The 116,108-nt window shown below is 51.2% G+C and overlaps 6 protein-coding genes and 1 pseudogene across 18 annotated transcripts; 5 read left to right on the top strand and 2 right to left on the bottom strand.

The window, feature by feature from the left end:
• Positions 1-6,729: 6,729 nt before the first annotated feature.
• Positions 6,730-9,759, bottom strand: LOC308552562 (E3 ubiquitin-protein ligase makorin-1 pseudogene; annotated as a pseudogene). Its single transcript has 2 exons — positions 9,705-9,759; positions 6,730-7,856 (listed from the first exon to the last, which is right to left on the bottom strand). The product of its transcript is annotated as an E3 ubiquitin-protein ligase makorin-1 pseudogene (transcript).
• Positions 9,760-19,477: 9,718 nt separating this feature from the next.
• On the top strand, positions 19,478-22,637 carry RHEBL1 (RHEB like 1). 2 transcript variants are annotated; one of them, XM_081128209.1, is made up of 8 exons: positions 19,478-19,723; positions 20,320-20,391; positions 20,746-20,813; positions 21,088-21,170; positions 21,260-21,316; positions 21,517-21,564; positions 21,905-21,986; positions 22,140-22,637. In XM_081128209.1, the coding sequence occupies exons 1-8, from the start codon at positions 19,672-19,674 to the stop codon at positions 22,227-22,229; spliced, it is 552 nt and encodes a 183-aa protein (XP_080984335.1). In that variant the 5' UTR covers positions 19,478-19,671; the 3' UTR covers positions 22,230-22,637. The 2 variants fall into 2 exon arrangements, with proteins under 2 accessions (XP_080984335.1, XP_080984336.1); XM_081128210.1 differs by lacking the exon at positions 20,320-20,391 and having other exon boundaries at positions 19,517-19,723; positions 22,140-22,636.
• Positions 22,638-24,983: 2,346 nt separating this feature from the next.
• KMT2D (lysine methyltransferase 2D) lies at positions 24,984-65,899 on the top strand. 6 transcript variants are annotated; one of them, XM_081127037.1, is made up of 56 exons: positions 24,984-26,775; positions 31,045-31,130; positions 31,387-31,513; positions 31,702-31,925; positions 32,051-32,160; positions 32,337-32,499; positions 32,838-33,003; positions 33,101-33,215; positions 33,353-33,510; positions 33,716-33,861; positions 33,998-35,629; positions 35,724-36,832; positions 37,244-37,357; positions 37,685-37,795; positions 38,396-38,500; positions 39,379-39,560; positions 39,742-39,906; positions 40,000-40,109; positions 40,214-40,261; positions 40,904-41,125; positions 41,354-41,473; positions 41,562-41,675; positions 41,892-42,022; positions 42,106-42,253; positions 42,455-42,520; positions 42,689-42,799; positions 42,989-43,126; positions 43,225-43,309; positions 43,554-43,795; positions 43,892-43,965; positions 44,174-44,224; positions 44,348-46,162; positions 46,269-46,451; positions 46,526-46,662; positions 46,878-48,739; positions 50,755-50,878; positions 51,009-51,093; positions 51,199-51,265; positions 51,375-51,607; positions 51,705-54,566; positions 54,689-54,829; positions 54,954-55,121; positions 55,280-55,439; positions 56,070-56,145; positions 56,315-56,490; positions 56,589-56,719; positions 57,402-57,534; positions 57,613-57,740; positions 57,896-59,036; positions 59,925-60,061; positions 60,161-60,291; positions 60,784-60,831; positions 61,960-62,245; positions 62,476-62,549; positions 62,672-62,780; positions 62,939-65,899. In XM_081127037.1, exons 2-56 carry the CDS (start codon positions 31,082-31,084, stop codon positions 63,029-63,031), a joined length of 16,836 nt encoding a protein of 5,611 aa, XP_080983163.1. In that variant the 5' UTR covers positions 24,984-26,775; positions 31,045-31,081; the 3' UTR covers positions 63,032-65,899. The 6 variants fall into 6 exon arrangements, with proteins under 6 accessions (XP_080983163.1, XP_080983168.1, XP_080983166.1 ...); XM_081127042.1 differs by having other exon boundaries at positions 44,174-44,215; positions 44,441-46,162; XM_081127040.1 differs by having other exon boundaries at positions 43,575-43,795.
• Positions 65,900-65,981: 82 nt separating this feature from the next.
• On the top strand, positions 65,982-79,296 carry PRKAG1 (protein kinase AMP-activated non-catalytic subunit gamma 1). Of its 3 annotated transcripts, none has more exons than XM_081127043.1 (12): positions 65,982-66,052; positions 70,155-70,203; positions 76,322-76,431; positions 76,626-76,707; positions 76,805-76,863; positions 77,004-77,049; positions 77,157-77,211; positions 77,452-77,578; positions 77,685-77,850; positions 78,013-78,050; positions 78,317-78,463; positions 78,577-79,296. In XM_081127043.1, the coding sequence occupies exons 1-12, from the start codon at positions 66,044-66,046 to the stop codon at positions 78,679-78,681; spliced, it is 993 nt and encodes a 330-aa protein (XP_080983169.1). In that variant the 5' UTR covers positions 65,982-66,043; the 3' UTR covers positions 78,682-79,296. The 3 variants fall into 3 exon arrangements, with proteins under 3 accessions (XP_080983169.1, XP_080983171.1, XP_080983170.1); XM_081127044.1 differs by having other exon boundaries at positions 66,006-66,163; XM_081127045.1 differs by lacking the exons at positions 77,452-77,578; positions 78,013-78,050.
• A 3,334-nt stretch (positions 79,297-82,630) lies between these two features.
• DDN (dendrin) lies at positions 82,631-86,688 on the top strand (the record flags this gene model as incomplete). Of its 2 annotated transcripts, XM_081128913.1 has the most annotated exons (3): positions 82,631-82,839; positions 83,236-85,046; positions 86,147-86,688. In XM_081128913.1, 3 exons carry the CDS (start codon positions 82,631-82,633, stop codon positions 86,257-86,259), a joined length of 2,133 nt encoding a protein of 710 aa, XP_080985039.1. The 2 variants fall into 2 exon arrangements, with proteins under 2 accessions (XP_080985039.1, XP_080985040.1); XM_081128914.1 differs by lacking the exon at positions 86,147-86,688 and having other exon boundaries at positions 83,236-85,147.
• Positions 86,689-97,154: 10,466 nt separating this feature from the next.
• WNT1 (Wnt family member 1) lies at positions 97,155-100,169 on the bottom strand (the record flags this gene model as incomplete). Its single annotated transcript, XM_081128904.1, has 4 exons — positions 97,155-97,643; positions 98,117-98,382; positions 99,080-99,333; positions 100,066-100,169. 4 exons carry the CDS (start codon positions 100,167-100,169, stop codon positions 97,155-97,157), a joined length of 1,113 nt encoding a protein of 370 aa, XP_080985030.1.
• Positions 100,170-107,276: 7,107 nt separating this feature from the next.
• On the top strand, positions 107,277-112,927 carry WNT10B (Wnt family member 10B). Of its 3 annotated transcripts, none has more exons than XM_081128901.1 (5): positions 107,277-107,588; positions 108,493-108,612; positions 108,747-109,009; positions 110,740-111,113; positions 111,751-112,927. In XM_081128901.1, exons 2-5 carry the CDS (start codon positions 108,539-108,541, stop codon positions 112,207-112,209), a joined length of 1,170 nt encoding a protein of 389 aa, XP_080985027.1. In that variant the 5' UTR covers positions 107,277-107,588; positions 108,493-108,538; the 3' UTR covers positions 112,210-112,927. The 3 variants fall into 3 exon arrangements, with proteins under 3 accessions (XP_080985027.1, XP_080985029.1, XP_080985028.1); XM_081128903.1 differs by lacking the exon at positions 107,277-107,588 and adding an exon at positions 107,851-108,061; XM_081128902.1 differs by lacking the exon at positions 107,277-107,588 and adding an exon at positions 107,875-108,194.
• The last annotated feature ends 3,181 nt before the right edge of the window (positions 112,928-116,108 follow it).

Here is a 116,108-nt window from a genome sequence, read left to right on the forward strand (position 1 = left end):
GTGGCTGTTTACCATTAATGCCTTCCACCAACCTTCCCTCAATCCACACCAGGTGTATATTGCCACCTCAGAAATGCACTTCAAGCTGCGGACCTTTCCTACTTTGTTTTTATTTTATTTTATTTTTTTAAAATATATCTTTATTGATTTCAGAGAGAGGAAAGGAGAGGGAGAGAGAGAGCTAGAAACATCAATGATGAGAGAGTCATTGATCGGCTGCAACCCACAACCCGGGCATGTGCCCTGACCGGGAATCAAACCCTGATCGCCTGGATCCTAGCTCGATGCTCAACCACTGAGCCACGCCCGGCTGGGCTCTACTTTGTTTTTAAACCTGCCCTTGTTGCCTTCCATCAGATACTGATGCCCTCCAGTCACATCACTTCAGGTATGACTAATCTGATTAAGTGGTCTTCCTATGTGGATGGCCCCTTATTTTTGCTACCTTTCCCAGGTAATGCATATATCTTAACTGCTTGCTGAAAACAAGCTCTTAAGTTATAAAACCATAATGGTGCTGATTCCTAGCACCTTAGGAAGTTGGCCGGCATGGCTCAGACATTGAGCATGAACCTATGATCCAGGAGACCACAGTTCGATTCCCAGTCAGGGCACATGCCCGGTTGCAAGCTTGGTCCCCAGTGGGGGATGAGGGGCGTGCAGGAAAGCAGCTTATCAATGATTCTCATCATTTGATCTCTCTTTCCCTCTCCCTTCCTCTCTCTGAAATCAATAAAATATATTTTAAAGAAGAAGAAGTTGGGTAGGGAGATATTTTGGGACAAGGTTTCCCTTAAACTACATCCTGTCAGCCCAGGCCTGAGGCTCATCTCCCTCTCTCTCACATACACACCCCTTCCACCCCTCATTATCCATGTCCTCTGGAGGCCCTCCAGCTTCCTAAAACAAAACAAACAAACAATACCCATCACCTGCCCACAAGCAGCAAAGTGTACCACCTCCAGGAAGCTGGCCCAGAAGGCATATTCACTTGGCTACACAACATCTCCAATTGCAATACCTCTTTTCATCAACAGAACAGGCAGTGAAGATTGGGGAAAGGGCATGGCTTGGAAGTCAGGCCAACTGGGGGACAATGATACCTCCCTGAGAAAACTATTGACAAGATCAGTGTATGTGCCTAGTGTGGCGCAGGCCCTCAGTAAATGTATTCTGTGCTCTGCATCCATATCTCACTCCCTTGGCTGTTCCTAATTGCTCTGCTTCTCTCCTTACGCCCCTCTAGCAGCATTATCAGTGGTTCCCAAAGTTTTGGGGGGTGGAGTTGTTGCCCCTATAATTATTTTATTTCATAACACTTCTCCCTTCAGAAGGTGCTATGTGACACATTTGGGTTTGTTTTAGAACTAAAGTATAATTAAAAGTCTTTTTTTTTTTTTAATCCTCACCTGAGGATATTTTTTCCATTGCTTTTCAGAGAGAGCGGAAGGGAAAGAGAGATAGAAACATCCATGTGAGAGGCACATTGATTGATTGCCTCCTGCACCTGCCGCCACCAGGGCTGGGGATTGAGCCTGCAACTGAGGTACACGCCCTTGGCCTGAACAGAACCTGGGGCCCTTCAGTCCGCAGGCAGACGCTCTAACCACTGAGCCAAACCAGTTAGGGATAAAAGTACTCTGGTTTCAAGAATTTACAGAGCATTTTGTGATAATCCTGGCAAGACCTCTCTACATCCTGGTAAACCAGAGTTGAGAACTACTGCTTCAAGGTCCAGGTGACCTTTCTATTGCTCAGAATCCAGACTTCCCTACCCTTTTTTCATTAGGCAGGATTTACTGAACATCTGCAGTGTAGGACCGTATAAGACACTGAAAAACACACAAAACATTAGGAAATAGCTTCTTCCCCTGGAGGAGTAGACCTAAAGGTATAAGGTGGTTAACTCCCACAGCAACACTGTTATTCAATCAGGGTGAATTAAATGGGTGGTAAATGTCATATTAGTACAGAGAAGGCTTTGTGGAGAAATAGGATGTTGAAGCGTGTGTAGGTGGAGGAGACCAGAAAGGGCATTTTAGGCAGAAGTAACAACATGAGCAAGGACTTGGAATCTGGGGTGAAGATGGGCAAGTTGATTAGAGCAGAAGGTGGGGAAGTGCAACTAAACATAGTTAATGTTTCCTGATAATTTATGACATGCCAGGCCCTGTTCTGGCATTGTATATGCATTCTCATTTAATCCTCACAATAACTCTATGAGATTGTATTACAGATGAGGAAACTGAGGCAAAGAGAGGTTTAAGTCATTTGCCCAAGTTACTGCAGCCAATAACTGGTGGAACTGGAACAGGAATAACAGGAAATAAGACTGCCTTGGTGGCTGGGGCAGTCCTATGGGACTTAGACTGTTTTGACTCTTCCTCATTTCCTTCCTTGAGTCACTATCAGTCCTAGCTTCCTCACAGTTATTTCTCTTTCATTTTCTTTTTTTAAATCTTCAACCAAGGACATTTTTTCCCATTGCTTTTCAGAGAGAGTGGAAGGGAAAGAGAAACATGGTTGCCTCCCAACCGGGGCCAAGGACCAAGCCTGCAACCAAGGCACATGCCCTTGGCTGGAATTGAACCTGGGACCCTTCAGTCTGATGCTCTAACCACTGAACAAACCAGCTAGGTCTTCTCTCTCATTTTCATTGGCTCTTCTTCCTCCTGCCTGGATGGCTGGCTTCCCTAACTAAAGCTACCTAGCCACCAGTTAAAGAAACATATACATAGGTACAGGTTTCTAGCAGTAATACATGCACCAACACAGAAAGCATAAGAAGACTCTCAGCTCTTTTTGGATTAAAGAGGGGGCTTGAGCCTTGTTATGGACTGGATGTATGTGTCCCCTCCAAATTACGTTGAAGCTCTAATGCCTACATGGCCGTATTTGGTAATGGCACCTCTAAGGAAGTAATTAAGGTCAAAAGAGGTTATAACAGAGGGGCCCTGATAGGATTAATGCCCTTAAAAGAAGAGCTTGCTGTTGTCTCTTCGCTTGCACTGAGGAAATGTTATAGCATAGTAAAATCTAGGAAAATTCCAGGACAAGTGGAATAGGGAAACTGAGACAGATTGTTAACCAGCATTTTACAGCCACCTAGTAAATGCTATCTTCCCTAAACCAAAGACACTTAAGGGTAAATGATTTTCATTTCTCCTCTCTAGCCAGAGGGCAAATAGCTTAAAACACCCTATTCATGGAGATGAATAACAGAAACCCAATTCGTGGCATTTGCCAACCACACCCAAGGACAAAGAAAGTTAAGAGAATAAACCTCGTTTTAGTACATCAGCATAAAGCTGATGAATATTCTATTGATCGGCCCCTAAGACCAACCATAAATGCCTCAGCCTTTAAAACCCCTGAAAAATGAAGGTCCAAGTGCATGTTCTCCTTGCCCTTGGGGAGTATGCCAGTGCCCTTTCCCTCTATTCTCTAAGGGTACCCCATGAGACTTGCAACTAGGGGAGAAATGAGCAACAGCAGCTCATCCCAGGCTTACCCCCTGAGCCTGTCTCCAAGGTCCCCGAGCCTGTCTCCAAGGCCCCCTTCTCTGACTTCTCAGGGAGCCAAAGCAGCCCAGCCTAGGCTCTTCTGTTGCTGCTTCTATGCCCTTCCTTGTCTCACTGTCCTAAGTACATTTTTGCTTCGGCTGATAAATTCTTGCTTGTTTTTCTACCCTTTGTCTCTTGATGGAAATCCTTCCCTCAAGAAGCCAAGAGCAGAGATCTCCTCATTGTCTCCCCAGTAACAGAAAGGCCATGCCAGGACAATATGAGAAGGCGGCCATCTGCGGGCCAGGTACAGAGCTCTCACCAAAAATCAAATTGGAACCTTGATCTTGGACTTCCCTAGCCTCTCAAACTGTGAGGAAATAAATGTTTGATGTCTAAGCCACCTAGTCTATGGTATTTTGTTATGGCAGCCCTAGCAGACTAACAATACAAGCTTCCAGAAATGTTTGAAATAAGGAGAAGCCAGTGCTAAGTAAGATAGGGTCTTTATTTAGTGACAATAACCAACTCTGCTTGAATAATGAGGGTTTGTGACGTAGACCCTCCTTGACATGTTTACTCCTAACTGTGTTTTTGTGGTCCCTGCTATACTGGAGGAAGCTTTCTTCTCTTGTTGGGAGACTGAGGAAGTTGTCTATGGGAAGAAAGCTAGGGTTGATCAGGGTATTTCCCTGTGGGGGACTTTGTGGCTAATTAACACATTCAAGCCCTCCTCTCCCTATTGCTGCTCTCTGTTTTTTTTAATCCTCACCTGAGGATATTTTTTCCATTGCTTTTCAGAGAGAGTAATAGTGATGTGAGAGAGACACATCGATTGGTTTGCCTCCCACATGAGCTCAGACCGGGGCTGGGGATCAAGCCTGCAACCAATGTACATGCCCTTGGCCAAAATTGAACCCAGGACCCTTCAATCCGAGGCCGACCCTCTAACCACTGAGCCAAACCAGCTAGGACTTCCTGTTGTTGTTTCTAAATATGACTTAGCATACATATATGTGTACAAAGGAACCTCTTCCATGAGACGGGGTTCTCTTCAGTAAGGTTTTGCTGAGTTCCTACAGTGTGCCAAACGTTGTGCTGTGCCGTGGGGATAAGACAGTAAAGTCCGGCTCTTACAGTTCATCTGCTAAGACAGGCATAGGTGGGTTAGAAGGTTGCTGAGTATGATGAAAGAGATGAGAAGTGACATTTAAGCTGAGACCTGAAATATGCGTAAGAGTTGTTCAAGCAGAGGGAACAGCGTATGCCAAGGCCCGGAGTCAGGAGCAAGAGTAAGATGAATCTGAGGAGCATCAATGAGTTCAGTATTGTGACAGGGAGATGTGATGCACTTCAAAGATTTTTGATTTTGTCCTGAAGATGAAAAACAATTGTAGGATTTAAAGCAGATGAAGAGAGAGAGAGAAATCAAACTTGCATTTTAAAAAGGAGATTGGCAACTGAGCAGACTTTTTGGGTTGTCTATCCCTCAGTAAGTTGGTCCTCATCTGAGCATGTGAATGTTGCTAGTTCTGATCATAAATAGGAAATGTCCCCATCCCCACACAGAACGTGTTATGGGAGCAGATGGCGGGGAGCAGTGTAGGGATATTGGAGCAAGACAGGAGAGGAGAGGAACAGAATTGAAGGTGATACCTCCAGCCCTGGCTTTGCTTCTCTCTGAAACCTAAACCCAAACTGTCTCTCAACTTCTCTCCTTGGGACCGCATAACCTAAGAACACAGTTGTTTGATTTCAAACCGCATGTTGTTCAAGCAGAAGTCCTTGGAACTGGGGACTCTTTTTTTTCTTTTCTTTTCTTTTTGCTATTCTCTTTTGCTTTCCAGCGATTCTTTCAGCAGAGTCTTGGCTTAGCTTGGAGCTGATGGCCCTGAGCTGAGACAGAGCTGCCACCCTGAGAGCCAGGTCTGGGCTGAACATTGCAGCTGCCCAGGGAACAGCTGGTTAAGCCCTCAGCAGCTGCAGCAGCTGGGATTCCACCCAACATTTGAGCTGAAATTAATCTCTTTTCCTCCACACACATCCCTTCCTTGTTCTAGTCTCTGGCTAGTCTATAGCATCTCGTAGAATATTTGAGACAAGATACTACGACTCTCTCCCTGAACTAAGGTGAAGCCAAAGCCACCCACCTTCCTTTTCTTTTGGAGGTAGCTGGCTCAAAGCACGTCAGGGTCACCACAAGGAGGAGGGTGTCTCTCTCTCACACACACAGCCCCCATTCTCTCATTCTCTATTTTTTGATAACTGGCTAGGATAGATTATTCTTTGAAATCTCTGATTTTTGATAACCTCTAAAGATGAAGGGACTTCTTTGGTGGGGTGAGGAGGTCGGTTTCCTTGATCTTTGAAAGACTCTGTACCAAGGCATAGAAACTTGGTGGGAGTGTTGCAAGAGGATCAGGCATCACACTAGTGGTTGTCACTTTTAAACTGTGATTGCTTCTCATTTAACTGTGATTTGACAGTTAAGAACAATAGGGCTATATATTCTGTTTGGTGTTTCTGCACCAGCTGTGTGACCTTGAGGAAATCACTTTGCAAGAAATGCCAGAGGCTACAATGAGGTGCTTCTAAGAGGCTGGAAATAAGGAGGTGCTCTGAGATTTAAACAAGGCAAGGCAAAATTAATACACCAAGGTACAAGGCAGTTCCTCCCAGGTCCACAAACTTGACTCCCTCCCTTCAAGAAATATTTATTAAGCCCTGGCAAGTACTAATAGGCCTTGTAGTATACTAAGGATTTTTGATATTTTTCTAGAGAAACAGGCAGCCATTTCAATGAATTATATTCATTAGGTTTTAGCTTGGAGGAGTAGTCTGTTCAATTTCAAGTTTTAAGAAGATCCCTTTAATTTTTTCAGAGTGAAATTCATAGTGTAATAAACCAAAATGCAAGGCATTTTAATTTTATGTATCTCTTACAAGATCATAAAAAGTGTTTTAAGAATGAAGTAATTTGTGGATATTATATTTTGAAAAAAATTTTTTTTCATGTTACAAAAAACTAACTTTAAGGTTTATTTTTGTAATTTTTTAACCAGAGAAAACAACATACTCCTTGGGGGAAGGGGGGGAGTGAGAAGACAGACCCTGGGTAGAAGTATTAGGACAGCACCTGAGTTGCTAGGCCTGCCTAGGAGACACGGGCACTGCCACACCACCACAGGGACAGCCACTGCCTGGCTTCACATGCCACGCAAAGCTGCTATGGATCCAAGTCATAAGTCTTCCAGCTCAGCCTGAAAAAAGTCCCATTCATCATTAGAGTCTGTCGTCTGGTCGTCCCTACCTGCAGCAAAAAGCATGAGCAGGATCTTGCCCAGCTCAAAGGGGACAACCTCCTCTTCATCATTGTCAAAGAACTTGCTGTTCTCTGTCTCCTCAGTGAGCTCCCAGAAGTGGTTCCTTCATTGGGCCCGGCATCTGCTTGATGTTCCTGCTTTCTGTCTCTGTGGCTCCTCTCTACGGCCATGAGGGTACCACGCTTGTAAAAACGGTTCCCTCCAGATGGGCAGCTCTCACGTCCTTCATCGAAATACCTGCAGGCCTTGTTGCTCATTTCCTCCTTGTATTTCTGAATGAGCTTCTGCTTCTCTCCTTTCGCCTCCACCCAGTACTCACTTGGAATGACAAAGTTACATGTGATCGGGCCTTCTGGGCAGGGCTTTATGATCTCTCAGCTTAGCACTCCTCCACTTGAGCATACACTTGAGACAGTAGGTGTGGCTGCAGTTGCAGAGGATCCCGAAGCGGTGCTCACTGGGGTTGGCTTTCTCAGATACAAGCTCCACGCAGATCCCGCACACTTTGTCCTTACCGCGCTGGGCCGCAAATGAGAGCTCCATGCCCTCATGGGCCTCAATGCAAGACTTTCTGTGCTGTGATCTCTGGGCAGCGTCCACTGGGCGGAGGACCTGCAGCCCGCACATGTCACAGGGATCTCCATGGAGATCCACGCAGTTCTCCCCGTAGCCACACTCGCCAACCGCAGCATAGGGGCAGAGCTGCTTCTTGGTCTCCAAGAAGCTGTGGGCTCTTTCTCTGTCTCTTTCTTGGTCACTGAGCCCTGCAGGGGCGCTTCAGTGCAAGAAGGGGCAGCACAGCCACAGTAGGGCTGCCCGGGAACAAACTCAATGACGTTCGCCCAGTCTTCTGAACCTGCTCCTACAGTTGCAAAGTTTCAGTTTCTTGACTCAGCTTCGCCCCTATTCATTTCAACAATCAGCCCAACTACTGATGAGAGACTTGAGGAGGCAGCAAGGGGTGGTTTTGCAGTTAGATCTGTAGCAGTTGCTTCTTCCTGTTTCAGTGGTTTACTGTGTTTGTATAAGGCTGGTTTTAGGAGGGAAGACAGGGTGGGTATGCTTGATGCCACATGGAAGGCGCCAAAGGGTCCTAGAATCTGAAATTTCGTTTTAATTAGATGTCGTAGTTATCTCATCCCATTTCTTTTTAGTTGGGTCTTTTAGACTAACTCACATAGGCCCTTTTCTCACCCAATATACTCCCTTCCTCTTTACTACCACCCAAATGATAAATGTGATTTGTTATCAGTTTAAAAAATGGTCCCTCCTCTCAATTGTGAAAACGATATGGCCTTAAAGAGGGGCTATGGTTAGGGCATACAACTTTTACTTTATAACAGGTTCTTATAGCATAAAAAAAAAAAAGATTCTTTTAACTGCTGAGTGGAGAATGGATTAGAAGGGAGTTAGTGGGTGCAAGGAGGAGAGCAGGCAAAAAGGGTAATGCAGTAGTGCAGGTAAGAGATGATGTTGGCTGATGTAAAGAGGCGATGGTGAGATGGAAAAAAAGGACACTTTCAGGCCTTGGTTTGGTGGCTTAGTTAGTTGGATCGTCACCCCATGCACCGAAAGGTTGTAGGTTTGGTTACTTAGTTGAGGGTTAGATTCCCAGTTAGGGCATGCATGGGGGCAGCCAACCAATGGTTCTCTCTCTTCCTCTCTCTCTAAAACTCAATTAAAAAACACACACATATCCTCGGGTGAGGATTATGAAAAAAAAGAAAGAAAGAGTTTCAGAAAACATTTATATTTGTGGGCTTGAAAGGACATGGTGGTGATTGAAAGAAGGAGGAAATAAAGAGTAAGTACAAGGAGAAAAAGATTTCTTTCATCTTTACCTAGTTGATGATAATCTAAAATGAAAGAGTAATTGATCAGCTAATATCAGTCTATTAATCCCAAGTGGAATGTGGCAAATGGTCAATTCAGTCCATCAGAATTGTTACCATGTGCCCAGAGTTATCTTGGGGAAGGAGATGCCTAACATGGTCACTGGTGGGGCAGGTTCTTCAGGCCTGGCTGAAATACCCCACAGAGACAGTCCTCTCCTTTCAAATGAATTTACGCTCATTAGGCAACAAGCTGGTACCTCCTGGAAAAAGGAAAGCCCTAGACAGAGACCGCAGGCATCCTGGGTGATGGAAGAGGAAGCAACGGATAGATACATTGGCATGGTGGGACCCAGATCAGGAGCTCATGCGTTATGGTGAGGCTTTCCTAGCACATGAGCATTTGGGGGTGTTATGAACCAGTCCAGTTCCCAAGTTGGCTACACTGAATGTTCTTCCCAGAATCATCATTCTCAGCGGTGTCAAGGATGGGGCCAGACCATCTGCCTTCTTCTGAGCATATCTCTCTGGCCAAATTGTGAATTCACTTTTAAAATAGTAATGATAATTATTATGATGGCTTCAATTTAATGAGTACCAACTGTTTCTTAATAGAGTGATAGGGATATCACTTACATGATCTCATTTACTTTTCACAACAGTTGTGCAAAATAAGCACTTGATTCCAGAAGGATTTAAGTGGGTCACAAGTGGGGCTTGGGGCATGGGTTCCGAGGCTATGCAGTCAGAAACAGTGCCTCAAATTACAGAACCAAGACAGTCAGGGAACTTTGGCAACTGTCACTAAACACCAGACACTGCAGGCCCTAGCCCGGTAGCTCATTTGTTAGTGTCATCCTGATGCAACAAGGTTGTGGGTTTGATCCCCAGTCAGGGCGCATACAAGAATCAACCAATCAATGCATAAATAAGTGGAAAAACAAGTCAGTGTTTCTCTCTCTTTACCTTTTCCTCTCTCTCTAAAATTAAGAAATTAATTTAAAAAAATACACCAGACACTGCAATTTGTAGTCCCATTCCCTGACACTGGATGCTGGAAGGCACTGCTGCCACCTGCCACAGTCCAGCCTGGAACTCCATCTTTCTGCTGGCAGCCAGAAAGAAGGACAAACATCTACCTTGTTGTTCTAACCATTTCAGAGAAGAGAAACTGAGGCACAGAGTAGTTAAGTAGCCTGCCTGAGATCACATATTGAATAATCCAGGATTTGAAACCAGGCCTGGTTAATTGCAAAGTCCATGTTCTTCCCACTATGTTTTGCTGCTGTGATGCACTTAACTTTTCCAGTCTGGCCCTGGCCCAGTGGCTTAGCTGGTTAGAGCGTCCTCCTATTAAGCCAAGGTTTCGGGTTTGATCCCTGGTCAGGTCACATACAACAATCAACCAATGGATGGATAAATAAGTGGAACAACAAATCGGTGTTTCTCTCTCTCCTTTCTTCTCTCTCCCCCCTCTCTCAAAATCAATAAATAGCTCTGGCCGGTTTGGCTCAGTGGTTAGAGCGTCAGCCTGTGGACTGAAGGGTCCTGGGTTCGATTCCGGTCAGGAGCACGTACCTTGGTTGCAGGAAAGATTCCTAGCCCTGGTCGGGGTGCATGAGGAAGGCAACCAATCAGTGTGTCTTTCACACATGGATGTTTCTCTCTCTCTCTCTCTCTCTCTCTCTCTCTCTCTCTCTCTTCCTCTCCACTCTCTCTGAAAAGCAATGGAAAAAATATCCTTGGGTGGGGGTTAAAGAATAATAAAATCAAATCAAATCAACAAAAACATATCCTCAGGTGAGGATTTAAAATATAATAATAACTTTTCCAGGCTGCAATTTCCCAGCCTGTATTCTGGAGAAGTTGTGCTACATCAGCATTAGTGATTCTCAAAGGGTAGTCCCTAGACTAGCAACCTCAATATCACCTGGAAACCTGTTTAAAATGCATATTCTTAGATCCTGCTCAGACCTACTGAATCAAAAACTTCAGTGTAAGGCCCAGCAATCTTTATATGAACAAATCCTCCAGGTGACTCTGATGTGTCTTCAAGTTTGAAGATCACTATACAATTGATCACCAAGATCCTCCAGTTCTGATAAGTTATAATTTAATTATTTTGTAAGTTGCTGGTTGTGGTCCCTGGATTGAGCAAGGTCCCCTGAGAGGAGCTAAGTAATTCCCATATTCCTAAAATGGGTTGGTGTTTATCATATTACATGCTAACAGAAGTCAAGAGAAGGTGTAGGAGTAAGGGGAGAAGCAGACATATGGAATACACAAGAAGATGCCTGTATGTGTATCCTGGTTATTTTTCTGTGGCATGCTTAGAAACACAATCCTTAATTGACCCATTGACATGTGAACATCTGAGAAGTGCCCCAAAGTCCACATGTGAAAAATAAATGCATTAATTCAATTCTTTCCCCATTCCCCCACTAAAAAATTTGTTTTCTCCCCATGTCCTCTAATTCTATAAATGATCTTGCCATCTTTCTTCATTTTTTTACACGTTTTTATTGATTTCAGAGAGAGGAAGGGAGAGGGAGAGAGAGAGTAACATCAGTGATGAGAGAGTCATTGATCAGCTACCTCGAGCCCGCAACCAGGGCACGTGCCCTCACCAGGAACTGAACCCCGATTGCCTGGATCCTAGGTCGACACTCAACCGCTGAGCCACGCCCGGCCAGGCTCTTTCTTCATTTTATCACCTTTAATCAGGTCATCAATTTCATAACTTCTCTCTGGGGTACCTTTGCTTTTTCTTTTTAAAAAAAAACACATGTTTTACTGATTTCAGAGAGGAAAGGAGAGGGAGAGAGATAGAAACATCAATGATAAGCCTGGCCGGGAGTGGCTCAGTGGTTCAGCATTGACCTAGGATCTAGGAGATCCTAGGAGATCCAGGAGATCCAGGAGATTCTTGGTCAGGGCACATGCCTGGGTTGCTGGCTCGATCCCCAGTCAGAGGCATGCAGGAGACAGCTGATCAATGACGACTCTCTCCTCATTGATGTTTCTCTCTCTTTCTCTCTCCCTCTCCCTTTCTCTCTCTGAAATCAACAAAGATATATTTAAAAAAAAAAAAAAAAAGAAACAACAATGATGAGATAGCCTGGCCATGTGGCTCAGTGGTTGAGCATCGACCTAGGATCCAGGAGACTGAGGTTCGATTCTTGGTCAGGGCCCATGCCCAGGTTGTGGGCTCTATCCCCAGTAGGGGGCGTGCAGGAGGCAGCTGGTCAATGATTCTCTCATCACTGATGTTTCTATCTCTCTCTCCCTTTCCCTTCCTCTCTCTGAAACCAATAAAGATATATTAAAACAAACAAACAAGCAAAAACCATGAGAAAGAATCAGCCGCCTCCTGCTCACCCTGAGACTGGGAATTGAACCCTGACCTCCCGGTTCATAGGTCGACACTCAATGGCTGAGCCTCAATGGCTGAGCCACACCAGCCTGGATGGAGTACCCTTTGTATGAGTCCTCACCATCCTCTCTGTTACTACCCTGGTCCAGGCCCTCATCTCTCCCCTCATGGGTATTGGCTTCATAACAGGGCTTGCTGCTTCCCTCTCTCTGTACATCCTGCTCCACAAGGCCACCAGTGTGATCCTTACAAAGCACAGCTCTCCTCACGGTACTGTCCTCCCCACGAAACCCCCACGAGGAAACAGCAAAGGTTCCATTGCTTATTGCAGTGCTTTCCAAACTTTGCATTTCCATGATTATGTCCATGGTCCCTTTCCACCCATGTAATTATTTAATATATTTCTCTAGTTCAACTGATTTTTTAAAAAATACATATTATTGATTTCAGAGAGAGGAAGGGAGAGGGAGAGAGAGATAGAAACATCAATGATGAGAGAGAGTCATTGATCGGCTGCCTCCTGCACAACCCCCGCTGGGGATCGAGCCCGCACTCTGAGCATGTGCCCTGACCGGGAATCAAACCGAGATCTCCCAGATCATAGGTTGATGCTCAACCGCTAAGTCACGCCGGCAGGGCTCAACTGATTTTTCTTACTACCAACGTTAGTCTCTTCTAAGTAAGAATACTTATGAACTCATAGTTTTGGTATTATAGTTATTATTTTTCCTACCATACCTTAAAATTACATAACAATTTTTTTTAAGTTTGTGTATTACCTAAGTCATGTTATATACCACTAGTGGTATATTTTGAGAACTCTGAGATACTGAATAAAAGTTACATTATTTTTTTAATTTTATTTTTTATCTTTATTGATTTCAGCGAGAGGGAGGGAGAGAGAGATAGGAACATCAATCATGAGACAGTCACTGATTGGCTGCCTCCTGCATGTCCCCTACTGGGGACTGAGCCTGCAACCCGGGCATATGCTCTGACCAGAAATCGAACCGCGATCTTCTGGATCATAGGTTGACGCTCAACAGCTGAGCCACACTGGCTAGGCAAGGTTACATTCTTAAAGCTAGCATGCAAAACCACCCCTGATCTGATCCCAGCCTAATTTCCAGCCTTAATTTCCACACAGCTCCCACACATAGAGTGTTCCAGATACAGAGTCCTCTTGGTATTTCCAGACACACTGCTTCCACTCTTCCCTTAGCTTTTCCCCTTAGGGTCTTCTCAAGCTTTAAGACCCAGCTCAGTTGGCAATTACAATGTGAAGTCTCTGGTCCTTTCAGACAGAATCAATCAACTTTCTTCTGTTTCTTTCATTTACTTTTCATCTTTGAAGAATGTTTTCATCCCCTATGCTTCTAGCTACTTTGATGTGACATTGAATTTTTTCTTCTAATCTTTTATTTGATAACTTTCCCTACTATAACATTCAGAAGTGTATCATTCATAGTCCTTGGAGGAAACAGTTTGCACACCCAAATGGGGAATTGAGGAAAATATAATGAAAGATCTGTTTATAAAGGAGTGGCCAGGGTGAAAGACTATCTACAAGAATGGTAAAGCATTCTGAGTCTGGCATCAGTGGGGAGCCACTAGAGGTAGTAACTCCTAAGCCTGAAGGGGCAAGGGAAGGAAGGGTTATAAGAATCAAGAGAGAGAGCTGTAACTATAGCTGTAGTTGAAAGAGAGGTCCACCCAACAGGGTCTGTGGCCTCTAGTAACCATATGAGTGAGTTCAGGAGAGAGAATAGAATTGTTAATTCAACCCACAGAACCATGAGAAATAATATATTGTTGTTATTTTAAACCACCAAGTTTTTATATACTTTGTTATGCAATAATAGATAGCTGATACATCAACAAGGAGGTGAACTCATAACTGTTTCTCCACCCAAGCTGTGGAAAACCAAGAAGATCTGAAGACCTGTGCAATGGAACCTGTAATTTTGATGCAAAAATAGTAAAAATGTTTTCACTTTTCAGAGATACTTAAAACAGTTTTCTGGGAGCATTTCATCTTATTTTGTCTTAGTTGTTTGAGACATAGCAATACATGATGCTGTCACTAGAAATTTTATTCCAAGCCCATTTACCTAATGTTAGAATAATTTGCTTCCTTTATTTAATCCTATATTGGTGATCTTTATATATCTATGATCTTTTAAAAGTAACCATTTAGGTATTATTTGTTCAGGTGATTGATATTAATAAACAAATATCTTGGTCCTGAGATATAGAGTGGTTCACTAAACATTTATTTCTAATTTCCTTCCCCCTCTTCCTTTACTATAGAAGGCAGAAAATAAACTAAAAATTTCCAGGCTCCCTTGCAGCTAGAGATGGTCACATGATATAGGTTCTTTTTTAAGTTCTTATTTTTTTATTATTATTTATTTTATTTATTGACTTAAGAGAGAGAGAGGGAGAGAGAGAGAGAAACATCAATCTGCCACTCCTATGCATTCATTGATTGACTCTTGTATATGCCCTACCAGGGGATCAAACCTGCAACCTTAGTGTATCAGGACAGTGCTCTAACCAACAGCTAACCAGCCAGGGAAGAGATGTGGCTGAAAATCTGCTGTGAGATCTTCTCCCACAGTATATGTATTTATCTAACATAAATATATATATATTTAAAAATCCACCAGAAGAGAAAGTTCTTTGTCTTAGCCCTTTTGCTTTCTTTCTGATTAAAAACAAGAGAATTTGAAGATGATTAAATAAAGAGACTATTTACAAAAATGTAGGCAGGGTGTAGGGCAACCACAAAGTGTAGAACTATACCCTAGGATGAGTATCAGAGAGGCTGTTCCCAGAGTAGGCTTGAGGGGTAAGGAGGGGAAGTTACTAGAAACAGAACAAAAGAGGAGTGTGTGTGTGGTGACATGCCTTGAAAGGTGCTGTGACCTTTAGTGGAGGACACTGTCCTCCCTTCATTTAACCTTCTGTAAGTGCTCTCCTTTGGCTGAAACCCACTGGAATTCAGGGAGCAAGGTCTGCCTCTTGGACACAAATTTGGGTGGAAAAGAGTAGAATGACAAACAGTATATAAGGCATCTCATACTTATCTTTACATCCCTAGTATGCAACACATACTAACAGTACCTGGGACAAAGTAGGAAGTGAATAAATTTTTATTAAATTTAATTGAATCCAGTTCTTTTTTTTTTTCTTTATTATTGAAAGTATTAGAGATGTCCCTCTTTCCCCCTCATTGACCCTCTTCACCTTGCAGAGGCCTTCACCACACTATTGTCTGTGTCCATGGGTTATGCATATATGAATATAAGTTCTTAGGTTAATCCCTCCCCACCCACCCACACACCCCTGCTTTCCCTCTGAGATTCGTCAGTCTGTTCCATGCTTCTATGTCTCTGGATCTATTTTGTTCATCAGACTCCACATATGAGTAAGATCATGTGATACTTATCTTTCTTTGACTGGCTTATTTTGATTAGCATAATACTCTCCAGGTCCCATGATGCTGTCTGAAACAGTAAGGGATCCTTCATTTTTACAGCTGCATAGTATTCCATGGTTAAATGTCTGAGAAGATGCTTGATATGATTTCAATCTTCTTGAACTTATAGAGACTTGTTTTGTATCCTAACATGTGGTCTTTCTTTGAGAATGTCCCATGTGCACTTGAAGAGAATGCATATTCTGCAGCTTTGGGGTGAAATGTTCTGTAAATGTCAATTAAATCCATCTGATCTAATGTGTCATTCAGAATCACTGTTTCCTTGTTGATTTTTTGTCTGGAAGATCTATCCAGTAAAGTCAGTGGGGTGTTAGAGTCCCCTACTGTGACTGTATTGCTGTTGATTTCTCCTTTAAAGTCCTCCAGAAGTTTGTTTGTTTGTTTCAGCCTGTGTGAGTCTTTTGTTCTGAGGTGAGTCTCTTGTGGACAGAATATATTTGGGTCTTTTTTTCTTATCTATTCAGTTACCCTACATCCTTTGATTGGATCATTTAATCCATTTATATTATTGATAAGTACTTATCTATTGCCATTTTATTTCTTTATGCCTATGTTTCTCATTCTCTCTATTTCAACTTCTTGTTACAGCAGTCCCTTTAACGTTTCTTGCAGTGCTGGTTTGGTGTTGATAAACTCCTTTAGCTTTTTTCTTTTTTCTGGAAAGCTCTTTGTTTCACCATCTATTTTGAATGATAGCCTTGCTGGATAGAGTATTCTTGGTTTCAGATCCTTGTTTTGCATTTCCTTGAATACTTCATGCCATTCCCTTCTGGCCTGTAGAGTTTGTGATGAGAAATCATCTGACAGCCTTATGGGAGCTTCTTTGTAGGTAACAGCTTGCTTTTCTCTTGCTGTCTTTAAGATTCTCTCTTTGTCTTGAATTTTTGGCATTTTAATTATGATGTATCTGGGCATGGGCTTCTTTGGGTTCTTCTTGTTTGGGACTCTCTGTGCCTCCTGAACTTTTGTGACTTTTTCCTTGATCAGGTTAGGGAAGTTTTCTGCCACTATTTCTTCAAACATGTTCTCTAACCCTTGCTTAATTTCTGCATCTTCTGGCACTCTTATGATGTAAATATTGTTATGTTTCATGTTGTCCCACAGCTCCCTTAAACTGTCCTCCTGTTTTTAAATTGTTATTTCTTTTTTGTTCTCTGACTGAGTGATTTTTTTCTATCCTGTCTTCTAATTCACTGATCTGATCTTCTGCTTCCCCTAATCTACTGTTTATTCCTTCTAATGTTTTTTAAATTTCTACTATGCCATTCTTTTCTTAATATATATCTATATTTTTTTATTTCAGAGAGGGGAAGGGAGAGGGAGAGAGAGATAGAAATATCAATGATGAGAGAGAGTCATTGACAGGCTGCCTCCTGCACACCCCCTGCTGGGGATTGAGCCCACAACATGGGTATGTGCCCTGACTGGGAATCAAACTGCAATATCTTGGATGATAGGCTGATGCTCAACCACTGAGGCATGCTGGCCGGGCAGCTACTATGTCATTCATAGTTTCCATTCACAGTTTTCATTTCTTTTCTTATGCTGTTGAGGATCTTTATGATCAGTATTCTGAACTCTATATTTGATAGATTGCTTATGTCCATTTCATTTAGCTCTTCTTCTGGAGAATTCTTTTGTTCTTTCATTTAGGGCTTGTTTCATCTGCCCATTTTGGCTGCCTGTTTGGATTTGTTTGTATGTATTAGGTAGATCTGCTAGGACTCCTAGTTTTTTGGATGGGCTCTTGTGCAGGCCAATGTCAGATGCTCTTTGTGACTGGCCTAGAGTACCCTGTTTGAAGGTTACCACACTCCACAGCTTGTGGTTCCCTCTGCTGGGGCTGGGTGTGTTTGGAAAGGAAAAGATGCACACCAAGGTCTGCTTTCCAAACCCTGGGTCCAGAAGTAAATCAGGCAAAGACTCAAAGCACCCAGAGTCTGTTAGTCTCTTAATGAGCTTCAGGCTGTAGAAACTTCACAGGGTGGGGCCGGAGGTTTTCCAACAGGATGGGGCAATTGCTCTCCCCCCCCCCCCAGCAAAAGCTGCTTGAACTGTAAATATCTGCCTGAGAAAGATTTCCTCTGCGTTATGGGGGAATGACTCCACACAGGAATCCAGATGGCTGCCCTCTGAGCTCTATTTCCCCAGCCAGCATCCCTGGATTCTCCTCACACATCTCTAGTCCACTATGCCCTTCTGCTGGAGCCTGAGGTGAATGGCTGCACATGAAACTTTGTGCATTGGCCCTCTAAGAGGGTGCCTGCATGTCCACCCATCTCTCTCTGACAGATAGAAACTCTGCTGCTTTTTGCAGCCAGATGTCATGTAGGCACCTTTCTCAGTTCTGGTGCTCTGGTCTGGGAAGCCCAGCTTGGGGTTTAGACCTCAGAGTTCTCAGTGGGAACCCCCCACAGCTGAGAGATCCCTCTGGAACTTCTGCTGCTGCCTATGGGAACCCAGCCAGCCCTCTAACACGTCCACACTTCCTACCAGTCTCTATGTGGTCTCCACTTTTCATCCTTGGTTATGAGGGTGCTCTCCAGCTAGTCTTCAGTTGCAATTGATTATTCAGGATGGTTTTTCTATATTTTAGTTGTAATTCCAGTTTTGTCTTGGAAGAATGTTAGTGTAGCTCCCACTCAATCCGCCACTATCTTGGAATCCCCCCTGAATCCAGATCTTTGTTCCATCTTACAGTGTTTAAGACCCAAACGGGTATCAGGCCCAATTATCCAACATAAAATTGCTGATCTGCAAGGAACTTCCTTTACCCAGTAGAAAAGGTATTTGGGTCCCTTTTGGAGGCCAGATCAAGAAGTGGCTCTTTGAAACAGCTTTCATAGATCTGAGTTTAAACAGGCCCCCCTTTAAGAAGAAGCATCACTCGTCTAAAATGGTCATTTTTCTTCTTCTTCTTTTTTCCATTGCTTTTCAGAGAGTGGAAGAGGGGGAGAGAGAGAGACAGAAGGGGGAGAGAGAGAGAGAGAGAAACATCAATGTGAGAGAGACACATCGATTGGTCGTCTCCTGCACTCACCAGGACCAGGGCCACTCAATCTGCCGCTATCTTGGAATCCCTCCTGAATCCATCGATTGAGGATCGATTCTAGGCAACTCAGATACGTGCCCTTGGCTGGAATCAAACCATGGACCCTTCAGTCCCTGGGCCAACTTTCTGACCACTGAACCACACTGGCCTGGGCTTAAAATGGTCATTTCTTATTACTGCCTTTTACAGCACTTAATACTATCTAATATTTCCTTGTTTATATGTTTGTCTCTTCCCAACTAGGTTTTAAGTTTCGTGAGCACAGAGACCTTGCTTGTCATGTTCATCACTCTATCCCCAAAGTTAGAGCAATACCCCGCACATCTAGTATACATTTAATAACTATTTGTTGAATAAATAAATGTTGATTATGTTGATAATGACAACAAAACCTCAAACAACCTGGCCACAAATTCTAACAATTTTCCCAAGAATAATAATTGTAGTTCCGAAGTTAGATCCTGGAAGACAGTGGAAACCTGACAAAAGATCTGGGGCTGAAGGCTGGGGGAAGTGGAGGGAATATATTAGAACTTTGGCCTTTTTTCTCTACCCAAGGACTCCAGAGACCTTGCAAAGGGAGGCCTAGAATCTTTTCCAGGCCAGCCATAATGGGTATTTTCTTTCCTCGATTCTTTGCAGCTTCTTTTGCTAGGTTGCAAATGCGCAAACACCTCTAGGACGCCGGGTTCTTTCTGTTTCTTTATGAATGAATCGGCTCCAGTCTGCGCACGCGCAGCTCCTGATACTCCCGCTACACGTGAGGCCCACCCTTTCCTCCCGCTGGTGGCCCCACCCTAATCTTTTCTAATAGACCAATGGCGAACGAGCTGGGGGGCGGAGCCCGGTGCGGCGCGGCACGGTGCTTCTCCCCGGCGCCGCTCCCTCACTTGAGTCTTGCTGTGTTGTGATCACGTGGCGAGCTCCGGGCGCGGCGCTTGTTTTGGTTTCTCTCTAGCTTGCCCCTTGCACCTTCGGGTGAGCGCTTTTCTGTGCCAGTTGCTGCACCTGTCTATCCTGTGACCTCCTCTTCTTAGGGCTTTCTCAGCCCGCAGGTCTGCACGCCCCTCGGGGCCGGCTCCTGCCATGCCGCTGGTCCGCTATCGGAAGGTGGTCATCCTCGGGTACCGCTCCGTAGGTGAGTCTCCGCCCTGGGTAGCGCATGGACGCACCGCGGCTTTGTGGCCAGAGGAGGCGCGCTGCCGCGGGAACGCGACCCGGGGAGGAATGGTGGCATCGTTAGAATGGAGATGCAGAGGGGATTGAAAGGATGTTGTAGGAGAGCCTGGGGTGGCGGTGGTGTGTGGAGGGCTGCAGGCAGCGGAATATGTGAGGGTAAATGTGGACTTGGCTGTAGGAACATCAAGGTGGTCTCCAGTGTTAGTCTTGGGGGTAGGGGTGGGGTCAGCGTTTGATGACAGGACTCGGTCTGTGCGGGGCAAGTCGCCGGTGTCTGGGTGCGGGACAGACTTGATCTCGGATCTTCCCAGAGGTGGGGTGGGGAAAGGAGGGGAGAAAGGTTTCCTGCGGGGCTCCTGAATGCATCCGGTGGCCAAGGTACAGAGACCCAGGGTGAAAAGAGGGTGAGGGTAGGCTAAGGGAAAGTATTGCATGGGGTACTCACAGGCTAGGGTGCTAATTTGGGCTCCCCTTTACTCCTGGGGACAGCCCAAAAGGACAGAGGGTGTGAATATGGATAGCTGATTTGGATACACCTACCACTGCTTTCCACAGGGAAGACATCTTTGGCACATCAATTTGTGGAGGGCGAGTTCTTGGAAGGCTATGATCCTACAGTAGAGAATAGTGAGTGGACTTCTCCCTAGGGGTGGGTCAGGGAGGGCTTGGGTGCCCCACCCAGCTCCATAAGGCTAGATTTTCCAAGGAGTGCTTTAATCAAATGATTTAATTAAACATTAAATCTGATCTCTTCTCTAGCAATCCTGTTCTATGCATGGAGCTAGAGTGTGGATTTTGCAAGATACTGAGTCCAGGATGGTATAGATGTAGAGACAATAACTACCTTAACATTGCCTCTCCAGTTTCCTGGTGGGCTCCCTGGACCTTGTCCATCTGTCTTACCCAGGGTTAAGAATGTGCGGGGGATCACGTTGCTAGCCCTACAAATCACCTCACAGTCAAGTTTTCTTTTCTTTACAGCTTACAGCAAGATAGTGACTCTTGGCAAAGATGAGTTTCACCTACACCTGGTGGACACAGCAGGGCAGGTACTAATTTGGGGTAGGGTATCTAAATGTGGCAGTTCAGTCCTGGGAGATGAAATCTGGTAGCCTCTGTGGCTTATCTGTAAAGTAGTATTCAAAGAAAAGCATTTTAGCAATAGTAGTGTGTGGCACTCATTGGAGCTACTCAATAAATATTTGTTGAATAAAAGTGACTGGAATAGGGAGTGCCCCAGGGAGGGTATCCAGGATGCAGTCTACCAACCTTTGTCATCTGAATATTATGGGTCGAGGTATTGATGTTTCTATTTCTTGTCAGGATGAGTACAGCATTCTGCCCTATTCATTCATCATTGGGGTCCATGGATATGTGCTTGTGTATTCTGTCACCTCTCTGCATAGGTAAGTGACCAAGGGTGGGAGTGGGGGACTTGTGAGGATCTGAGGGCTGTCCCAGAATAAGGTTATAGCTCCATTTCTTGTGTTTAAAGCTTTCAAGTCATTGAGAGTCTGTACCAAAAGCTACATGAAGGCCATGGGAAAACCCGGTAAGTGGGCCTATGGGATAGAGACATAGTGTGGACACTACAGCCTGGGAGAGACAGCAGAGGGGAATACTGGTTTAAGTTAGAGGAGGCTGGGACATAGATCCTGTCTGGTCTAATGAGTTGTCCAGCCCTGATGTGAAGGAGGTTGGGGTCCATGGGCAGTTGGAGGGGATCCTGTAGTAACTGTTGTTTCCTCACAGGCTGCCAGTGGTGCTAGTGGGGAACAAGGCAGATCTCTCTCCAGACAGGTATGGAAATCTTCCGCTCAAGATGAAGGAAAGTGAGCTGGGCTAGGAATCAGTCAGGCTCTAGTCCTGGTTCTACCACTGACTTGAACAAGTTATCTCACCTCTTTTTGTTTCTAATTTGAAGGTTAAGACAAGATAACCCTTCTGTTGCAAAAGCTATAATTTCATATTTCAAGCCTCAGTTCCAGGCTTCTTTGTTTTACTTATATTTTCTCCTTCCCCAACACTCCTAAACCATGGAAGTGCAATGGGTTAGAAGAAATCTAGATTCTCTAAAGATTTTGCAGTGAACATGGGGACATTGCTATCCTCCATATTCATGTCCCAAATATGCTTTTAGGGAGGTCCAGGCAATTGAAGGGAAGAAGCTGGCAGAGTCCTGGGGGGCAACATTCATGGAGTCATCTGCTCGAGAGAATCAGGTGCTGGGCCTGAAAATTAGGAAGATGGTGGGGGTGGCTGTGTTTTTCTTATGGAAGTGCTTGGTGGGGGGGGAGTGGGGCATTCACCAGAGAGCTGGGTGGTATTATTGGCGATGAACTGACTTTTTTGCCCTGAATCTCTATCTTGTGCAGCTGACTCAAGGCATCTTCACCAAAGTCATCCAGGAGATTGCTCGTGTGGAGAATTCCTACGGGCAAGAGCGCCGCTGCAGTCTCATGTGAGCCATCAAGCGGAGGGTAGCTGCCTTGATTCTTCCCCTGGCACTTGCCAGGCTCCAGTGGGGGAAGGTCCTCAGGACTTTACGGGTATGGTTGCCAGCTGTGTTCCTGGCCCTCTGGGCACACAGTATGGTACCCTCATGTTTGCACACTTTCCCCAGGCTCCAGTGGCCTGGTTGTCAATGTTTACAAAGGGGCAAGGATGTCTCATGGGCACTGGCCTCTGTTTTTGCTAAATGAATTCTTATAACCTGCAGGGTTGCGATATGAGTCCTGGGTATTGTTCACTCAGGACCCAGTCTCCTATGTAGGTTTCAGATGTTGGCTGGGTGAAGGGAGCTGGAGACTTCAGAAGTGGAACTGGTTCCCTGGGGTGACAATGTATATATGCAAATAAACTGAAAAATCTTTTTGTTGTTGACTTTCCTGTATGTGGGGAGAGCACAGGGCCAATATCTCCTTTTCCAAGGATAACTATGGCCTTTGGTGAGGAATCAGGGCTGATTTCTTTCTTCTTACCTTGTTCCTATTCCTTACTCCTCACTTATTCAGGACCATTACCCTAAGACTTACTGGTTCTCCCTATACTGGTACCAGTTGGCTGCCACTCCCATCCAAGTCTGTAGGCTCTCAAGAGCCCCTTAACTACAGAAACACTACCCTCTAGTGGCCAGCTGCCACATGCTGACCTAGCTTCTTTCCTGGGCCTTGGCATTTGCTGGAACTCAGAGAAGGTAGAATTGGGGGAAGAGGAAGGAAGCCCCTCGTTCCTAATGATGTAAGAATTGAGAAGGAGTATAGAGGCAGGGACTAAACTGCTGTGAAGATTTCATCTTTCTAAGAGAATTGAGTAAAGTAAGAAACAATGCCTCTGGTGTGTATCAGTCCCCTGCACTTGTACTCCCATGTCTTTCATTAAAATAGTGCCTTTCATTAAAATAGATTTTCTTTGCTACTTTCATACCTTTGGTGACCTTTTAATACCTTTCACACCTTTGGAGTTGTGCTCTCTTTCTTAGGTGTCAAGGCTATTTTTTTCTGCTCTTACTGGTCCACCACCTCAGTAGGAGGATGGATATATTTCCGGTAGGAAGGTTTGGTCCTATATGCCTCTAGTTTCTGTGCCCACTCCCCACTTCCCACCAGTCCTAAGGCCTAACTGGCCAAATACCTCCTCCAAGGAGTTACCTAAATGGTATCCTTCACAGGAGGCCATAGAGTTCTCCTGCTAGCTGGGGGAGACCGAGGTTTTCTTAGTTGGGGAGGATGGACAAAATCTAGGTGTGATTTTTAGCTGTGATCTTGCTAGTGCTTGGCTCAGGCTAGCTGGGCTTACAGTTGGGGATAATGGTTTGTCATGCTGGTTTTCAGAAGTCCTGCCAACTGCTTTTGCATCTCTGATCCAGAATCTAAAAAGAAATAAAGGCTGCTGGAAGCATACTCCAAAGAGCAATCTTAGTAGCTTAGGAGTCTCTTTAGGGTTGTCATTACCCTCTCTCTTCATATTAAATTAGGTCCTTTTGCACATCTCACCTGGAATAGTCATTATAGATACCTACCGACCTGCTGCCACTTCTATTTGGTTTGTTATAGACTTGTGCCTGAGGTTTTCTAGAAGTGTATCAAGCAATCTCAAGGTCTGATAGCAGTAAAGAATAGTGGTGAATGGCTAGGTTGGAATAGTTACTCTTCCACTTAGATGTGTAATCTTGTGCACTTAACCTCTTTGAGCCTCCAACTCTCATTTATGAAGTATAGTAAACCTTCATAGAGTTGAGGTGAGAATTAAACTGAGGTGAAATATGAAATACTTAGCACAGTTTCTCATACATAATAAACCTTTAAGAAATGATAGCTATTTTATTATTGGAGGTCTTTCTGGTAGAGTCTGCCTCCCTGCCCTTGGGTGCAGAGAGTAGGGAGGGGCCTTCCATTTTCAAACTTCATCTCTTGGTTTATTTATTCCACTATAGCTGGGACAGTTGTGGGATCACTGCTGGAATTTTTTGCTGAAATAGACCTGAATGGTCAGTTCAGGGCACATGATGTTAGTGTGTGGCTAGCACAGGACACTCCTAGTCCTAATCCCTCCTATGACTCTGGCCAGTAGGGATTTAAGTCTGCACTGTCCAATTTGGAAGCCACAAGTCACACATGGGTAAGTGTAATTTAGTATTAAAATAAAAAGTTCCTCAGTTGCACCACCTACATTTCAAAGTGCTCAATAGCTACATGTGGCCAGGTTATATTAGATAGTGTAGCTATAGTGCATATTAGATAGTGTAGCTATAGTGCATTTCCATCATTACAGAAAGTTTTATTGGATAGCACTGTAAATAAAACCTTTCACACAGAACTGGCCCTGCACCCGATCTGCCTGCCTCTTCACATCTTCCTTGAAAAAAAAGATTATATACATATATCTCAATCCTAGGAAAAACATGGCCATTGGTTTAATCATGGCTCTACTCACTAGATGTGGTTCATTGGACAATTTTACCTGCAATCTCCTCATCAGTAATACAGACATAATCCATGTAATGCATAAGCAGGGTGAGGAATAACTAAGAATATATAAAGTATCTAGTACATAGTTAATTTGTCTCCTGACCACCCCTTTGGGTACAGCTAAGGCAGAAAAGGCATTTCATTCCTCATCCAGAATTTTTTTGGTAGGAAACTGCAAGCAGAGTGGGATCTTGTCTAGAGTAACACTGCTCCAGCCAAGATCCAAGGTATAGACTCTCTGTTTACTAAAAGAGGGGACACAAGACCTGAAGATCCGGAGAGAAAGACGGGGTGAGAGCACCCGGGAAAGGAAGGGGAACTACATTTATGTTTTGATGGGGTAGGTGTGTGTGTGGTGATGGGGTGGGGGTGGGGTACTGACAGTCCATTTTCCTCACGAGGGGGTTTGAGTCAGAAGCAACGACTCATTCCGCTTTTCTTCGGAGCCCCTAACGTGGCAAGAACCCACCCTTTGCGGCGCCAGGCGCCGTGCCTCACTTTCTCCATTTGCGGACTCCAGTTCCCAGGATGCAGAGCAGCGGCCAATCTCCTGGCTCTTCTTCCATCCCCCTCCCAGGAAAGATTGCTTCTGGTCAATTCAAGGGGGCAGTTGGAATTTCAGGGACCTATAACTCCAAGGGAACGTAATTAGCAAGTGGCCAGAGTCCTAGTTTCCCGAGCTGGGGGGTGAAGAAAGCCGTTCCACAGTCCGGGCGAAGAGGAGGGGGCCTTCATTCCCACGTGTCTGCTCAGCGGCCGGCCCGGCGCCGTGGGGGTTAACGCGTAGCGGAGGGATTCCGCAGCGTGTGCGTAGAACTGCAGAGTCACAGCCTTTCCTCCGAGAGGGCCGTATCCCTCCGCCGCTCCGCTCCAACACAAAATAGGGCCAATCTTCTCCTTTCTCCCCTTCTCGAGTGGGGTTCCCGAGGCAAAAGGCACCCCCCCGGGTCTTACACCGAAGGCTTCCTGAATCTCCACGACCGCTGCCGAGATCTCGGGCCAGGAAATAGACCCTTCGCAGGAACCACCCTACCGGCCGAACAGGAGGCGGAGGGGGGGAGGCGGAGCGGCGCCGCGCTGCACTACTTTCCTCTCCGGTTGCAAATGGCTGCCTCGTTCCCCACTTTCCGCTCAGTTTCCTGACCCCCGGGCGCCGGGAGCCGGGGTTGGGCCATGCACCTCTAGGCCCCCCGCGATCACAGCCAGCTGGGGGTCAAGGGAGTGCCGCGGATCAGAGCCGGCCAGGCCGGGGGCGGGGCAGCTCCGGAGGCCAGAGGGGAAGGGAGGCGAGCGCAGGGCCTGGAGCGGCCGGAGGAGAGCGGGCAGAGGGCTCGCACCGCCCGCCCCTTCCTCTTCCTCGCCCACCTACCCTCCTCCCTTCCCCGGGGGGAGCAGAAGGTGGGGGGCTCGAAGCCGCCGAGGGCGAGCGCTTGGGGTCGAGGAGCCCGGCGCTGGGTGTGTGTCAGGTTCAGCCCCGCGGCCCCGCCGTCTCCGCGTCGCCGTAGCTCTCGCGGCCCCGGGGCGCCGGCCCGGGCGGGGAGAGGGGCTCGGCGCTCCTGCGAGGGTCTCACGTTCCATCCGGGCCCGGCGCGGGGCGACGCGGCATTCCTTCCGGGCTGCTGGGGAGGCGCCTCGACGTTCCATCTGGAGAGCCTCGACGTTCTGCCCGAGCCCGGCGCGGGCGGCCGGGGCGCTGGCCCGGCCCTAGGACTGAGAGGCCGCCCGACGACGCGGATGCGGAGCCTGCTCGCCCAAGATCAAAGCCACCGGTGCTCTCTTTGTGTCCGTTCGGGATTCGCCGCCCTCGGGCTGTCCATGGAAACCTAAACTGCTGGAACCTGAAGCATAGAACCCCTCTTTGGCTTCTTGCTTTTTTTTGGAGAGGAGGGTGGCCACTCCGACCTGGATTTACCGTTCTTGGCCACCCTAAGCCCCCCCGTGCGGGGGGCAGCTGTGATCGCTCTGGCGGTTGGAGGTCGGGGAGCGGCCCGGGCTCTGGCCATGTTCTCGGATGAGGATTTCTGGATCGCCCTGTGAAGAGGTGAGTGAAGTCCGCCCGGCCAAGGCCCAGAAAGGGTTGGACTGGGGGCATAGCCAGATGGACTATCTTGGCCGGAGCTGGCCTTTAGGTTGGAGAAAGGGGTGCCAGGGCAGAGAAGGGTTCTTTTGGCAGGGTCTGTCAAGGGAACCTGAGCCAGTGGCTGGGGCAGAACTGAGGCCTGGTGTCTTGGGGTGTGCCTCTTTAAAGACTGGGGGTTCAGGGAACCACTGGAGTTTGGGATCCTGGCCAGATCGCCTCTCAGCCTGTTTATTTTTGTGTTGGGGGGAGCTCTTCTAAAGTAGGACCCAGGCCCTGATGCCAGCACCAATCCCCATTGGCTGCTTCTCCCTCAGGGTTCCTTGTGGGCCTTGGGAACAGAACAACTTGGGAGGGTGGGTAGGGTGCCACTGCCAGATTAGACTTACTGCCAGGTTGGACTTTAAGGTTGTTCTTGCCAATCGGGGCAGCCAGAGCAGTCTCTGGGAGAGTCAAGGAACCCTAGATCCTTCACCAGGCCTTATTTCACTGTGGACAGGGAAGAGTGTGTGGAAATTGACTAGTGTGAGGAAGGGGGTGGCTGGTGCAAGAAGAAGGTGGGGCAGGGGGCAGTCTTGCCTTGTTGTTCAACTTTAAACTACCCCTGCCTGGCAAAGTGACCGCAGCGAGGCCTAGTGCTGTCTTAGCCTGGTTTGCCTCCCCTCCTCTTGGGATGGACATAATCTCTAGGGGATTATAGAGGAGGCAGTTGAGATTTGCTCCCTGCAAATGTGGGCTGCAAAAAATGGCTTTTGTCTCCCACTTTCTCTGGGCTTGGTGTGGTGAGCTGGTTGCTCATAAGTCCTTGGCCAATCCTGCAGCCCCTCCCGACTTCTCCAACCCCTTTTGATCAGGGAATGTTAACTGACCCTCTGATCCTGTCCCAATCCTGCAGAATAGGGTAGCCTGTACCTCTTTGGAGGAGAAATGGCCTGATCAGAGCTGTTTCTGCAGAAGCTAGTGTTTCCAGCCCTGTCCGGAGGTGCAGGGTACAAGGGGTGTGCATGTGAGTGTATGAAGAGTGCAGCATGAGCCTCACGCCTCTGGGCCCTGGGCTGGGACAGCCCCTCTCACAGCTGTCATGCTGCCCAGCAGGGATTTGGCTGGTGTGTTTTGCTCCCTCACTCCACCCCCTGAAACATACATACATGGGCTAGATCTCTTTGAGCCTTGTCTTGGGAAGGAGAAAATAGGGATTTTGCCCTTGAAAGATTTCTGGGTAACAGGTATCAAAGTGATACTTCACTTTCCCAGTGTGGGAGGTGGCACAGGGGTGGTAGAGTGAGGCTAGCTGTCACCCATGCTCTCTGCCCCTGCCTCCTATGGAGGGCCCCTCCTGTTGTCTGTCCTCAAAGAACTTCCTTAGGAGAGGCCTCTCCCTGTTAGCTGTGGCTTACCCCAGGATGACCCAGGGACAGTCTTGAGGGTCTACAGGACCAGTGTTGCCATTTGGATTCTTCCTAGAGGGCTAACCCAAAGTGGGGGTGGGGAGAGGTGTGGTTTGATTCTCAGGTTGGGAACCAGGAAGTCCTGAGTACTACAGAAGAGCTGTTCACTCAAGAGCCTGCTTCAGCCTTTCACCTCTCCAATCCTCCATTTCCCCTTTGGCTGGGAAAATGGAGTTAAAGCTATTGGTCTGGGATAGAGGCAGGGAGGAAAGTGTGCCACTCTGCCTTCTTCCTTGCTGGGATCTTAGCCCTAGGACTAAGGGGAGCCAGCACAGTTTTGCTCCCTAGATTGGTACTTCTTGGGGATCTCGGGGATCTCTAGTTACCCAGAGGAAGCTTTGCCAGGCAAGTTCATTTTAGAACTAGGGAAATAATCCTTGGTGTATATATGTATGTGTGGTTTCTGGCTGTGAATGATGGGACAGGGAACCTGTGGTATGTATGTTTAGATCTGTTCAGGGGCCTGACAGCTGGGACTCAACATTGGGATACAGGTGCTAGACTGCAGGGGTAGGGAAATGGGACTTAGGCTTCTTTTTAGTGCCCCTAGATTCTTTTTAGTACCACTTGGAGGACATTCTCCTCTTCACTTCTCATCTTCCATGGCTCCATGAGTGAGGCTCCATCTTTGGAGTATGTTGGTATTCTGTCTCCCAAGGCTGGATGAAGGTGGTTTCTGTACCTCCTGGAGCTTACCAGCTTGAGAGGGCTGTGCTCGGGGGAGGCAGAGGAATTTGTCCCTCTGGCCTTGTGTGAGGCAGTCTTCCTCCCACCCACTGTATTATCACTGTTGCTTGTTATTTCTTGCTGTTTGTGACTCCTTTGGCCTCAACTTTGAGAGCAGAGCGGGTGGAAGATCTTTGGGGACATACAGTAAAATGCACACATTTAGGAAACTTTGAAGCCTTCTGGGTGTGGTCAAGCTTTGAATGACTGAATAGGAAATGGGTCCTGGCTGGTGCCCTGGCCTCCAGCCCCTGCCTCCCATAGGTGGCTTCTGAGGACCCCTTGAAGGTCCAGAGCAGTGTTTCTGTGGGCTGGCCAGATGACCACCCTACTTTCCTCTCAGGTGTGGTTGTATGGTAGGTTTTGGAGAGAGATGATCTGGGAATGGCGGTAACAGGTATCAAGTGATACTTCACTTTCCTAATCTAGTAGATTCTGATAGTGTGTATGTGTGTGGGGGACAAAATAAAATTCCCTTTCCTGCAGCATGTCACAAGAGGCTCATTACTAATCTGTGAAAGTGAAGTGTGAGTTCAGGGAAGGAGGACTAATATTGTGGTTCTTAAGTAATTGATTTATTGATCCTGGGCACCTTTGAGGGTTCCCCCTGTCTCATCTGCCCCAATCACTCAACCCCAAGTGGCTGACAAAGTTATTTGGTAGTTGGTTTGGGAAGAGGGGCTTGTTCTTGCTCAGGTTTATGTGTGGTTCCTCTGGTTAAACAAAAGGAGTGGAAAAGGTGAGAGATAAACTTCTCAAATTTTATTTAGAGTTCTGTTTTAGGGATTCCCCCTGCCCTCCGCCTTCTCTGGGAACACTATACTTTTCTTTCTCTGCTTAAGCCCCTACCCTTCCTTCCCACTAAGAGCTGCTGGCACCCATCCCTTTCTCCCTTCTGTAGGATCCCTTTTCTCTTCCTCACCTCTGTAATTTTTCTTATTCTTTACTCCTTTCTTTTTTTGACTGTGCTTAGTTCCCTCTGAGGTTTAGGAAAATATGCCCAAAGGTGTGGGTCTCAACCTTCTTACATATAACTTTAGTGTGTTTCATTTGGCTCTGGTATAGGCAGGCATATTTTAGAAGAGGGGACCGTTACCCCCCCACCCCCATAGTGCGTGTGGAAACTCTGCTTGACGGAAGAGGAAGGAAGCTACTCTGCTCGGCTGTGTCCTGTCCTGTTTAGAACTCCTCCAAGTGGCAGTGTGCTTCCTGAGACTACAACTCCCAGCATGCCTAGCTTCAGGCCTGGCTACACATGCTCAGTAACTCTTAAGGCCCACTTCTGTTAACTACTAGGGATATATGAGGAGGAAGGGCAGTTGGCGTTGCTAAGGGCAACGACCTGAGGCCTTCAGGCTGGGTGAGATCCTGAGTTCAGTCACTGCAGTGGCCAAGGGGGTGGGCCTGAGCTGGATTTGGATAGGCGGTGAGTAGAAATTAGGGGAGTTTCTTACGTTGTGATTGGGATGTGCTGGTTGGAACCAGTGGAGGTTAGGAGAGATCCATCCATACCTGGGCTTTAGTTTCAGTAACCTGTTCTACATCCTGCAAGACTCCAGACTCTGTCTCTGGGAGAGGGATTTCAGCTGTACTTAGGCTTCTTGTGTTATGATTACTCATGGGTTGGCACTGACAGACCTCTAGGATGGTAGCTGACTTGAGGCCTGAGGAAAAAGGACAGGAATAGGGCCCACCAGAAGCCCAGAACTCAGATGTGAGGCAAAGGGTGGTACTAGATGTAGACTGGATGTCCTTCTAGTGGTATGCTATTGGCCTGGGAACTCTGAGGCATAAGGAAGTGGGAAAGGGGAGGGCTTTCCTCTGAGAATCAGAGTTGGAGAAGAGGGTCTGTGTTTATCTGGGGAGGAAGTAGGCAGTGGGATAAAGGTTAGGCAGAAGGACTTTTTTTTTGTCATTAGTATAGGTGTTTGTAGGTATGGCTTTGCTCTGATTTCTGTAGGGTCTAGATACCGTTAGCTGCAGTCCTCCTATGATTCTAAGAAACGTGTTTAGTGGAGAGACTTACTAGGCATATAGATATCTTTTTTGGCTCTGACAGGTCTCCCCGAGAGGGCCCTGCCCAGTCGGAGAGAGGGATGGACAGCCAGAAGCCGCCTGGTGAGGATAAAGATTCAGAACCAGCAGGTGAGTAGGGCAAATTCTGATTTTGCTGGCAGCTTTTTGCTCATCCCAGGCAACCTTAGATTTCTAGTCCTGGCACAAGGACAGTAGTAAGTCTGTCTAATAGATAGGTAATTGAAAGACTTTGTTCTTTGGGACAAAAGTCAAAATGCCATCAGTGTGATCTACCAATGGTACTAGATAATCTCATAGGTCTGATGAGTAGACTAGTATTAAATAGTGGATGATGACTGATGCATGCTTCTCTTTGTTCATTTAGCTGATGGACTTGCAGCCTCTGAGGAGTCAGGCACCACTGAGGCAGACCTTCCCAACCCACATGTGGTGGAGGTCTCAGTGCCCACTTCTGGGGGTCCCAGGCTTCAGGAGCCTCCCCAGGACCGCAGGTAACTAGTTTGGGGAAATGAGGATATAAGGGCACATAATGAAGATTTGATTTGAGATTCTTGGGCTTTCAGTGAGAAATATTTAGGAAAATGAATGTTTGGGAAGCATAGGCATATTAAATTGTGGGGTAGTAGGGGGTGTCTGTGGGCAGGGTCCTGGCATGGTACTAATGCTTGTGTGTCCACAGTGGGGGTCCAGTGCGGCGTTGTGCTCTCTGTAACTGCGGGGAGCCCAGTCTGCATGGGCAGCGGGAGCTACGGCGCTTTGAGTTGCCATTTGACTGGCCCCGGTGTCCAGTGGTGTCCTCTGGGGGAAACCCAGGGCCCAATGAGGCAGCACTGCCCAATGAGGGCCTATCACAGATTGGTTTTCCTGAGGGGCTGACACCTGCCCACCTAGGAGAACCTGGAGGTAAGTGAGGGGAGGTATGATAACTGACCTGGGCAGGAAAGAGGATAGGGGCTGGTTGGCCCAGAGCGAGCAATCACCTTTTTGTTAATTCATTCCTTTCTGTTTGCCTTTTTCCACCTACACAGGGTCCTGCTGGGCTCACCATTGGTGTGCTGTGTGGTCAGCCGGCGTATGGGGGCAGGAGGGCCCAGAACTATGTGGTGTGGACAAGGCCATCTTCTCAGGGATCTCACAGGTGGGGCTGGGGCCAGATGATTGCATAGGCAAAGGGCAGGGTGGACAAGGCTGGTGGGCTTCTGAGAGTCAGGGTAGAATGAGAAGGGCAGTGGACATACTGGGGCAGAGCTAGTGCCTGACCTGTTGCTCTGGAGTGAGCTGGTTGGTACTGAGGCTTGGTCTCCACCTTGGCAGCGCTGCTCCCACTGCACCAGGCTCGGTGCCTCCATCCCTTGCCGCTCGCCCGGATGTCCACGGCTTTACCACTTCCCCTGTGCGACTGCCAGCGGTTCCTTCTTATCCATGAAAACACTGCAGCTGCTATGCCCGGAGCACAGTGAGCGTGCTGCACATCTGGGTGAGAAGTCCTGCCTTTTAGACATAGGGCAGACGAGGGGCCAAGTGTGCCTGGGGTTTGTACTCTGCAGAACACTCATCAAAGACAATAATTTTATACTGTTATTCTGTCTCACTAAAATAAGTGTGAAGTTTGAGAGTACAGAGTCTTTGCCTGTCTTGTTTACCATAGTGTCTGCAGTGCCTAGAACAATGCCTGGCATATATTAGGCATACACATAGTAACTACTTATTTGTTCATTCTGGTCCCTGGAATGCCTGTTATGTAGACAGCACTGTGCTGAGAGTCCTGCAAGAAATCCATATCTGACCTGTGTTCTCTCTCGGTTCTGACTGCAGAGGAGGCTCATTGTGCAGTATGTGAGGGGCCGGGGGAATTGTGTGACCTGTTCTTCTGTACCAGCTGTGGGCATCACTATCATGGGGCCTGCCTGGACACTGCTCTGACTGCCCGCAAGCGTGCTGGCTGGCAGTGCCCTGAATGCAAAGTGTGCCAAGCCTGCAGGTAAGTATGGGAGGGCAGGAGGGAAGCCTTAGGCAAAGCATAGTTTAGAGTTAAAACAAGGGCAGGGAGGACCCTGTTATGTGCCCTGTCTCTGCAGGAAACCTGGGAATGACTCTAAGATGTTGGTTTGTGAGACGTGTGACAAAGGATACCATACCTTCTGCCTAAAACCACCTATGGAGGAACTGCCTGCTCACTCTTGGAAGTGCAAGGTGAGGGTCCTTAATCCTGCCTTACTCTCCTAATTCTGCCTCCTACAACATCCAGAGTTTCTCTGTTGTGACAAGTCCCATGCTCCCCTCTAGTCTCTGCTGTTTGACCAATGCTTCTTTTGCTTTCTCCCTTCTAGGCATGCCGGGTATGCCGGGCCTGTGGGGCAGGCTCAGCAGAGCTGAATCCCAACTCTGAGTGGTACGAGAACTACTCACTCTGTTCCCGCTGTCACAAAACCCAGGGAGGACAGCCTGTCAGTTCTGTTGCTGAGCAGCATCCAGTTGTCTGTAGCAGGTAAGTAGTGTGGACTAGAAGAGATTGGGCTGTGGGATCGGAAGCGCTGAGATTGGCAGGGGCCATGTTGAAGCAAGTTGACTTTGAGAGGGGAGCCCTAAGGTGGGCAATACAGTCCATAGCATTCATGCCTTGCCCCAGCGCACACTCTAGGAGTTGATAGCTGATGAGAGCCACGATGCCTGCTCCCCTGTACCCTCTGCAGATTCTCACCCCCAGAGCCTGGCGATCCCCCCACTGATGAGCCCGATGCTCTGTACGTTGCATGCCAAGGGCAGCCAAAGGGTGGGCACGTGACCTCTATGCAACCCAAGGAACCGGGGCCCCTGCAATGTGAAGCCAAACCACTAGGTGAGTAGGGTTTGAGGGTCCCTAAAAGTAATCCCCTTCTGTTCTGTGGTAAAGGACAGTTTCTGCTCTGCTCCAGACAGCACTTTCTGTGGAGTGAAGTTGATTTAGGTAGGAGCATAGTATGTTGTGTCTACAGGGAGAGCAGGGGCCCAACTTGAGCCACAGTTGGAGGCCCCCCTAAATGAGGAGATGCCACTGCTGCCCCCACCTGAGGAGTCGCCCCTCTCCCCACCACCTGAGGAATCACCCACATCCCCGCCGCCTGAAGCATCGCGTCTGTCCCCACCACCTGAGGAATCACCCCTCTCTCCACCACCTGAGGAGTCTCCTCTGTCTCCCCCACCTGAATCATCACCTTTTTCTCCGCTGGAGGAGTCTCCCTTTTCTCCACCAGAGGAGTCACCCCCATCTCCTCCACTTGAGACACCCCTGTCCCCACCGCCTGAAGCATCACCCCTGTCCCCACCATTTGAAGAGTCTCCCCTGTCCCCCCCACCTGAGGAATTGCCTACTTCACCACCACCTGAAGCATCTCGCCTGTCTCCACCACTTGAGGAGTCACCCATGTCCCCTCCACCTGAAGAGTCACCCATGTCTCCACCACCTGAGGCATCGCGTCTGTTCCCACCATTTGAGGAATCACCCCTGTCCCCTCCACCAGAGGAGTCTCCCCTCTCCCCACCACCTGAGGCATCACGCCTTTCCCCCCCACCTGAGGATTCACCCATGTCCCCCCCACCTGAGGATTCACCCATGTCCCCCCCACCTGAGGATTCATCTATGTCCCCCCCACCTGAGGTATCACGCCTATCCCTCCTGCCTGAGGTGTCACGCCTGTCCCCACCGCCTGAGGAATCTCCCCTGTCCCCACCACCTGAGGAGTCTCCCACATCCCCTCCACCTGAGGCTTCACGCGTATCCCCACCACCTGAGGATTCACCCACATCCCCACCACCTGAAGACTCACCTGCTTCCCCACCACCGGAGGACTTGCTTGTTCCCCTACCGTTGGAGGAGTCACCCCTGTCGCCACTGCCTGAGGGGCCAAGACTCTGCCCCAGGCTTGAGGAGCCACACCTGTCTCCCACACCTGCGGAGCCATGTCTGTCCCCTGCACCTGAGGAGCCGCGCCTTTCCCCTGTGCCTGAGGAGCCACGCCTGTCCCCTGTGCCTGAGGAGCTGCGCCTGTCCCCCCACCTGTCCCCCCGCCCTGAGGTGCCACGCCTGTCCCCTCGGCCCGAGGAGCCATGCCTGTCCCCTGCACCCGAGGAACTGCTTCTGTCCCCCCAGCCTGAGGAGCTATGCCCATCCCCTGCACCTGAGGAGCTGCGGCAGTCCCCCCAGCCTGAGGAACCACGCCTGTCCCCCATGCCTGAGGAGCCACAGCCATCTCCTGTGCCTGAGGAGCTGCGCTTGTCCCCCAGGCCTGAGGAACCATGCCTGTCCCCCATGCCTGAGGAGCCACACCTATCCCCCCAGCCTGAGGAGCTATGCCTGTCCCCCCGACCTGAGGAGCTACACCTATCTCCCTGCCCTGAGGAACCACACCTGTCCCCTCGACCTGAAGAGCCCCCTGGGGAGCCAGGCCTATGCTCTGCATCTGAGGAATTGCCCTTGTTCCTCCCACCTGGGGAACCACCATTATCTCCCTTGCTTGGAGAGCAGGCCTTGTCTGAGCCTGGGGAACCACCCCCATCCCCTCTGCCAGAGGAGCCCCCATTGTCCCCATCTGGGGAACCATCCTTGTCACCTCAGCTGATGCCACCAGGTAAGGGGATGTTAGTACCCTCTTAATTTGGGACAGTCTTAATTCTTTATGGCACATCTAATCTAAGAGCCTCCCTTTTTCTCTCTCCTTCCAGATCCTCTTCCTCCTCCGCTCTCACCCATTATCACAGCTGTGGCCCCACCAGCCCTCTCTCCTTTGGGGGAGTTAGAGTACCCCTTTGGTGCCAAAGGGGACAGTGACCCTGAGTCGCCATTGGCTGCCCCCATCCTAGAGACACCAATCAGCCCTCCACCGGAAGCTAACTGCACTGACCCTGAGCCTGTACCCCCTATGATCCTTCCCCCATCTCCAGGCTCCCCAATGGGGCTGGCCTCTCCTATCCTGTTGGAGCCCCTCCCCCCTCAGTGTTCTCCACTCCTCCAGCATTCCCTCCCTCCTCAGAATTCTCCTCCTTCCCAGTGCTCTCCTCCTGCTCTGCCACTGTCCATTCCCTCCCCACTGAGTCCCATAGAGAAGGCAATGGAGGTCTCAAATGAGGCTGAGCCGCCTGAGATGGAGACTGAGAAAGTCCCTGAACCTGAGTGCCCAGCCTTGGAGCCCAGCCCTACTAGTCCTCTCCCCTCCCCCATGGGGAACCTTTCCTGCCCTGCACCCAGCCCCGCCCCAGCCCTGGATGACTTCTCTGGCCTGGGGGAAGACACAGCCCCTCTGGATGGGACTGACACTCCTGATTTCCAGCCAGAGGCTGGACAGACCCCTGGCAGTTTGGCAAGTGAACTTAAGGGTTCCCCTGTGCTCCTGGACCCCGAGGAGCTGGCCCCTGTGACCCCTATGGAGGTCTATGGCCCCGAATGCAAGCAGACAGGGCAGGGCTCACCCTGTGAAGAGCAAGAGGAGCCACGTCCACCAGTGGCCCCTACCCCACCTGCTCTCATCAAATCCGACATCGTTAATGAGATCTCCAATCTGAGCCAGGGCGATGCCAGTGCCAGTTTTCCTGGCTCAGAGCCCCTACTGGGCTCTCCTGACCCTGAGGGGGGCGGCTCCTTGTCTATGGAGTTGGGGGTATCTACAGACGTTAGTCCAGCTCGAGATGAAGGCTCCCTTCGGCTCTGTACTGACTCTCTGCCGGAGACTGATGATTCGCTGTTGTGTGATACTGGAACAGCTGTCAGTGGAGGCAAAGCCGAGGGGGAAAAGGGGAGGCGGCGCAGCTCCCCAGCTCGTTCCCGCATCAAACAGGTGAGGGGCTATCCAGTCACTGGATGTGGTCAACTTAATGCTAATGTCAGAGGTACAGTCCTGTGTCACTGATACCTTCCCACCTGGCTTATTGAATTCTCAATTTTCAGAGATCCTTTAGTCCATTCTCTTACTTTATTAAGGAAAATACTGACACCTAGAGTGGGAAGTGATTTGCCTAGATTCATGGTTACTCAGTAATAGAATCGACTAGAAACTCATTGTCATTGTACCACTTGACCACTTTCTTGGGAGAAGAGCTACCTACTTGTTGCTAGCTTTTGCCCTGCCCTGCTGGGATTTATTACCTGTTATTCTCTATTCATTAGTTGCTTCTCTTCCCTCCAAACCTGTGGACCCAACACACTAACATTCAACTTCTCCCTGTAATCATCCACTTCCCTCACTCAGGGTCGCAGTAGTAGTTTCCCAGGAAGACGCCGGCCACGTGGAGGAGCACATGGAGGACGTGGGAGAGGACGGGCCCGGCTAAAGTCAACCACTTCTTCCATTGAGACTCTGGTAGTAAGGAGAGGCCTCCCATCCCCCAAACGTGCTTCAGCTGGCCCTTTCAAGATTAAACTCCCTTTAATCCTGTCAGTCCCCTGCACGATCACCTACCTGCCTGCTAGCCTAGGGCCTGTCTGACTCTGCTCCTTGGCCCCCAGGCTTCTCTGAAATCTCTACTGTTGGGCTGAGGCCCAGTTTGGGAGTTGGGGTGTTCTTCTGCTTCTTAGTCTGGCTCTGGTCTTCATTTAGCCAGGGGTTCACACATCCTTCCCCCAACACCAAAGAGGAAAGCAGCTTTAGCAGATTTAGCTGCCTCACTTTCCATAACTCTCTACCTATTAGGTTGCTGATATTGATAGCTCTCCAAGCAAGGAGGAAGAAGACGATGATGACGACACCATGCAGAATACTGTGGTTCTCTTTTCCAATACAGACAAGTTTGTCCTAATGCAGGTACCATGTGTGACTGGTGTAGTCCCATCCTTAGTAGTGAGACCTGGGTGTATGTGTTTAGGTGGGAGAGCAGATGCAGAAAACCAAGGACCTACTTGTCCACTCAGCTAATCAGAAAACAGTGAATCAGAATCACATTGCTCATTTGTTTGTCTACCCATCAGATTTCTCTTGAGTGTCTCCTCTGAGCTTGGCACTGAGCTAGGACCTAGGATATAGCAGTGAAAAGGCAGAAATGGTTTCTTCCCTGTTGAAGGGAGCTTATGTATGTTCTCACCTGCATAATCTCAAAGCTGATAGAATACTAGCACATATGTTACTCTCTCAGCCTGATCAGTCTCTACCCATCTTCTCTTCCTTTTACTTCTCCTTACCTTTACCTACATCAGATTCTTTCAATTCAAATTACCTGATCAGGTGAGCAAGGCATGCTAAGAAGGTACAGGGCCCTGTGATGGCTCACGGTGTCCTGATGCCAGGGAATGGGCTTTTGGTTCCCTGATTCCCTCCCTCAGATTAGAGTTGTAGTCAGTTGCCAGGACTGAGTGGGAAGGGGAGACCTACCTAGTTGGACATTGGGGTTTCTGTGTGTTTCCCCAGGACATGTGTGTAGTGTGTGGCAGCTTTGGCCGGGGGGCAGAGGGCCATCTCCTTGCCTGTTCCCAGTGTTCGCAGTGCTATCACCCATACTGTGTCAACAGCAAGGTGAGTTCAGAGCCCAAGAGGCCTGGGCTGGTGAATGGGGTGGGGTGACTTATTTCTTATTGTAGACCCCCACACTACTTCAAGTGGCCATTGGTCATGGAAGTCATTCATCAGTCACCAGTGATTATCAGACTTATCTTGGGGAAAAATACTTTGGGATTGGTAGTAGTCTTTATAGTTTCTTCTTGGTAGACCATGACTTGCTGGTGTAATTTAGTCCATCATAGAAACTATGAGAACTTACTAATAGAAAACATGATATAGTCTGGAGGTAAAATGTAAAATGAAAATCATAAGCAAATGCCCACAAAGAGAAAGCAGTGTTTTTGACCCAAGCATAGTCAGTTTGGTGCTCATTTAGTCAGTTTAATGTTCATTTAGAACTTGTCCACTGCTAACATTCCCTAACTTGCAGCAGTAGCAGATTTTAAATGTTTAAGAAAAATTGGGGGAAATACAACCTAATTGTATCCACAGTCTTGTTGGAGACTTGGCTAGTGAAAGATTGCCATTCCACTCTCCTAATGAGGCAGTGGCCATGGGGGGCTGTTCTCTGAACAGCAGAGGTCCCTGGGAGCCTAAATATAGAGTCACTGTAGGGTGGGGCAAAGGTAGGTTTACAGTTGTTCTTATGGAAAACAATACAATAATAAATAATACAAGAATAAACTGTGTTTTGAGTATGCACAACTATAAACCTACTTTTTCCCCAAAAGTATTTTAGGGGTGAGGGTGCTCTGCATAACCTCTGTGCACAAATGGAGGTCTGGCCTGGGCACTGGGGCCCTCCATCCCCACCCATATAAGTCCCATCATCCCCTAAGAAGTCCACCCTCTCCTCTGCATACACCCTGAGGAATTGCCATCTTCTGCACCAGATCACCAAGGTGATGCTGTTAAAGGGCTGGCGTTGTGTGGAGTGCATCGTGTGTGAGGTGTGCGGCCAGGCCTCAGACCCCTCACGCCTGCTGCTCTGTGATGACTGTGACATTAGCTACCACACGTACTGCCTGGACCCCCCACTGCTCACCGTGCCGAAGGGCGGCTGGAAGTGCAAGTGGTAAGGAGACCCAGGATCTTCAGAGGGGCCTGGGCCTGAGATGTCAGAGTGGATGTGATGTTGAACACATGACAGAGGCTGGGTTTAGAAGGCCAGGCTGGTTACATGTTTCTCAGTGAGGGCACCGCTAGGTGCCTTGGGTTGGTTAGGTGCTGAGGGTCTGTCTTTCTGCTCCCACCAGGTGTGTGTCTTGTATGCAGTGTGGGGCCGCCTCCCCTGGCTTCCACTGTGAATGGCAGAATAGCTACACACACTGTGGGCCCTGTGCCAGCCTGGTGACCTGCCCTATCTGTCATGCCCCATACGTGGAAGAGGACCTACTGATCCAGTGCCGCCACTGTGAACGGTGAGAGTGCCTCTCTCCCCTTGTTTGGTTTCCTCGTCCCTGTCCTCAGCTTTGCATTGTTTGGGTTTATCTCTTCATGTCTTCCTTCTCCAGGTGGATGCATGCTGGCTGCGAGAGCCTCTTCACAGAGGATGATGTGGAGCAGGCAGCTGATGAGGGCTTTGATTGTGTCTCATGCCAGCCTTACGTGGTAAAGCCTATTGGTGAGTACTGGGTGCTGGGGGAGGGGAGGAGGAGTCAGGGCTGGGGTGCCTTGCTGCTTTGGGACAGGGCTTCAAACTGCCTTGGTTTGTCCTTCTCTCCATAGCGCCTGTTGCGCCTCCAGAGTTGGTGCCTATGAAGGTGAAAGAGCCAGGTGAGGCACAGAAATCCTGAATGCCAAAAGCAGGAGAACTTATACACTGCCTGGTCCAGCTCCAACCCCCTAGCTTTATCTCATTTTAAGAGGAGAAAACTAAAACCCAAGGAGATTGAGTAGCTTGCCCAAGGTCACCCTGTAGGTTAGTGGCAAAGTTATGACTACAACCAAGGCCTCTAGTTTCCCAGGCAGAGTTCCTTCCACCAGGAAACATGGCCTCTGTACTTCCAGAGTGTCATCTCCAGAGAGTACAGGACACTGCTCTGTCTCCTCCAGGAGATGGCTGGAGCCATCTCCTCCATCATGGTATAGCCATTGTTCCTGGCATCTGGGGCACTGTGTGCTGGCATTCAGCGAGTAGGGGCACTCCTAGCCCCAGACAGGTAGAGAATATATTTGGTGAACTTAGGGTTAATCATGAGCAAGGTCAGACTTCTGCAGTAGCAGTCTGAATCCTCCTGGGTCATTGAAGGAGAATCGGGACCTCAGTGCCCAGTGGTGACCTGTCCTCTCCACCCTTCCAAGCCCAGACTGGACTTTGTCTGGTCTGTCCCTCACTGCTTTTGTCCCAGCTGGGGACTTTAGCCAAAACTTGGAGTTCCGGTTTCCCTGGGTCACATGCTCTTCCCCTTTGTGCAGAGCCCCAGTACTTTCGCTTCGAGGGTGTGTGGCTGACAGAAACTGGCATGGCCGTGCTGCGTAACCTTACCATGTCACCCCTACACAAGCGGCGCCAGCGGCGAGGACGGCTTGGTCTCCCAGGCGAGGCTGGGCTGGAAGGTTCCGAGCCCTCAGATGCCCTTGGCCCTGATGACAAGAAGGATGGGGACCTAGACACTGATGAGCTTCTCAAGGGTGAAGGTTAGGCTGGGGAATCTCAGGGAGTGCCAGAGTAGTGGGAGCATGCCTGTGAAAGTTGGATGTAGGGTGGAAGAGCATTGCTACTCCTGGTCACCCTCAAGCCACTGTTGTTCTTGTCCAAATGGCTCTGGCAAGGCACTCAGCATTCTGTTTTTGGGTGGCAGGATGACAAAGTTAAAAGGGCCCATGCCCCTGCTCTGCCTCCACCTCCTCTGTCCGAATACGCAGGTGGTGTGGAGCACATGGAGTGTGAAATTAAACTGGAGGGCCCCGGCAGCCCTGATGTAGAGCCTGGCAAGGAGGAGACTGAGGAGAGCAAAAAACGCAAACGCAAACCCTATCGGCCTGGTGAGGCCCTGGAATGGGGAATGGGGTGGGGAGACACGGCTCACCTGGTCCCCAGCGGCTTCTCAGCCTCAGCTCTGCCTCCTCATAGGCATCGGTGGTTTCATGGTGCGACAGCGGAAATCCCACACTCGTGTGAAAAAGGGGCCTGCTGCACAGGCGGAGGTGTTGAGTGGGGATGGGCAGCCTGACGAGGGTGAGACGGGTGAGGGCTCCAGTGGGGCCTGGGAGAAGGTGGGGATCACAGAACCTATAGGGCACTGCCAGGGAGGCCCGGGGGGAGAGCTCACTCAAAGGCTGAAAGGGTGGTGGTTCCAGTTGGTGATGGGGGAGAGAGCAGGCAGAAAGCATCTTCAGGCCAAGTTGGAAGCAGCATGTTCAGTCTCCCTAGAGAAGCTGACACCTCCCATTCTACCCCAAGTGATGCCTGCCGACCTGCCTGCAGAGGGCTCTGTGGACCAGAGTTTAGCTGATGCGGATGAGAAGAAGAAGCAGCAGCGAAGAGGGCGCAAGAAGAGCAAACTAGAGGACATGTTTCCTGCTTACCTGCAGGTGGGCCTTAGGCTCTGAAGGGTGAGGGGGTGTCTGCCCTGCAGAACATGAAGAAACCTATTTTTCCCTGCCTCCTCCCACAGGAGGCCTTCTTTGGGAAGGAGCTGCTGGACCTGAGCCGGAAGGCCCTTTTTGCAGTTGGGGTGGGCCGGCCAAGCTTTGCACTAGGAACCCCAAAAGGCAAGGGAGATGGAGGCTCAGATAGGAAAGAGCTCCCCACCTTACAGAAAGGTCAGTAGTGTGGGAGTGAGGTGGTCTGAAGAGATCCAGCTTTCCTCTGTGCTTAGGAACTGGGAAGGGGACTTGGTGGGAAATGGTCTGGTCTCCAGGAATTGAGGGTTAGGCCAAGGGCCCTGGCCAGTGGCGCTAGAGACCTGTTCTGGATGTCAGATGTGCGGTATCTCTGATTGGAGTGGTGACTGTTGCTTATAGGAGATGATGGTGCAGAGGCTGCAGATGAAGAATCCCGTGGCCCTGAGGGCAAGGCTGATACACCAGGTGAGTGCTGCTGGGAGGACTTTGTCTTAGCTGGTTTTGCCTCTGTCAACCTGTTCTGCCCATGAGCATCGTCAGGGTTGGAGACTGGGAAATGTTTCATGTCTTCTGTGGTTCAGTGTGGTGCCTCCATACTGACCTTGGCTAATGGGTTTCTCCTGGCCATTGCAGGACCTGAGGATGGGGGTGTAAAGGCTTCCCCAGTGCCCAGTGACCCTGAGAAGCCAGGAACCCCAGGAGAAGGGATGCTTAGCTCTGACTTAGACAGGATTCCTACAGAAGGTGAGGATATGACCCACTCTCTTGTGGTATAAGGGTCCTCTGTGGGAGGAGAAGGTCCTGCTTGTGAGACGCTCATCTGTATAGTGGGAAGTCCTGGGCATCTTCCCCAGCCATGACTTTTTGTAGACGTGTGGTGTCCCCTCAGCTCCCCAGTCTGCCTTAGCATCATCCTCCATCAATCCCTCACAGAACTGCCCAAGATGGAGTCCAAGGACCTGCAGCAGCTCTTCAAGGATGTTCTGGGTTCCGAACGAGAGCAGCATCTGGGTTGTGGAACCCCTGGCCTAGATGGCAGCCGTACACCACTGCAGAGGCCCTTTCTGCAAGGTGATATGGGTGGTTTAAAGACTGGTGGGCAGGTATGGCCAGTCTTGCCCCCAGGATGCGCCACTTGCTCCCTTTCTCTGATCCTGTGCCTCTTGTAGGTGGACTCCCCTTGGGAAGTCTCCCCTCCAGCAGCCCAATGGACTCCTACCCGGGCCTTTGCCAGTCCCCATTCTTGGATTCTAGGTTGGTGTCTATGCTTAATCTTTGTGAGGCATCTCTGTTGTCCCTTCCCTCCAATTGGACCCATGCCAAGGGAGGGAACCTTAGACTCCTGGGTGCTGCATAGAAATACTTCCTTCTCCTCTCCACCTCCTTGTTAGTGGCTCTCCTATGTTGGGGCAGGGTATTGGCCTGGGGCCTCTGGGCAGTTTGTCTGGGGTGGGGTGTGGCATCCCTTCCCCCTGTGACTCTCTGCCCCTGCGCCCAGGGAGCGCGGGGGCTTCTTTAGCCCGGAACCAGGTGAACCAGATAGCCCCTGGACAGGCTCAGGGGGCACTACGCCCTCCACCCCCACTACCCCCACCACGGAGGGTGAGGGCGACGGGCTCTCCTATAACCAGCGGAGTCTTCAGCGCTGGGAGAAGGATGAGGAGTTGGGCCAACTCTCCACTATCTCACCTGTGCTGTATGCCAACATTAACTTCCCCAATCTCAAGCAAGATTATCCAGGTACCTGTGGGATGAGGGCAAGGGAGAAAACCTGGTAACATGGCAGGTGCAAGGGTCACCTGCCAAGTCTCCTAATGCAATCCCTCTGCCCTCCAGACTGGTCTAGCCGTTGCAAGCAAATCATGAAGCTCTGGAGAAAAGTTCCAGCCACTGACAAAGCCCCCTACCTGGTGAGACAGAAGGAAGCCTGGGTCAGCATGGGAACTGAGGGCGGGGGCTGGTTTTGGAAAATTCACTTCAGTTCTTTCCCTTCCCCACTCCTAAGGCAACTGGGCCAGAAGGGATCAGCTTTTGGGTAGGGAATGTGAGTGACATGAGGGATGGGGGCTGGGCATGAGACTGAGCCCTAGGCCTAAGGCTTTGTCCTCTATCCTTCAGCAAAAGGCCAAAGATAACCGGGCGGCTCACCGCATCAACAAGGTGCAAAAGGTGAGCGGGGGCCCCACCAGGCTGTGCCATTGAAGTCCTGTAGCAGGTGGCCTCTGTGAGGGTGGAGGGATATAGGGCCTGTCCACAGCAGCCTGACTGCTCTGTGCCTGGTCTCCTCCGTAGCAGGCTGAGAGCCAGATCAACAAGCAGACCAAGGTGGGCGACATGGCCCGTAAGACTGACCGACCGGCCCTACATCTCCGCATTCCCCCCCAGCCAGGGGCACTGGGCAGTCCGCCCCCCGCTGCGGCCCCCACCATTTTCATTGGCAGCCCCACTACTCCCGCCGGCTTGTCTACCTCTGCGGATGGGTTCCTGAAGCCGCCGGCGGGCACAGTGCCCGGCCCCGACTCGCCCGGTGAGCTCTTCCTCAAGCTCCCACCCCAGGTGCCCGCCCAAGTGCCTTCGCAGGACCCCTTTGGACTGGCCCCTGCCTACGCTCTGGAGCCCCGTTTCCCCACGGCACCATCTACCTATCCTCCCTATCCTAGTCCAACTGGTGCCCCTGTGCAGCCCCCAACATTGGGCACCTCATCTCGTCCTGGGACTGGCCAGCCAGGGGAATTCCACACTACCCCGCCTGGCACCCCCCGACACCAGCCCTCCACACCTGACCCCTTCCTCAAACCCCGCTGCCCCTCACTGGAGAACCTGGCTGTGCCTGAGAGCCCAGGGGTAGGGGGTGGCAAGGCTTCTGAGCCCCTGCTCTCACCGCCGCCTTTTGGGGAGTCTCGGAAAGCTCTGGAGGTGAAGAAGGAAGAGCTTGGGGCATCTTCTCCTAGCTATGGGCCCCCAAACCAGGGCTTTGTTGACTCACCCTCCTCAGGCCCCCACCTGGGCAGCTTGGAGCTAAAGGCACCTGATGTCTTCAAAGCTCCCCTGACCCCTCGGGCATCTCAGGTAGAGCCCCAGAGCCCGGGCTTGGGCCTAAGGCCCCAGGAGCCATCCCCTGCCCAGGCTTTGGCCCCTTCTTCCCCCAGCCACTCAGATATCTTTCGTCCTGGTCCCTACCCTGACCCTTATGCTCAGCCCCCATTGACCCCTCGACCCCAACCCCCACCCCCTGAGAGCTGCTGTGCCCTGCCTCCTCGATCACTGCCCTCTGACCCTTTCTCCCGAGTGCCTGCCAGTCCCCAGTCCCAGTCCAGCTCCCAGTCCCCATTGACACCCCGTCCTCTGTCTGCTGAGGCTTTCTGCCCATCCCCTGTGACCCCTCGCTTCCAGTCTCCTGACCCTTATTCCCGCCCACCCTCTCGCCCTCAGTCCCGTGACCCATTTGCCCCATTGCATAAGCCACCCCGACCCCAGCCCCCTGAAGTTGCCTTTAAGTCTGGGCCTCTAGCCCACACTCCACTGGGGGCTGGGGGCTTCCCAGCAGCCCTGCCCTCAGGGCCGGCTGGTGAGCTCCATGCCAAGGTCCCAAGTGGGCAGCCCCCCAATTTCGCCCGATCCCCTGGGACGGGTGCATTTGTGGGCACCCCCTCTCCCATGCGGTTCACTTTCCCTCAGGCAGTAGGGGAGTCTTCTTCCCTAAAGCCACCTGTCCCTCAGCCTGGTCTCCCTCCACCCCACGGGATCAACAGCCATTTTGGGCCTGGCCCTAATTTGGGCAAGCCTCAAAGCACAAACTACTCAGTAGCCACAGGAAACTTCCACCCATCGGGAAGCCCTCTGGGACCCAGCAGTGGATCCACAGGAGAGGGCTATGGGCTGTCCCCGCTACGCCCCCCGTCAGTCCTACCACCACCTGCACCCGATGGATCCCTCCCCTACCCGCCCCATGGAGCCTCACAGCGGGCTGGCATCACCTCTCCAGTTGATAAGCGAGAAGACCCAGGGGCTGGAATTGCTGGCTCTTTGGCCGCACCTGAACTTCCAGGTACCCAGGACCCAGGCATCTCTAGCCTCAGCCAGACAGAGCTGGAGAAGCAACGGCAGGTGAATTGACATCACGGAGCTAAGTCCCCCATACCTCCACTATTCCTTTGCCAGCCCTGTGATTAGAATAGGACAGATTTACCCCTCTTGTCTGTTCTCTGCACAGCGCCAGCGACTGCGAGAGCTGCTGATTCGGCAACAGATCCAGCGCAACACCCTACGGCAGGAGAAGGAAACAGCTGCAGCAGCTGCAGGAGCAGTGGGGCCCCCAGGCAGCTGGGGTGCTGAGCCCAGCAGCCCTGCCTTTGAGCAGCTGAGTCGAGGCCAGACCCCCTTCACTGGGACCCAGGTAGGTAGGGTGGCAAGGTGTGGGCCCAGGATACTGAAGGTGGCCCCACTTTCATCTACCGCTATCTCTCCTAGGATAAGAGCAGCCTTGTGGGGCTACCCTCAAGCAAGCTGGGTGGCCCCATCCTAGGGCCAGGGGCTTTCCCAAGTGATGACCGACTCTCCCGGCCACCTCCACCAGCCACCCCTTCCTCTATGGATGTAAATAGCCGGTGAGTCTCCAGGGGGTTCCCTGGGGGTAAATCAAGGGAACAGACTTTACTACCTTTGTGTATTGCTTCTGATTTACCTGTCTGTCTAATCCTTCTCCAGTATCACTCTTCTCCCCCTTGCCACATTAACTCTACCCTTCCCTACTGCCCTAGGCCCATGTTCTAGTTCCTCTTCATCTTGATGTCATCTCACTGACTACTGCATATTCTTCCAGGCAACTGGTAGGAGGCTCCCAAGCCTTTTATCAGCGAGCACCCTATCCTGGATCCCTGCCCTTACAGCAGCAGCAGCAGCAACACCTGTGGCAGCAGCAGCATCAAGCAACATCAGCAAACTCCATGAGACTTGCCATGTCTACTCGCTTTCCATCAACTCCTGGGCCTGAACTTAGCCGCCAAGCCCTAGGTTCACCCTTGGCGGGACTTCCCACCCGCCTGCCTGGTCCTGGTGAGCCAGTGCCTGGTCCAGCTGGTCCTGCCCAGTTTATTGAGTTGCGGCACAATGTACAGAAAGGACTAGGACCTGGGGGGGCTCCATTTCCTGGTCAGGGTCCTCCTCAGAGACCCCGTTTTTACCCTGTAAGTGAAGACTCCCACCGACTGGCTCCTGAAGGGCTTCGTGGTCTAGCAGTGTCAGGCCTTCCCCCGCAGAAACCCTCAGCCCCACTGGCCCCTGAACTGAACAACAGCCTCCATCCAGCGCCCCACACCAAGGGTCCTACGCTACCCACTGGCTTAGAGCTGGTCAGTCGGCCCTCCTCGAACACTGAGCTTGGCCGACCCCCTCCCCTGGCCTTGGAGGCTGGGAAGTTACCCTGTGAGGACCCTGAGCTAGATGATGACTTTGATGCCCACAAGGCCCTAGAGGATGATGAGGAACTTGCTCACTTGGGCCTGGGTGTGGATGTGGCCAAGGGAGATGATGAGCTGGGCACCCTGGAAAACCTGGAGACCAACGATCCCCACCTGGATGACCTGCTCAATGGGGATGAGTTTGACCTATTGGCCTATACTGACCCCGAGTTGGACACTGGGGACAAGAAGGACATCTTTAATGAGCACCTGAGGCTGGTGGAGTCAGCCAATGAAAAGGCTGAGCGGGAGGCTCTGTTGCGGGGGGTGGAGCCAGGACCCCTGGGCCCTGAGGAGCGCCCTCCTCCTGCTGCTGATGCTGCTGAGCCTCGTCTGGCACCAGTGCTCCCTGAGGTGAAGCCCAAGGTAGAGGAGGGTGGGCGCCACCCTTCCCCTTGCCAGTTCGCCATCACCACCCCCAAGGTAGAGCCAGCATCTGCCACTACTTCCCTAGGCCTGGGGCTGAAGCCAGGACAGAGTGTGATGGGCAGCCGGGACACACGGATGGGCACAGGACCCTTTTCCAGCAGTGGACACTCAGCTGAAAAGGGCTCCTTTGGAGCCACAGGAGGACCACCAACTCACCTGCTGACCCCTAACCCACTGAGTGGCCCAGGAGGGTCCTCCCTGCTGGAAAAGTTTGAGTTAGAGAGTGGAGCCCTGACCTTGCCTGGTGGACATACAGCAACTGGGGATGAGCTGGACAAGATGGAGAGCTCACTGGTAGCCAGTGAATTACCCCTGCTTATTGAAGACCTGTTGGAGCACGAAAAGAAGGAGCTGCAGAAGAAGCAGCAGCTTACAGCACAGCTGCAGCCTGCCCAGCAGCAGCAGCAACAGCAGCATTCTATATTGTCCACAGCAGGCCCTGCCCAGGCCATGTCTTTGCCACATGATAGCTCTTCCAGTTTGGCTGGGCCCCAACAACAGCTTGCCCTGGGACTTGGAGGTTCTCGACAGCCAGGCTTGACCCAACCACTGATGCCCACCCAGCCACCAGCTCATGCCCTTCAGCAGCGCCTGGCCCCATCCATGGCCATGGTGTCCAACCAAGGGCATATGCTAAGTGGGCAGCATGGGGGGCAGGCAGGCTTGGTGCCCCAGCAGAGCCCACAGCCAGTGCTGGCACAGAAGCCCATGAGTACCATGCCACCCTCCATGTGCATGAAACCCCAGCAGCTGGCGATGCAGCAGCAGCTGGCTAACAGCTTCTTCCCGGATACAGGTAACTTCAGCTGGGGGCATTGGTTTAGTTACTCAGAGTTGATCACTGTCACCAACAAATGGGCACTGAGGCTGCAGACCTAAGGTAATTCTTAGTTAAGGGAGATGGGGCACAAAGGAAACAGGCATGGATGTTAAGCCACTTGCCCAAGAAGCACTGTAGCTTTTAAGAAGGGAGGAACAGTGCCTGGCCTATAGCAGGTGTTCAGATGTTTGAGTGGATAAATGGGATGAATACATGAAGCCTGATTAGTAAAGGCTTTCTAGCTGTAGTGAGACCGGAAGATTAGTACTTGGGGAGAAGTGGTGCAAGAGAAAGCACTCTAGGTAGGTGAAAAGCCTTGAGTACAGTCAACCCTGGAACAACAGGAACCATATTGGCAGGAAAGCCAATGGAGGGTATTTGGAAACTGAGTGAGTGGTTAGGCTGGAGTAGACTTTGTGTAGAGGGAAGTGAGTGTGTACTACATAATTCTGCAGAGGTAAGAAGGGGGCCAGATTGAAGGAGGCCTCAAATTGTAATAGCATTTATTGAGTATTACTATTTGCAATCATTGTGCTGAGTGTTTTGTATTCGTTATCTAATCATCACAACAAACTCATTAAACAGGTACTGTTTATAGGAAAGGAAACTGAGGCATGGAGGTTAAGCAACTTGCCTAAGATCACACAACTAACAGAGCTAGAGTTTAAACCCTGGCCCTCTAATTCTCTTAACTGTGTTACTGCCTCAGAAGACCAGGGGAGGAAATTTGGTTAGTCCTTTAAAAAGTGGGGAGTCACCCTGGCCAATGTCATTCAGTGGTTAGAGCATTGGCCTGCTCACTGAAGGGTCGTGTTTTCGATTCCCAGTCAAGGGCACATACCTTGGTTGCAGGTTCTCTCCCCACTCCAGGTCAGTGCACATGTGGAGGCAACCAGTCAGTGTGTCTCTCGCATCAATATTACTCTCCCCACACACACCTCCCTTCCTTCCACTCTCTAAAAGGGAGTGAAAAAAATATACAAGGATTAACAAAAAAAGTAATAATAAGTAAGTAAAAAGTGGGGAGTCAGTTAAGTTTTCTGAGTGGTGGAGAAATATACAATGTGCATGATTTTAGGAAGATTGAAGTTTTTGGTGGTTTCTTATTTTTCCTTTCTACCCAGCATCCTGAGCAGGCGGGCGAGTGGGCTGTAGGTGGTTGATGTTGGACCCACGACATCTCTGGCATCTAGGGCTTTGCCACAGGGCCTGCATCTTGGGTTCTTGGGCTGCAGTAGTTGCTCTAAGAACACTACTTTTGAAGAATGCTTTCTAGGTCATAGAATGTATGGTTAACCCTTGAACAGCATGGGCTTAGGGATGCTGAACTCCATATAGTCAAATCTGCTTGTGATTTTTGATTCCTGAAAAAAACTTAACCACTAATAGCTTACTGTTGACCAGAAGCGTTATCGATAACATAAATAGTTGATTAACACATATTTTGTATGTTTTATGTAGTATATATTGTACTCTTACAATGAACTAAGCTAGAGAAAAGAAAATGTTATTGAGAAAATCATAAGGAAAATACATTTACAGTATTTAATGAAAAAAATCGGCATTAATTAGAGCCCTGCACTTCAAACCCATGTTATGTTTGTTCAAGGGTCAACTATACTCATATTCTTGTCATATGTGATCCTCTCAGTAGCTCCATGAGGTGGGCTGAGCAGTGGGAGTCATGATTTCTACCAAACAGAGGAGTAAACTGAGGCTTAGAGAGGTGAAATAACATTGATATGTTTATTTAACAAGTATTTATTGAGTACCTTTTCCAAGCACTATGTAAATAAAAACAGGGCCATGTGTTCTATGAATAATAAAGCTGAGCCACCCAGGCTGCCTGGCCCCTAGTCCACTGGTCTTTCCATCATGCCATGCCATTGTTTTGCTTGGCTTGGTGTGGAGGTCAAGGTGTTGGAAGGAATAGCAGACATAGAATGGAGTATTGACCCAAATGCCAACCTCCTTGGTTCTACCCTCACCAGACCTGGACAAATTTGCTGCAGAAGATATCATTGATCCCATTGCAAAGGCCAAGATGGTAGCTTTGAAAGGCATCAAGAAGGTGATGGCTCAGGGCAGCATTGGAGTGGCACCTGGTATGAACAGGTAAGACTTGGGTGGGTGTTGGACCTTTCCTTTCCCAGTCCTTCCCCTTTCCTTCCTGATCTTCCCTACTTGTTCCATCTCTTTGCCTTTCAACTTTCTAACACATCCTCTTTGCTTTGATGAACTCTAGGCAGCAAGTGTCCTTGCTAGCCCAGAGGCTCTCAGGGGGGACTGGCAGTGATCTGCAGAACCACGTGGCAACTGGGAGTGGCCAGGTAAGTGGTCAGGTGGGAACAGGAACTTGTGTCTCATTCCATCAGGTCACCTTTCTTAGGGACTGGTATGGAATAAAGACCCTTTAACAGTGTCTCTCATTGCAGGAGAGGAATGCTGGTGACCCATCCCAGGCTCGTCCCAATCCACCCACTTTTGCCCAGGGAGTGATCAGTGAGTATGGAGATGGGAAGGAGCCTACAAGAAAGTGGCTTGGGGAATGTGGAGGAAGAGGTATTGAGATCACCATTTTGCAGGTCCTGACACCAGCTTTCTTTTCCAGATGAGGCTGACCAGCGGCAGTATGAGGAGTGGCTGTTTCATACCCAACAGCTCCTACAGATGCAGCTGAAGGTGCTAGAGGAACAGATTGGTGTGCACCGCAAATCCCGGAAGGCTCTGTGTGCCAAGCAGCGTACTGCCAAAAAGGCTGGCCGGGAGTTCCCAGAGGCTGATGCTGAGAAGCTCAAGCTGGTTACAGAGCAGCAGAGCAAGATCCAGAAACAGCTGGAGCAGGTGGGGAAAGCAGGCTTCAGCTTAGCAACTAGGACCTGGGAAAAGGGATGACATGGGCGGGCAGGCTCGAGGCTGACATCCCTGACTCTCCTGTTAGGTCCGGAAGCAACAGAAGGAGCACACGAGTCTCATGGCAGAATATCGGAATAAGCAGCAGCAGCAGCAACAGCAGCAGCAACAGCAACAGCAGCAACACTCAGCAGTACTGGCCCTTAGCCCTTCCCAGAGTCCTCGGCTACTCACCAAGCTCCCTGGTCAGCTGCTCCCTGGCCATGCACTGCAGCCACCACAGGGGCCCCCTGGTGGGCAAGCTTCTGGACTTCGCCTGCCCCCGGGGAGCATGGCGCTACCTGGACAGCCTGGTGGTCCCTTCCTTAACACGACCCTGGCCCAGCAACAACAGCAACATTCTGGTGGGGCTGGGACCCTGGCTGGCCCGTCAGGGGGATTTTTTCCTGGCAACCTTGCTCTTCGAGGCCTGGGACCTGATTCGAGGCTTTTGCAGGAAAGGCAGCTGCAGCTACAGCAGCAACGCATGCAGCTTGCCCAGAAACTACAACAGCAGCAACAGCAGCAGCAGCAGCACCTCCTAGGACAGGTGGCAATCCAGCAGCAACAGCAGCAGGGCCCTGGAGTACAAGCGAACCAGGCTCTGGGTCCCAAGCCCCAGGGGCTTCTGCCTTCCAGCAGCCATCAGGGCCTCTTGGTCCAGCAGCTGTCCCCTCAACCACCTCAGGGCCCCCAGGGCATGCTGGGCCCTACCCAGGTGGCAGTGTTGCAGCAGCAGCAACAGCACCCTGGAGCTTTGGGCCCCCAGGGCCCTCACAGACAGGTGCTTCTGACCCAGTCCCGGGTGCCAAGTTCACCTCAGCTGGCACAACAGAGTCAGGGCCTTATGGGACACCGGCTGGTCACAGCCCAGCAGCAGCAGCAGCAGCAGCAACACCAACAGCAGGGATCCATGGCAGGGCTTTCTCATCTTCAGCAGGGTCTGATGCCACATAGCGGGCAGCCCAAGCTTAGCACTCAGCCAATGGCCTCCTTGCAGCAGCAGCAGCTGCAGCAGCAGCAACAGCAGCTACAACAGCAACAGCAACTACAGCAGCAGCAGCAGCAGCAGCTACAACAGCAGCAGCAGCTACAGCAGCAGCAGCAGCTTCAACAACAGCAGCAGCTTCAGCAGCAGCAGCAGCTTCAACAGCAGCAGCTTCAGCAGCAGCAGCAGCAGCTACAACAGCAGCAGCTTCAACAGCATCAGCAGTTGCAACAGCAGCAGCAACAACTACAACAGCAGCAGCAGCTACAACAGCAGCAACAACAGCTACAACAGCAGCAGCAGCAGCAGCAACAGATAGGCCTCTTAAACCAGAATCGAACTTTACTGTCTCCTCAGCAACAGCAGCAGCAGGTGACTCTTGGTCCTGGAATGCCAGCCAAGCCTCTGCAACACTTTTCTAGCCCCGGAGCTTTGGGCCCAACCCTCCTCCTAACGGGCAAGGAACAAGGCATTGTAGAGACCACTCTTCCTCCAGAGGCCACTGAGGGGCCCTCCACACATCAGGGAGGTGTAGCAATAGGGACTGTACCTGAGGCAGTGCCCACTGAACCAGGGGAAGTAAAGCCCTCACTTTCTGGGGACTCACAGCTCCTGCTTGTCCAACCCCAGGCCCAGCCTCAGTCTAACTCTGTGCCTCTGCAGCCACCTCTGAGGCTCCCAGGACAACAGCAGCAGCAAGTTAACTTGCTCCATACAGCAGGTGTGGGAAGCCATGGGCAATCAAACAGTGGATCATCTTCAGAGGCCTCTTCTGTGCCACACCTGCTGGCCCAATCCTCTGTTTCCTTAGGGGAGCAGCCTGGGCCCATAACTCAGAACCTTCTGGGCTCCCAACAACCCCTTGGACTAGAGCGGCCCTTGCAGAATAATTCAGGGCCACAGCCTGCCAAACCAGGATCTGTCCCCCAATCTGGGCAGGTCCTGCCTGGGGCTGGTGTCATGCCTACAGTGGGTCAGCTGAGAGCACAGCTCCAAGGAGTTTTGGCCAAAAACCCACAGTTGCGGCACTTGAGTCCTCAGCAGCAGCAGCAGCTACAGGCACTCCTCATGCAGCGGCAGCTACAGCAGAGTCAGGCAGTACGCCAGACCCCACCCTATCAGGAGCCTGGGACCCAGCCCTCTCCCCTCCAGGGCCTCCTAGGCCGCCAGCCCCAAATTGGAGGCTTCCCTGGATCCCAGACAGGCCCCCTCCAGGAGCTAGGGGCAGGGCTTCGACCTCAGGGCTCATCTAGGCTCCCTGCCCCACAAGGAGCCTTATCAACTGGACCAGTCCTTGGTCCTGTTCATCCCACACCTCCACCATCTAGCCCGCAAGAGCCAAAGAGACCTTCTTCACAATTACCGTCCCCTAGTTCTCAGCTCCCCTCTGAGGCCCAGCTCCCCCCTACCCAGCCAGGGACTCCAAAACCCCAAGGGCCACCCTTGGAGCTTCCTCCTGGGAGGGCCTCACCTGCTGCTGCCCAGCTTGCAGATACCTTCTTTGGCAAGGGGCTGGGACCTTGGAATCCCCCAGACAACCCAGCAGAAGCCCAGAAGCTGGAGCAGAGCAGTCTAGTACCTGGTCATCTGGAGCAGGTGAATGGGCAAGCAGTGCCTGAGCCATCTCATCTCAGCATCAAGCAGGAGCCTCGGGAAGAGCCATGTGCCCTGGGAGCCCAGGTGGTGAAGAGGGAGGCCAATGGGGAGCCAATAGGGGCACCAGGTACCAGCAACCACCTCCTGCTGGCAGGCCCCCGCTCAGAGGCCGGGCATCTGCTCTTGCAGAAGCTTCTACGGGCAAAGAATGTGCAACTCAGCACTGGGCGGGGGCCCGAGGGGCTGCGAGCAGAGATCAACGGGCACATTGACAGCAAGTTGGCTGGGCTGGAGCAGAAACTACAGGGTACCCCCAGCAATAAGGAGGTGAGTACTCCAGGTAGAGTGGGGCCTGGAACCCGGGGCAGAGTGAATAGGTCTTGGTCAAACAGAAGAGGTGAGGGCTCTAAGGATTTCAGCAGCCTTCATTGTGGGTTTATCCGGCTTAGGATACAGCAGCCAGGAAGCCTTTGACACCGAAGCCCAAGCGGGTACAGAAGCCAAGCGACAGGTTGGTGAGCTCCCGAAAGAAGCTGCGGAAGGAGGACGGGGTCAGGGCCAGCGAGGCCTTGCTGAAACAGCTAAAACAGGTGACCCCCAGGAGCCAGTCCCCTGGTCCCAACCCAGGATAAGGGGGTACCCTGGCCCCCAGCTGTGCAGTGGCAGAGATGTATGCGTTGCAGGTTTCCAACCTTGTCATCTTGCCCCTCCTAGGAGCTGTCCCTGCTGCCCCTAACGGAGCCTACCATCACTGCCAATTTTAGCCTCTTTGCTCCCTTTGGCAGTGGCTGCCCAATCAATGGGCAGTGCCAGCTGAGGGGGACCTTTGGAAGTGGGGCGCTGCCCACTGGCCCTGACTACTATTCCCAGCTGCTTACTAAGGTTAGAAAATGACAAAACTTTTTGGAGATGATGAGGTTCTTGGGGAGGTGGAGGTGGGAGTGGAAGGCTTGGGAAAGTTGCTGATAATGGTGTGGGGCCAGGAGATTATGTCAGTCTCCCTATGCCATCTTGCACACAACACCCCACCCCACCCCCAGAATAACCTGAGTAACCCGCCGACACCACCCTCGTCGCTGCCCCCCACCCCACCCCCATCGGTGCAGCAGAAGATGGTGAATGGTGTCACTCCATCTGAAGACCTGGGGGAGCACCCTAAGGATGCCGCCTCTGCCCAAGACACTGAAGGGACACTGAGGGGTAAGTGAGGAGCAGAATGGACCTCTCTTCTAGAAAGATTTGGTGGCTCGGGTCCAAGCCAGTCAGTGTGCTTGCTCTGTTAAACAGTTTGAGATAGGATGGCTGCATGTTTCCCTGTGTGCATACACAACTGGTACCTGAGATAGGAAGGGCCTCTTCAGGACTGATTTGTTGGAGACAAGGGTGGGTATCTGGAGTCTAGAGCCAAGGCAGTGAGGGAGGTGGATGACAGGGAGAGTGTTAATGAAATTTTTGTTTATAATGAACAGACAGCCTTAGTGGGTATGGAACTACTGTCAAATCTGGATATGAATCCTGGTTCCTGCATTCATTTAGCCCAGTAACTTGATTGACTTGTATGAGCCTGAGTTTCCTCACTGTAAAATAGATATAATATTTGCCTAATAGAGTTGTTAAAATATTATAAATAAAGAGTGTACCTAAAGCCCAGGGTCTGGCACATTGGAAATGCTCAAATACAGCTTCTCTGTTCCAAACTGGTAGATGGGTGAATGGGTAGACATTGGTCATGACAGCTAAGATAGATGTTATACTAGTTAGGCCTGAAATGTGGAGAAAGCACCATCAGCCACCCTTGAACTGACTTTTCTTCTCCCTACCTACCCTCAGATGCTTCAGAGGTGAAGAGTCTAGATCTGCTGGCTGCCTTGCCTACACCCCCTCACAATCAGACTGAGGATGTCAGGTGGGGGTTGGGCTGGAAATGGGGGTGAGGAATGGGGGTAGGGGACAGGTCGTCTCATTTTTCCTTTGGCCAATGGTAGATTTTAAGTAAGGCTGTGATATCTACTAATCTCTAGAATTGGGGGCAGGGGTCTGCAGGATTGTAGCAACAAATGTCTGTTGGCCCACAGGATGGAGAGTGATGAGGACAGTGATTCTCCTGACAGCATTGTGCCAGCTTCATCCCCTGAGAGCATCCTGGGGGAGGAGGCATCTCGTTTCCCTCAGCTGGGCTCAGGCCGGTGGGAGCAGGAAGACCGGGCTCTCTCCCCCGTCATCCCTATCATTCCTCGGGCCAGCATTCCAGGTAGGGGCTGCCCTGAATATAGGCCAGGCCGGGCTGGGGTGTCAGAGCTGGGACAGAGGGGCAGCTGGGACTTACACAGGTCCCTCTTTCTCATTTAGTATTCCCGGATACCAAGCCTTATGGGGCTCTGGACATGGAGGCCCCTGGGAAGCTGCCTGCCACAGCTTGGGAAAAGGGCAAAGGAAGTGAGGTGTCAGTCATGCTAACGGTCTCTGCTGCTGCAGCCAAGGTGTGTCCTGGAGGGTGCCTCAGAGGCCTAGGGGGTGCTGATCAGAGGGCAGTCCCTGGAGCTTATCTGGATAAATTCAGTCCTTCAAAGCTATGTACTGAAGATCTGCTGTGTGAAAGCCTGGACTAGTGGCTGTGGGATTAGAGTAAATGAAGCATGAAGGGATCCCTGTCTTCAGGGGGTTCACAGTCCCATGGTAAAGACACAAATCAAATAAGGAGAGTGCATATAATGTGACATATGCTACAAGACAGCATGTCCTCATTACATTTGGTGAAACTGGTTTTTGTTGTTAGTGTTTTAATGTTAACAGGGTTTGTTGTTCAAGAAAATGGGAAATCCCAGTTAAAACAACAAAACAGGGGTCCTTACTACAAGACTCCTCAGGTTCTCTAATTTGCTAATTATTATGGATCTTCCAAGTTGTGGATATAATGTGTATCGTTTCCTAAACTTAGTTGACACAGGCCCTTTTCTGTGACGATCGTTAATGTCCACAGCACTTTGGAAAAGGCCACCATAAAGCAAGTACATGGAAAGAGCTGGATAACTCAGGGGCTGGACTGACCAGCCACTTGGGGAGTTGTGTTCTAGGTGTCCTTGTCTCCACCAAGCTGGTAGTAGTGCTCACTGTACACGACCTGCTGACATGGCTCTCCCCTCCCCTTCCCTGCTCTGGCAGAACCTGAATGGTGTGATGGTGGCAGTGGCAGAGCTGCTAAGCATGAAGATCCCCAACTCTTATGAGGTGCTGTTCCCAGAGAGCCCCGCCCGGGCAGGCATTGAGCCTAAGAAGGGGGAAGCTGAGGGCCCTGGTGAGTGTGACAGGAAAATACCTTGGGATCTAAGGGGAATGATCCTGGTGGGAGGCTCTGACCCCCTCCTTCCTGCAGGTGGGAAAGAAAAGGGTCTGGGAGGCAAGAGCCCAGAAGCTGGCCCTGACTGGCTGAAGCAATTTGATGCAGTGTTGCCTGGCTATACTCTCAAGAGCCAGCTAGACATCTTGAGCCTCCTGAAACAGGTGGGTCTAGGGGAGAAAACGGGAGGGGTCTCTGGCTAGGGCAGAGATAGCAGAGAAGACTTTTGGGAGAGTGGAATCTAGGTGGGCAAAGGGAGGGGGCTAGTTAAGTGAGGAGCTGGCACTAACCATACAGGGCTCGTGCCCCCCTCCCATAGGAGAGCCCTGTCCCAGAGCCACCCACCCAACACAGCTACACCTACAATGTCTCCAATCTGGACGTTCGACAGCTCTCGGCCCCACCTCCTGAAGAACCCTCCCCACCCCCATCCCCCTTGGCACCCTCTCCTGCCAGCCCCCCTGCTGAACCCCTGGTTGAACTCCCAGCTGAACCCTCAGTTGAGCCACCAGCCCCCTCACCTCTGCCCCTGGCCTCATCCCCTGAATCCACCCGGCCCAAGCCCCGAGCCCGGCCTCCTGAAGAAGGGGATGATTCCCGGCCCCCTCGGCTCAAGAAGTGGAAAGGGGTGCGCTGGAAGCGGCTGCGGCTGCTGCTGACCATCCAGAAGGGCAGCGGGCAGCAGGAGGATGAGCGGGAAGTGGCAGAGTTTATGGAGCAGCTTGGCACAGCCCTGCGACCTGACAAGGTGCCTCGAGACATGCGGCGCTGCTGCTTCTGTCATGAGGAGGGTGATGGGGCCACTGATGGGCCTGCCCGCTTGCTGAACCTGGACCTGGACCTGTGGGTACACCTCAACTGTGCTCTGTGGTCCACGGAGGTCTATGAGACCCAGGGTGGGGCACTGATGAATGTGGAAGTGGCCCTCCACCGGGGACTGCTAACCAAGTGCTCCTTGTGCCAGCGCACCGGTGCCACCAGCAGCTGCAATCGCATGCGTTGTCCCAATGTCTACCATTTTGCCTGCGCCATTCGCGCCAAGTGCATGTTCTTCAAGGACAAGACCATGCTGTGTCCAGTGCATAAGATCAAAGGGCCTTGTGAGCAAGAGCTGAGCTCTTTTGCTGTCTTCCGGCGGGTGTACATTGAGCGGGATGAGGTGAAGCAAATCGCCAGCATCATTCAGCGGGGAGAGCGGCTGCACATGTTCCGGGTGGGGGGCCTCGTGTTCCATGCCATCGGACAGCTGCTCCCTCACCAGATGGCCGACTTCCACAGTGCCACTGCCCTTTATCCTGTGGGCTATGAGGCCACACGCATCTACTGGAGCCTCCGCACCAACAACCGCCGCTGCTGCTACCGCTGCTCTATCAGTGAGAACAACGGCCGGCCGGAGTTCATAATTAAAGTCATTGAGCAGGGCCTAGAGGACCTGGTCTTCATCGACGCCTCTCCCCAGGGTGAGCACTGGGCCCTGGAAATGGTAATGTGGAGTTGGGCAAGTTTCTCCTGGAATCACCTTTACGATGTCGAAAAGGGATCTACAGGATCCTTATGAGTGATGTTCTACCCTCTGTGCCCTCTACCTTGGGTAGGCAGAGGTCTCTTGAAAATCCCCAGAGAAAGTGTTTTAGCCTCCCTTACTCACCTTAAATTCCCTTGTAATTGAAGATGTTTTGCTTGTCTAACTTCATTCTGGCTCCTTTTCCTATCCTCAGTGGAACAAAAAAATACAGTTCTGAGACCTTATCATCGGGCTCACCCAACCTGATCCTAACCATGAGTTCCCTTTGGTTGCTTTTCTCTGGACAAAATTCTTTTGATCTTAGTTTTAGTGTTAATGATAAAAATGACAATAAGAGTAGTTACCTTTTAGTGAACATGTACTATGTGCCACAAACTAAGCTAAGTGATAGGTTATTTTGTTCACACAACTCTCTGAGGTAAGTACTATTATTGTGCTCATGTAATGCATAAAGAAACTGAGTGTTAGATTTAAGTATTTGGCTTAAGCTTCCATTGCCAGTATTAGAACCTGAACCCAAGTCTTCCCAATGCCAAAGTATGCCTGTTCTGGCTTTCAGCAAGGCCTGTGACTTGTGCTGGGTCTCCTGGACCTTGGGTTTATGTGTCTTTGTCACAAGGGACTCTGATGCCCCTCTGGAGTGGGAAGTATGGCTTGTTGAGGGAGAGTGGGACTGGGATGCCATAAGGGGGTCCTGAAGAACCACACAGCCTCGTGACAGGGAGGTAGGCAGGCTACAGGAAACAGCTCCAGATCAAGGTTCGGGCTGGGTTCACTAAGCAGAGGTTCCCTCTGAGAGTTGCTCTTTTTCCTTGCCTCTTAGCTGTGTGGAATCGCATCATTGAGCCTGTGGCTGCCATGAGAAAAGAGGCCGACATGCTGCGGCTCTTCCCTGAGTATCTGAAAGGCGAGGAGCTCTTTGGGTTGACAGTACACGCTGTGCTGCGCATAGCTGAATCAGTAAGAAGGGGCCAGGGGCTGGGGGCCAGGTGGGCACTGAGAACTTCGGTCCTGCCCCAAAAGTGCTCAGGCTAAGGTGAGCATGACCTGTGCCCACAGCTGCCTGGAGTGGAGAGCTGTCAAAACTATTTATTCCGCTACGGACGCCACCCCTTAATGGAGCTACCACTTATGATCAACCCCACTGGTTGTGCCCGATCAGAGCCTAAAATCCTCACACACTACAAACGGTGAGCTTATGGGGCTGGGGCCAAGGGATGTGGGTATGGGGGTTGGTAGGGACCCTCGGCCAATTGAGGGTTTGGGGTTACAGATTAGAGTTCCCTTGGAGAGACTAGGAGTTCAAGCTAGGTGTCCTTTTTAGAGGGTATGCAGGTATCACTATAATATCCCTTTCCTCCTCCCCCCAACCTGCTCAGGTGTCCTGGGTTGACCTGGGGTCTAGGACAGACTTATCTTGGGCATCCTGGGAATGGCTGTTGGGGAAGTTCTGGGTAGACACTGGTAAAATTTTATGAACTATGTAAGGAACCCAGTCACCTCCTTCTCCTGTTTTGTTCCCAGGGGGCTTGTGATTCTCCCAAACCTCAGATGCCCATGAGTGCTAGGGTCACCTTCCCTTCCCCAGGCTGAGTTGGTTTCAAAAGTAAATAATTAGAAATATAATAGAAAAATAATAAGACCTTAAATTTGTATAGCACTTTATACTTTTTTTTTCAAAGCGTTTTCACATCCATTATCTCATTTGATCCTCACAACAACCTTATGAGGTAGGTAGGGCAGGTGGTATGACCCCCCAGAAAACTGAGGCCCAGAAAGGTTAAGTGACTAGACAAAGGTCACAGCTGGGACCAGAACCTTACCTGTTAACTTGTGGTTTCCTGTTCCTCCTGTGTACCTTAGTAGCCTGACCTTGGTCCCTGGGTAGAGGGAGGCAGAATGCACAGTAGCAGGGCTTTTGTGAAAGCCTTCGGTTGCTCCTCAGGCTGCTGTAGAGTGTCCAACCCAGTCAACCCTAGTCCTTGATGCTCTATAACAGTGGTTTTCAAACTGCGTGTGTTCCAAAAAGCCCTGGAACACACAAACTGAGCGGGCAGAACTTGGCCCTCCCTGTGTGTAACTCCCCCTTTCTCAAATTGAATTTAACCAGAAGAGTTTTGTTTTCATCTAGTTTATGTATTGGAACTCCAATAACATTTTATTAAGGGGTAAAAAAAAGATTTCTGCTAAAAGTAAAAAACGTTTGAAAACCACTGCTCTGGGATGGGGAAGAATTTGGCTGGTGCCCTAGGGTGGTGAAAAGGCATCCTACCAGGCAGCAGTCATTCCCCTGCACTGAGCCATCTGCACAGAGCCCATTGTTATGCCAGAGAAGGGGACAGTCTGGAGAAAGGAAAGAATACCACCTTTCGGCTATGAATTCAGAGCCAGTTTTAATTCAAGTCCGGTCCAATATGGTAGACACAGCCCCCATTTTCAGGGCTTCCAGTGTATGCAGGAGGTAGGACTCAGACATTTGAGCAAACCGTGAGCTTAAATTCCAGGCCCAGGCTGCTTGGGTGATTCCTCCCAGAGGAGCACGGCCTTGAGTATGGTTTGACAGGAGGGTGGTAGAAGACAGGGAGATAGATGGGAGAGCGGGCTCAGTGTAGGGGAATTGGTGCCTCCCTTCCCTTCACTCCCCACCCCCATCCTGAGCTCTCTGTGCCACCCAGGGTGTTGGAAGGGCCCCCGTAGCTAGTTATTGCCTCACCAAAGCCAAGACCCATATGCCTCCACTCCATTCCCAAGGCAGCACATGCCCCTAACTGGCATGTTGCACATCCCAGGGAGGAGGCAGGTGGTATGTGCTTGGTCTGAGGGAGAGCTGTCATGTCATGCACTGTATCACCTCCCAGGCCCCACACCCTGAACAGCACCAGCATGTCCAAGGCATATCAGAGCACCTTCACAGGCGAGACTAACACCCCGTATAGCAAGCAGTTTGTGCACTCCAAGTCATCTCAGTATCGGCGACTGCGCACTGAGTGGAAGAACAACGTGTATCTGGCTCGCTCCCGCATCCAGGGCCTGGGGCTCTATGCAGCCAAGGACCTAGAAAAGCACACGATGGTCATTGAGTACATTGGCACCATCATTCGCAACGAGGTGGCCAACCGGCGGGAGAAAATCTATGAGGAGCAGGTATGGGCTGACAGAGGGTCCATCATGGTGCATGGTCCACACTCAGCCAAGGAGCGAGCAGAATGGGGGTCAGAAGAGCAGGTGGAAAGCTGTGGGAGGAGGAGGTGAAAGATGGGAGAAAGGAAAAATAAGAAACGAAGCCCACTGCCTGAGTCTGCTATCTCATCCCACCACCACAGCAAGGCCATTCTCTGATACTCTTGCCCCCTCTGCGACTTTTGCCTTTGTAGAATCGAGGCATCTACATGTTCCGGATAAACAATGAACATGTGATTGATGCTACACTGACTGGAGGCCCTGCCAGGTGAGAGGAATTATGAAGGATTTAGGGGTCCCTGAGAGTGATACACTGGGGATGGGCCAACAAGGAACCAAAATCACCCCAACTCAATCACCTGGCATCCCTGACTCTGTCCCACTGCCTAGGTACATTAACCATTCCTGTGCCCCTAACTGTGTGGCGGAAGTTGTGACATTTGACAAAGAGGATAAAATCATCATCATCTCCAGCCGGCGAATCCCCAAAGGAGAGGAGGTGAGAGGAAGCCTCCTGAGTGAGTGACAAAGCAGCTCTCTCTTCTCTGCCGTTCCCCAGAGCCGACTTCCAAAGCCACTGCCCTCAGATCAGATCATCTCTGCCCTCCCCAGTTTCTCTGTAGGGTTGGTACTGATTCTGCCCTCTTTTCTTAACAGCTGACCTATGACTATCAGTTTGACTTTGAGGACGATCAGCACAAGATCCCCTGCCACTGTGGAGCCTGGAATTGTCGGAAATGGATGAACTAAAAAGCTTTGAGGCTACCAGGCAGGGGAGTCCCTCCACCCCCAATCTCTTCCCTAAAAGGGATGAGAGGGAAGAGAGGTAGTGGCCAGAGCCAGGACCCAGGGCTGGGGCTGCCGGCTGACCGGAGCCCCTGGAGCAGGAGGCTGGGGCAGAGGGCCCTAGGCCAAGCCCACCCTGGGCACCAGGGACAACCCTCTTCCCTGCCACGGGCCCCCAGGCTGGCATCTCTGCCCCCAGCTCCAGCAGGAGCCAGACAGAAGCAGCCATTGGGCATCTCAGGTTTGAGGGGGATATGGGCCGGGAACTACCCAGAAGCATCTGGGAGGCAGCAGGGAGGGGGGAGGAGGATGTGTGGCAGGGCCTCACAGCCCTGCTGCTCCCACCGACCTCTCCGGCCCAACTCAAGGCTGCAAAGAGACTTGACTAAGCTTGACAATCCCAAAGGCCGGGTCCCACACCTGGCCCTGCCTGCCGGGTCCTGCCCCCACCCTTACCCCCACCCCCTTTCCTCTCAATCTGTCTCTGTCTCCCTCTTTTCCTCTGTGTTTCTCTCTATGGGTTTTGTTTCCTTGTTTTCCACTCTGACAAATGCAACATGAATGGGAAAGAGGCGCCCAGCTGCCCAGGAGGGCAAGCCAGGCAAGCCGGGCAAGGAGACCCCACACCCACACCTACCTCATTTAAGTGTTGGATTTTTTGCTGTTTTGAAATGTGAGACCCTCTCCAAGCCCCCTACTGCCCTAACCCTCTCCCCCACCTCACTGCCCTCTTCTGAGTGGGTGGAAGGGGTGTAGGAGGAGGAAGAAAAAACAACAACAAAAAATCCATCTTTGTTTTTAATTCTGGGCATGGGATGGGGGTTGAGGCTAATGATGAAGATTGGGGATGACTGGCCCTTAGTTGCTCTAGGACTTCCTTCTCCATCTGGACATGGGGGCAGGAGGGATGTGCTAAACCTAGGACCAGGATATCTCCCTCCTGTTTTCCCAACCCCATCATGAGCCCATTTGCCCTCCAGCCCCTGGATGGGGTGGGTGGGTGGTTGGGTGAGGGCTATCCCTGAGTGGCATGCCCATACCCAGTGAGGCAGGGTGTGGCCCAGAGCTCCCACTTTCCCTCAGTCACCAAACTGCTGCTGGTCTGGTGGGAAGGGGTGGTGATGTGGGGGTGGGGAGCTTAGTGTCAGCGCGGGGAGGGTGGGGGGTATTTATCTATTTATACATGGGATTGTACATAGTCTTGTGGGGCATGGGGGAGCCGGCTGGAGGTGAGAATCCTCCCCTCTCCCCCCACCCCCGGGGAGAGCAAATGTAAAACTACTAATTTTTGTGCTTTATATATTCTATATAAATATATCTATTTTCTTTTTACAAAACCAGTTTATAAATGGTAGGGGGGTGTGGGGCGGATACATGGAGCTCCCCTTGTGGGGGGGCCCCCTCCATTACCCAACCTACCGCCCTTTTCCTCACCCCCTCCTCCCCACCCCCTGGCTGTGACTGCTGTAAGGTGGGGGTATAGAGGCTGGGCGATTCTCACCCCCTATTGTCTAGTTGGACTATGTTATAACGCACAAAAGTGAGCTGGCCCCAGGGGGAGCCAGAGGGTGATGGGTTCCCAGCCTCCCTTTCCTTCCCCTTTCTGCCCAAGCTTGTGCTGCAGTTGAACCTCTTCCTGGGGTGGGTGAGGCCCCCAGACCCCTATGTGGTAGGGAGCCATGGGGATGAAGATGAAGCTTATATGCAGTTCTCTCCTAGGGGCTGTGGGCAAAGGGCATTTTGTAATTAATATTTTCAAGAATCAAATGTATGGAGTGTAGGGATGGGCTTGGTGGTTGGTGGTGGATGGGCGGGCCTGCTGGAGGGGGAGCACGGTCGCTGTTGTGATTTTAGGTTTGTTTTTGTTTTGTTTGAATTGGGGGTTTTCGGATTGATGGGGGTAGGGAGAATTTTTTTTTTTTAAGCTGCTTCCTCAACTGTTTCAAGCTGCAAATGTTTAAGAGAGTAACATCCCTCCACCCTCACAGAAACCACTGTAATTAAATCAGACAGTGGGGAGACTGGGCTGCTGCTCCCAAAGCCATTGGATATTCCTTTTCCAAGAGCAAAAGGTCTAGGCTACAGGGAGAGGGAGATTGGCTCCTGTGAGTCAGGCTCTGGTTGGGGCCTGGGCCCTGGGATTGGGAAAAGGGGAGGGGGCAGGCTTTGTAAGCATATGCTAGGTATCCGATAGTCCTGTAGAATTTAGTGAAGAAACCTTATACAGTTTTTAATTTTTATATAAACTAACTCAGACCCAAGCTACAAGGTTGGAATTTTGGTTGTTGGTTTTTTTTTTTTTAAGTACCCCGCCTGTATAATTGCATCAGAATTCCCTCCTCCCCCCTTCCCCCGTGTTTGTATTTTGGGTTGGTTTACACTTGCACATATTCAGTTTTCAGTTTTTCCCCTTTACAGTCTTCTCCCCTCACCTCCAGGATCTCCCCCCACCCCTCTTTTTAAAAAATAAATCGCTGACAAGTGTGAATCCCGTGAAGACTTTATTTTGTGTTGTGTGTATCCTGTACAGCAAGGTTGGTCCTTCGTAACAGCGGATGAAATGATTCCTCTTTTTAAAGCGCCCTCTCTCCCTCCATCCCCAGCGCCCCTATCCTTGGCATGTTTTGTATCAGCGATCATTCTGAACTGTACATAATTTACGTTGCAAGAGGCAAAGGGCAAGTTTTGGATTTTGCTTCTTCCAAGTTTGTTTTTAAACGACAAATAAAAAGAGAACATTTTAAATACGAGCGGCTCCGTCCCATGACCCTCGCCGTCAGCGGGATCCGTGAGGTCCGAGAGGACAGGGGAGGGCGGTTACCAGGCCAGGCCGCGCCGGAAAAGCGAGCTCCGCGCCTTCCGCCCTTGACTGGCGTTTGTCCGGACGCAAGCGGAAGTGGCGTCGCGGTACCGGAAGTGGGGCGGGGCCTTCCGGGAGCTTTCTAAAGTGAACGCAGCCAGCCAGCGCCTCCTGCAATGGAGACGGTGAGGAGCGCGGGAGGGCGGCGGGCTGCGCTGTGGAGCCCGAGACCACCGTTAGGGGATTGGGAGGCCTGGGCAGGGGCAGCCGCTGGTGCCCAGTAGACGAGAAGCCAGGTGTCTGTCCTGTCTGTGACTCCATTCCTCCGCTCCTTCCCCGGGCGCCTTCCTGGGACTGGGCCGCGCTGTGCCTGCTTTCTGTCCGCTGTGCTCTCAGCCCGAGCGGGCAGTGACACCTAGCTCCCTCCTTAAATCCCTAGCACACCCTGGCGGTGTCGTGGCTCCTTTCGTTTTAGCACCTCAGGCCCCTCAGAGGTGATTCGGCTTTCCTTGGAGAGGCAGGGGGGGTCCCCCGCTTGCAGGTATTACCTGACCCTGGTTGTCTGTGATCCCCGCAATCTCTGACAGGAGGGACATCCGAAAGACTTTTATACTGCCTCAAGATGTCCAACGAGGTCACATTCCCTTAATAAGACTGAAAAGTGGGGTTTTCCTGAAGGACGGGTGGTTCAGTGGTAGAGGCCACTCTGTCCCTGGACAAGTTTTAGGTCATACCCAGCTCTGCGATTCTAAGCAGGCATATTGGCATAACTCATTCTTGGCGAGCAGGCATTGACCAATTGTGGCAGGTACGGGTCATCCTCCCCGAGATGCTACAGACTGCTTGCTATAGGGACCCACCCTCACTCTCAGGAGCCTTTTCTAGTACTCTGGAACCCTTCCCATTAACTTCCCTCTCCAAGAGTTTTTAACCATGTCAAGCAGAGTAATTGTTCCTATCTTTGTTTTTATCATCTGCTGCTGTAGCTCTGTACAGGCTGCAGGTTCTCCAGTCTTTGGGTCGGGTACCTGCCCAGAGTAATTATTATACCGCATACTTTCTCTGCCTGCAGAGAGGTCATGTCCCTCAGGTTATAAAGCAGAAAACAGACCAAAGTGGTAAAGTGATTTGCAGTTGGTCACCTAGGCAAGAGTCGGTTCTTACAGATTAAGAGAATTTTGAGCAAGAATAAAAGGGTCTGATTACATAAATTCAAAATGACCAGTTTTTACTTATAAATGTATCATGGTTTACAAATTATTTTTACATAGATTTTCTAATTTAACCCTCACACTTTATGTACTGAATTAGTTTCTTGGGATGGAAATTGTTTTAAAAAGAAGAAAAGAGGAAAGCCCTGCTTTGAAAACACTCAGCCTAACTGGAGTAGGGCTGAGGGCAAGCTGTGATTTAAGGTAGACTAATAAATGCTGTTATCAAGGTGCAAAGGACTGTGGAAGCATAGGGGAGGGGGAAATTACTGTGAATCTGAGAGAGGGCATTGCAGGCTGAGAGAACAGTGTGAGCAAGGGCATAGAAATTGGGGTATGTAGAGAGATTAATTGAGGATGAGACCGTGGCTTAATGTTGCTGGAGTTGTAGATTTGGCTCACAGTTGGGGGGAAAGACTGGAAAAATAGGCTGAGGCAGGTTGAAGGTATTGCAAACCGTGCTAAGTTTGATCTTTGTTTTGTAATAAGGGAACCTATGAAGATTTATGAGCAAGGCAGTGAGTGTGCTTTAAGAATGTTAACAGCTTTCTGTAAATGGATCTTCAGAAAGTAGTGAGTTCCTGGTTGCTGGAGATGGAAGTCCCTCCCAAATTTGAGACACTTGGCAAAAGAACTTGGTGACAGCATGAAAGAAGAATTAAAGAAGAGATTGATTTAGAGCAGGGAGACCTGTTTAGAGAATGTTATAGAAGTGAAAGGTAAAGGCCTAAGTTAAAGCTGTGAAAGTGTAAAGGAGAGAAATGGATTTGAGCCATTTCTGACTTATCAGCTTAGCTGATGGATATTAAGTACAAGTTTAGGTCATGCCCTGCTCTGTGATTCTAAGCAGACATGTTGGCATAGCTCATTCTTGGGGGAATCAAGACTACAATTCTTAAGCACCTAGGAGGAGAGCAGTGCCAAAAACAAAGATGGGAATCACAGTAAGGATAATAGGATTAGAGGGATAGATGCTGTTCTGTTTTGTATTGAAGCATTTGAGGAGTCTCTGTGACATCTGTGGTTGTCTAGCAAATAATTGGAAATGTGGATCAGGAGTTTGGAAGAAACTGTGAGTCTGTGTGTCAGATCTAGCCTGTGTCTCTGTACTAGTACTTTGTACTTATTTAGTACAGTGGTAATTTCTCAGTTCCCCTATGTTATTATTATTATTTTTTAATATATCTTTATTGATTTCAGAGGAAAGGAGAGGGGGAGAGGTAGAAACATCTATGATGAGAGAGTCATTGATTGAGCCCACAACTTGGGCATGTGCCCTGACGGAGAATCGAACCCTGATCTCCTGGATCCTAGGTCGACGCTCAACCGCTGAGCCACGCCCGGCCGGGCTCCCCTATGTTATTAAAAGTAGAGGGAAATGGACATAATTACCCCACTCCTGTGTAGAGAAATAGGCAGAAAGATGAAGTCATATTCAGTTATGTCTGACTCTCTTCTGTAGGTATCTGTATCTTGATTTAGCTGGATGTCTCTTTTCTCTCTGTAACTTAGTCTTAGATCTTTGTTCATGTTAGTGTGCATCATTATCATTTTGAAAGTTAAAAAACAAAACAATATGCAAAACCCCATGTTAGATGGTATGGGGGGTAAAAATAAGTATAAGATAGTTCTAGGAATTTATAATCTGTTTGGATAGATAATGAACACATTAACTGTAGCACAGTGTGGTATGTAAATATTATATGATGGATACAATCATTTCTACAAGAGCTATTTCTATGTCTTTGTATATAGGTCTTTGTGAACAGACTGTTATATACCGTGTGTGTCTTTTAATTAATTTTAGAGAGAAAAAGAAACATCGATTTGTTGTTCCACTTACGCATTCATTGGTTAATTCTTGTATATGCCCTGACTGGGGAATGAACCCATAACCTTGGTGCATTAGGATGACTCTCTAACCAACTGAGCTACCCAGCCAGGGCCCATGTGTGTATCTTTAGAGTTAAACAGCCAGCCCTCTCTCCCACTTACAAGTGGTGAGGCTGCTATTCTGATAGTCTTGCCAAAATTCCAAGCCAAGTTGACGGTCTTATGCAGCCCAGAGGGGGAAATTATCCCCCTTCCCCCCACACCCCCACCCTGGCCCATTGGGGCAGGGAAGTTTAAGGCTGTCCTGCCAGCTTGACCCTGCTTACCAGTCAGCTTCCCAGGTTCAAGCCAAGGCCTTTAACTTCATATTACTACAGCAGCTATGTAGGTGAAGTATGACTTTAAGTTAATTTGGGGATATTACCCAAAGCAAATAGAGCCAAACTGTTGGTTCCCGTGGATGAAAATTATGACCCCTCCTGGGTTCCTAGATAACAATGAAATTTCTAGATGTTCCCACCTGAGGGAACGTAGAGATGGTTCTGAAGGTTTCTCTGTATTCAAAGCACTCTCTAATCTTAGACTGTCAAGGGCAAGGAAACTTGGAAAACCAGCATCCTCTGGGCTGTGGCAGCTTCCACTGACAAGGGTGCTGAGAGAACTCAGGTCCCTCATTTCAGAATATTTGATGCTTATCCACCCCTTAGTCATTCAAGTTTTAACTCTGACAGTCAGCTGCTGGGATCCTCCCCAGATTGGCCCTTTCAATAATAAAGTGTATGTCTATGATTACAGTGCCCACAGTTATGCTTAGTGAGTGTTTGGGGGAAAGCAGTGTTGTCTCTGGCTTCTGTGTTTTTATAAAGTAGATCTCTGAGAATCTTGCGGGGCCAGCCTTTAGCTTAGATTTTTTTAGTCTCAGCTTTTAAGACCTAATGTTTCATTGGGCGGTGTAGTATATAAGGACATGAGCTTTGGAACCACACAGGTCTTTGTTCAAATCGCTATTCCACCCTTACCAGCCATGTGACCTTGGGCAGGTTGCTTAATGTTTCTTGAACCTCAGTTTCCTAATCCGTGAAAGTAAGGCTTACAATAGTATTTACCTCAGGGCTGTTAGGACAATTAATTGAGGTAATATACCACTTTAAAGGAAGTTGTCAGTTCACCAGCCCTTCTAATGCTAGGCTAAAATAGATGGAGCCTTGAATAGCCTGAATCTTTGTTTCTCTTGTCTCTCCAGGTCACTACTTCAGATAGCTCCCCAGCTTTGGAAAATGAGTATCCTCAAGGTAAGTATACTGAACAAAGGAAACTGGGTATGAAAGCAATAGCCCTACCCTAACTTCAGCAGTGCTTTTGAACCTCTCCCAGGGTCCCCCTGGGAAATCAAAGCTCAGCCAGATAATGTACCAAACTATATAAACCAGGAACAATAATTTGGTAAGGTCATCGAGGAATAAATCTTGGGCAGGGTAGGGATGATTAATATCTTCAATATTCAAACCATCTGAGAGAAACTTTAGAGATACAGGGAAACTTCCATAGGCAACTCTTGGCTGGTTCACCAGGTTTTAGAAGTCTCTGAAATAATGCCACTAGGATTTTATCATTCAGAAAGCTCAGTAAAGCCACTGAGGATACACAAATTATAGAAAAGCCTTGGAAGCCCTTAAAACTAATTTAGAAATAAAGGTACTAAACCCTAAAATCCAGGCAGTTCCAGCACCTTCGCAAATTCTTGATTAGAATGGAATGGCCCAATTCTAGGTGATATAGAAGCAGAATTTACAAGCACCTCTGGTAAAGGATTTTGCCCAGGAATACTCCTAAGTCTTCTAAGGACACATTTATGGCATTGGGAGTATACACTTTCTCAAAGGATTGAAATCCTAGGACATGTTATTAAGGGTCTATGAGTTCCAAGCACAAGATTTTTTTTTTAAATCCTCACCCGAGGATATTTTTACATTGCTTTTCAGAGAGTAGAAGGGTGAGAGAGAGAGAGGGAAACACTAGTGTGAGAGAGACACATCGACTGGTTGCCTTCTGACCGGGCCTGGGATCAAGCCTGCAACTGAGGTGTATGCCCTTGGCTGGAATTGAACCCAGGACCCTTCAGCCCATGGGCCAATGCTCTAGCCACTGTGCCAAACTGGCTAGGGCTACACAAGAATTTTCTAATGCTCTGTTTTCATTTTGTTGGTTCCAAAAAAGTTAATACGTATAGTGGTATTTTGAATTATCTGGATGGCTCTTCATAATTGAGTACTGCCACATGATATCAGTGTCTATTTTATGTTTTGAGTACATTTGCATTAATACCAAAGCAGAGGTCAAAAACTAAAACTGTCAAATAATAATAAATAAATAAATAAATAAAGGCAGACATGAGCATTTTCCAGAGAAAACAAAACAAAACTCAGACTGTCTACATGGACCAAGCAGTGATGGGTGCATATAACTACAACAACCTGTAGATCTTGCTGCATCTGAAAGGAGGCAGCAGCTATCCAGGTCTGGTCATTTGTTACTATTCTGGAATTCAAGACCTAGTTTTGTCAGATCTTCTGATTTTGAAAAGAAACTAAGAATTTGGATTTGTATGTAAATCTCCAGATTTTTAAAATTTGGCAACTGATTTATTTTTTAAACACTTGGGAAAGCGAAATCAAATGTTTGTAGGCCTGTAGCCTAACATGGTAGTATTTAACTCTCAGCATAGTGTGTCTTTTTTTTTTTTTTTTAATATATCTTTACTGATTTAAGAGAGAGGAAAGGAGAGGGAGAGAAAGAGATAGAAACATCAATGATGAGAGAGTCATTGATCAGCTGCCTCCTGCACGCCCCCGACTGGGGATCGAGCCCACAACCCGGGCATGTGCCCTGACCGGGAATCGAACCCCGATCGCCTGGATCCTAGGTCGACGCTCAACCGCCGAGCCACACTTGGCTGGGCAAGTGTGTCTTAAACTGATGTCAAAAAATATGTTCTTGGGAGTCTGTGGGTTTTCAAAGTTGAAAAACAATGGTGAACTTCTAATTAAAGATGGTGGATTGAATACGTGCATCTACTTTCGTTCCTTCACAAAAAGCCACCAAAACAAACATAAAGGAATTTTTTTAAAAAGGTACAAACCTGTCAAAGTAGGAAGAACAAGAGAGGAGGCAATAGCAGTGAGTTTTTGGAAGCTGGAAAGCAGACGTAGTAGTAAATGACTTAGCACACCTGAGAAAACGGAATTATAAGCTAGCAGTGGGGAAAGCCAAGAAGCACTGAAGGTCTGAGAAGCAGTCAGATCCCAAGACTCCCTCCTTCACTGAGTGCAGCTGGGCAGCTCCCCTTTCCAACTTTGGCAAAGACTGGAGGTCTGGAGAGAGGCTCAGGCCCGACTGAGGTGCTGTACTAAACACAGGAGAATTGCCAAAACCCCAGTCTTTTTCCCCCTTTCAGTTTCCAGAATGTTGACAGGAAAGACTTCACTCTCTAAGTGCAGCATTGATTGAATAATCCTTCTCTCTAGAGGCCCCTTGAGGGAAATTCCTACAAATATAAGTGTTGAGTGCCCCTATCTGAATGGCTCACAGTCAACACTTATACACTTAGGGTTCCCAATCAGCTTTAAACACTCCACTCTTTCTTTTTTTTTTTTTAAATATATCTTTATTGATTTCAGAGAGAGGAAAGGAGAGGGAGAAAGAGAGAGAGAGAGAAACATCAATGATGAGAGAGTCATTGATCGAGCCCGCAACCTGGGCATGTGCCCTGACCGGGAGTTGAACCCTGATTGCCTGGATCCCAGGTCGACCCTCAACCACTGAACCATGCCCTGCCAGGCAACGCTCCATGCTTAAAATATAGTTTGAATTCTCCTTTAAACTAAGAATTACCAGACATCTAAAGAAAGCCTCTATCTAACATTTTAAAAAAGGTGATCCAAACTGCCCCTGCCCCCTTGTGAAAAGAAAGAAAAAGCAACAGAGGGGAAAAGTCAATACATAAAGAAGAAAACTTGCCTGGCCAGGTGTGGCTCAGCGGATGAGTGTTGGCCTAGGATCCAGGAGATCACGGTTTGATTCCTGGTCAGGGCACATGCCCAGATTGTGGGCTCTATCCCCAGTCGGAGGCTTGTAGGAGGCAGCCGATCGATGATGACTCTCTCATCATTGATGTTTCTATCTCTCTCTCCCTCTTTCTTCCTCTCTCTGAAATCAATACAGATATTTTTTTTTAAAAAAAAGAAACTTAAAATTAACAGTACATACTCAGATAAAGAACATATTAACATCATGAAACAAATACAGGATACAATATATTTTTTAAAAACTTTCAGAAAACAAAAAGCTTTTGGACATTAAAAATAGTAGCAAACATTTTTAATTAAGTAGAAGTTTGGAAATCAAGTTGAGGAAATCTACCAGAAGTAGAATTAGAAATCAAAGAGGAGAGCCTGGCCAGGCGTGGCTAACCAGTTGAGTGTTGGCTTAGGATGCCGGAGATCACAGTTCAATTTCCTGTTGTGCGCATGTGGGAGGTGGCCTATTAATGGCGACTCTCTCATCATTGATGTTTCTATCTCTCTCTCCCTCTCCCTGAAATCAATAAAGATATGTTAAAAAAAAATCAAAGGCCCGGCCGGGCGTGGCTCAGCGATTGAGCGTCGACCTGGGATCCAGGCGATCGGGGTTCGATTCCCGGTCAGGGCACATGCCTGGGTTGCGGGCTCGATCAATGACTCTCTCGTCGTTGATGTTTCTGTCTCTCTCTGAAATCAATAAAGATATATTTAAAACAAAAAAATCAAAAAAGTAGAAAACAGGAGAGAAGATATTTTAAAAACAACAATAAAAACTCACCCAAAATCCCCCCAAAAAACAAAACCTTAAAGGGTCATTCTAGGAAGTCTAATATCTAAACAATAGGAGTTACAGAAAGAGAAAAATGACAGCACAGAGCAAAGGAAATGATCAAGGAAATAATTCAAGAACATTTTCTGAAACTGAAGAACATTAGTTTTCATACTGAGAGAACTCATTGAATATTCAGCACAGTGGATGAAATTGACCCACCCAAAGCACAATCGTCTTGAGATTTCAAAACACTGGAAACAGAAGATCTGAGTTTCCAGAGTGGAAAAAACAAGTTACATACAAAGAATCAGAATTGCCTCGGACTCTCAATGCACCAGAAGCTAGAAAGCAATGGAACAATGCCTTCAGCATTCTGCAGGAAAATAAATTCTAACCTAGAATTCTGTATCCATCCAAATTCTAAATCAAAGATGAGTATAAAATAGAGATATCTCAGGAGGCAAGGTCTCAAAAAATTTACCTCCCATGCACTGTTTCTCAGGAAGCTACTGGAAGACATGCTCCACCAAAACAAAGGAGTAGTCAAAAAGATGAACACATGGGATACAGAACACAAGAAAGGCCAATACAGGAGGGTCCTGAATGGGGTCCCCTTGGTGGTGACGGAGGAAGATCTCAGGATTACAGCAGTGCACACAAAGCAAACCAGCCCAGATTTGAGCAGGTCAGAAGACTCCAGAGAGACTTCTTTGTATAGTTTAAATTGATAAGATTATCTAATGCTTCTGAACTTCTTAAAAGGAGGTTTAAAGAATTGCCCAGCCGGGCGTGGCTCAGCAGTTGAACGTCGACCTAGGATCCAGGCGATCGGGGTTCGATTCCCGGTCAGGGCACATGCCCGGGTTGAGGGCTCGATCAGTGACTCTCTCATCATTGATGTTTCTATCTCTCTCTCTCCCTCTCCTTTCCTCTCTCTGAAATCAATAGAGATATATTTTAAAAAAAAAAAAATTGGTGAAGAGTTTGGGGGTTGAATTAGTTATAAATACTATACATAGAAAATTAAGCAACTGAAAAGACAGTTATTAACTCCAGGGAAAATAAAGTTATGAAAGAAAAAAAATTAGAGTTTACTATTTGGCTTAGCTCTGAATAATGAATATTCAGTCAAAATTATTTAAATATTGATATAACCAATATATTTTAACATCTGGGAGAATGGGGAGATGCATGGTGCGTGTTTGTGATAGGATCCTGGTAGAAGAGAAAACTAAAATTTTTCATCTTCCTTAGATGATGATAATTCCCAAAAGTGAGAAAATAAAGGAGCAAAAAAGTACCAAAATAATCAGCTAAAAGAGGTCTCATCTCTGGGTGGGGGTTATTTATAGGGAAGTGGGTGCCAGGGACGGCAGTTTTTCTTGACAAAATTTATAGAGTGATTTGACTCTTTAAACTGTGTACCTGTGTAACTTTGGTAAAAAATTAGAAATTAAAGGGAAAAAACTGGCATAGGATTAAGTGCATGCACTTTGGAATCAGGTATATCTGTTTGAGTCTTGTCACTTCACTTACTAATGGTGTGAACTTGAGCATTTTACTTAACTATTTCCAACTTTCTCATCTGAAAAATGAGGACAATATTTGCCTTACAGATTTGTTGTAAGGATTAAATAATGTATTTTTAAGTACACATAGCATAATAGGAAGCATATTTGGGCTGTTATTTTGGGGGGTACAAGCAATTAAAATCAGAAGATTGAAAAGGTAAACAGCCAGGATCTTCTATTTGTCTGGAGTAAGTGGGATGATTTCTCATTTACAGGGTTATCCCAAGAGGGACTTTCAGGGTATTTGGGGCTAGGTTGATTGAGCACGGGGCTCCAACTTCATGTTGATCTGAAATGGCCTGACTTGGACCATGATGTTCTCACCTGCATGTCTCAGAAGAATTTTAAGAAGCTTACTTTAAAAAAAAGAAGAAACTTAACTTGAATTTTAAGAAGCTTAATTACATCTTAATTGAGAAAAGATAATTAAAAATGTGCCAAATATATGAAAGGGAAAACTTGAGTTAAAGGTAAAAAATGAACCCGGCCGGGCATGGCTCAGAGGTTGGGCATCGACCTGGGATCTAGGAGATCATGGTTCCATTCCTGGTCAGGGCACATGCCTGGGTTGCGGGCTTGATCCCCAGTCAGGCATGTGCAGGAGGCAGCCGATCAGTGACGACTCTCTCATCATTGATGTTTTTCTCTCTCTCTCCCCCCTCCCTTCCTCTCTCTGAAATGAATAAAGATATATTTTTTTTTAATTTTAAAAATAAAGATAAAAAATGAAAAATATAGTCTATCTGTTTCAGTCAGCCATCTTTTGCCTAAGGAACCAATAGATATGGACTTACCTGGAAATGGAGGTTAGATGAAATGGTTTCTAAGGAGTTTGTTCCTAATGGAACAGTAGGAATAGAACAGATAAAATAGGGGGCCTTATAAATCATGCTCTAAATATTTGAGCAACTACAGCACTTATATTTTATGCCTTTTTTGATTGTGCGTTTTGCTTGGAAGAAAGCCACTAACTATTCACCCTATGCAGAGACCCCAGAATCCAACAATAGCGTGTATACTTCCTTCATGAAGTCTCATCGCTGCTATGACCTGATTCCCACCAGCTCCAAATTGGTTGTATTTGATACTTCCCTGCAGGTGGGTGAAATCCTTTTCCCTTCCCCCTTCCTTGGAGCCTCTGGTTCAATACCTCTCATCCTGTCTCATCCCAAGGGTAATATCCTCTTCCTTATATAGGGTTAGTCTCGTGTTTTTCCCAACATACCAACCCCTGATCTTTTAAAGTCTTGCCCATGAATTTCCCGTTGTGAATATAACTCTTTTGGCTATAGGTGAAAAAAGCTTTCTTTGCTTTGGTGACGAATGGTGTACGAGCTGCCCCTCTGTGGGATAGTAAGAAGCAAAGTTTTGTGGGTAAGCAAAGTTTCTGGAACACAATATTATTGGCATCTTGTGCTGGGCATGGAGAAAAGCTTTGAACAATGCTGAGAGCTCTTGTCTTGGCCTCTAGGCATGCTGACCATCACCGATTTCATCAATATCCTACACCGCTACTACAAGTCAGCCTTGGTAAGGAACCTTAGCCCAGTGACCACAGCCACTTTCCCTGCCCAAAGCCCCTCATTCTCATTTCCTTTCTTCCAAGCAAACCACAAGGGTTTTATGAAGCAGGGAGGTCAAGTCTCAAGTTCTGTTGCTTCTGCTTCTAGGTACAGATCTATGAGCTGGAAGAACACAAGATAGAAACTTGGAGAGGTATGTAGAGAATTGGGGTGTGTGTGTGTGAAAGGATAAAGGGATGGAAAGTTTCCTGGGAAATGGTTTTCCATGGTGGTATTTTGTGAACCTCCTTTTCCTTTCAGAGGTGTACCTACAGGACTCCTTTAAACCGCTTGTCTGCATTTCTCCTAATGCTAGGTAAGTTCCAGCTCCCCATTTGTCCAGAAGAGGAAGATCAGCATAGCTAAAGCACTAGATACCCAAAGATTCAGAGGCAGAAGAGAGAAAAGACAGTCCTCCCGAACACATGCACACACACTGCTTTCCTCCCCTCTCCCAACCACCAGTTTTCTATTTATAAACACACTCTGAGGAGCTATTTAACCTCCCTCAAGCCCTGCACTATGGGACTTACTATTGTCCCCCACCTTCCCACAGCTTGTTTGATGCTGTCTCTTCATTAATCCGAAACAAGATTCACAGGCTGCCAGTTATTGACCCAGAATCGGGCAACACCTTGTACATCCTCACCCACAAGCGCATCCTCAAGTTCCTCAAATTGTTTGTAAGTGCCTCTTAGCCCAGTTTTTACTTCCTATATACTTGGTTGGAAGGATATCCAAGGGTGATATGGGGAGCTTTGAAAATCAAGGTGATGGTTCCGTCCTCAGATCACTGAGTTCCCCAAGCCAGAGTTCATGTGTAAGTCCCTGGAAGAGCTACAGATTGGCACCTATGCCAACATTGCTATGGTCCGCACTACCACCCCCGTCTACGTGGCTCTGGGCATCTTTGTACAGCACCGAGTCTCAGCCCTGCCTGTTGTGGATGAAAAAGGTGAGAGATTAGGCAGAAGGAGAGGGAAGGCTCCAGGGAAGTCAGGGTGGCTCTGGGGAAATCTGATGCCCCCTCAGCTCAGCCAGGAGGGTGATTCTACCTATGGGCATGGGGAGTCTTGGATGCCAGATCCTCCTTGCTGAGCTGCCTCTGTCCCCTTAGGGCGTGTGGTGGACATCTACTCCAAGTTTGATGTTATCGTGAGTGATTGTGGAGGGGCTGGGAGGTAGGGAAAGGGGTGGCATGTTGAATGTGGAGAGGGAAAAGAAATGAGTCTCTTCTGGGAACTAAGGGTTTTAAGAAGCTTCTAAGCTTTCAAATCTTATTTGAAAAGGAATTGAATTAGCTGGGTATGGCTTGTAGGCATGGCTGACAACTGCCCTAAATCTCTCTGGGGTTGGGTGGGCTCAGGGTTTGGGAGATGGCTCCTTTGCTCCTCTGCAAGCACCTTCCCCTCTCTCCCCAGAATCTGGCAGCAGAAAAGACCTACAACAACCTAGATGTGTCTGTGACCAAAGCCCTGCAACATCGATCTCATTACTTTGAGGGTGTCCTCAAGTGCTACCTGCATGAAACTCTGGAGACCATAATCAACAGGCTGGTGGAAGCAGAGGTAGGGGGGCCAGCAACCCAAAAGGAGCTGGGTTTTGGCAGGAGTGTAGGACTTGAAGGGCTCCCCCTGAAGCTGGCACTAAACATCCTTTTCTCCCTTGTTGCTCTCTGCAGGTTCACCGACTTGTAGTGGTGGATGAGAATGATGTGGTCAAGGGAATTGTCTCACTGTCAGACATCCTGCAGGCCCTGGTGCTCAGAGGTGGAGAAAAGCCCTAAGCTAGGGGAAGGGGTCAGGTGGCACCAAGGGTTATGCCCACTCACTGCCTGCACAAAGCTCAAAACCATGGATGAAACCTTGAGAGAAGTGTGACTCTGTTCTCTGCCCAGGAGACCCCTACCCTTCTCCCTGAGATCTGGGGAAGGTGTGGGGGAAGGAAGGAGAATGGATTTTTAGCTGTCCTATCCTCACACATATGCTTGAGGAAAACTTTCAGCCTAGCCCTTGTCCTCTTAAACGTACCCCATTCTGGGTGAACTATGGCCTCTGTGCCGCTTGGACAAATTCTGATCTCTAAGAGATCCCAGACCTCACCCAGCCTTTGCCTTTATCTCTGCCCCTGACTCCCTCCACAAGAGGGATAAGATAATAGCATAGCTCTTCATAAAAATATTTTTGTTCATCCTGTTTCATGCTATATGGAGGAGGCTGAGTCCACTTAGTAACATTTCTTCCCATAATGGGAGTGGGGAGGATCATGGGGAGGAAGGCCTTGGGTTCCTGTGCTATATTCATATGAAGAGAAGTGGGGTTGGGTGGAGGAGAATTGCAAAGTGGTTAGCTGAGGTTATTGCTTTTCATGGCAAACCTAATTAAAGTGACAGGAACCTCTTTATGGTATTGCAGTGTTTGATTTTCATAGTTGATAAACACTACTACTCCAACCTTCCTACTTCATATGGCTTCTTCAACTCATTAATAACAATAATAACACACTTTATAGAAAATTACGGTCACCTTTCTCAGTGTTTTACATATATTCATTTATGCCTCAGAACAAGTAGATATTCCAGTTTATAGATTTAAAAGAAAGGCACAGAGAAGCTAAGTAACTAGCCCAAGGACACACAACTAGTAAAAAGTATAGCTAGGCCCTGGCTAGTTTTGCTCAGTGGTTAGAGCCTGTGTCCCCATCCTGTCCCCGCCCCCCCCCCCCCCCCCCGACTAAAGGGTCCTGGGTTCAGTTCCAGCCAAGGACGTGTACCTCGGTTGCAGTCTTGGCCCTTGCCTCAGTCGGGAGGCAACCAATCGATGTGTCTTTCTTTTTTTAAAATATATCTTTATTGATTTCAGAGAGAGGAAGGAAGAGGAAAAGAGATAGAAACATCAATGATGAGAGAGTTGTCATTGATCAGCTGCCTCCTGCGTACCCCCTACTGGGGATCGAACCCACAACCCAGGCATGTGCCCTGACCGGGAATCAAACGGTGATCTCCTGGATCCTAGGTTGATGCTCAACTGCTGAGCCACACCTGGCCGGGCCACTGTGTCTCTTTCACATCGATGTTTCTCTGTCTCTCTCTCCCACTTTGAAAAGCATTGGAAAAAATATCCTCAAGTGAGGATTAAAAAAAAAAAGTAGAGCTAGGATTTGAATCCAGCCTGGCTCCAGATGCTCTTTATCACTATATTAGATTTACTACCTTTCTAAATCTCCATAACTGTTCCCACCCTATTCCTTGCAATCCTCCTTACTACCCCCTCTTTCCCCTCTGCCTGGGCCAAAGCTGATACCCCAGGAAAATCACATGACAGTGTTAGATCTCCAGAGAGTAGACTGAATGTCTTTAGGTAGAAAGACATGCCACCATCAGAAGGTTGGACTCAGTTTTTGGATTTTGTTGAACTGACCACTGTCTTTGAGCTGCAAATCCCTTGTGATTCTTCCAAGGTGAGAATGAGCTGCAGGGTATGCAGTGAGGGAGCAGCAGGACTATGGTCACTCCATTAGACCCTTTCCTTATGCTGAAACCATATGGGCCAAAACAGTAGTCAGCACTGAACAGTATAAGGGCACCTAGACTGTTGTGTATGAGCCAGATTCTGGATACCATCTCATCACTGCCTCTCGGGTATGATAGCATTTCCATCTTGGATACCAAGACCAGAAGTGATTTCAGAGTAACACGTCCTTATCTGCACTGTGCCTAAGAACCCTAATGAACCCAGCCATACCATACCAGTCCCTCCAAACCAGGCTTCCTAATGGAACATGGGGAAAGTATCGAGGCAGCTTTCAGGGCTACATCAGGGCTTTGAAGAAGCCCCTGCTTCTGCATTCAGCTCTTCACAGCTCTCAGCACATTCTGAGACTTGAGGGAGGCACTCAAGTTATTAGAATTACAGTATGTTTATATGTGTGGGGGCGAGTGCATGGAGGAAAGGACATGTCTTGTGTCACATTCCTTCATAAAGTGGAATTTGGGGAGGAGGCAAGGGCTTTAAAAAGCAATAAGACGGGTGGGAACGGGGTGGAAGGAAGCACCTTCAAGCAAAGAGCCATCAGTAGAACTGGTAGGTGTAAAGGGGGGAAGGCTCAATGGATGGGATAGGGGATGTATGTATTCTTTTTAAAAGTCCATGTTAGGGAGCAGGAAACCTGTTTTGCAGCTCTGGTTCTCAAGTCCATCTCTGCCTGACAACAACCCTCCTGGGTAAGGGTCTGAACCCAAATGGCTGCAGATATGTTAGTGGAAAACAAATTAGGATCTCTTCCATTCCCTGCTAAAACCCAACCAGTCTCAGAGTATGAGGGTGAAGTAGAAGGAAAGATAAGGAACAAAATTTGGGAGCCTCATAGCCTTCTATTCTTACCTATTCCTCTCAGGAGAGGCAAATTATCCCTTCTTCCTCAGGAACCATTGCCATACACACTCTCTTCCCTCACCTCCCCACACCCCTCCCCTCAACTGGAGCTGCTGCCATGGTTGCCAGGCATGGTTGCTAAGTCTCTGCATGGAAGGGTTGGCGTGGGCTGTGCTGCCACGAACATTACCATGGTGAATCAGGGGACACCTGGTATAGGCTGGGGGGCGGGGATCATGTGGATGTAAGCAACAACTCCCCAGGACAGAATGAGCCTAAAAGGTGAGCATCTTGAACACCACTTCAGGTGGGGGCTGAGTGAGCTAGGCATTGTGGTAGTGGCGAAGGGGAGAGCTAAGCTGGAAAACGGGCCACTTTTATCATCTCAGTTGCTAGGGGATTGGTTTTGCCAAGGGAGCACACCATTCCTCCTCCATCCCCTCTGACAGGGTGCAAATGCATAAGCACCCTAGTCTGTCCTCCATAAGGCTAAGCAGAGCTGTGTGGGCACAGAACAGTATGACCCCAAAATTCTGGCTTCTGGATTGTGGGAGAGAGCATGCTGCAGGGAGAGGGCTCCATGGGTGCCCAAGGACAAACCTAGAATGGGAGTGTGGGGCAGCTACCCTGGCCAAGACAGATTCCTTTGTCCTGCTGGACCAGCAGTTAAGGGGATGGGGGTCACCCTTTTTGAGCTTGGGGAAGTTAGCTACCCCCAGTCACACAAAAGCTGCATGAAAGCCACCGCCGCCTCCCTCCACCACATGGAAGCTGGTTACTCATCTCCTCTCTGCACCCGAATGCCACTGCCGCTAAAAATAGCCCCCCAGCCTGGGCCAGCCCCTCCTGCACCCCAACCCCATGGAAACCAGCAAGAGTGGCAGGCAGAAACCTTGAGTTCCATTTCCATCAGCTCCCTGTCAGAGAAACTAAAGTCAGAGGCAGGAAGTCAAGGGCAAAACCCTGGTGGTCAAGCACCCTGACAAGGAGGGGAGTGAAGGGTTAAAATGGCAAGAAGGTTGAAGCAGTGGTAACGGGGAAGGGGGCACTGTCAGCTTGGCAAGAATAAGAAGTCCCCTGCCCACTCGTTCTGGTTCGGGGGACATGAGCAGTGGAAAGGGGCTCCCAATCCCGGGCCCCAGGGGGCGGCCGTGCACATGGGGGAGGTAGCAGCGCGGAGCCGTCCGCGCCATGTCACATGCGCTCGCTCACACACGCACAGACAGGCACACACGTGTGCCCGGGTATATATAGTCCCCAGTCGCTGGGCCCGTCGCTCTGCAGTGGGCGCCGGCTTCCTGGGCTGGGAGGGGGCTCTCGGGGCGGGTGGGAGGGTGGGGGGCCGGGGTGGGGTGGGGCAGGATGCTGGATGGTCATCTATTCTCCGAGGGGCCCGACAGCCCCCGGGAGCTCCAGGATGAGGAGTCTGGAAGCTGCCTCTGGGTGCAGAAATCCAAGCTGCTGGTGATCCAAGTGAAGACTATTTCCTGTCATTATAGTCGCCGCAACCCTCCTCGACAGACCATGGACTTCCAGGCCAGCCACTGGGTCCGCGGGCCCCAGAGCCGCACGTGAGTGAAGGAGGGGTGAGGGGAAGAGAGTGGTGGGGCGGGTCCGGACTTACCCCAGGCACTAGCCAGCGCTGCTGGTCCCCATTCTCTTTCCCACGTGCCCCCCCCCCCTTCCCGACAGCTAGGGCCTGACATGTCCCGCGTTGTTTGGGAGACACTGGAATGGGGGTGAGAAAGGGCAGGAGGTGAGATGGGGCAGACGCTGTTAAAGTGTGCATGGAGAGAGGGTGAGGAATTCCGCTTAGATTTCAGCCCCAACGTACATGCACGTGCACACGCGCTCCCACACACATCCCCGCACGGCTGCCCAAAGTGGCCTGCAGTGCTCCCCGCTCCCCGGACCTCGGCTCCCTTCCGCCACAAACTACTCACCTGGGCTCCTGCTCCTTGTCCCAGGTGTGGGCCGCGCCCGGGGTCCCCTGAGCCGCCCCCCCGCCGGCCCTGGGCCGCCAGGGTGCTGCAGGAGGCGACGAACTGGCGGGCAGGGCCCCCAGCCGAGGCCCGAGCCCGGGAGCAAGAGAAAAGGAAAGCAGCATCGCAAGAGCGGGAGGCCAAGGAGACCGAGCGAAAAAGGCGCAAGGCCGGTGGGGCCCGAAGGAGCCCCCCGGGTCGGCCCCGCCCGGAGCCTCGGAACGCCCCTCGGGTAGCGCAGCCTGCAGGGCTCCCGGCTCCGTCTCGGCCCGAACGCCTGGGGCCCGCGGGGCGACCGCCCCGTCCATCCGCGCAGCCGCAGAGCGACCCAAGGGCGGCGTGGGCGGGGCCCTGGGGAGGTCGCAGGCCGGGGCCCCCCAGCTACGAGGCTCACCTACTGCTGAGAGCCGCTGCCGGGACGGCCCCACGACGTCGCTGGGACCGGCCGCCACCCTATGTGGCTCCACCTTCTTATGAAGGTCCCCACAGGACTTTGGGGACTAAAAGAGGCCCCGAGCCCTCCCCGGCGCCGTTCTCAGCAGCCCCTGCTCAGACGCCGGCCAGGACAGAGGGAGGGCGCACAAAGAAAAGGCTGGATCCTCGGATCTACCGGGACGTCCTAGGGGCTTGGGGTCTACGACAGGAGCGGGGTCTCTTGGGGGGATCCCCAGGCTGCGGAACAGCCAGGCCAAGGCTGGAGCCCCGAAAAGGAGCCGCGGAGAAAAGCCTGGGGCTGGCTGCTGCTGGCCTGAACAGTGGTAGCGACGGCCACCCCCAAGCCAAAGCTGCTGGGAGCCCAGGCAAGGCGACAGCTCCTGCGCGGTCTGCTACTGCGACTCCCAGCCCCCCGCGTCCCGCTCCCAGGTCCAGGCCCCATTTCAAGGGCTCCGGGGAAGGGAAAGAAGGTAGAGAACAGAGCTGGCTTCCCAAATCCTGGATTCCCTCCCTTAAAAAGCAGCCTCCCCGACAAAGCCAGACCCTCCCCAGACCCTGGGCTCCTGGAGGCACGGGATGGAGAGAGTCCCTGGGTCACAGAGAGGGGGCCAGACCCGAAACCTCGGAGAGCTGGAAGGCGACCCGCTGCGCCCACACCCTGCCCCGCAGTTCCCGCGGCCCTGCTCGTGGTGAAGGTGTCTTTGTCATTGACGCCACATGCGTGGTGATAAGGTCCCAGTATGTTCCGACCCCTCGAACCCAGCACGTGCAGCTTTTGCCCACTGGGGTGCCACGCACTGCAGGAGATGCCCCCAGCCAACCCAAGCCCCACAAGGAGGAGGCCGAGGGGGCCGCGGTCTTTTCTTCTCCTTGCCAAAAGCTGCTGTTGAGCAGTCGCCTTTCACACCAGCCATATGGAGGGCGCGGGTTCGAAGCTGAGGGCGGGAAGCCCGCGGATTCCTCATTAGAAGAGCGCGCCTCCCGCATCTTGGGACTCCCAGTGGGCGAAGTAAAACTGCAGGGCACCCCCACCCAGCCAGGTAGCCCAGAGCACTCAGTCTTAGGCCCAGCGACTTCGGGAGGTGAGAATAGTGCCGAAGGCTCGGGGGAAGTGGCGCGGGTCCCCCGGCACGCGGGCCGAGGCTGGGCGCGGACCCCGGGGCCCTACGCCGGGGCCCTGAGGGAAGCAGTGTCCCGCATCCGCCGCCACACCGCCCCAGACTCGGACTCTGACGAGGCTGCGGAGCTCAGCGCTCATAGCAGCTCTTCTGATGGAAGCGACACAGAAGCCTCGGGCGCCTCCTGGCGGAATGAGCGGACCGGGTCCGGGGAAGGCGGGAAGACAGCACAGCCGAGCGACAGTATCCGAGAGATTCTAGATGTCATCAGCCGAACAGAGGAGGTCCTTTTTGGGGAGAGGGACACTAAAGGGGTCCCACAGAGAAATAGGGAGCGGCAGTAAGAGGCCCTTTGCTGTATTCGTGTTCCCCAACCCATCCATCCTTGGGCCCACTGGTCCCCTTTCTTCCTCACAGACTTCCTTGTACCCTTTACCTATACCGGTTCCCATACCCTAAATAGAAGCCACCCAAATGAAAGAAAAGGGAGCATATGTCCATTCGTAATTTTTTTTAAATCAGGAGAGGTGAGGGTGAGCAGTATACTTTAATGCCTGCTCCTTTCAGGTCACTCGAGTAAGGTCAGCAGGGGTGTAGGGTTGAGCAGAGCAGCCTGGCCAAGAGCAGGCAGGAGGGCAGGGTGGTACAGTCATGGGAGGGCAATTGCAGGTTAAGGCTTCTGGGCAGGGGGTTGAAAGTGATGGAGAGGCTTTGGACTGAGGTGAACAGGTGACCGAGAAGCCCTTGGCAGAAGAGGAAGGGGCCCAGGAGCAACCAGCAAAGCAGGAAGAGGGCTCACTTTGATGTTACAAAGTCTTGGGTTCCAGTCCCAACTCTGACACTCACTTACTGGGGCACCTTAGGCAAGTCACTTCCCCTCTTCTGTTCTCCTAATATGTAAAGTGAGGGAGTTCTAAGGCCCACCCCTACCATTTTGGAGCCTTTGGGGACACTTTTATCTCATCCTTCCCTTCACAAGCCAAGAAAGAATTATGAATAGATGAACAGAGTCTGAGGGTCTATGGGTGGCTTCATTCTCACCTACACTCATTCTCAATTCAAGAGACTGCCCAGGGTTTACAGAAGAGCTGAGTAAATAGGCGAGGGCTCCTGTCCCAGTGTTTCAGATGTAGGTGAGGGCTGCCCAAGGCAGGGCGGAATGGTGGCCAAGAAGGAGAGGGAAGGCAGACAATGAGTCAGCTTGGGACCTCTTCAGACCTTCCCCTTTCCTCCTCCCCAATGTTTTTTAGTGATGCTCTGAATCATTGCCACGATTTCCCACCCAGGTGGTATCACCTATCTGAAAGAATCCTGAGAACTCCTTACATCTCTGCCTCTTCCAGAAACCGGCTACGGACGGAAGAGGGAGGCTGGTCCCAGAAAGCCTGTAGGTGTAGGGTGTGATACTCGCTGTAGCCACTATGGGGCGCGCGCAGGTCGCGGATTACCCCTGTAGCTAGTCCGCGAGTCCCCCCGCCGGAGTACTGCAGTTAATCAGTTGATCCCTAGTCACCGCGTGGGGGTCAGCAGCCTTGCGCCTCCAGGCATGCGAGGTCGGGCGCAGCCTCTGGCCACCCAGACCTCCGCAGCGCGCCGAGCCCCTCTTTGTACGTATCCACGCCAAACGGCTGGGGACCCACACGCTGATGTCTTTTTCTCTCTCTGATCTCAGACACCTCCTCTCTCTCTCTTTACTAGCCATGTGAACTTGGTCAAATCACTTCACCTCCCTGAGCCTCAGTTTCCTCATCTGTCAAATGGGGGTATATAAACACCTACCTCGCAGGGTTGTTGTGAGGATTTAATGCGATAATGTATTGTAAAGCGCCTCGCACAGTGCCTGGCACATAGTAGGCGCTCAATAAATCTAAGCTTCCCTTTGTCCAACCTTGGCATCTTCTTTCTTTCACCTACCCTTTCCCCACAGTGTTCCTCCCCCAGGGCTCTTCCGCTCCTTCCCGCTCGGTGGGCGGTGGGGAGGACTCCTTTCTTTGATGGAAACTCCCGGCCCACTCCTGTCTCCCCCAGTCCGACTCTCCCTTCCTTGCCCCCCACCCCCGCTGGCTCTTCCCACTGCCCCGGCGCACTCCCCCCACCCCCCATTCCGGGCAAGGGCTGAGTCAGCCTGGGTAAATTTAGCAGCGACTCCGCGGGCGCGGGGGCTTCGCCCAGACTCAGTCTCCGAGCCCTGGCCCCGCCCTCCGCCCCGCCTCTGCCCCCCACCCCCGCCGAGTCCCGCCAACTCCAACTCAGGCTCAGCGTTCAGATCACCAGTCCCGCTCTCAAACCACTTACGGTTTTGGTCTCCAATTATCTCCATGTCACTCTCCACCCGCACCTGGAGACACTGGGCAGGACGGGGAGGCCGCGGGGCTGGACCCTAAGCTGGCTGCCGGGCCTTGGTTCGTCGGAGCTGGAGGGAGGTCCTCTTTGGGCCTCTGAACCTGAGGGGAGAACGCTGGTCACAGTCACCCAGGGAAGGTCTATCCCAGAACCTGCCTGAAACCCACACTGCTAGGTTTGCAGTTAGCTCCTGGCAGAAGAGGTAGAGGTCGTGGTGGGCACCTTGAGCAGAGGTCAGAGGTTCCTGAGGTCTGTCTCTCTTTCACCTACAATTCTGTCTACTCCTGGTTCTAAGGACTGAGCATTTACTGAGCACCTGAGAGGAACCAGGAGTTGGGCTGGGCTCCAGGGAAGAGATGAGGAAGGCCTGCCTGACAAGGGGTGAAGGTGAAAACACATAAATAATGATAGTAATGAGTGATAAGTGTTAAGTACTTTAAGGGATAAAAATTAAATAAATAAATAAATAAATAAATAAATAAATACCGAATTTGGGGAAAGGGGGATCAGCAATAGAGGGATCAGCAAAAATAAGGCATGGCCATAAGGGAACGGATCTGATTTGACTGAAGTTGAGGGTACATTTAGGGGAGTTGTGGAAGATAAAGGAAGGGATGAAAACTGAGGCCGGTTCGGGGTGAGCCTGGTCCAGCTGAGGAGTTTGTGCCTTTGATCTCTGGGCTTGAGAAGAGGCTGGACTTCAGGCTGGGAGGGAGAGAGGAAAGCCAGGGCAGTGGGGACAGCAGCTGCCTGGATTGTGCTACAGCCCAGGCCCTGCAGGGCTCTGAGGCTGGTGGAAGAAGTGAGCTGCATGGGATAGCGGAGGGGCTGGCACTGTGGAGTTGGGCTCCACCATGCTGCCTGAGCCTCTTTGAGGCTGAACATCCAGGAGGCCAGTTTCTAAGGGCTTACCCACACTGGATCTGACCTCTGCTGCCTCTTCCTCCTCTCCCCCTACCTCTACTTCTCTCTGCCATTGTCAGAGAACTAAGGTAGTCTTGTGTTTAGGACATAGACTCTGGAGCTTGGGTTTAAATCTTGCCTCTATTTCATACTAGCTGTGTGACTTTGGCAAGTTACTCAACCTCTCTGTGTCTTGGTGTCAGTTATAAAACTGGGTTATTAATAGTGTTCTTTTCATAGGCTTGTTGGGAGGATAAATGATTCAATATGTAAAACACTGAGAACAATGCCTGGTACCTAGTAAGTGATATATAAACGTTAAGTGTTGTTGTTGTTAATCCTTACCCCAGGATATTTTTCCCCCATTGATTTTTAGAGAGAGTGGAAGGGAGGGAGGGAGAGGGAGGAAGAGAGAGAAGCATCAATGTGAGAGACACATCCATTGAGACTGCCTCCTGCATGCTCCCTGACCAGGACTAGGAATCAAACCTACAACGCAGGTACTTGCCCTTGACAGGGAATCAAACCCAGGACCCTTCTGTCTGCAGGCCCAGGCCCATGCTCTAATCACTGAGCAAAACCCAAACCAGCCAGGGTGTTAAGTTCTGATGATTATTTCTCTCTAGGGCTATTTCATTAGTGTTGTGGGTATGGGAACGTGAGAATAGGGAAGAGGAGGGAGAGGCAGCAGAGGCCAGATCCAGAGAAGAGGGGATCCCTGGGGTGGAGACAAGCCCCTTGAATGGGTGAATGATATACTGGGAGCACTTGGGTGGTCAGGGTGTCAATGAAACATGCTCCCATCCCCCAGGACTTCCTCCATCTTTGCTAAGAGTGGAGTCAGCACCAGCTGCTAAAGATCTGGGGAGAAGGGGAGGAGTGACTGCAGGTCTGGGGGCAGCCCTTGATGAGCCATATCTGAGACTGGCTCTGCAGGGCCCTGTGGGTGGCAGGCTGGAGGCTCCCTGCTGCGAAAATGACTTCTAAATCTGGCTGTCTCTGCCAGCCAGCCAGCCTCAAGGCCACAACCACCCCCCACCTGACAGCGTCACAGGTCAGGAGTAGGGACAGCAGACACAAGAGGGCGTGGTCAGGTTGGGACAGCAGCTCTCAGGTTACCACAGGACCCTACTACCCTCCCCATAGCCAGGTTCTTCCCAGGGAAGCCCTTTTCTGTTCCAAATGGAGCCCAGTTGATATGGCTTTCGAGGAGCTAAGAGCCTCCTCCCCTTTCAGACTCTCAGGAGAGCCCTGGGACTTCCCTAGATCAGCCACAAATTAGTAAAGGAAACAATCAGGCTGTAACTCTGGGACCTTAGGGGATTCAGGGTCAGGAGTATGTGTATGTGTGTGAGGAGGAGAGGACTGGGAGAGACGGCTGAACCTGAGTACATTGGGAGTGTGCAGAGTTTTTCTGTGGGAAACGAGTCAGCATTCACTCAGTTATTTATTTCTTCACTTACCCATGAAACATGTATGCCAGGCCCGTGGGACAGAGAAGAGAGTCAGACATAGTTCCTATCTTCAGGGAGCTCAAACCTAGGGTGTGTGTGAGGTGGGGGAAGGGGTGCAGAAGAGGAAACCCACAGAGTCATTACAGGGCAAGCAGTACAAAATAACACGTTAACGAAGGCATTCTGGAGGGTCCAGGGGAGCAAGAAGGAAGGAGCAGCCCCTGGACTGACTACGGGGAGTGGGAATATACCCAGGCCTCTGGGAGACAAGTCGCTGAGGATGCATATATTAGTAAGGGAAGGCTCAGCCTGGAGACTGTGCCCTCCTCTGCATGTCCTGGTGTGTGTGGGGTGGGGGCCTTCCTCCCTGGAGGCCCCTGGTACTACATAGCCTTTTGTGAGTCCTTTTAGAGAACAGTCGCTCCATCCATCCATCCATCCATCCATCCATCCATCCATCCTTTTGTTCATCCATGCATGCATCCACCCATCTATACATCCTACTCATTCATTCACTCATCTATCCACCCATCCATTCATTTATTCTGTTAAAAAGGGCATATAATATGTCTAGCTAGGTTCTGCAAGGGATGCTTAGACGAACAAAACACAGAGCCCATGTCCTCAGGAAGCTAGAAGCCTAGTAGGAGAATAGGTAACAGATAACCACCCATGGGACAGCCAGTATGTGCTGTTAATGAAAGTTCTGCCAAGAAGATGCTTCAGGAGGCAACACAACTTTGCCAAGAAAAATTAGAAGAGTTTCACGAAGGAAGGAAAAGTCAAGATGGGTTTCAACAAGGGGAGACTGGGAAAAGGTGCATTCCAGGATGTAGGCAAAGGTAGAGAGATGGGAAAGTGCAGTTTCCACAGGGAACAGAGGCACTGGGGAATGCAGAGGTGCAAGAGGATGGGGCCCTGGAATGATGGGTAGGAGCCAAATCATGAAGTGCCTCTGGAAAACATGAATACATTTGAGCTTTAGTGAGAGGAGCTGAGAAAGAGGTGAGGGACAGAGAACCTTTGAGCTGCAAATGTCCTCCTCAGTGCCTATAATGTTGCTTTCTCTGCTGCTCATGATCTTTGTTGGTCTTGTTACCTTGTGGAATTCCCCACTGGACCATGAGCTGCTTAAGGGTAGTGCCTTTGATTTAGCTCTGTACCCCTACAAGCTTGGCCTGGAGCAAATGCTGGCAGAGGAAGGAACAGATGATAGAACTGTGCCACAGGAACACTGGCACAGCAATTCAGCGTCAGATATATAGGAAGGAGGGTGGCTGCTGCCTGGTGTGACCCCCATTCTCCACCCCTTCCTGAGAGATTACCCTGCTTTCTTTGCTGGGGTCTCTCCAGGAGCTCTCCCAAAATACACCACACGGTGGCGCTGTTCCAAAGGTAGCTCTGAGTTCCACAAAGGTCCTTAACATTTGCAGCCGGTGAAGTGCCCCTCCAAGAACTATCCCGGTATGGTCTAGACATTTCCTTCCAGCAAGTCCTGAGACAGAATGAAGAGCCTGTGTGCATCTATGGAAGAGAAAAGCCAACGGACCCCAACCCCAGTGCAAGTACTATAGATCTCATCTATCCATCCATTCATTTGACAGTATCTATATGTGCCAGGTACAATGTTAGGCTCTTGGAAAAACGACTGTGATCAAAAACACAGTCCATGCCCTCAAGGAACTCATCATCTGGTCCTGACCAAATCTTCCTTTGCTCAATTTCTCCTCTCTCTCTCTCTCTGCCTCCCTCCCTATTCCCCCCTCCCCCTCCCCCCTCTCTCTCTCTCTCTCTCTCTCTCTCTCTCTCTCTCTCTCTCACACACACACACACACACACACACACACACACACACACACACACACACACACACCTGTTCCCAAGGGCCATTCCCTTTGACCTGGGAATCCATCTCCATGTGAAATTTACTCTCTGGCACTGCTCACCCCTCCAAATCCATGTTTCTCCCTAAGACTGCTGCATGGCCACATTAGTGTGACTCCTGGATGCTTCTTCTTTAAATGGCTTTTCTTGCCCTACCCCTAAGCTCCCTGATGAGCTCTTTCTTATTCTTCCTTCCAACCTCCCCTGTCATACAGCCACTCTGCCAGCTCTGGTAGCTTTAGGGACCTCCCCAGAGTACACATTGCCTGGGTTGGGATCTCCAAATACCCTAGAGCCCTGGAGGCTAGAGGGACATGAGGGTGGATCCAGAGAAGGGCCTTGTGAGATCCTGGCACCACCAGCCCAGAGGTGAAGAGTTGGAGAGTCCAGAAAACCAAAGACCAGAAACATGCCCCTCTGGGGCCTGAGGGCTCTGCCAGCCAAACCTGTTCCCTGACAGGCTGCCTTCTTTTCTCACCTACTTTGGGGGCAGTAGGCCTCTCCCTAGCTGCAACTCCACAGTGGTGGATGTGAGAGAACAGGTTGAGAGGTGAAGCATTGTGGGACACTGTCCACTTTCCCAACATGCTCCAGGGCCCAACTTAGCTCTTGGTGGGTTTGATAGAGGAGGGAGGGTTGGTGCTGAGAGTGGGAGCCAGGCCCATCGAGGTCCCAGGAGTGAATGCCGCATTGTTGGCCAGGCCAGAGTCACAGATAATTACCTCAATTAGTGACAATGGGAGAGTAATAAATACAGGCTTAGTGTCTCCTACCCCACCAGGGCTCCGAAGATTAATCCAGGCTGACGGGCGGGCCCTGAAAGGCGTGATGGACAATTCATTAAACTCCCCAAATGCCGCACAACCTGGGCGTGAAGGCTGAGTTAGCCCCCTGGGGGCTGCGTCTTTGTCCTGATTGTGTGTCTCCGCCACAGCAGAGCCGGGCAGCCCCCAGAGAGCGGGGAGGTGAGTGGGGCTCCCCCAGCCTGGCCAGGCGGCGGGGGGGATTAGGTCTTGGTCCAGCCCTGGTTGCCCTGGCACAGCAGCCCAGCCGGGCTGGAATGTCCGTGGGGGGGAGCAGGCGGAGCGGAGGGGCGGGGCCGACAAGGTGGGGTAAGGGGGGCACACAAAACCGGGGGCAGGAGGAGTTAATTAGACGCCAGCCAAGGAGGGCGAGGGGCCACAATAGGGGCCTTACTTCCGAGGATTAATAGGGAAGAGGGAGAGGGAGGGGTTCAGCCCTGGGGAAGGAGAGCTGGAAGCTTCCCAGGGTGGCGCTGCCCCCTCTTGCCCAGCTTGGCACCTACTTGGCAAGTGGCTGGGAGGCAGGAGGCTCTGGTAACCTGGGCAGGTGCCCTCCAGAATCCCACAGAGTGGCCCTTTTTTCCTAGAACGGTACTTACATTGGGACGATGATTGGGCAGGGAGAGAAAGGACCCTCTCATTTATTCAGGGAAACAGTGGAAGCAGGAATGTTTAGGGGTCCTATTCTCACCCCCCACCTCACCCCACCCCTTATTCTGAGGTAGAACCAGGAGCGTGAAGCTTTACCCTTCCTGATGAAGCTGCCAGGTTAAAGCCAAGAAGTTCGTACTGGGGGCTGGAGCTGGTGTGAACACATGGGGGTGGATACTTCTGTGTGTGCGTGCCCATCCCTGTGTGCACCCCTGTGCATGCCGGTGTGCGTACGCTTATGCACGGGGCCGGACCTTCAGCAGGCCCTCAGTAAGTGCCTCTTGAATGAATGAGTGGACTTCGGTTTTGCTGAGAGCAAAGGGGTGTGAGGCAGGGAAACACTGCTGGGCAGCACAATGATACAAAGTGAGTGGCCTCGGGCCCTTTCATTCTGAGCTCCCAGCCATGGTCCAGGAGGGGTGGGGATCTCACCTCTGAACAGATGAGCAAATGTCCAGGAAAAATGAAGTGGCAGTAGTTCCCTCCCTTTGAAAAGGGCAAAAAAAAAAAAAAAAAAAAAAGCAGTAGCCTCTTGGAAGCCCCACTTCCTCCTGGGCCCCAGGGAACAGGGCAGCCCTGGCTCCTCCTCAGGAGCCACCCCACCCTATCCCTTCCCAGGGGATGACAAGGGAGAGAGTTGGCGGCAGTTCCCTGGGCATATTTATAACCTGCTGCTCGCTCACCAGCGTCTGCTTTTAGCCCAGACGGGGGAGGGGGCAGAGGGGTGGTCTGTCTCATGCTGGGCGCCCTGGCTGGGTGTGGAAAGAGTGAGTAAGGGTGAGTGGTGGGCAGCTCTGCATGGATATTCCTGCTCACACCACAGCCAAACAGCTTATTTTCTCCTCATTTTGTTATTTTTCTCCCTCTGGCCTGGAGAGGAGGACTGAACCAGCCTGAGGTGGGGGGGTTGTGTGCTAGACCCTGGGGTATTTGCAGCCCCACTGACAGGGTTTTTCCAGGGTGCGTGTGGCAGGGTGTGTGTGGTGCCAGCTTGCTGACCCCCTGGGGACTGTGCGGGCCTGCCATCTCAGTCCTCTCAGGTTTTCCTCTCCCCCTCCCCCTGGATATTTCAAGACCAGCACCTCCCTCACTTGCTGAGGCCAACCATGTGTCCGGGGTCCCTGGCAGCCTCAGATTCCCCTGGGTGTGTGGCATCTGGCACCTGAAGGTCAGAGGTGGGTGGGAGGCTAGCCTGGGTGGATAGGCAGGGCTGAGGCATCAGGCCCATTCCTGATAGTACTGTCTTATGGCAACCTCCCTGAGCTGCTCTGGGCCCTGAGACCTGAGTGAGGCCTCTCTCCAGGCACAGCTGGTTTTCTCCCTGGGATTTATCTGCTCTAGTTCTGCGTGAGGATGGCTCAGATGATAATAATCACAAAATAATTAGCTCCCATGCAGTGCTTTGCAGACCCTCCAGCCCTTTCGCTTGCTTTCCCCCTTTTATCCATGCATGCCCCCTTGAGGGCCAGTCCTCATTCTGCACATCCCTACCTACCCTTCAAAGTCCTAGCCCCCCCGGAAGCAAAGGGCCTCTGTGCTGAGAACTTGAGTGTGGGAGTGTGTCCTTAAACCTCACGCATGTGCAGAGGGTGCTGCACTTCCCTGAGCTTTCACTGTTCTCCCCCCATTACACTGACAATATGTGTTGGTGTGCTTGACTCCCCAGCCGGACTATAAACTCCTCCAGGCAGGCACTATGGCTGTATCCCCAGCATCAGGCATATGCCTGGCACAGAAGAGGTTTCAGCAAGTGTTCAAATGACCCAAGCATTCAGGTACATGATCGCCTCTGAACCTCATCACCTTCCTCAAGAAGACTAAGTACCCATAACCTTCCCTGTTTAACAGGCAAGGCAACAGAGGCTGGGAAAACAAAAGAACTGTTGAAAAGCTATTTCAGGCCAGAACAGGATTCATTGCTTTCTCTTGCTCTTCTTCCAGCTCCTATGTGTCAGCTCAGCCCAGGCCTCCCAGCATCTGGGCCTGAAGCAAATACTGATCTAGCTATTGGGGTCAGGAGTTAGGTGAGAGTGGTTGGGGCCAGCTGCCAACCCTTCTACTCCCCAACCTGCTGCTTCTCCCCAATTCTGGGCATTGTCCAGCAGGAGCATAAGCCCCCTCTCTTGCCTTCTGCAGCCCAATAACTTCTTGCTTTAGGAGCTGGGGGATCTAATAGCTCATTGGATTATAGACTGGGCATTCTCTGCAGGGGATTCTTTACTGGAAACCCAAGGCACGTCAGGTGCTTCCTACCCCAGATCAATATTTGCATTCCTCCCCCCTGGCTGCCCATAAGAACTGAGCTGGTGCTAGCTTGGCAGATGGAGAGAAAGGGAAAGGGATGGCATTGCAGCGTTGAACAGCTCCTGCTTCACTCCTCTACCCCCACACAACCCAAAGGCCAAAGGGGGTCAGAGTTCACACATCCAGGGAGAGGTGGGAGGCGGCAACAACCGCAAAAGAGTCCCGGGGAGAGGGGGAAATTCTCCATTGGGCTGGAATCTGTTGTTGCCCTTGGGAGGTGGAGTGCTTCATAGTTCCCCCTGCCTTTGGGTCCCCCCTGGGGGGAAGTGTTAGGATTAGGGACAGGCATTAGAGTTTAGGAAGGGGTTAATGTTTGAAGTTAGGGTTAAGGCTAAGGTTACACTTAGACCTAGGGATGGGGAGAGGATTAGAGTTAGAGATAGGTTTAGGGCTGTGGGCAGGATTAGTACTTCCGCCAACTCGTGAATGCACACGCAGAGGTGTCCATGTTGTTAGTAACGGATTCCTCAACGGGCTCTTTATGGGAATGGCTAGCTTCATGGTTTGGTTATGGGCCACACTTGGATTTCCTTTTGGTTACATTGGTTTAAGTCCCCACTGCCCACACCGCAGCTGAAGCAGACAAGCTTCAGGAACCAGTAGCTCCACTCCGGGGCAGCAGCACCCTTTCTTGGGTGTCTCTCTCTTTGGTTTCTTTTCAGACTGCAGTCATGGCTATCACTCAATTGTAGCTATTTTTGCACCGACTCTTCCAGATAGGAAAGGCAGGCTCAGAGATTGTTTAATCCCCATTCAGCAAGGGAAGAAACTGAGGCAGCCATGAGCTTGTCCAATATCACACAGCCAGTTGGTGTTTGAATAAGAAAAAGAAACTTGCAGGGACTTTGGGCTTCTGGCCAGGTTTTTCTGGAGACCTGGATCCCCAGTGGCTTCATTAGGGTCAACCCAGGGTCAGAAACTTAGGATCCTCTTGCAGGGCCACGAAACCAGTCCCCCAACTATGCATCTTATTTGTTTAAGAGAGGTAAACAATGGTGTGTTCTGGATTCAAGAAAAGCCACCAAGTCATTGATAAAAATAGAGATTTTTATTCTGCAGAGGAAGATACTACATTGGTGGGGGCGAGGAGCCACTAATAGCTACAGTGGAAGGAAATACTGATTCCGGTAGGCAAAGGCATCTTTGAAATATTGGGCAGAGGAGAAGAGGGATCAGAAAAGGCTGGAGGGCAAAAGAAGAGAAGAATGAAGAGGGGTTGGGTTGGGGTGGAAGTGGTCTCTGCAAACCAGGCTGGAACCCAGCACAATAAATAGTTTTATTTACAACAACCAAACTCGTGGCTTTGTATCCACGTTTCAGTGCAAATTATTTACACACTGATGAGGAGGCAGGACAGGAAAGGGTAGGAGGTGGCTGAGGGAGGCATGGCTCACAGCTGTTCAATGGCTCCACGACAGAGGCTGGGAGAATGGGGGTATTTCTGCTGGGTTCCCCCAACCTCATTTTCCACATCACCACAGCTGCACTGCCCTTTCACCCTGGCACCTCCCGCTTCAGCTGTAGGTGGGAAGGAGAAAGCCCCAGATGCCCAGGTGTGTTCAGGGTCTGCACCCTTGGCAGGGGCATCTGGGGACCTGGAGAAAACGGAGTTAAAAGGGGAGGGAGAGAGGCAGGGAGATCAACGGCGCGGTGTCAGAGGCAGAGCAACACCATCTGGAGCTGACCCGCCGAGGGGAAGGGGTAGAATCCTTCTCTCACCTCCTGGCCAAGCAGGGGGCAGTGCAATGGGGTCTCCCGCGGAGAGGGAGGGAGGTAGGTCGGGGCAGGTCCATCAGGATGGCAGGAGGGTCCTGCCGCCCCAGGCAAGTGGTTTCAGGAGTCCCCAGGTAGGAGGAGGTGGGAGAAACGATCGGACACGTGTGAATGGCGGGGAGTGTGGCTGGGGACAGACCGGGGGAGCGCATATCAGGGCCTTAGGTGCCAGCGAATCTGTTGGGGGGGGGCGGGGCTTGAGGGGAATTTTCCTGGGGGCGAGTCCGCGCAGCGTCTCACAGACACTCGTGCAGGACGCGCGTGTGCGTGCAGTTGCGGCAGCTGACGTGGCAGCACCAGTGGAAGGTGCAGTTGCAGCGCTCGGTGACGCGCTGCGTGCGTGTGCGGTGGCCGCGGCCGCAGCAGAGCAGCTCGCAGCCGTCCAGCGCGGGCGACGAGCTGTTGCAGGCGCGCCCGGTCGTGCCCGCTGTACCCAGGCGTCCGCTGTAGGTGCAGAAGTTAGGTGACTTCTCGAAGTAGACCAGGTCGTGGGGCGAGGGCGGCTTGTGCGCGGGGTCTTCCGGCTCGAGGCGGAGCAGCTCGGCCCGCGAGGCGCGGTTGCTGCCGCGGTTGCCGTAGAGGACGCGCGAGGCGCCGTCGAAGCGGTCGCGCAGCACGTCGCCCACGGCGCGCAGCGTGGGCAGCCGCATCCAGCACGTGCGCACCGTGCACGAGCCCGACATCCCGTGGCACTTGCACTCCTGGCGCATCTCGGAGAATACGGTCTGGAGGGAGAGGGAGGAAGAAGGCTGTCCCGGGGCGCTGCCGGGGCCGCCATCCCGGATACCGCCCCCTCCCGGGCGCCGCCGGGACCTCAGCCCAGCGCAGGCCGGCGGTGCCCAGGGGAAGGGAGGCAGGAAATGTCCCGCGGAGATTTGGACAGCGCGCCAGAGAGTCTATCTCGGCCTCTCAGCCTTATTTTTTGAATCTGTGCAATGAAGGGGCTGTAGGCAATACGTTCTATGGGTTACATGACTTCTGACCTCTACGGTTCTACCTGTCCTGAGCCCCAAGCGTCCCTTTGCCCCTTCCATTCTCTGGCTTCCTTCCAAGCCACCCGCTCCCTCAGGGTTCTCTCTCCTCGTTGCTTGCCCTACGCCCTGGCCTTACCCCCAGCTGTTACTTCCCAAGCACGAGGCTGGCCCCTGCGCGGGATCCCTGCCCCTCTGCGGGTGCGGCGCCCCGCCAGCCCGCTCACCGTTCGGCCCGCCTCGTTGTTGTGAAGGTTCATGAGGAAGCGCAGGTCCCGCCCCTTCTCCCCGGAATCCACAAACTCCCGGCCGAAGAGACGGCCGAAGTCGATGTTGTCGCTGCAGCCCCCCCAGTGCCAATCGGGGCCCCCAGGGCCTCGCCGCCGATAGTCGCACGTGCAGGACTCGATGGAGCCCTCGGAGCAGGAGCGCGCCACCGAATGGGTAACCCCGGCGGAGGTGATGGCGAAGATAAATGCTGTTTCCCGACAGCCTGCGGGGGAAGGAATCAAGGATCAGCGAGTGGGCATGCGGTGTGCGGCCAGCACCCTCCGTGGACGGCTTGGGACCCTTGAGTCCTCCGCCCCGCCCCGCCCTCGGAGTCCTGAAGGCCAGGCGGTGGGCTGTGTTGGGAAGCTGGTCTCATAGGGAAAGCACCTGCGTGGGCACGCAACCACGGCCACACTTGTAATCACGCGTTACCGAGGCCCAGCGCGCATTTTAGATCCTGAGTGGAAGTGGGGCAACCCCAGAAAGAAAAACTGAAGAGAGGGGAGCAGGAGAACTTTGCACCTCCAAGACCTCTCAGCAGCCCAAACGCGGCCCGTGTCAGCGAAGCAAGCCTTGCTGGGCTGGAGGCAAGACGCACCCCTGCAGAGAGCAGGTTCCCAGACCCCAGCCTTCGAGATGGGCTGGGGGAAAGCGGTGGCCCACCAGCGCCCACAATTCAGAACTCCCCTTCTCTGAGGCAGTGGCTCAGAAAAGTTAAGCTTCGTGCCGAGGTGCACGGCTTGAAAGCGCCTGGTAGACGGAGTTTGGTCCAGAGCTAGTGCTGGCCGTAAAGCTCTTGGCGAGTTGAACATGTGACCCTGCGGGAGCCCCTGACATCTTCCCCGCATTCACCCACCCATGCCCTGGGGGTGACCCCGAGTTCCCCTTGTCCGGGCGGCGTCGCCTTCCTGGGTACCCACCTCGGTTCACGATCTTGCCGAAGAGGTGGGGCCCCGAAGCCGTGGGGCAGTTCCAGCGGCGGTTCCGGAACTGCCACTTGCACTCGCGCACAGCGCTCTGCAGCCCCCCGCTCACACTGTGCAGGATCCCTGGGTTCTGGCGGATCAGCCGCCGCTGTTTGCGGCTCAGCAGCTGCAGACTGGGCTCGAGCACCAGTTGCAGACTCTTGGAGTCTGTCAGTAGGTTCGTGGAGGAGGCTACGTTCACGATGCCCCTGGTGAGAGGCGTGATAGCTCAGGCTCTGGAAGTGGGACCTTTACCCTGACCAAAAAGGTTGTGCCCACCCTGCTCTTTCTGGAGCTTTTTGCCTGCAAGGAGCAGCTGGAGATCAATAACAAGGCAATGACTCCGCTCTCCTGGGCTCACTAGATTGAAAGGACTGGTTGTCTAGACTTTTGTGTGGCCAGGAGTCCTAGAGGTGCTAGGGGCCCTAGGTCCAGGGACTGGACAGGGGAAGTATGGGGAACCCAGAGAACACATGTCCACCTTCCCTCTCAGAGTATGCTTCCAGGCAGCCTGGGGAAGAAATCCCGGCCTGCAGTCCATGCCCACCCAAGGCGTGAAATGCTTAGGAGTCCCACCCTCCTCTTGTCTCCTTTCTAAGCGCCCCTGCCCTTCGCTTCCTGCAGCAGGGAAACCTGTGGTGTGGCTACCACCCTGAGGCTGGGTTTGGGGCTCAAGGAAGAAGGGCGGTTCTAGATGGGAGTGGGCTCCCTGCCTGCAGTATCGTGGGCTGCAGCGGCGGGACCATTCACCCCACTTCGGCAGAGGTGGATTCTCTGGAGCAACTCCGCTCCAGAGCGCCCCTCGGTGTTTCGGAGGGAAATCCGAGCTCTGGAGCGAGCCTGTCTGAGGACCGACGGATCCCAGAGCGTGGGAGCTGGATAGGGCTGGCCCCTGGCTCTGCGCCCCGAGACAAGTGGCGACCCCGCACTAGCTCACTTACCACCATCGGCCACTGCTGTTGGCGGCCAGCGCTGCAGGCAGAGCGGCCAGCGCCAGCAACAGCGTAGCAGAAACCCAGCCGGGCAGCAGCGCCCAGTGCCCCATGGCCTGCCTGGCCTTGCCCGCTCTGTGCTGCAGTTGGGGCGGCTTTGACTGCTGCCCGCGACGGTGGGACGGGATGCGGCGGTGGCGGCAGTGGTGAGAGTTCGCAGTCTGGCTCTAACAGCCCTGGGGGCGGGCGGCGGGCAGCATGGCTCGCGGTCCCAGCTGGTGGGCTGAGGCAGCCGCGGCGGGCGGCACCGCCTCTTATAGTTGTGGCGCTGGCTGAAGTGACGATAGGAGGCTGCCCCGCCGGTCTGCACTGTGGCACCAGGGCGCACCGGTCAGGGGCACAGACAATGGGCAGCGAGCGGGGCCGTGGCTCCCGCCCGTCTGAGCCAAAAGCTGACGGGCTGGCCGTCGGGGCTCACCCCCGCCCCCTGCCCGGTGGCTCCCGCCTCCGGGCCTGCACTGGCCGCCGACCCCTCCCCTTAGGCGCCCTCCCACGCGCACCCGCCAGCCTCGCTCCTGTTGGCGTCGGGAGCCCGTCGGGGGCCAGCGTCCGCTAGGGGGCGCAGCGACAGTGTGCTCTCAGGATTTTCCGTGAGAATCCACCCGAGCTCGGCGGCTTTGCCGCCCGCCCTGGGGCTGTCCCCTCGACGTCACCCCAGGCCTTGTCGGCGTTCCCTCTCTCCCCCATCCTGAGTGGAGGAAGGAAAGCTGTGGTTCTGGGCAGCGACTCTGGGGAGACGCCTTCCCTCCCAGGAACCCCCATGGCTGGATAGGGAAGGAAAAGGGGGAGACTGGGGGTGGAGGTGGGGCTGTGGTCAGGGAAATCCCGGGGGTGGGTTGGGGGGTAAGCTGACTAAACAGAGCCTGGCCGTGAAGAGAAACCTGAGGAAGTGGCAGTATGTGCTTACGGGCCTGAAGGTACACACTAGTGTCTGTGGCTGTGTGGTGTGTGCAAGTGGGACAATGCAAATGTGAGTGCATGTGAGAATGCGTGCCAGTGTGTTCTGAGTGTACACATTCATGTGTGTTCTCATGTGCAGAAACTCCATGGTTTGAGGAGGGATGTTAGAAACCTTTCTAAAGAATCTTGGAATTTGACACAGATCAGAAGGGATCATCAAGTCATCTTGTCACAGCCACCACCTGGGGCAGTGCACCACCTTCTATGTGCCAGGAAGGAGGTGACAGTTACTGTCAGGAAAGACCCAGTTGACTGAGGGATAGAGAATGTCTGGGACTGTGTGTGGAGGTGGGTGGGTGGAAGAATGTGTGCATGGGGAGATTAAATATGCATGTATGTGTCACTCTTGCCTGTGTACCTTGTGTCATCCTATGGTGTGTCACCCTGTGGTATGTGCCAACCTGTGCGTGTCACTGGGGGAGAGGGCTGAGCCAGCGACCAAGGTGGTGTCAAGATGAATAAGGCCTGGAGTGTCTGAGTCTCTGAAGACTAGGCTTAGAAAGGAAGGGCAATGGAGTAGATGTCAGGTGTGTGTATTGGGGGAGGACTGGGAAGACAAGGGCCACTGGCTAAACTGAACCCAGAACAGGGAACTTGTGCTTCCATGTGTTTGATTCTTTTGGGGTTTTTCTGTCAAGTTTCTGTCTTACCCCCAAACTCTGGTTCTCTCCACTCTCACTGTGCTGGGAGACCCAGAGCACCTGCAACCATCCCCTCTGTTGTACACTCCTCTTTTCCCTCCCAGGGACTCCACCTTGGCTTCCTATTGAAGAAGTCACTGCTGTTGCCTATATAGGGCATGGGGGCACTGTCAGCCTGGTTATCATGCCCCACCAGCACACACACAGGTGGCTCCTGGAAGGAGGGAGGGTCTCCTCCTTTACATGTCTTTTCCCATTTTACAGCAGAAAAAATAGATCAGGTAGTTGTCCAAGGTCCACACAGCTGATAAAAGAATAAATGATACAGCCAGGCTAAAACCCAGATTATTTTGACTCAAAGCCCATGCTCTTTTCACTTGACCAGCTGCTTATGATTGTGCAGCAACAGCAGGCTAGGGGCCCTTCCCAAAATGGACAGATAAATAAAAATGATTTTTAGGAGTTTCCTGCCTCCCTTTTGGATCCTCTCTTTTCCATGTCCTTTGTCCTTAGGATGTTTTCTCACTGAGTAATGTACCCAGGCCTGATCCTAAAGCGTTCCAATCCTAGAAATGACCAAGCCTCCTCTCCAAAGCAGGAAAATCACTTTAAGAAAATAATCCTGGTAAGTTTAATTAACCTTCCTGGGGCACTTGCATTTTAAATGAGATGTGTATTAACCCAAAGGCAGCCTAATGGAGGTTATTTTTGAGAGGACTGTCCTTCTAGGCCCTTTGTCCAGTCCAGTGTACCTGGTTCCTCTAGGGATTTGACCCTGAGGGACAATGTGTACTGGCCCAGCATTCTCCAAAGCCAGTGTCTCTGCGGAGGACACCCAGTATAGACGGCTCAAGTAAAGAGACAAAGTACCATGGGCAGTTTGTCCTTTATCCCTTAGGAGTTTCTCCTCACTGGGGATAAAACCCCATGGAGGTGGGAGGTGGGCCAAAAGAAAAGGAAGCCCTGACTGTTACCACTGGTGACAGAGGTGGGAAGAGAGGAAGAAGGAGCCAGCGTTCCTTCCACCCACCAGGAGGAGTAGGGAAGAGCAGGAGGGCTCTAGGTCTGGGTCATATAATGTGTGACCTGGCTCAAATTTCTATTTGGATCAAATCATCACTCTGTCCATTGTTCTCTGTTTCTTCCCTGCAGCAACTTATCTCTCTACTGGACCATACGCATCAGCAAATAAACATGCTGTAATATCTCCCATCTAAAAACCCCCAAACTTCATTTGACTCCACACTACCACCCAAGATTGCCCCATTTGTCTGTTTTCTTTTACTGCAAAACTCAAAAGGGTTGCTTTAATGACTAGCACCAATCTCTCTTATTTAGTCTCTCTTTCCACCCTAATCGTACCTTTGAACCCACTCCTCCTCCTATCAAAATCATCCCTGCAAAATCATTCCTGACCTCCGTGTTGCTCTACAGTTGACTCTCAGGGCTCATCTTGGTCAGCCTTTCAGGAACAGCATACAGAGTTGAACATTCCTCCTCCTGGAAGTTCTCTCACTTGTTTTCTGGAACATCATTCCTACCTCCCAGCTGCTCACCTTCTCAGCCTCCTTCTCTGGTTCCACCTTGTGTACCCAATTTCTAAACTAAATTGGGACTGCATCCCAATTCAATCTGGAGCTGCTTCTTAGTCTACACCCACTCTTTTGGTGAACTATCCAGTCTCATGCTCCCTAATTTATATCTCTGGCCCCCAAACTCTGAACTTGCACATCTAACACTTGAATAAGCATCTCAAAATGCACATGCCCAAAACTTGAAACCCTGATTCTTCCCTCGCCCTAATCTGCTCTGTCACCAGTCATCCTCATCTCCATCTCCAGTAAGTGGCAACTCCATCCTTCCTTTAGTTGCTCAGGAAAAGAATTTTAAGGTCATCCTTGACTCATCTGTTTTCTTACACTGCACCTCAAATCAATCAACAAATCCTGTCCTGTCTTCAAAATATATGCTGGCCCTGCCGGGCGTGGCTCAGCCATTGAGTGTTGACCTAGGATCCAGGTGATTGGGGTTTGATTCCCGATGAGGGCACATGCCAGAGTTGCGGGCTCAATCAATGACTCATCATTGATGTTTCTACCTCTCTCTCTCCCTCTCCTGTCCTGTCTCTGAAATCAATAAAGATATATTTAAATTATATATATATATATATATATATATATATATATATATATATATACACTGAATCTGATCCATTCTTACCACCCTACTGCCACGACACTGGTCAGAGCCACCATCGCCTCTCTTCTATATTATTGCAATAGCCTCCTGCTTCTACCCTTGCCTCTGCTCCACACACACAGTCTATTCTCAAAACAGCAACCAGGGCCATTCTTTCTAAAACAAAAGTCAGATTATTTCATTCCCCTGCTCAGGATTTTCCAGTGATTCCCCATCTCACTCAAAGGAAAGGGCAAAATCTTTACAGTGGCCTACAAGGCCCTTTAAGAGCTGACCCTGCGCCCTCCTTCCCTGCTCCTTCCTTGTCTAACCTTACTGCCTACCACTCTCTCCCAGGTGGGTTCCTCTCTCTCACCACACTGGCTTCCTCGATAATTCCTTGATTATACCAAACAAGCTCCTGTCTCAGGATCTTGCACTTGCTTTTCTGTCTTCTGAAATGCCCTTCCTCAGATATCTCCATAGGTTTGTTGTCTCACTTTCTTTTCCCTCCCCCTGTATAAAATGAAATCCCACTACCTATCTCCTTTACCTGGCTTTATTTTTCTCTGTGTCACTTTTGATCACTGAGAACGTTAAAGGCTAGAACTATAAAATCAGTAGCAAATCACCCCTCTGGAGTAGGAATGGGGAGAGAGATGTAGGAGGGGAGAGGGGCTTTACCTTGATCTTGGGGTCTGGGGAGAAAGTGGGAACCAGGACTGAGTTTGTGGGCAGAGGAGCCTACCTTCCGTGAAGCACCAGCAGGCGGCACTACCTCCTTGGTCTGAGAAGGCATCAGCCTCTGGTAGAGAAGGGGGCAAATTTCTGTCTAGGGTAATCCCACCGACTCTTGGGGCTAACTGCTGAATGTGGGGTCTTCCCGAGAGTCCAGCGCAGTTGGGCTTCAGACCCTTTGGTGCCTCCAGGTGGTGGCCTCCGGTGCTGCAGCAGAAAGCGTGAGAGGAGGAGGGTGGGCAGCGCAGCTGAGCTCACCACTGCGGGCGCATCCATCCCTCCTGGGCCTATAATTTGGGTTCCCCGGGCCTGGCCGCCCCTATCAGCGGCTCAGCAATAGATGACTCACTCGGGACCCCGGGCCAAGGCAAACACAGCGGGAGGAGGAGAAGGAGGTTTCCGAGGCTGCTCTTGGCTTTAGCCACCGCCTCAGTTGCTGGATCCCCCAATCTCCAGAGGCCCCCACTCTTTTTTGACCCCCGCCCTCCAGGGCCCCAGTGTTCTTCCCAAATAGCTCCTGCTACACCCTCCATCCCTATGATGGGAAGGCAGCCCTCCACTCTTCTCCTCAGGGACAAGGGGACCAGCTTGTTCCCACTCCCTCTCTGAAGTAATGACAGCCCCTCACTTTCCCCTCCAGTCATGGCCCCAACCCTTGTCAAGGTCTCTCTGGTTCCCGCCCCTCCCCTTTCCTGGAGCTGGCCGCGTGCTTGGGATATTAGGCAATGGGTGTGTACCCACAGCCCTCTCCAGGCCCCGCCTGCCCCACCACCCTCCGGCAGCCTGCCTGCGGGTCAGTGCTCAGGCCAGCCGGTCGGGTCGAGGGCACTGGGGGCCAGTTCAGGCCACCCAGTCTGCCTGCCTGTGGCCTCCTGTCCCAGAGCCGGGCTTCTGCAGGAAGAAGGACCAGCAGTATGGGTTTTTGGATTTGGGACAGGCTAACTTGGGGAGCCCTGGGGTCACTGAGAAGTTAGAATCTATGGTTCTGACCCTGGTTCTTCCTCGGCACCTGACTGTACTGCAGCCTGACAAGGACAGAATCAGAAGAAACAATCTAAAACCTGAGGGAGACTCAGAGACACATGGGGACATACAAATGTCCAAGTGGTCCCCATGGGAGAAGAGGGGAATAGGAAACCTCCTCCCCTCCTCCAGGGACCTGGGTGGATTTCCAGGCTGACACGCAGGAAGAAAGACTAGGACACTGGCAAGGATCGCCAGATCCAGGTGTAAGGATGAAAGCTACTGAGATGGGTCTTGGCGGATTCTGATGGCCTCAAAAACCACACATGGTTTGGTTCTTGGCCTCTAAAGAAGGAGAGGCAAGAGCTCTAGGGCACCTCCCCGCCCCCCAGGTGGGAAAGCAGAAAAAAGCAGCCCTCTGTGGTCACAGCTGTCCATTGTCAGGAACCATAGCACTTTTACCTCCCCAGTCTGCTTTATGTACCTCCCTGGCACATAAAGGTGATCAATAAATATCCCAACAGATGCAAAGCACTCTCTCCAGACCATTCTGACCCCTAGACAGCAGTGTCCCCTGTAGCAAGGGGCAGGACTCCAGCGGTGCAGGCTGGAGGTTGGCTGCGCAGCAGAGCTGCATGGCCACCACCAAGGAAGAGATGACTGTGGCTGTGGGTTTCAGCCCCGTGGCTCTGCTTCCCTGGGGGGCCTGTCTCTGAGTCAATGTGCCAGCCTTGGGATCCCAGGGCCAGCCATGCCTTGGGCTGCGGTCTGGCAGGGGCAGGGGGGGTGGCTGGGTAGCCTGGGGCCCCTCTCTGGCAAAAATAGCCCAAAGTGGTTAGAGCTGGGAGGGTGAGTCAGGCAAGAGTGCAGTGGCACCTAACCCCTTCACTGCCGCTGGAGCTCCCTAAGGTGGTTTGTCTAGGCTGTGCACCCCAAGATCAGACTCTTTCGCTGGCTGTCCTTGGGCTGGGCTCAGAGTGGGATCCTGAGGTTCTCCTCATTTCTTGTGAAGCAAGACTGTGAGCCTGAAGAAGGAATGTGGGCCACCCAAAGTGCAGACCTCCGAAGGGAAGGGCAGGAGACCTCTGCAGGCAAAGATGCCTGCAAGTCAAGGGAAGCATGGGGCAGGCTGAAGATTTTTGGGACTACCGGAGCCTCTGCTAGGGCCAAACTCTGAGGCCACAGCTGACCCCTCCCAAGGGGCAGGCACAGGGCTGGGAGGTGGGCGGAAGCCAAGCCACCCAGACCGGAGCTTCTCCCGCTGGCTCCCAGTGCCCTGTGGTGCACTCTTGCTGAGGACTCTACTTGAAACTGTCCGACGAGGGAAGTCAGTTCTCAGCCTGGTCTTCGTCTTGTCAAGGCATCCCCCAGCCATCCAACACTCCGTGGGGAAACTGAGGCAAAGAGAAATGACCACTTGGGACCTGGGTCCTGGCTCCCGGCTCCCTAGTCTGGGTCAGTGCAACCTCCTTGCTGCCTTGGCGACTCCAGAGCAGGTGAGAGGAACTCTGGCCACCTCCGGATTCAGTGGGGCCAAGCCTGAACCGGGGCGTCGGGGGAGGGTGTGTGTGTGTGTGTGTGTGTGTGTGTGTGTAAGCTGGGAGGAGGGGGAGCGACTGCGCTCCCCGGGTCAAGGCGGGGGGGGGGGGGGGGGTGCGAGGAGTGGGGTGGGGATGCCCCGGGCTCGGGGAGGGGCCGCAGCTCTGTCAGCCGCGGCAGAGCCGCCCGCGAGCTCCGCGCGAGTTCAGCGGAGTCCCCAGCTCCTCGCTCGCCCTCTCGCTGGCTTTCTGGATCACTCCCTCCCTTCCTCCCTCCCTTCTTCCCGGCGGCCGCGGCGGCGCTGGGAAAGCGGCGAAGAGGAGTGGCCCTGCCCTGGAAGAATGCGGCTCTGCCGAGGGGGCCGAGCCCGACGCCTTCTCCCCACGGTTTGAGCGGCCGAGCCAAGGCGACCGGACCCCGCCGGTGGCGGACCCCGCCCCAGAGCAGCTGGAGGTAGTGGGAGCGGGGAAAGCGGGGAGGGCAGGGACGCGCACACTGGGACCAGACCGGCACGCGCATACGCCCACAGGGGCGCAGAGATGCGGAGAGAGCCGGAGATGTTACCAGAGATAAGGACCCGGCAAATAAAGGAGCGCCCCCAGATTTGAACACGAAAGCAAAGGGGTGGGTACTGAGGTTGGGACCGGTGAGGACCAGATGGGCGACGCGCGGAGGCGGGGAACCGGTAGTTAGGGACGGTGGCGGACGGGGGAGAGGACTCGGTCTGCGCGTGCGATCCCTTTCAGGCGGGAACCAGGTCCCCTCCCCGTCTTTGCCGCACCTGAAGCCTCCGCTCTTTCCCTGCTGCGGAGGAAGGGAGTAGAGCGGGTGAAGAACCCATTCCTCCACTCTCCTCGCGGAGGCTGCCTGCCCTCGACGGCAACTGAAGGCGACACTCTCCCCACCCCACCCCCACCTCGCCGGCAGTAGGTGGTGGGGAACCCCCTCCCAATCCCGCCCCCTAGCCCTGTGAGGGCGTGAAGCTGTGTAGGGCGGGGGAAGCGAGTCGTGGGGCCCTTGAAGAGGGAGCGGTGCGAGGTGGTGGAGCGGTGTTCGTGAGTACGTGTGTCTGAATTTGAATGTGTGTGTCCGTGTGCCTGGCATTGCGTATGGGTGGGTCTGATCCAGGGGCGCTCGATTAAGTCTCAGCTGCGAGGCCTCCGCTCTTCCTCCAGGGCCCAGAGATTCTGGGAATCAAGGGGGTGATTCTTACTGTTTCGTTTGGGGAGAGATGAGAAGGGTCAGTGACATCAGCGGGGTGACATTAGTGAGTTAAGAGCCCGAAGTTGGGCATCTTTCAGTTGGCCAGGCGAGCCACCCTATTCTGGAGCCCTCCTTAAGTCTCCTTGTCTTGCAGGCCCTGATCGATCTGCCCACCGGGGCCTTCGGGCCCGGGCTTCGACATGCAGGAGGAGCCCCGGCCGCGGCCTCCGCCCTGGGGCCTCGCGGGTCTTCTGTTCCTGGCGCTCTGCAGTCGGTGAGCAGTTCCCGCTGTCACCCAGCCCCACCCCACCCCAAAGCCCGGGCTAGAAGCACCGCCCCAGGGCGGGAGGATTCGGAGGGGGCGCGGGTCCTGGACCACAGACCCAGAAACGCCTTCCCCGTTCCCAGGGCCCTAACCAATGAGATTCTGGGCCTGAAGCTGCCCGGCGAGCCACCGCTCACAGCCAACACCGTGTGCTTGACGCTGTCGGGCCTGAGCAAGCGGCAGCTAGGTCTGTGCCTGCGCAGCCCCGACGTGACCGCGTCCGCGCTCCAGGGCCTGCACATCGCGGTCCACGAGTGTCAGCACCAGCTGCGAGACCAGCGCTGGAACTGCTCGGCGCTCGAGGGCGGCGGCCGCCTGCCGCACCACAGCGCCATCCTCAAGCGCGGTGAGCCTGGCGGGGCGGATTTGCGCCGCCGCTGGGGCTGGGGGTGGGGGACAGGCCAAGGCGAGCGGAGGCGGGAAGGGACGGGTTCACGACTCGACTCGGGGAGGCGCCTCTCCGGGAATTCCCCCCCGGGAGCCTCAAGGAGCTGGGTCTGGCCACCCGTCTGGGCCCCTGCGCTTCTGACTTCCACCTGCTCGCTGCCGGCAATGCAGCTGGGTCCCTGCTCCCATACCCTAAGGCCCCCCTTTCCTGTTTCCACCCAGCTGGATCTGGGTTGCACCTGTGAACAAGAGATGCCCCCAGCCCTGGAAGCTTCAAACGCCCCCCCCCTCCATTCACTCTCCCAATTTTCACCCCCCTCACTCTAGGAGGGACAAGCCCAGGCTGGTGTCCCCAGAAGCTCAGTGGAGGTGGGGTGCCACCCCCAACCGTTTAAGGGTTAAATCTATTCTCCTAATTACTGGGGTTCCCAGGAGCTGAGGCTGGGAACAAAGATCCTGATGGCTTTGAAGCAGGGGAGCAGCCCCCTCCTCTGTGCTGTGGGGGCCCCAGGTGGCTCTCACCTGAGCAGGTGGGGAACGGGCTGGAGGGGTGGAGAACAGGTCACTGCTGGCCTGGTCTGGGAGGCATGGTTTGGGAGGTATCAATGCCTCTTGCCAGGCCATGCTCCAGTTTACTCCTAGGAGGAGTAAAGACCCATCCTGGGCTCAGCTCAAGGGTGGGGGCAGGACTTCGGGGACTACAGGGTTAATAGGCAGCTGCCATCTGCAGGGGAATTCCCAAGACGTGTGCAAACAGCTTCACCCCTGGAGGGTTGAGGTTGGGGGGGATCAGGAGGTTGGGCCAGGAGCCCTGCATCCTGGGGTGGGAAAGGCCTGGCCCCTAAGGAACTGCTGTGTCTCATCCTCTAAGGGCTCCAGGGAGCCCCTGCCTAAAAGGAAGTGAGGGATCCCCTCTTTCTCCAGAGGACGTGTTGTAGGGGAAGGCTTTGATGCCCAAATGAGAAGCACATGGGTAAGGCTTGTCATCCTGAGCCTCTGTGACCCCAAAAACAAAACAAAGGAGCCAACGTTTTAAGAGAGCCTTAGGGAAAATCACCCCTACCTCTCTCCCCTTCCCAGTATTTTATAGAGTAACAGCAGGTTAGGATAAACATAAAGAGCAGTAGTAAGGACAAATACAAAACTAGAAACTGGAAAGGTGAAGGACAGCTCCACAGCTCCAGTGCTTTGGGGCTTTGGGGTTGGTGGAGGATAGGTTGGTTAAAAGACCGATTAAAATAACCCCGAAGAAGAAAATGAACCACAATTGCCTCAGCTTCCACCCCACCCAAGCTCCCTGCAGGGCTGGGGAATTTCTAAGGCTTTCAGATGTAGAACTCAGTGAACATATCTTCAAAGACCACAGGGACTCCCAACCCCAGGGGTCTTTCGCTCTAGGCTAGCTCTTTCATCCACACCTGAAAATCCCAGACTTACAGAGCAAGAATGGGCCTCAGAGATCTTCTCAACCCATCCTCTTGCTTTATAGATGAGGAAACTGAGGCTCTGCGCTTTCAGTTCCCTTTCTTCTCCCGCGCCTTTCTCCCAAATTACTGAGCTAGTAATGGCAGGGTCAGGATTCAGTTAGGAATTTCTGGAATTGGAGGGTGGCTGTTTATTTCCCTCTGCCTCCCTACTCTCAGCTGCCTGTCAACCTTACCCCTGATTGTCACACCCTTTCATTCCCAGGTTTCCGTGAGAGTGCCTTTTCCTTCTCCATGCTGGCTGCTGGGGTCATGCACGCAGTAGCTACAGCCTGCAGCCTGGGCAAGCTGGTGAGCTGCGGCTGCGGCTGGAAGGGCAGTGGTGAGCAGGACCGGCTGAGGGCCAAACTGCTGCAGCTGCAGGCACTGTCCCGGGGCAAGAGTTTCCCCCACTCCCTGCCCAGCCCCGGCCCTGGCTCAGGCCCCAGCCCTAGCCCCCAGGACACATGGGAATGGGGTGGCTGTAACCATGACATGGACTTTGGAGAGAAGTTCTCTCGGGATTTCTTGGATTCCAGGGAAGCTCCCCGGGACATCCAGGCACGAATGCGAATCCACAACAACAGGGTGGGGCGACAGGTACGTGTGTGCAAAATATCCTGGGTCTCCCTAGCTTTCCGGGTGTGGCTGGAGTTTGAGAGGCATGGCGGAGTAAGAGGATGAGATGTGATGGTTGACTGTCACCATCTGGATGGCCCTGAGCAAGCCATTTAACCTTAGTTTTGCATATGTAAAGAGAGTCTGGGGATACCTACCTTACAATGTCATTAAGAGTGAGCTAGTAAATAGAGCCCCCAGCAGAGTCCCTAGTCCTTGACAGGTGCTTTTTACATGGTAGCTATTATTACAGCTTTCTTCCCTATGGAATTTAGGAGTGCTCTGGGCCCAGACTCTCCATTTTAGCAGTGCTCATTCTGGAAAGAGCACTGGACTGGGAGTCAGAACAACTGGAGTTGAGTCCTATTACCAGCTAGTATCATCTGAGTCTCTATTACCAGCTAGTGATTGAAGATGCTCTGGCTTCAGTTCTCCAACCATAAAATGAGGGAGTTGGGCTATCAGCCAGCCTCTTTTTCTTCTAATATTCCACAGTCATTTGGTCATTCTTGCCTGTTTGTCCCTCCCTGTGCCCCTCTGTTCCCTCCCCTCTTCTGTGCCTCTGTGCTCTGTGCATTTACTGCCCTTTCCTTCACCTCTTCCCCCTCTGATGCTCTAGGTGGTAACTGAAAACCTAAAACGGAAATGCAAGTGCCATGGCACCTCAGGCAGCTGCCAGTTCAAGACCTGCTGGAGGGCAGCCCCAGAGTTCCGGGCGGTGGGGGCAGCCTTAAGGGAGCGACTGGGCAGGGCCATCTTCATTGATACCCACAACCGGAACTCCGGAGCCTTCCAGCCCCGTCTGCGTCCCCGTCGCCTCTCAGGAGAGCTGGTTTACTTTGAGAAGTCTCCTGATTTCTGTGAGCGAGACCCCACCGTGGGCTCCCCAGGCACACGGGGCCGGGCCTGCAACAAGACCAGCCGCCAGCTGGATGGCTGTGGTAGCCTGTGTTGTGGCCGTGGGCACAACGTGCTCCGGCAGACAAGAGTTGAGCGCTGTCATTGCCGCTTCCATTGGTGCTGCTATGTGCTGTGTGATGAGTGCAAGGTCACCGAGTGGGTCAACGTGTGTAAGTGAGGGTCACCCTCACAGCAGGCTGGGGGAAGGGGAGGGGCACCTTTTCAACCTTTTGTTCTAATTTCTGTCCAAGGTCAATCTTGGCCCCTGGAAGCTCAAAGTACCTACCTGGAAATAGCTTTTGGGTTGGTGGAGGTCAGATGGAGTCTGTGATGTGTGGCCTTCTCCCCCCACAGTTGAAGGGCCTTGGGGGGGAGATGTCACCCCTCTTCTGCTCCTTAAACACCTGGATGGACTAAGATGAAATGCACTGTATTGCCCCCTCTCCCCAACCCTGGGGTCCATTTAACTCTGATTCACACTCCATTTGGCTGGGGAGTCCCTATAGTTTGACCACTCTTCTCCTTTGAGGGTTAGCCCCAGGCACTGTGTGGAGCCATGAGACCTATGTCCAGAAAGAAACCACTCACTCCATTTGCTGTTCCTGAATTCCTCTACTGTAGCCTGAGTCCCCTCTTGTGGGGTAATGGGAGACAGTGGATGGGACAGAGTGCTGGGAAGTGCTCTCCCCTGAGTCCTCAGAGTCATCTGTCCAGGCCCTTAGGGAAGCTGTTTGCCCTCCATTCATATGTTAAAGAGGACCCTCCAAAGGAAGAACGTCCTACAACTTTCTGAGCCTCTCTTTCTTTCTTTAGCAGGAGGGTGGGAATGGATAATTTATTGTACTGAGACTTGTTCTTGGTTCCTGTTTGTAACTAAAATAAATTAAGTTACTGGACCAGTGGGTGCGGATGGTGATATTTCTTTTTTTTAAATTTATCTTTATTGTTAAGAGTATTACAGATGTTCTCCATTTTCCCTCCATTACCCCTCTCCATCAGGCTCCCTCCCCATCCCAGGCAGTTGGTGTTATTTCTGCCCACACTTGGGATCCCAGTCCATGGCTTCTTTTTCAGGTGAATTCTCCTAGCCTTCTACACTCAGTGACTTTACTTACGTGTATCCTGCTGGTTCAACAAAGGATTTGAAATGGGTCTCAGTAACTTAGCTAGCAAGTCTTAGTGTGAAAAACCAGGGGGTACTTCTAGGTGTGAGGGGCTAGAGATCTAAATATAGGCTCTATTTACTCTCTACTTGCCTCAACTCCAGATTTTGCCTCAGTCACTGCCCTAGAACAAGGGTTGCTCCCTGCCCATGTAAAGGTCTTGATAGATATATCGGGTTTGTGGGTTTCATCACAACTACTGAACCCTACAATAATTACTCAATTCTGCTGTTGTAGATCAAAAGCAGCCATGGACCATACATAAACAAAAGGATGCCCACTAAATTTTAATTCACACAAACAGGCTGTAGGACCAGATTTGGTCCTTTGGCTGTAGTTTTTTGACCCCTGCCCCACACTATGAGGTTACCTTTGTTCTGGAGTTTTCAAGTCCTGAAGGTATCTCCACATTGAACTTAGACCCAAAAGAGCAGGTGCTTTTCTCTCTGGCTCCAAATCAGAGAACTTGGGAGGTAGATAGGAGACTAATAGGAAACATATAAAAGGGATTCCTGTGCTCAAAAGGGAAGTTTTGTTTTTTTTTTGCTCTGGAAACCAGCAAAACCAGCATGCTCTCCCAGTGAATTATTTGCATATGTATTTTGTCCTTTCTTAGAGCTCTTCTGCATTTAATTTTAGTGAAATAATTCCTTTATCTTTTAGAAGAAACATACTAGAAAAAAGAGAGTGTCTTTTATTCTAATCTTTCTATTCCTAGCCTGATATCTTTGAAAACAAACCATTATCTTGCACCAGGGTAGTATGAACATTTTGAGGAGTGTTGGGTTAGGGCAGTACTTAGTGGCAAAATTTTATGTCCTAAATTTCCACTTGAGCATTGAGAATTCTGGATTTGGAAATTTGATGGAGGCAGGAAGATATCTCATCCTTACTTCAGGCACTGACCGAGTCTGGTGAGTATGTGGGGGGAGTGGGGGATAGAGGGATGCAGCTAGAATGGACATAGAATATGAGAGAGAATAATGAATGTCCAGAATGGGAATTTTACACACTCAGGAAGAGCAAGGAGAATCTCCAATGGAGTCACAGCAAGAATATTTTAGCTTTTCCTGGTTTCCTTCCTCTGTACTCCTTTGACTCCTTCTCTGTTTCTAGCTCTCGTTTTTCATCAGACATACTCTGTGGCAAACTTAAGCCCCAAACCACAACCTTGAGAAATTCCAAATGGATTTTGTCAGCAAGGCCAACACCCCACTCTTCCCCACCCCTGCTCCCGGCACACGCCGCTGGGCTCAGGCCCAGGCCTGGGGTCAGTGGCAGGCGTGGGAGTGTGCAACCCACAGAGCGGGTGGCTACAATTTCAGCTTTTACTTAGCTCCAGTGGAAGCCAGAAGAAGGGAGAAAGACAGATGAACTGTAAGTCAGGTCTCTTTGCCTCCCTCAGCTCTAGATTAGCTCTTCTCCCTTAACCTTTCAAGTGTGGTTGGGAAGCTGGGGAGTGGCAGTGGTTGGCTAATTGTGAACTAGGCAGCACCTCTCTTACCTTTGCTTTTGTTTGCTCCATGGGAAGCACCCAGTGATGCTGCAACAGACACTTTCCTCTCAAGACTGCAAAGGGGTGAAGGATGAAAGGGCTAGGAGATTCTCCAGTCCCATTCACCAGTTCTGGCTCAAATACCATGGTACTTACTGCCTACCATATTAGGTTGATACCATTTCCATTCTTCTGTCACACCTGGGACCCAACCTTGAGAGGATCTGAAGTCTTGGGCAGTAACACTGACAGGTTCCACCTCCTGTAAGATTGTTGGTGTGGTTGGATACTGGGGAAGGGGGGTTGTAAAGCATAATTTTTGGGATCAGCGTGGTGACATAACCTGGTGGGGGTGGTCCCTAGAAAATTCTAGGAAAAGAAATGGGAAGAGTAAAATAATTGTGGAGGTATCACAGGGCCCATTCTAGGAGTCTGTAATAACACTGGAAGTGTCTTTTACCACTCAAAACACTTAAAAGCTTAGCAGCTTAAAGGCCCTTATCAGCCACAGCCCAAGACAGATACAACTCTCTTTGTTATAAACATGCTCCTTGTTATCCATCGCATCTCTCACCGTCTTAAATTAGGGTCCTCTTGGATTCACATTCTAGGGTCATGTTATTCTCCAGGTTGAAATAGGAAAGAAAACAGACTGGGATAAGAGGAAGAGACTGGTGAATGCACACACCAGGGATTGATGGGGATAAGAGGCAGATATAGTGTGGCTATCTACCAGCCTACTTCTTCTTGGAAGAAGACAAGAAACAGGCAAAAAACCCAGAAGAGCAACATTTTTGGCTCAGGGCTTAGGGAAGAGCCATGTGTTCCCTTATACTGCTGTAAATGTAGAGAGAGGGAAATTTCTTCTATTCTTAGCATTGCTAGTGCCCTTCTTCTCTGACAGCCTTGAGTGTTGGAACATAGCTTTGCAGATCCAGACCAGGTGCAGAAACGAGTGTAAGGGAAGTGGGGGTGGGCAGGAACAGCGGCCCAAGGTCTCTCACTTTCCTTGGGTACTAAAATTCATAATTATCTAGGTACACTTTTTCAAACCACATCTCTAAATAGTAGGCTTCAATCTTCATCTTTTCAACTTCCTAATTGGCCCAGAGTTCAGTTGTTTCCTTCAGTCTCTTAAATTCATCACTCTCCCTTCTCCTCCCCACGGGAAAGGATATCTTGATTCAGACCCCCGAGAAACCAAGTGGTAGTAACACTGGTGTAGGAGAGCTCTCAGGGGGATGCTGCTAGCCTTGGTTAAGAAATAAATGCGGTCTGGAGGAGTTAGGTGGGCCAGAGCAACGCCTATTCACTCATACCCCGCTGCTGGCTTTGCCCAAGGTGCCCGCCGGCCTCTCAGCTCAACCCGTCTCCAGTGTGGCCAGCACCCGGCCCCAGTCCTTAAATGTCAGGTACGGC

Source organism: Miniopterus schreibersii, assembly GCF_964146895.1.
Source record: "Miniopterus schreibersii genome assembly, chromosome: 2".
In the NCBI taxonomy this organism is placed as follows: Eukaryota; Metazoa; Chordata; class Mammalia; order Chiroptera; family Miniopteridae; genus Miniopterus; species Miniopterus schreibersii.

Bases quoted from the DNA above. Each gene is read 5' to 3' on its own strand.
- RHEBL1 (XM_081128209.1), top strand. From the start codon at position 19,672: ATGCCGCTGGTCCGCTATCGGAAGGTGGTCATCCTCGGGTACCGCTCC. The intron at 19,724-20,319 runs GTGAGTCTCCGC...TGCTTTCCACAG, and splicing joins CCTCGGGTACCGCTCCGTAG to GGAAGACATCTTTGGCACAT. The intron at 21,565-21,904 runs GTATGGAAATCT...ATATGCTTTTAG, and splicing joins GCAGATCTCTCTCCAGACAG to GGAGGTCCAGGCAATTGAAG.
- WNT10B (XM_081128901.1), top strand. From the start codon at position 108,539: ATGCAGGAGGAGCCCCGGCCGCGGCCTCCGCCCTGGGGCCTCGCGGGT. The intron at 109,010-110,739 runs GTGAGCCTGGCG...TTTCATTCCCAG, and splicing joins CAGCGCCATCCTCAAGCGCG to GTTTCCGTGAGAGTGCCTTT. The intron at 111,114-111,750 runs GTACGTGTGTGC...CTGATGCTCTAG, and splicing joins ACAACAGGGTGGGGCGACAG to GTGGTAACTGAAAACCTAAA.
- KMT2D (XM_081127037.1), top strand. From the start codon at position 31,082: ATGGACAGCCAGAAGCCGCCTGGTGAGGATAAAGATTCAGAACCAGCA. The intron at 48,740-50,754 runs GTAACTTCAGCT...TACCCTCACCAG, and splicing joins CAGCTTCTTCCCGGATACAG to ACCTGGACAAATTTGCTGCA. The intron at 55,122-55,279 runs GTTAGAAAATGA...CCCCACCCCCAG, and splicing joins ATTCCCAGCTGCTTACTAAG to AATAACCTGAGTAACCCGCC.
- PRKAG1 (XM_081127043.1), top strand. The intron at 76,432-76,625 runs GTGGGTGAAATC...TTTTGGCTATAG, and splicing joins TATTTGATACTTCCCTGCAG to GTGAAAAAAGCTTTCTTTGC. The intron at 77,579-77,684 runs GTAAGTGCCTCT...TTCCGTCCTCAG, and splicing joins TCAAGTTCCTCAAATTGTTT to ATCACTGAGTTCCCCAAGCC.